The sequence below is a fragment of the Sabethes cyaneus genome, chromosome 2 (genome assembly GCF_943734655.1).
Source record: "Sabethes cyaneus chromosome 2, idSabCyanKW18_F2, whole genome shotgun sequence".
NCBI lineage: Eukaryota > Metazoa > Arthropoda > Insecta > Diptera > Culicidae > Sabethes > Sabethes cyaneus.
This window is the reverse complement of record NC_071354.1, coordinates 177,464,278-177,608,456: the sequence shown is the minus strand read 5'-3', so window position 1 is coordinate 177,608,456 and position 144,179 is coordinate 177,464,278. Positions and strand designations below refer to the sequence as shown.

General features: G+C 39.0%; 4 protein-coding genes across 4 annotated transcripts; 2 read left to right on the top strand and 2 right to left on the bottom strand.

Annotated features, from left to right (window-relative positions):
- Positions 1-5,777: 5,777 nt before the first annotated feature.
- On the bottom strand, positions 5,778-7,254 carry LOC128738629 (GTP-binding protein Rhes-like). The gene is made up of 2 exons (XM_053833916.1): positions 6,773-7,254; positions 5,778-6,113 (listed from the first exon to the last, which is right to left on the bottom strand). The coding sequence occupies exons 1-2, from the start codon at positions 7,169-7,171 to the stop codon at positions 5,778-5,780; spliced, it is 735 nt and encodes a 244-aa protein (XP_053689891.1). The 5' UTR covers positions 7,172-7,254.
- A 72,838-nt stretch (positions 7,255-80,092) lies between these two features.
- Positions 80,093-96,764, top strand: LOC128738631 (uncharacterized). The gene is made up of 4 exons (XM_053833920.1): positions 80,093-80,261; positions 96,242-96,370; positions 96,450-96,581; positions 96,668-96,764. Exons 1-4 carry the CDS (start codon positions 80,097-80,099, stop codon positions 96,755-96,757), a joined length of 516 nt encoding a protein of 171 aa, XP_053689895.1. The 5' UTR covers positions 80,093-80,096; the 3' UTR covers positions 96,758-96,764.
- A 782-nt stretch (positions 96,765-97,546) lies between these two features.
- LOC128736396 (uncharacterized) lies at positions 97,547-107,021 on the top strand. Its single transcript, XM_053830877.1, has 4 exons — positions 97,547-97,702; positions 106,560-106,682; positions 106,739-106,870; positions 106,935-107,021. Exons 1-4 carry the CDS (start codon positions 97,547-97,549, stop codon positions 107,019-107,021), a joined length of 498 nt encoding a protein of 165 aa, XP_053686852.1.
- Positions 107,022-107,051: 30 nt separating this feature from the next.
- On the bottom strand, positions 107,052-143,958 carry LOC128738628 (tetraspanin-9). Its single transcript, XM_053833915.1, has 7 exons — positions 143,322-143,958; positions 109,016-109,082; positions 108,751-108,942; positions 108,467-108,661; positions 108,075-108,229; positions 107,900-108,014; positions 107,052-107,838 (listed from the first exon to the last, which is right to left on the bottom strand). Exons 2-7 carry the CDS (start codon positions 109,076-109,078, stop codon positions 107,701-107,703), a joined length of 858 nt encoding a protein of 285 aa, XP_053689890.1. The 5' UTR covers positions 109,079-109,082; positions 143,322-143,958; the 3' UTR covers positions 107,052-107,700.
- Positions 143,959-144,179: the final 221 nt, after the last annotated feature.

The following is a 144,179-nucleotide window of genomic DNA, read 5'->3' as shown; positions in this document are numbered from 1 at the left end:
GGTTCAAATATTTACACTGCGGCAAATCCTCCAAAAGAGCCGTGAATACAGAGTTACCACGCATCATTTATTCGTTGACTTCAAAGCCGCATATGATACCATCGACCGGAAAGAGCTATGGAAAATCATGGACGAGAACAGCTTCCCCAGGAAGCTCATCAAACTGATTAAATCTACGATGGATGGTTCGGATTTCGGGTGGATTGTCAAGTTCATTCGAATCACACAGAGGGCTTCGTCAAGGTGATGGTCTTTCATGCCTGCTGTTCAACATAGCGCTACAAGGTGTTATGAACCGAGCGAATATCAACACGCGTGGCACGATATTCAACAAATCTAGTCAATTCGTCTGCTTTGCCGATGACATGGATATTATCGGCAGAACATATGTGGCGGTGGCTGAACAGTACACCAGACTAAAGCGCGAAGCAGAAAAGATTGGGTTAAAGGTAAATACGTCTAAAACAAAGAACATGCTGGCCAGCGGGAACGAGGCCGAACGACACCGCTTGGGCAGTAGTATATTGATCGACGGCGATGAGTTTGAGGTAGTCGATGAATTTGTCTACCTTGGCTCACTGGTAACGGCGGACAATGATACCAACCGTGAGATTCGGAGCCGTATTATCAGCGGAAGTCGTGCTTACTATGGGCTCCACAAGCAATTGCGGTCGAGCAGACTAAGTCCCCGTACAAAGTGCACCCTGTACAAGACGCTTATTAGACCGGTTTTTCTCTACGGGCATGAAACATGGACAATGCTCGAGGAGGACCTGCGAGTGCTCGGAGTTTTCGAACGACGAGTGCTAAGAACGATCTACGGCGGCGTACAGGAAAACGGAGTATGGAGGCGGAGGTGACTAAAGGTGAAGAGGTGAAGGTGACTAAAGCTGGACGGATACGATGGGCAGGGCATGTTGCAAGAATGCCGGACAACTACCCTGCAAAGATGGTGTTCGCTAAATCCGGTAGGAACAAGACGACCAGGAGTGCAGCGAGCAAGATGGTTAGACCAGGTGGAGCGAGATCTGGCGGAGAGTACTCGGTGTCCGAGGAATTGGAGAGCGGTAGCCCTCAACCGAGTTACATGGAGAAACTTTGTTCAACAGGCTTTGTCTTAGGACGGCAAGCCACCTAAGTAAGTAAATAAGGGTTACGAATGCGAGTGGCCCTTTATTTTATTTTTATTTTTAGGTGCTGCTATTTCAATTTGGTAGACTGCTTCAGGTTGAGACTAGCTGCAGGTTGAGAAAATTCGATTATTTTTAAATGAATGCAAATAGTGCCCCAAATTTTAATCGAAACATGAAACCTAAGTAGGGTACGGGAGGGTATTCCCATCACGCTACTAATTTCGGCATACATTACCTCTTTTGGCTACACTTTCCCAAATAAAAACTTTGCCGCTATGTAACAATACTGAAACGAATGTAGCACTCATAGGCTTTAATGTGTTATAACTATTTTCATAAAAATGTAAGTAGTTTGCTTAATTTTATTCAATAAACATCAAAACCACTGTTTTTCCACTGGCATGTAACCAGGCTGAAAAAACTAGCAGCAATCGCTTACGCGTATCCGCTCTCGATGATGGTTTGGAAAACACACAATTATGATCACGTTTACTTATTCTAGAAACTAAACAGCTGTGAACATGCTATCACAGAACAATTCTACTTCTTTTTATCACGGAAGAACACAAAAATTCCCCTCTGATATGAGAATATATTCAATTTTCATTCACTAGCCATTAGCAGCGTTTTGTTTTTAATTCCAGCGTATGGTGCGTTACTTATACTACTACCAATATATGTGCTGACATATTTGGTATTTGAGTGACAACTGGCGCTAGTGTATATGACTGATTCAGTGATACACTAGCGCCAGCAGCAAGCTGTTGTCACTGCAAAACTAATTATCTTCAATGAGCCCGGAATGTAGGCAATAGCGAGGAGTTATTTATCGGTCTATCTTTTCTTGTCTCTTTTGGTCTGTTTTTGAAAAGCATTTAATTGCTGTGCTAGCTATTTCGGCCTGTCGGATTTAAAAAACACAGACACCGCTATAGAAAATGGGCTCAATTTAGTCGCAGCGACTTCATCATTTCTCGCGACTATAACTCAAATTCAGTAGCATTTTATTAAGACCAAAATACACGCCGATATTCAGTAAATATTATTCTATCAACTGGTATAAAAATCTTGTCTCGAATAAATATAGTTTCAACGTAGTTCCTGAATATTGTTCAGGCTACCGCTTAATGGGCTGGAAATACCCACCCGTACCCTATATTTTCTTTGTAAGCCCAGTCCCAGTAAACCATTTGGTTTGTATATCTCGATTGCAACTGAGGTATACGAAATCATATCTGAACGAAAAAGTTATATTTCACGCCATATAAGAACATATATGTACCAAAGTGGAGGCGATATACGTGCGAAAATTTTGACAACTATTTGTAATTCTATTTTGCGCAGTTTTTATAACACGCAACTAAATACTCCTGAATATATGATATAGATATAATCAAATATTGCAATTGTCTATCCTGCTTTATAATTCACAGTCATGAATTGTATATGAAGACACGCACGACTGCAAAACAACTTATTGTTAATTTCGATTTGACATACTCCAATCATTATACAATTCCAACGTGAAATTGACATGAAAACGATTTAATGTGAACTTTCTATTACGATTTTGTGTTATCTGGGGTGGGCCATAAAAAATGGCAAAAGAAATTTATTGGAAACTTTTTCGAGCCAATGTTTTTTTTTGTTTTCCTCCAAGTTGTTTGTTTGTTTGATAAGTTTTGAAGTGCTTTTGAACATCAAAAACTATTTACATATATCTGTATTGTGATGATATAAAAATTGTTATGTTGAAATGGCTTGACTGTGCTGCAGGTTGAGAAATCCAAATTTTTGTCAGTCGAAAATTCTTTTGCAATGTTTTATCAATTTTTTATGATTGTAAACTACTATATAAGTAAAAGTCGAAGGTTTTGGTAATATGCGTTGTGCATTTCTATGCTTTTATCCAGTAAGCAAAAAGCAAAACAAAAAAGCAAAGCCTAGGTGCTACATTCCGTTATCGAAACTCGACCTTCTATTTTTATACGACAGACTTCGCAGCCAGCTGAGTGCAAGACAATTGCAGGCCCAGTAAACAATTTGGTTTGTATATTTCGGTTGCAACTGAGAGATACGAAATCATATCCGCACGAAAAATTTATATTTCACACAACATAAAAACATATAAGTACCAAAGTGGAGGCAATATACGTGCAAAAATTTTGATAATTCTATCTTGCATTCTATACAACAATTTTTGGAACACGCAACTTAATACTCCTCAATATACGATTAAGATATAACTACATGTTACAATCATCTATACTGCTTTACAATTCCCAGCCATAAGTTGTACATGACGACACGCACGACCGCAAAACAACTTATTGTACACTTCGCCTTGACACACTCTAATCATTATGCAATTTCAATGTAAAATTGACATGCATACGACTTAATGTGCACTTTCTATTACGATCTTGTGTTATCTGGGGGGCCAGTTGCTACGATCCTATTAACTCTAACTGCCTCTCCCAGTCGAGATTCGAACATAAGACGACTGGCTTATTAGGCCAGCGTCATACCTCGAAGCCAACTGACTAAAATTAACTCCTTTTTTCCACGTTTTCAATTATCTTTTTGAGCATCTCGGGTGTTATAGTGTCGATTTCCGTACGAATATTTGCCTTGAGCTCGTCAATAGTTTGTGGCTGGTTGGCGTAAATCTTGCTTTTCAGATAATCCCACAAAAAGAAGTCCGGGGGGGTTAAATCAGGTGATCTGGGTGGCCAGTCAATATCACCCCTTTTTGACACCAGACGTCCCGGAAATTTTCGTTGCAGAAATTGAATTGTTGAATTCCTGTCCTTCACCGTCCTGTTGAAACCAGTAACCTTCTAGACCTTTTTCGCGCATTCGTGGGCAGACATAATGAGCCAACATCCACCGATATCGATTTCCATCGACAGTTGGGTCCTGAGCAACACTCTCCCTCACTGATTCAACCAGTTCATTGGAACGTCTTGATCTTTGATGAATGGCGTGTTGACGATCTCCTACTGTCCCGTGCTCAAAAAAATTCGACACGAAAAGACGAATAGAATTGTCAGATGGTGCCTTTTTGCCGCGATGTTTTTTCCGATATGCACGTAGAGTTAACACAATGGAACGACTATTTTCGATGTAAAGTGTCACTATTTCAGCGCGTTCTTTTGGTGTGGAGCGATACATGGCGAAAATTGTACTGAAATGGCGTTTCCAAAACATATGTAATGAAAGAAATCGGTTGGCAAATGTTACACAGCGTTTACATACCGACATAAAAGGTGGAGCTCCCTGTATAAATAAAATGAATTTCTCAACCTACAGCAACAATTTTTTTCGCAAATTTTTAGGACCTTCACGGAAATGACTATAATTTCTTTAATTTTATATAATCAAATATTTTGGAATTTTTTCTTTATAAACAATAAAAATACCTTTCCTATGATGTAGAACACTCATAATAAAAACATTCTGATGAAGCTTTGTAGACCGAAAACGAAATTGGTCCCAACCTGCAGCTATCTCCCCTACGTATTGATTGAAATAAAATGTAAATTGTAGTTCTGTGAAGAAAAGATCGCCTTCCTCAATAAACTTCTATTTAAAAGCATAGCACGTTCCATGAATAATTACAACAAATTCAATATAGATCAACGCGATACGCAATACATTCCTGGCCGTATTAACTTCTCAAGTACATTTGCTCCGCAGACAGACCGTCGGTCATATTGATTATTGTAAGAAAATTAATAGCACGGTTTTTTCTAGCACCCAGCATTGTACACACTAGTAGTCTCCAAAAATAACAAGCAGGTAGGTACCTAATTACGGAATAAACAAAAAAAAGTCAATCAACCACCCACCGAAGTGAACGCTTAAACCAGAAAATTTCTTTGCACTGATGCGAGCGATAGACCGTACGTGTAAAGTATGTAATTTCGGAATTATTCGGCAGATAAAAACAAACCGGCAATTATGATTAGCAATACTCAATATTTTATGTGGGTCTAATAAATCGATTATGACCGTCTAGCATAGCAATTATCCCCAGCTGCGTGAATGTCGTTAAATTAGGTAGCCGTTTACCAATTGACTCAAAGCTCAGAGGTCGTTGTCTACTGAAAGATGAACCTGTCAAGTTAAAACGATGCTGTTTATTGCTGCTTTATAAATAATTGCAATATTTTATTATTAAAAGGCTTTCTTTCAAACGAAAATATTTAAAAAGTGAGAAATTTCCTATTAATATAACACTTTTAATCGTTTTTGGTGTATAATCTTCCTAAAAATTCCAAATTTTTTGCACAAATGATCCCAATTAAATTATTTGTATTTGGTTTCCACAAATGCTCTGAGTGCATAGTCGTTTACAACATTTAATAAAACTAATAATGACTTCAATTCTCACATTCTTCTAAACCCCAAAAACACTGTTTCTATCAAACATCCAATGGGTTAATATGAGTAAATATTCAAAAGGTGCGCCCTGCAGTCACCTGTTATTCAAGTGTGTATTTCGATTTGTTGCTCAGACCATAAGTTGTCGTCGTTTCGATTCCTCATTCGAAGGTGGTAATGTCACTTTGTTTCTGTTTAGAACGACCCCCCTACGCATTCTCCGTTCTTTGAAACTTTCGTTCGCGGCTTTTGGTGGATTTACTGAACCGAGCACGAGTGCCGCTTCAAGTAATACTTTGCCGAGTGCGCCGATCCCTTCTGCTGCGTTTGGCTCGAGTAGCTGGGCAAGGATTTTCTTCGTCGCCGAACCGCCGGACTAAGGTTGTACTCGATGTTGGCCTGTCGCAGCAGCTGCTTGAAGACGGTCAATATTCCTTCGTTGTTCTTTGCTGAGCATTCCGCGTAGCCGCAACCCCACTCCAGGGTGGCCTTCGCTCGGGCAACATTCACCGGTATCTGGCGATTCTCTTCCTGGACGTCGCACTTGTTGCCGACGATTACAATCGGGACAAACAGACCACGAGCTTCGACAATCTGGAAGATAGAATCGGTTGTTAATGTGCTATATAACTTGTTAGCCTAATTATTTAAATTTTCATCGTATAACCAGTGAAATATAATTCTAATCTAAATATTCAAAGGAAACCCTTTAGAGCAAAAATATATTATAAAAATTGAGGAACTAATAATAAACCCTCTTGAATTCTACTGAACACCATTTTAACCACACATAAAGAGTAGAAGTATTTTTATTTCTGACAGTCTCTAAAGAAACTGGTAAAAGACGTAATTCTGGTAAGTAATTATGGGTGCTATTTTTAACAAACACGAAACGTAAAAGTTCAATTTCATCATTCTGTGAGGCGTTCGTGTAAATCGTATTTTATTCAAGAAATAGAACTCTAAAAATAAGCGTATTCCAGAATACTCTTTTAATTGCGTTCAAATTTGAAATTCAATAATTAAATCAAATTAAAGTACATGACAATAGCAGCATGGCATGAAACCGGTTCGATACTAATAGAGATGTTAATCTCGATCAAAATAATCACTGCAGATAACAACAAGCACGCTCACTTTCCATCCCGGTATCAAGTGTCAGTCTTCATTCTAACTTTCAGATTTATGGACATTTCTTCTGAACGTCATCGCCCTCCCACCCACCATTCATTGCACTGTGAAATTTGACCCACCTGCTCTCTTAGGCGTTCGACTTCGTGCCATGTTTCTCCATCGTCGACGGCATAGACCAGTAAGAAAGCACCGCTCGTGTTGATAGACAGTGCCCGCATCGCCGGAAATTGATACGACCCGGAGGTATCTAGTATGTCCAGGGTCAGACAGGAGCCGTCCGGTAGTTCGTACTCACCTCGGTGCATCTCCTCTATTGTCTGCTTGTACCGTGACAAGTACTTCTCGTACAGGAACTGCGAAATGATGGATGACTTGCCAACCCGAGCCGCTCCCATCATCGTCACCCGGTGGCATTCCCGCTTCGGCACCGCTGACCGTTCCTGCTCGCAGCAATCGTTCTTGGCCGACTTGTTGCTGCCTAGCGACGGAATGCGGAGCCTGTGGCAGGTTCCGGGCATTGTTTGTGTGAGCGCAATTTTTGCGGTTTTTCTACTCTCGTCGGGTTGATAGAATAATACTCCCGGTGTCCGGTGAACGGTGGCGCCGGCTGGTTCGTAACTGGATACTCCGCCTGGAGCGAACGTGAGTTTAATGGAAATTGCTCGGTTTCGACAGAAAACGAATATACTACTAGCTATTCAGCTGAAACGAAAAGGAGTTAAATGGTTAGCATATTTGATTTTGCGCTTTTATGTTTGAAAATGAATCTCGTAAAAATTTAGTAGGTACAGGAAATATCATTTTTCCTTAGATACCTATGATTTAAACTGAAATACATTCTCATCTGGATTTATAAACCAAGCAACGTTACGGACCCCTACTGACCTCGGATTTAGAATTCAGATTTCTTTCACTACAGACAATGTTGAGACACTATAACTATTATTGAATTATTTATTTTGATTAAGTCATAGTTTTTGACCAATACATATTTTATCCCCCAGCAAATCGTTTAATATGATACATATCTCATTTGTAACTAAGTTATACATCACGAAATACAAAACTAAAATGTCTTATAAAATGTGTCAAAACGGCCTGTACACACAAAAGTGGAGGCCATATACAGGGGTTAGACAAAATGATCGGGACAGGCAAAATTTTGATGAAATTCAAACGGCCATAACTTCCACAAAATTGGACATTTTTAGATGAAACCAATTGCATTCTGCGGGAAAATCTTTCTAGTTTTTCTAAAATATTTCAAGATTCGCAATAGTCTGCGGAGACCGGAGATATTCTAGGTTATCTGGGGGTCTGTCAAAAATTGATTTTTTTCATTGCTTGTATCTTTTTCTGTCATGAAAATTTATCCATATTCATATTTTATCCCAAAACTAGATTTCATTTCCAGTCGATTGGTGAAAAAAGAACGGAAATCCGACGAGAAGCAACCAAGTTACGGCCATTTGTGTGAAATCAGTACTAGTAACATCTATTGCTCTGGCCAGTTTAGGACATGACGCAAACCATATCAATATGAGCATCAAACGTTAAGGTTTTATGATCCATATACACTGGAAGCATTTCCAGGTCCGCAGCGTGCCATAGCAACCCTGTAGCAGGTTCTAGGTACCCCGGCGGAAGTGGTCGTTTCAAGGAATATTCGAAATCATGTCAATATGGGTGTCAAACTTTAGGATTTTCAACCCTCGTAAATTTTTGAAGTTTGACATCTATATTGGAATGGTTTTGGTCATGTTTTAAAATGGTCATAAAGGTAATATATTACTGGTAACATTTCCAGAACTGATTTCACCAAAATGGCCATATCTCAGTATTTGTCGGCCATATGTCGGATTTCCATTCTTTTTCGACCAATCGACTGGAAATAAAATCTAGTTTTGGGATACAATACAAAAATTAATAAATTTCCATGACAGAAAAAGATACAGGCGATTAAAAAAATCAGTTTTTGACATACCCCCAGACAACCCGGAATATCTCCGGTGACCGCTGACTATTGCAAATTTTAAAATAGTTTCATCTAAAAATGTTCAATTTTGTAAAAGTTATGGCCGTTTGAATTTCATCAAAATTTTGCCTGTCCCGATCATTTTGTCTAACTCCTGTACATATATCTATTCTGTTAAAACAAAAAAAAGTTGATTTACTTAAACGGGTTATACGATCCGCATTATAAATGAAATGATTAACTATTGATAAACAACTCTCAAGGATCATATATTGCAACTGTTACGACACTGTTTTATTTATGTATAGTAATGAATGCGATTTTTTCTTACTATACATACGATCTTATGTAACTCTTTGTGTAATTGTTATGTGATCCTACAAGGCTTTTATGTAACTACGCAAGTTTTGACCCACATAATAAAAATAGATTTATAAACGACACAAAACAAATTGTGCATTTGAAGTCATCTCAAGAGCTACATGGCATATTAAGTTTGTATATATGATTTCTCCCAAATATAATTCCAACCTATAGGTAATTGGGCGCAACTTTTGAATAAACATAAATACGACGGCGCCATTCGATGTCAAGTGACTTTAGCATGGATTTATTCTCAGGCCCCTCATTTACCCTTCCTTCATGCTGAATTCTATTTTCATCCTACCGAACTTTTCACTTAAAATTTGTGTTTCTGCGACTTTTACTCATATAAGTCATTTCATCAAAAAATCTGGCAAGTTTTATTTATTTTATTCTAAAAATAAGACGAAATGCTCGCCGACTGCAAACCAGATGTTTCCAAAATTATACCAGTAAATGAACGTATCGATTTTTCAGAGTGCATCTACCCGAGCAGGGGCGAAGAGCAAATTAATTTCAAAATGTGTTATGGAAATTGAATAACTCATATCAAAATTTGATCTTGTCTTGGCTGACATAGTTGGTAAAATAACAAAAAATAACACCAAAATTTTGTTCCTTTAAGGCCAAAAGAATAACTACTTGTGTTATTTGAATAACAAAGCAATAACATGACTGTATTCAGAATTTGGAATAACGTATTTTAGTATTATTAAGGTATTGAAAAACAAATGCAGTAGCATATGACATATTAAATAATTGTTTTATCAAATATTTATAATTTAAAATTCCTTTAATCAATAAAAAAAATTTAATGAAATATATCGAATGTCATTTTAAGATCACAATAAGATATGATAACAAAATCAGTTATTAAACTCATCTTACAAACAAGATTTTAAATATCTACTCAATAACAAAATATCAATGTATCTCCATATCTATTCAATAACTAAATATAGTATTATACCTTAGTTTGATATAGTTTTGATATTATTTTGCTCTTCGCTCCTGCTCGGGTATTTCATGCGCCAGGGCGATTTTCGTACTCTTTCTTTTTCCTTTTTCTCTTATTAAGCCAGTGGTGCCATACAAAATACTAAGATTGTTGCTTTTTCGTCATGTAACGAAGAAATCTAACGGGAGATTTGACAACATTACGTTGGGTAAAGAATACCAGCGAATTTTGTGTTAAGCTTTCGCGTGACTTTAGCTGAAATGTGCATCATATGTTATACAATACTCCCGATACTACTACAATACGCTCTAATTAGGTTCTACTATGTATTTAGGGGTGAATTGGGCAAAATACCTGCATTTCGCACAGTATGGAATGGATGGAATTTGATTCTTCTGATGTTTTAACAAAATTTGGAAGCTATTTGAGTTCGTTTCACGGGCGGCAAATAAGTGTTTATACTGTTTAATTAGCTTTTAACATGATTTTTGGGTAAAATAGGGCAAAATGGACCACTTCCCGAAGTCTGCGCAGGATGAACCCATCACCAATCGATTCCCTGCACTTTTTTACATAAGAATAGGTATCTTGTAAGATTCCAAACAAGCGGCTTTTGATTCTTGGGATTACGAGCTCGTTTTTGCTCATTGTGCAACGGTAGGACAAAAACTTTATAAAATACTTTAATACCCTGAATTAGTTTTTGCAAACAGGGTACGAAATTTCAAACGCTAGGTGGCATAGTACTTTTTCAATTCTGCTTGATTCCACTGCTCGACTGGACTACTCGACACAACTGCTCGACTCGACTGCTCGAATGAACTGCTTGACTCAACTACTCGATTGGACTATTCGAATCGGCTGCTCGACTCAACTAACAGCTTGATTCAACAGCTCGAATAGACTGCTAGACTTAGCCACTCAACCCGACTGCTCGACTCAACTACTTTACTTAACTGTTTGATTCGACAGCTCGACTTAACTGCTCGATTCAACTACTCGACTGTACTATTTGACTGAACTGCTCGACTGGGCTACTCGACTCGACTGCTCGACTGAACTACTGAATTCGGCTGCTTGACTCGACTGCTCAACTGGACTACTCGACTCAACTGCTCGAATAAACTGTTCGACTGGACTACTCGACTCAACTGTTCGACTCAACTGTTCGACTCAACTGCTCGACTCGACTGCTCGAAATTCGATACGACTGCTCGACTCAAGTGCTTGACTAGACTACTCGATCCAACTGCTCGACTGGATTACTCGACTTAACTGCTCGACTGGACTGCTCGATTTAACTGCTCTATTTGACTGCTCGACTCGACCACTCGATTCAACTGCTCGACTCAACTGCTCGACTCAACTGCTCGACCGGACTGCTTGACTGAACAGCTTTATTTAGCTGCTCGACTAGACACATTTGCTTGACTTACTACTCGATCCGACACCTCGACTTAACTGCTCGACTTGACTGTTCGACTCGACTGCTCGACCTAACTGCTTGACTCGATTGCTTGATTTGATTGCTCGACTCGCCTGCTCAACTCGATTGCTTGTCGTGATATCATATGGTCGGTGTTAAATCAGACCGGACCAAGTCGCAAAATTTTAAAAAATGAGTTAATGATAGCAAACGTTCAAGAATTTTCTAAGCAACATTTTACTCTAATCAGACTACATAAATGTTGCAAACAGCCAGAGTTAGAAGATGATTTAGAATGCAGCAAACTTTGAATGCGTTTTTCTCGAAGTCAGAATTTTGCCACTCGGTTCTGTCTGACTTAACACCGACCATATGAATCGGTTTAGAGCCACTTAGACTAAAGAGCCATATTGCCCGCTTATAGAATCAGCATAGTGGAGATAATGTTTTCATTCAGTAAAATATCCAATATCCAATATCCAAATATCCAATAAATCCAATACGACCATAAAAACTATTTGTTTCAGTTTCCAGCTATGACTCTTTTATGTACAACGTCTTAGAGCTATATTATGCAATATAAGAACTCAAAGAACTAATACAAAGATTAAACATCTTCGCAAACAGTGGCATATGAAATGTATCCGCAGTTTTCTAAATTCTGAACAGATATTTATATTTTCCGGGTCCGGTATGTGTGTGACGCTTTTGATTGAGCCAACTTTTCTCAGAGATAGCTGCACCGATTTTAATGATCTAAGTGTCAAATCAAAGGTCTTGGTCCCATTGTTCGCTATTGAATTTCATACTCTCTTAACCGATTTGTATAAAATTGATTGCATATAAAAGAAGAGCCTTTCAAACTCTTAACTTTCAAATTTCGTGATAGTTGGGCTTTTGGTTTGATAGTTACATAAGAAATGTAAAAAATAGTATTTAAAACATAATTTTGTTACATAAATCAATGAAAAACATTCTGAAATATTTTTGAAAACTACTGTTGAGATCAATCAAAGAAACCGAATTCTTGAAAAGCGGACGATTCATCCAAAAGTTATTCAAACTTTAACACTTAAGCACCGTATATTAAACCGTTAAAACGTGGAAAATCAAAATATGGGTCAATCCATCTCAAACGTACACAAGGTTTGGATTCGACCATCAGCGATTTCAACCAAAGTTGGCATAATTGTTCATTTCGACACCACAACCAATTTCCCAAGATATTATGTCGATTGATCAATCCACATAGCAGTGGCGCTACTTCCTTTTTTAAAGATTTTCAAAAAAAGGCATTTTTCGGATTCAAATATCTCTGAATCAGTTTGATGTGAAGACATGGCAATATACTTTTTCTGTGGATCTGTGGCCGCGCAATCGAAAGATGTTATCAGTTTTTATCTAACTTGTCAACATCATGCATTTTTTTTTGCAATTTAAAAACTTAAATAATAAAACTATAAAAATTTGTACGAATTTGTTACTTTTATTTAAATATATAACAGTATCCAGAGCATCAAAATTTATTGTGCTGATTCTATGTTAAAAATGCATCTTTTCATTAAAATACGTTATTTATCCTTGAAAATGTCAGCAAGTTTCAGGTAGACGAGCTTAAACATACTTTCGCTAACAATTCAGTTAAAATTATGCATGCCCCAAATATTCAAAACGCCATGTCTCCCAAACTACCAATATCGTTTTTTTTAGTTAAATGATTGTTATGTAGAATTTTCTGGCGAACATTTTGAGCATATTTATTAGAAAATAAAATTGGGGGTGTTTTGAGACATTCGCATTTTTCGTTTTAAATTGCAAATATACTGTTGACAGATTAGATAAAAACTGATAACATCATTCAATTGCGTGGTCAAAAGTCTATAGAAAAAGTATATTGCCATGTCTTCACATCAAAATGATTCAGAGATATTTGAACCCGAAAAATGACTTTTTGAAAATCTGTAAAAAAGGAAGTAGCGCCAGTGCTAGGGGGATCGATTAATCGGCATAATATCTTGGGAAATTGGTTGTGGGGTCGGAATGAACAATTATGCCAACTTTGGTTGAAATCGCTGATGATCGGATCCAATTTTTGCGATTTTTGTGTACGTTTGAGATGGAATGATCCATATATCAATCAAATATCAATTGTTTTCAATGTATATGTGATGTATGTGTGTATGTATACGTGTATGTACGTATGTTTGTATGTATGTATGTGTGTATGTATGTGTATGTGTTTACAAGAAAAGCAAAAAGCGAAGAAAAGCAGTTAATTTAAACATTTTGGTATAGTGATGTATAGGAATAAAAATGCTAATGAGTTGATTTTCCCAAAGAATTTATACAAATTTCAAACGCGCATCAACTCGCTTTTCCAATTCATAGATGCTAGAGCTAAGAAATTTTATATGAAAAATAGAAAGGTTTCTAGTAATTTTGTATGATTTGCTTTCGTTAGTGACATTTTAAAAGACAGAAGTCTTTTGTCATGTATCATGTTTTAATAAAGAAATCGAAAATGACAAGCACTGGAAATCATATCTATCATATTTCCCATTCTCAAGCATGTTTATAGCGCTGCTTTTGCACTATTTTGATCTCATCTCGTTTTTTTACCCTCTAACAGGCTACATCGTAAAAACAATGTCATCAAGCTTTTCATGAAAGTACATTCAAAAGAAGCTCAGGTGTTGATTTGCATGCAAAAATAATTATCTGAAGGAGCGTAAACTAAGAAAAAGTCGATTTCTCCTTTACTCTTCTCTACTCTACTCAGTTATTTTTTCAAATTCAGATATATTGCAAAATTGAAGTCGAGCGAACTCATAATAAAATTTTGAGGTCAACCATTTTGTTTTAGATATTCTTTTCTTCAAAATTGGAAACGGAAATATTCGCGCAATAATTTGTTTTGTAATTTTTCTGAATTCTTGTTTTTGAAAGGTGCTAATTCTTGAACGCATGGTATTAATTTCAAAATATCTGTTATGAACACATTTTTCTTATTATCAATTCAAAACGAGCTGCATATTTAGCTCTAAAACCCAAAAGTTAGCCCCGTCTGTAGACCCATTAGAGGGTTAATTTCTATTTTTCTATCATATATATTCATTCAAGTCTGCAAAAATTATCTTTTGTGTTATCATATATGTTTCTATCAATCACGTGAATATCATAAAACTAAATAAGGTGTTCATAAAGTAAGTTAAATGACACTTACAAGTATTTACGCACCCTAGGAAAGAAAATATAATTATTGTACGCAGTACGTTGGGAATTTTACTGGTAAATAAGGATTTTGAGGAATAAGGAACGCATATATAAATATATAGTCAACTAATTATAGATGTTCCTGAGAAATTAAAAAAAATATTGTGGCAGTAGAAATGCGAGGTCACACCGCTAGGTGGATTAATTCGTATTTTTTTGTTTAAAAGCTTATAAAATTATCTAGTCTTTGACCCATCCTTCTTTTGATATTGCAATTTACCTATGTATTTTTCAGAAACGTTTAAAGTCAATTTTTCGACTGCAAAACTGACTTTTATGTTTGAATGTCCGCCATTTTGTTATGCGTTCGAATTAAACAAAAAGGGATAGGTCAAAGACAAGACAATTTAATATACTTTCATGTCGTTTTGAAATTTTTCATTTCGAATAAGCCCCAGAGTGCCAATCCATGGAACCGCAATTCATGTTTTTTTCGAATGATCATGTACAAGGAGCCGTAGGGGAGAGGGGAAGAAGCTCCCATATGTAAACAAAATTGCAAATATTAGTATAAAGTACAACGTTTCGCGTTATTGAGAAAAAAATATTTGAAATAAGGCAAAAAATATGATGTAAATAAAGGTACTATGCCCCCTTAAGTCTTAAAAACCAAGCTCGTCGTTTTGATGCTGTCCAATCGTGTTCTGTCCCGTTCAAATGTATTCTATACTATCCGCTTTGTTATTTCCAAACTGCAACCGCGCTGGCCAAGGCAACCGTTTTGCAAAAACAACAACGTGTCACCACTTATATCATTCCATGGACATATTCTTCTTTTCGTATTTATATGCATGAGTCATTTGTGAAAAAGTTAAGAAATGATGAAGAGAATATTGTGAATTGAACTTAATTGATTTATCCATCTAACATGTTATCAATTTTTATTATTAAGAACACGATCTTTTGAACCATGTGAATCAATCTGTACAAAACTTTCTGCTCGATTAATAGGTACGCCAATCTTGCTAATCATTCATTATCGTACGAAAAAGCAATTGCTCTAGGAGCTGGCTCTTTTCACAATGCTGCCAATAAATACCAATTATGCGACCAATACCAATTATGCGAAAAATGGACCAGTCAATAACATGATGCGCCTTTATAATCAAAATTGCGAAAGAATTGACATCACTATGTCCAGAATCCATATGAAACTACGACTTAGCCATAGAAATAATGTATAGTATATAAGTAAACATTGTAATAACATTATTGTATGTAGTCTACAAATGCTTGACGAATAAAACGAATAAAACGAAAACGAAAATCTTGACCGTGAAATTGATGGATTGAGTGAGTCTTCTCGTCATGCCCAACACTTTAGGTTATCGACCTCATATTTATCGTAGTAAAATTCTAAATATAGAAACCAGATACACGCTTTAGGCGATAAGACAAACTCTTCCTTGTGGTTTGACCTGCGAACTATCTCACCAGGCAGCCAATTTTGTTTTCTGGTTCGTTGCGCTAAACTAATCGACAATTTAAACTTTTGACGAGTTATCCTGTCTGGTTCGTTATCGTTGTTGGTTATTTTATTCGAAGCGTCTAGATTTAGTACCTACCACTAAATAAGCTTCCGAGAAATTTCTCGGTAGAGCATTTTGGGAATTGGATGGAATACTGCGAAATTAATATTTGAACTTGACAGCAAACTTTAACCTATAAAATGTGTTATCCCGCTTCTGGTAGCCCTACTGTTCTTTGTCGAACGAAATGACCTGCCAAAAGCATACGACATCAAAAGCATAGCATATATTTGGTGCGATATTGCTTAGTGGTACAAAAATCATCGTCAATGTCAATGATAGCTTAGCAAGTTGTAAAAAATGTAGCTAATCGATACAACTAATTGCAGTTGACATTCTTGCCAGATTGAAAGGTAAAAGGTGAAACCATTTCACAGTCTGTTAAAATTACTTAATAATCATAATCGCCTGGATAGGTGAAACTGTATCCCCGTCTATGAATTGTGTGTATTTTCATCTATTCCCGTGTCAACGTGTGTTTGCTAAATGTTTCAAAATCCACTAGGAGAATCTTGGAAATAAGAAAATTTTTTTTAGAATCAACAATGCTAACCTTGAATACAAGCTTAGTATTTTCAATACCACGCACACCTTCGCATAAACTGAAACCCACTTTGGCAGAATTTTCGAGATGTTTTCGAAGAAGCTAGCATATGATTAAAGAATTGGCCGCATTCAACAACTGCAACTGGCAGAATTAATACCAAAACATCACCCACGATGCACAATATAAAATGGGCAGATCGTGTTCGGTGGAATCTACGCGTTGCCTTACCTCCTACACTGAATTTCGACGTAGGATTAACGCAATCAACAGGAAATGAAAATACACCGGTACATGGCCTTTAAGGTGACAAAACACCATCTCCCACGCTTCCCTCGCCACTTTCAGTACTTTCGTCGCAAAGTGTTTCAGAAATACTGAGCATTTAGTCTAGCCTTCGATTGATTGAATAGCGTTTGAATGAGCTTACGGATACAGGAAGCTGCATATTCAGCCACCCCTTCCCGATGGCATAATTACCTATATTCCATATTGATTCGTTGGGACAAATTTAAATGCAACATAAATAGCTCGCTCATTGTTGATTGTTTCTGTCAGCTGGTGCATTTACATTTTATTCAAGACATATTCATAGAATTGTTACGAATTGTAATAGAACTACCCCGTAAAAGGCACTCTGCCTATCATCTGGCAGGCAGGTTATTGTTTGGAAGTCAAAACTATACCAAACCTTATTGTAAGTTAGGTTCAACCGTAGTGCAATCAGATTTTCACCATTGTTCATCAGCCCTTCTAAGAAAAAAGTAAATACAAAGGCCGCTTTTGATACAGGCCTGCAAATCGTAAACTCTCCTGATTCACGACCCACACAATTGACGGCAACTTTTTGAAAAGGTTGATACGGAAGTGTGACCGTCCAGAAAAACGTGAGGGAAAAGTGACCTTACAGTTGAGGATGAAAGAAAACCTTGTTGAGATTGCAATACAACAGGAATGGCGAGAAAGCCGAACCGCTTGACATTTTGCGACCGAAAAAAGAAAAGCGAGAAAAATGTGCGCCGCAAATAAACAAAAATGTTCGATGTCCAATGTGATTTAGTTGATTTGGCGAGGCAATAGACAAAATGATAAATTGATTTGATGCTCATTGCGATGTCTATGTCTAGCAAAAAAAGTAAGCTGCATCACGCTGGTCAAGAAAGTTGAGTAGCTTCCGTTTCGCAGAATCAATGTATATGAAGAAACGTGCTCTTCACAGATGACAACAAAGTCAATCATGATGGATCGGATGGTTGGCAGTACTGCCGGCACGTTTTGCGTGAAGACCCAGTTGTTAAAAGGAGCACGAACTTCGGGCTGCTACCGCCAATGCCGCCACTAGTGTGGGTTCAATCGAAAACGAAATCCGAGGATTACTTAGAAATGCTATGGGAAAAGTTTGACTGACCAAACCCCCTAAGTATTGATGGATCGAACAACATTTTGTGACAAAAGCAAAGAGAAGCTGACTTGACTGGCCACCCGCATCTGAATTCCAGTGAAAAGTTTCGGTTTGTTCTTGTTGCTTTCGTTTGAAAAACTAATAAACAATACTGTGAACTAAGCATACCAAAGTGTCGAGCTAGGGAATGCTGGAAACATTTTGATTAGATACCAACACGGAGTCATGGGGAAAGTTTTCATACTATTGGGTTGGAGATATATTGAACAAGTCTTTAAAAAGTACGTAAAGCCAAATTGCATTCTTACATTCATAAACCAGTTCGGACTAGCGTTACGACCAACTAACGTTAGCACTTTTAGGTGAGAAAATGAAAAATCTCGAATATGTAGTAAGTTGGATCGATAACGGAATGCTTCGTCGGCAAATGCAAAGCTCGAAATATGAAGTAATCTGCGGCATATTCTAGATTAGTACAGGAACTACACCTTGCTAACTTATTATCTGTTAGTGCCCCAGACAACAACTTCAATTTTTAGACACACTTATATATAACGATTTTGGAGATCGAAATTGATCATAAATAACGCAACGATGTAGTAACACTCCAATTGTTACTCGAGTACGACGTTTCAGGTCGAACATAGGTATTTCTGAAAGATCGGTGCCCCACCTTCAATGTAGGTCTGGACCTGCCAGTGCACACACAAACACATACAAGACTTATCTGGGTTTTATAGTTAGCGAATTTCGTGGTGCAGTACATTTTAATCGAACTTAGCATCTTCCTGGGTCTAAAGTATGTACGATGTGCTGTAAATGCCTCTAGGATTTTTCTGCCCAAATACATGACCCACCACTTCTGAATTCTTGGGAGTGTGGCATCCTGGTATTTATAGCATATTAGAGGGTTTTCCTGTAATGTGTAACGTGTGTTGTTTTTTTAACTGAATTGAATTGAATTTATTTTCTTCTTTTTTTCGTGGAGAAGGGAAAAGCCCATTGGAGTTAACCCCTTTCAGGTTTCTTCTCCAACAAGCACAAAACCTCCTCATCTTTTTAATTTACATTACATTGGTATACATTTTACAATTAGTAATAGTAATAGTAACCTCCAGTAAGCAATAGCTCTTTTAAGGAGGTATGTTTGGGCATTACGCAGTTAACTCAGCCATCATAAGCATTTTTTCGGTATCAGCTCGATGTTACGTTGTAGGTGGGTAGTAGGTGGTAGGTTCGCAAATCACCCAATTATTGCAACAATTCTTATGGGAGATTACCAGGAGGATTTGCTGATTCGTCGGTAGGTGCATAAATCAACACCTGTCGAAATTTCTATTGTGTGTTTGAAAAACACTTATTGGATGGATACGTAGAATATCATGGTTCATAGACGTACAATATCAGTGACAAAGATTTTAAGCCAAGTGGAATTTTCTATTTCGGTCGTCAAATTACAAAACGGGGAGCAATTTCGCTACAGACTTATATACCTATGAGCTAACAAATTTCAATATAACAAACAAGAATAACGACTGGTGAAGTGCACTCTGGGTTAAAACCACATAAAATCAATAATAATGACTGCACCAGCAATGTAAATAATCTATAATTGACCTGAAATAATATCACATATTGATTTGTTCATTTTACGCAGGGGGAGGAAATATAGCATACTTAAATTTAAGTAATTTATATTTAGCGTATTAGAGGATTTGCCAGTAATGTGTAACGCCGGTAGCGCCTAACTGACACAGAGAGAATGTCGGAGTTAGTTGACACCTTCCCGCGTTAATGTAATCAGTAGTTAGTCGTGCAGCTCCCACCTAGCGCCTCGACGCAGATCTAAGTCAAATGATGACGTTCGATGGTCTTACCCGGAAATGCTTCATGTACTTACTGGAGTAGCTAAGCTAGGAGGTGCGAACTAGAGTGCTCCAGGTGAGGGGCGGCTCACACAGCGTCTGTCTCGGAACGGGCGGCTGAATATGAAATGCTGTATCCCGCAAGCTATACTTAAGATGGCGACCCATCAGCGGTATGTAGGCATCGTGTCCCCGGTGAGGTAGCATGCCGAAAACTCAATTACCACGAATAACGAAGAAATCGGTATAGGACACGGCAAGGGACAAGAAAACGATTAAGGAATAATGATTGGAAACTTGGTAACTGGGATGTCCGAACTCTCCATGAACCGGCACGGGCTGGCTTGCTTGCTCGAGAGCTGCATCAACTCGGAGTGGAGATGGCTGCTGTTCAGGAAGTTCGGTGGCCAAACTCCGCAGAAAGGGAGTTCCGTGCAGTAGACCCTATTGCAGGCACTTCTTTCAAGTACCACATCTACTACAGTGGCGGCAAAAAAGCAGAACATGGAGTCGGTTTCGTAGTGTCGGGAAAACAAACCCAACAAACACCGAAGCTGAATTAAAATGCTACTGATTTGGTCACAGCTGATTTAACTCTGAATACAGGTGGTAGACGCTGAATAAATTTAAGCAAAGGCCTCTGTATTCTATAAATGATTAAGCAGCCAACGAATGCGCTGTAAATCAGCTGCTTCAAATAATAGTGTCACAAGCAGATTAGGCGTATCTTCAACCTCTCCACAACCCGTCAATATTCTCAATAATTGTGCTATACTAGCTAAATAAACGATTTGTCATCTTAATAAACAGCCCTCCCACGAAACATTTATGCGCTGATTAAATATTTTAGCAGCCATTATTATTCAGCCATAGCTGAATATGCATCGAATAAAATTTATGTAAACAATTCTACAATACTTATTCAGCCGAAATTGGAGAACTTATACAGCCTATTTCGCTTAAGGCAGAAAAAACACTTGTTAAGCGATTATATCGCCCTTTATATAACCTCCGTGCGCCTTGTTTTCAGCTTTGCGCAAATTGGTTATTTAAAAACGCGCAAAAGCCTCTATTAAGCTCCATTGCAGCTTCGAAAGCAGCTATTAGCAAGCCCGAAGGTTGATAAAATCACCAAATTCACATGTTTAAGAGTTGAAAAAAGGTTTTTATTTCTAAAACTAAACCATAGTTCAGCCACAGGTTGAATAAATTCAGCTATAAAAGCGTTTGATCAGCCTGAAATTGTTACTTGGGTGGCTGCTTTCAAAGCTGCAATAGAGCTTGATAGAGGCTTTTGCGTGTTTTTAAATAACCAATTTGGGCAATGCTGACAATTCTATTTTTAGAACGAGAAATAGTTTTGCAATGATTTTTCAGTCGCTTAATCAACGTCTCATCAACCTTTATGCAGCCAAAAAATACGACATTCAGACTGCATACGACATGCCTACGACATGCAAGCTTCATCAGTGTCTGTTTTCGAAAAATCTTGTACACTGGATCGCCTTCAACCAACTCGTAAACAGCAAGATCAACTGCTGTTTATGAGTTGGTTTAAGGCGATCCAAGCTGCATAAAGTAAGCACTCAAATGGTGTTTGACGAAGCGATGTTTAAGCTACTTTAAATTTTTCCAAACCAGCTTTCCTCCAAAGCTGATAAACAAGCTTAATAGCGGATTTTTCTGCTAAACAATCCGCTTCTAAACAGCCATAAACGTAGAACCGTTTTACGGTTGCTTAAAGGTGTTAAAGTGGCTTTACAAACCAGTAGACGCTTTCACTAGGCTCACAGCTTTCAAACTACTTTAAAGCTGCTTAAGGGTGTTAAAGTGGCTTTACAAACTAATACCAAGCTTTCATTCGGTTTACAGCACACATACTGTCAGATCATAGAGTTTCGCAATTAGACTGGCAGCAAAAATATATGTCAGTTATCGACATTATCGACTGTTTCAAGTGTAAAGATATTTTCACTGTCTGTTCTGCAGATGCAGATGGGGCGGATCATACGATGAGTGCTTATGGATCAGAAGATGGCGGTTCGATTCCCGAAAGATGACGACATGCAATTTTAATTAGCTTGCATATACAAATTCAAGTTATTCAAAATTTAAAACAATAGCATACGACGCCATAGCAAAATAAATATGACGCGTTCTATTCTTTTTTAAATTTAAAAATAGATCATTTTTTGGCTGCATAAAGGTTGATAAGACGTTGATTAAGCGACTGAAAAAGCATTGCAAAACTATTTCTCGTTCTAAAAATAGAATTGACAGCATTGCGCAAATTGGTTATTTAAAAACACGCAAAAGCCTCTATTAAGCTCCATTGCAGCTTTGAAAGCAGCTACCCAAGTAACAATTGCAGGCTGATCAAACGTTTTTAACTGAATTTATTCAACCTGTGGCTGAACTATGGTTTAGTATTAGAAATAAAAACCTTTTTTCAGCTCTTAATCATCTAAGTCAAGCTCGGGCTTGCTAATAGCTGCTTTGAAGCTGTAATGTAGCTTAATAGAGGCTTTTGCGGCTTTTTAAAAAACCAATTTGCGCAAAGCTGGAAACAAGGCGCTCAGAGGCGATATAACGGCTTGACAAGTGTTTTTCCGCCTCGAATAAAATAGGCTGTATAAGTTCTCCAATTTCGGCTGAATAAGTATTGTACAGTTGTTTACCTAAATTTTATTCGATGCATATCCAGCTATGGCTGAATAATTATGGCTGCTAAAATGTTTATTCAGCGTATAAATGTTTCTTGGGAAAGCAACGAGTAGTCCGGTGGAGGCCCGTAGATGATCTTATATGCGTGTTGAGGATTAAGAGCAAATTCTTCAACTACAGCTTAATCAACTTATACGCTCCGACAACTGATAAATCCGATGATGCTAAGAACGAGTTTTACGACAGGCTTGAGAGGACCTATGGAGAGTGCCCAAAAAACGACGTGAAAATCATCATCGGAAATGCAAATTCGCAGATCGGGAGGGAGGAATTCTTCCGTCCAGTCATTGGAAGACATAGCCTTCATCTGTCGACCAATGATAACGGTCTGAGGCTCATACTACATTTCGCCGCGACCAGAGGACTGGCCATCTGTAGCACCTACTTTCCACGTTTGAATATTCGGAAACACACCTGGAGGCATCCAAATGGAGACTCTAGCTCTCAGATCGATCAGTTCTTGATTGCCGATCGACACTTTTCGGATGTTATCGATGCGATGTACGGTCTTTTCGGGGACCAAATATCGACTCTGGCCACTATCTCGTAGTGAGTAAGATTCACGCAAGACTGTTGAACACGGCGAAAGCCCGCACTGAGAGAACGCTACGTTTCAACATCCAGCGGTTAACGGCAGACGGCGTAGCAGTGGAGTACGCTAATAATCTTGACCAACGAATCGCAGAACAGCAGGTAGAAGGAGAAGATATAAATGGGCTGTGAAGGAACATTCATGGTGCCATCGAAACAGCTGCGAGAGAGGTGGTAGGCACGACGCGTGGAAGACAGCGTAACAGCTGGTTTAATGTCGAATGCCAGAGAGTGACAGATGAAAAGAACCAGGCCAGGAGTCGCATGCTCACTGCGGCAGCGCGTCAAAACAGAGAGAGAGAGGTACAGAGAGACTAGAACTGCGGAAAAAAGAATCCATCGTCTAAAGAAACGCGAGTACGAGGAGCACGTGCTCGCCGGCGCAGAGGAGCGATACGCTAGCAACGACACACGGAGTTTCTATAAAACAGTGAGATGCAGGAATTTTGCAATGCCTGTGATGTGCAATGATGAGCTTACAGCTTACCGTCCGAAGGAGCACTTCCAGACACTGTTGAATGGAGAGGTAAATGCGGAGATCAGCAGGGACAAGATAGGAATTGTAAGCGATGGTCAAGCTGTGGAGCCACCAACACAGGAGGAGGTTAAAAAGGTAATCAGTGAGCTGAAAAATGGTAAGGCTGCTGGGAAGGACGGTATTCCGGCTAAACTTCTAAAAGCGGGGAGCGAGTGGCTGTACGAAGCAATCCACCGGATCATTGTCAGGATTTGGGAGGAAAAACAAATGCCGGAGGAGTGGTTGGATGGCCTCATTTGCCCAATTTTCAAAAAGGGACATCGACTGGAGTGTAAAAACTATCGAGGAATTACATTACTCAATTCTGCCTACAAGGTGCTTTCCCGTATCCTGTTCTGCAGACTGAGACCGTTAGTGGAATCCTTCGTCGGCGAATACCAAGCTGGTTCTCGTGAGGGTCGCTCCACGACGGATCAGATGTTTACCCTGCGTCAGTTGCTAGACAAGTTCCGGGACTACAACTTGCAGACACACCAACTGTTTGTGGACTTCAAAGCGGCGTACGATTCAGTTAAACGAAATGAGCTGCGGCAGATAATGCTAGAATATAGTTTTTCGACGAAACTAGTTACACTGATTCGTGCGACGCTGGACGGATCCAAATCATGCGTTAGAATAGCGGGGGTGCACTCTCTAACCTGCTATTCAACATTACCTTGGAAGGTGCATTACAAAGGGCAAACGTGGAAAGGAATGGCACTATCATCACGAAATCTCACATGCTTCTTGGTTTTGCGGATGACGTAGATATCATCGGAATCAACCGTAGAGCAGTGGAAGAGGTCTTTAGGCCTTTTAAAAGGGGAGCGGCGAGATTGCGACTTACCAATAACACCGCCAAAACGAAATACATGGTTGCTGGTAGAGAACGTGGGAGCCCAAGTGGTGTTGGTGCCGAGGTGGAGTTAGATGGGGAACGATATGAAGTAGTGGAGGAATTTATATACCTTGGTACACTCGTGACATGTGACAACGATGTAAGCCGCGAAGTGAAACGACGAGTTGCAGCCGCGAATCGGGCTTTCTACGGATTACGTAGCCAGCTGAAGTCCCGCACAAAACTGGCGCTCTACAGAACACTAATCCTCCCGGTGGCCCTTTACGGACACGAATCATGGACACTAAAGGAAGCTTATCGACGAGTGCTTGGCGTTTTTGAGCGTAAAATTCTGCAATCTATACTTGGTGGCAAAACGAAAAATGGAATGTGGAGCAGACGCATGAATCACGAGCTGTACCAAGTATACAAAAATGCTGATATAGTGAAGGTAGTGCAATCCGGCCGGCTGCGGTGGGCTGGACACGTGTCCAGAATGCCCGACGAAAGAGTAGCCAAAACTATTTTCAGCAGAGAACCAGGAAGAGGTCGTAGACTCCGAGGCAGACCCCGCACCCGGTGCGTGTGTGCTATCGAAGACGATGCACGTTCAGCTGGTGTTCGTGGGGATTGGAGAACGGCAGCCCAGGACCGACGGTACTGGAGGACCATAATTCATTCGGCGCAGGATCGGTAACGGACCGTTGCCACTAAAGTAAGTAAGTTAGTCGTACAGATGGTCAACCACAGGATACCACAAAGAGGTGGCTAACATTCACGCAGTGCTACTAAAGCAAAGTAAAGCCTAGGTGCTACATTCCGTTATCGAAACTTGACCTTCTTTTTTTATACAACAGACTTCGCAGCCAGCTGTTAGAGTGCAGGACAATTGCAGGGCCAGTTGCTGCGATCCTATTGACTCTAACAGCCACTCCCACTCGGGATTCGAACTTACGACTTCTGGCTTATTAGGTCAGCATCATACCTCGAGGCCAACAGGGAGGCCAACGCAGTGTTACTATTCATCGATAAAAGTACTGATTCGGTTTGAAACACTCTCAAAGGTGATTGCAAAACGTCAAACTCTCTGGCAATTCTTTTCTAATTGAGAATTAATTTATGAGAGTGGGAGAAAAGCAAATTAAAACTCACGCTTTTTCATGCATGAATTAATCGCAATGAGATGCAACCAAACACAAGTAGCCTTCATGTTGAATCATAGCGATGAGTTTTGATGAACTAACAATTCTAATAAATAAGCAAATGCGCTCTCTGATATCCTGTTTAGAACCGTCAAACAAAACTTGTAAAACTTTTGTTACTTTTACAATTCGACTGTTAGCACGTTCCAGGTAGGTGAAGAACGTGCTGCTCAAGCCAAAGATGCTGATAGCACGTCCCAGCTAGCACCAACTCGTATATCAATGTACGAAAATTATCGTAAATATCTCTTAACAAACTCGAAATCGTAACTAAAGCCAGATAAAGTGGGACCAAGTTGATTTTCTATCGTATATAATGATAATACCTGACATACATACGATTTTAGCACAAAACCGTATAGCAGTACGGAGCAAGTAGCGCCTAATCGGATATTATCGTATATAAATACTTATATAGTCGTAATGCTTAAAATTATTCGTAATCACTTATATCGCCTCCAAAATAGTACGGATTTATTAGCATTTATATCTGTACGTAATGCTGATTTTTATCTTTTTTATACATATAAAAATGCTAACTGGGGTGAACCCATTTTTAATGTGTGTTAATGTTTTAATGTTTATCGTTAACCACAGAACAAAAGCAGTAGACTATTAGTTTTCATTGTCCGATTTCCGATACTTTGAGGCTCTAATTAATAATTATTTTGGTATGTACATGTGGTATTACCTTAGGTTTTTATTTCATTAAAACTAGATCTTAAAACCATTTTGTTTGTCCGTGTGTCGCTTGAAGTTACTGGTTGCGTTTGGCGTTACAAGTATGTGTTGACGTTTAACGACCTAATAATTATCACAAGTGACTCGAACAACGTTTTATTTTTTATCGAGCAATGAATTTTTTGTGTATGGCAAAAAATATGATTGTTTACGTTTGACCGCAAAATATATTCTCGGATTGTTGACAGCGATGGACAATGAGCGTGAGACAGAGATACCAAGTATTCAATTCATTCGCCTATTACTATTTTTCTCACCAGCTTTTGCATCGGCGAATCAGCGTGAGCGAATACGATATGCGAGTGTTATTAATTGTCGAAATTTAAATCGCTGATGAACTGGCGATGAGCCATCATCCCAATGAAAATTAGCAATATTGCATTCACGCATGTTTCCGACGTACTGATGACAGGGTCAGCTCTACTGACCTCAACCTTCAATCCAGTATACGTTTCTTTTAATGCTGCCAATATCGTCAGTGAAGCTGTAAAGCTGGACTGACATTCGCAAAATTGTACCACTCATATGCGTACCACCATATGCGTTCTTTTGGTGTCAACTTCCAACGCGATATTAAATAGCTAATATTTATTATCATTCTACAGCTCTCTTTGAGTGTTCTCGACCCGTGAACTACCTGTATTTATTGATTTATACTTCCGTACACAGATAGAAATTTAATCTCCAAAATGAGAAAAATGACTCATGATTTTAAGATTTTAGTTTATGTTTTATGAAAATACACCATGAATAATAATCATGATATCACGACCTTCTTGTAGTATAACACAACACAAGATCTTGAATTATTACTCATGATTTTGTGCTGACTGATATGACAGTTCAGTCATGATTTAACAGCAATTCACAATTTATGATTTCACGACTTTATTTGAATTTCAAAACGTTACAATAGTTCAAATGACTGGTAAATGACTAATTTGAATCAGATATTACTAGTATCGTAAAGGTGTTACTTCTACTTCTACTTCTACTTCTACTGTTCGATCTCTACTTTTACTTCAAGAAAGACACCCAGCCATAACCAAAAACTGCCAACAAATCGTCAACGAAACAGAAGTCCGATGACGGTTACATACAATTTCAATGTGAGCATTCATCTGAGAACGTTCTCGTTTTGTGACCAGCGTTATAGTAAATCGAAAGATTCTTACCGTAATTTTTGCTAGAGATAACTTTTCGAAGCTTGTTTCAAGCAATCGAATTGCAACAATCGGTTATTTACAAATTTTGACGAGAAAATAGTTTATGGAAACGACGTAAAAAATTACAAAAAAATTACAAATTACATACAGTTGCTCGAAAACAAATTTATTTCTATTTTGGTTTTACAGACAACTGTCATACTTGCATAGTGGGCCATCAAATGCTAGAGTTTCTAGTTAGTTTTGCATTTTAATTTGCGCTACTTTAAGAAAAACCGCAGAGGGGCAAATTGACCAGGAAGGTACATTATACAATCTTGACCCAAATTGTATGTTTACTCGTGTGTACTGGATTTACCCTACGTTCAAAGCTTGCTCTACTTTACCTACATGTTCCTCACTGTTTATAGTATTCCGTGGCGAGGACTCATTGTGTTCCTCTGACCAGTACACTTAACTATAAGAGTGACTTTTACACTGTCAAGAGGTTTCATCGGGGTAGCATAGAATTCAGCATGAAGGAAGGAAATAAACGCATGCTAAAGTCACTTGACATCGATTGGCCTGATTCTACTAAAGGTTCGAACCCACGACCACTCACTCGCTTGTCAAAGCAGACTAGTAACCTTGCGGCTACGGTGCCCTCTCTGCACTGGGCTTAGCAATCTCAATTAGTCTTGCAATACTCGTATTGAAAAATGAAAAGCAAAGGAGAACATAATTATTTTGCCGCTAAACTCATCATCATCTGTATGTCAAAAACTGATTTCCAATCGAAAGTCGCCTTTCCTCGAGAGCATTCCTGCCTGTTCAGAAGCTCAACTGATGATATTACCGAGAATGAATGTTCACAAAGCGGGCGACGCGATGTTGAAATTCTAAGGATTCTAAGCTAGACAAACGAGCTGCTGTACTGTAATACTGGGAATAGAAACAGCTGCCTGCAGCTCTTCGTGTGATACACGTGGAGGCCGAATTGGGGATATCTTCGGTAAAATGTATGTTTCACAGAACCACTGACTGGAATTCATGTATGTAAAATTGGCTTTCGAACAAGATCAAAATAAATTTCCAGTAATTTTATCGATTAACGCAAATATCTTTTTTGCCTGAATAAATGTTATCGAGTCCCAGGAATGATTCAAGTTTCACAATAACTCATAATTATTTTCCCTTTATGATTATGATAAGAACAATCTTTAAACATTTCCTGACAACAGTTGGAAGAACAGGCTACAGCTATCGGAACTGACATCACAAAAAAGAAAACAGCAATTAAATAAGGCTGCTTTCTATATAACAGCGTAGCGGAGAAATGTTCCCAGGGGCATTTTTTCTGAGAAAACTTTGACCTTTTCTTTTACCGTAAAGAAAACTTACTTTTTTTTCAATTGTTACCGGTCATTTTGTTAAATGAACGGTACCAATCCATGGCGTCAAAGTTTTGCGATTTAGTGTTTAAGTTTAGTCGATAAGTGTAGTCTGTAAGTAAAATTTGTCAATTAATTTTGTTTTGTTTATCTGGCTCTTGTTTATTGTTATTAGTTTATTTTGTTTTGTTGTTTGAATATTTATTGTATTTTTGTTTAACATAGGATAAGTTTACTAACCCTTAAAAACTCATCCGTTAATTAGGCGACGAAAAATTTGCGAAAAAAAGGAATTATGTGAGCGTTACCATTTAATAGCGTAAGGAGACCCTGTCTACATTGATGACTCAGAAGCTCAAAAGAGGCCTTCTGCGCCCACCCCGGAACATCCAGACCAGGTGTTGGGGCTTAGCATGGAGGCTCTAAAGGCTCCGTAAATCATTCACTGAGTCAGGGACAGTCTTACCTATTAAACGGTAACGCCAGTAAAACACATTTGTAACGGAAAGACCGCAACGTAAAAGACGGCAAAAAGTCCGCACTAAATTGATAACCCCGTAATAGTTCCCGATCGTACAGCCAATTTTATACCACTTTGGACTGCACGAAAAAGTGGTATCCGGTGGTGTTTACGGAGGGAGACGGAGAGTGAGAGGAAGAGGTAGAGAGGAGACAGGAAGAGAGAAGGGAGTCTGTTCGGGATGATGGACTGATGAAAAGATCGGCTCGAGACAGTCGGATGAAAGCCGTAGTCACGTACGGAGGGGCTAGTTAATTCCCCATCGAGCATCAAAAATCCCTAGCGAAGTGTAATTAGCGAATCCGCCACGAAGCCTAGTAGAGGGACGGCTGCGCGAGTGACGATATAGCCTCGAAGAGCAACGATTCGAGTGCCCGGAGTTTCTCCTTTTTGTAACACCGAGAAGATGTCGGAATACTAGCTAGCGGAGTGCAGTACAGCGCTTCTTAGTGTCCATTCTGGTGGTTTGGACGGCAACCACATACCACTCAACCAAACCTGTGGAGTGTCGGCCACGTGGGCGCTGCGGTTTATTACGTCGGCCACAATTGCTACTGTACGGTGCGTCATAAGAGTCCTGTCAACGTCCCGAGCGAGTCTACAGCCCTCTACAGTCACCACGGTCATCACGGTTATCACGGTCGTCTCGTCAGGTACGTTCGTCTCCTCTCCCTCCGTTCGTCGGTCATCAATGGGCCCCAACGTGCGACGCCAGGAGCTGCATCGATGGTATGGAGAAATAAATGTGCATGCATGAATTTTCCTTCTTTTTCTTTTATACAAAAGAGCCAGATTTCCATTTAAAAAACCTTCTTTGACGCTTTTGATTGGTCTGCTTCGTTCGTGGTAAGTAGTCGGGTTGAGTGAGTCCCCCGAAGGTCGGTTGCCGACCCTGAGGTATAAGAAATTGAGCTAGCTGTGTTGAGTGTTCGAACCGGCACTTATAATTGGCGATCCTCGTAAAATAAAATATTCTAATCTTCAATTAGAATATTTTACCCGGATTCGGGGAGACTCGAGAACAATTCGTCACTTGTCTCGATCAAATTCGCTTTGATTCCCTTCTTAGATGCTTTGGCAAGAAAGTGTAAGCCGTTTGAACCGCCGGTATAGATAGTTTGGAACTGCTCAAAAGTCAGGTTAGGTTTGATATCGTTCGATTGGAACAACGCACCTCCTCGAGTTACAGTACACGTGGTTTCAGATTAGGGTAATTATTCTTACCGGAACATTGGAAAAGGTTTACTTCTAGAAAATTGCATGATATTAATTTAGTAAAAATAGAGTTTAGGAAATTGTTTTCTAAGGAAAACGTGCATGCGGAATAATTGGAAATAATAGTAGTTTTTTTGGATGGTGATGAGCTAGAAGATGAATAATGCATGAGACAGAGTAATATTACGGAAGAACGAAACCGATTTAGACGTATGTTGCGCGGTGTAATGAAGCAAGAGAAGAGAATCGGTTTGGTGATAAAATTTTACTTCGTAGTCCAGCAGCGGAATTAGAAACTCGTGAATCGAAGGTGTAATGTCGCATTGTCGGCTAGAAGGAGCAAAAACGTCGCTCCCAAAAACTATTCCTTTTTACTGCATGTAGCGAACTGACTGATAGAACAATTTGGAATCTGCAGAACATTAGCGAGCAGAAGAAATTTTAACAAGAGTGATTGATTGTCTGAATCAACATTTCGGAAATATGCAAGAGCGGAACGTTGTGATTTCAGATTCTCAAGTCTAAACCTCCAGTAGCAATGGCGGACGATAAAGCAGAAATAGTGAAGTGTTTAAAGCGGTTGGGATTCAGTGGAGCTACGAATGAATTAACAGACATGAGTAAGTTACGAGAAACGTTATACGGCCTCGAAGCTGAATTAAGTCTGCTGAGAAAGTATCGGGCAGAACACGAATCGTTAAACCAGCTTATTTCAAATCAAACTGCTAGTAATCCCGTTGTAAGCACCTAGTGTCAAACAAGTGAAAGTGATGTGGTGATCGTGAGCCACCAGACAATGCCAGTAACCTGCACTGGTACTATTCCTAAAGTGGTAACTACAATTTCAAAAAAACACTACCGTCATAACTCAGTATTCACGACCAGTATCCACGCCGTTGATACAGTCGAATAGCTTCTGTACCTATAGCCCTGCTTCCGGTAATGTGTATTTGCGCGGTAGTGAAAGATGGAGATTCCCAGTGACGGAATGCCCCACATATTCTCAAATATACCTTCAAAACGCAAATAGTAATTTTCCGTATCCAAGGGCCTTGGACCTTGGACCAAGGCACAATGCGGTGTCCATTCTAAATCGTCCACCTTGGAATACCTACCAACATAAAAGCTTTCCACCAGCAACCACTGCTTCGGTAATACCACCCATTCCAACCGCCAACGCGGATTATTCAGAATGGCACACTACTAACTCGTGGAGTTACCAGGCTCCGATACAGTCACAAAACTTACCATCTTCATATAGAACTTTACCTGAGTCCCAATGCAATGTTGGAAAATATTCGGGTACCGATCAGGGCCCTAAACTTAATGAATTTTAGTACTTTCACTATCTAAACGGATTTCCGAAGAGGAACTGTAACTCTTAGGAAAAAAAAATTTCCAATCGTTTCCATTACTGTAAACTTAACAACCAACGGATCAAGGGCAATTTTGAACGGCCGATGGAGGCCAGATAAAAATAATTGGAGAGATTTACATTTCGTTTTACTTTGATGGCAAAGTAAAAATAGTACCCACACTAGTAGTGGAAGATTTAGTAGTAGATTGTCCACTGTGCATGACCTTTTGGTCATGTTTCACTATTTATCCCAAAATTCAAAAATATAGCCTCTTAGAGATGAATCAGATAAATATCTAGACTTTCAGATAATTAATGGCGCCCTACATAAATAAGTTCCCACCCCAAATCTTCGAAAAAGTGCAATCTGACTCGAAGAAAGCTCCCGAGTCTGGAGGAGCACGATATGATTCTCGTTACCAGAAATCTTTTTCAGTTTGGCTAAACCGTTTATCGGCGGAATAGGAGATAATCCTTTGTACCATACCAAACGTGGGCCGATATATCTCCCCGCTAAAATCACGGATTGGCGAGGATTGGAACCTCATCCTTCAAGCTGGAATACGTTGAAGGAAAGATCCTGGGGGTGTGGCCAGCTGCCCACCTAAAACCAGGCTAATTTATTAAGCACAGTTATAAAAAGGTCATTGAACCTAAAATATATATAAAATTATCCAGTAATCATTCTTGCCGGCTGCTGATACTAATCCCGTTCCTGTAAAGTAGATTATATTAGTAAATAAGGCGTTAGTTTAGAAAACCCATGTCACCGTTGAGGTTCTGAGAGACCCCAGGTCACAGTTATTCTTTCCACGTCATGGTAAAATAATTCCTCTGCCATCGACCACTGTTCGTAAAACAATTTCAGATCACTTTCGATGATTAAGTCCCCGCAAACTGGAGTAAATTCTATCACACTGGTCTCTTCTCGTCTTGCACAATGGCTCATGTCAACGTAGCGTAAGCACATGATGCCGATGGTACACTAAGCAGATTCGTGTAAATTAGTGGTGCCAGATAGATACCAATATCGGTTTACATCTCTATTGATTGATAGCGATTGTTTTAACGAAGATATCTGGTATAATAGATTTAGCTCAACGTTCAAAATATACTTTGATAAATTTGAAGCGCAATAGGGTTTGTTATTTTTAAAATGCATATCAGGTCTCGGCACGAATAGTTAAAATACAGTTTTGCTGGAGACCGGAGTCCTACGACATTGATGGTCAGTAGCAGATCCTCCCTGATCAGGAGGGATTCTGAAAATTGCGCGGAGTTGAATGTATTCAATGTTGATGCCTTATGACTCCGAAACTGATTTTTTAACACGAATGACGACTTAATAGCAATTATGGTAAGGCGGAAATCTATGGCCTTAGTAGATTTAGGATGAATTTAGGCGATGGAAAATATATATGTCCCTAAACATTAGGATTAGTAGTAGGCTAAGAAGTATGTAAGAGTGTGAATGAGCATATGAATGAAAGCTAATAGGGCCCAATGAATGTAGAGAGTGGAAAGTATGAATGATTATTGGGTAAAGGGTAGAAGTTTTCCAAGCCAAATGCTTGGGAGGGTTTTTTCTGATGATTTGGTGAGAGTACGTCCTTGTCTCCCATGTTTAGTGAAGCAAGAGGGATACAGTTAATGGTAGAATCCAGATACTGCGCGGGAACAATCAAATCGAAGATGACGAACTTGAGTTTTGAGCGAAAATATGATCGAATTTGAAAGGTCCAGCTCCATGCTTTTGTAGTTAGGGTGGATAGGAAGAAATCAACCGAACTTGGTAAAGATTTGTGACGAAAAATTAACTTCGTAATTTTTCTACTGGGTCTCCGGGAGAATTGTTACCGGTCATTTTGTTAAATGAACGGTACCAATCCATGGCGTCAAAGTTTTGCGATTTAGTGTTTAAGTTTAGTCGATAAGTGTAGTCTGTAAGTAAAATTTGTCAATTAATTTTGTTTTGTTTATCTGGCTCTTGTTTATTGTTATTAGTTTATTTTGTTTTGTTGTTTGAATATTTATTGTATTTTTGTTTAACATAGGATAAGTTTACTAACCCTTAAAAACTCATCCGTTAATTAGGCGACGAAAAATTTGCGAAAAAAAGGAATTATGTGAGCGTTACCATTTAATAGCGTAAGGAGACCCTGTCTACATTGATGACTCAGAAGCTCAAAAGAGGCCTTCTGCGCCCACCCCGGAACATCCAGACCAGGTGTTGGGGCTTAGCATGGAGGCTCTAAAGGCTCCGTAAATCATTCACTGAGTCAGGGACAGTCTTACCTATTAAATGGTAACGCCAGTAAAACACATTTGTAACGGAAAGACCGCAACGTAAAAGACGGCAAAAAGTCCGCACTAAATTGATAACCCCGTAATAGTTCCCGATCGTACAGCCAATTTTATACCACTTTGGACTGCACGAAAAAGTGGTATCCGGTGGTGTTTACGGAGGGAGACGGAGAGTGAGAGGAAGAGGTAGAGAGGAGACAGGAAGAGAGAAGGGAGTCTGTTCGGGATGATGGACTGATGAAAAGATCGGCTCGAGACAGTCGGATGAAAGCCGTAGTCACGTACGGAGGGGCTAGTTAATTCCCCGTCGAGCATCAAAAATCCCTAGCGAAGTGTAATTAGCGAATCCGCCACGAAGCCTAGTAGAGGGACGGCTGCGCGAGTGACGATATAGCCTCGAAGAGCAACGATTCGAGTGCCCGGAGTTTCTCCTTTTTGTAACACCGAGAAGATGTCGGAATACTAGCTAGCGGAGTGCAGTACAGCGCTTCTTAGTGTCCATTCTGGTGGTTTGGACGGCAACCACATACCACTCAACCAAACCTGTGGAGTGTCGGCCACGTGGGCGCTGCGGTTTATTACGTCGGCCACAATTGCTACTGTACGGTGCGTCATAAGAGTCCTGTCAACGTCCCGAGCGAGTCTACAGCCCTCTACAGTCACCACGGTCATCACGGTTATCACGGTCGTCTCGTCAGGTACGTTCGTCTCCTCTCCCTCCGTTCGTCGGTCATCAATGGGCCCCAACGTGCGACGCCAGGAGCTGCATCGATGGTATGGAGAAATAAATGTGCATGCATGAATTTTCCTTCTTTTTCTTTTATACAAAAGAGCCAGATTTCCATTTAAAAAACCTTCTTTGACGCTTTTGATTGGTCTGCTTCGTTCGTGGTAAGTAGTCGGGTTGAGTGAGTCCCCCGAAGGTCGGTTGCCGACCCTGAGGTATAAGAAATTGAGCTAGCTGTGTTGAGTGTTCGAACCGGCACTTATACAATCTAACGTAGGCAGTTGATTTTAAGCTAAACAACAAAACATTTGTAAAATTAATTAAACGTGCGAATCGTATTTTAAAATTAAATCTTTGTTAGTGGACTCTATATTCGGGTAAGCATTTAAATTAATACTGTCGGCCTTGTGTGCTATTTTTATCAAGTTGTAATGTGTACACAAAAGTTAGCAGGATTCTCATGTGCTCATCCACCCTTCAGTACAAATTCATATTTAATGAACATGCCTCCAGATTTGCTCCAACCAGCAGAAGGGGGAATTTTGAGACACACCCAAAGTTAAAAAACTGTCCGGATTAGTTGCCATGAATTCGATACAGCTCACAAAAAAAAACCCTTTGAACAGGCAGCCCGTTATACATCTAATGCAGAACTGCTGCAACTTGCTGTTATGTTGTTTGATGAGAGTTTAATGAGCCTCCATCAGGTTGTTTCAGAGCAATTTATAATTCATTAAGGGTGGCTTGGAGTTAGAAGAAGCTTTGACCAAATTGGCAAACACGCGGCTCGTACTCTCTACAGCAAAGCTTGTTTATTTTTAGGAAATACTTAGCGGTGGCTGTTGCGATATCAATATTTACACTGTCTACGATGGCGGGTGGTGTGGCTCCAAGCAACGGACAAATTTGGAGGCTGGAATTGGATATTCTGCCATAAAGGCAGATGCTAAAGGATACGACTTTTCGCGTGTGGCTACAAAGCTAGAGTGAGGTTAAGCAGTTGATACAGCAGATCACAAATATTTGTAATTGAAGACTTCAATACGTTTGCTGTAGATATTGACATTCTGTCAAGTTGATTGCCTTATCCATGGCATCATAGTTCCATGAATAATGAGATTAATTTCAGCTAATACCTAGCTAACCAAGTTAATAGCCAACCAAGGAACACGGTACAAATGCTACTGCGCTAGGAGAGATAGAACAAGAATGAAAAGATTTCTTTTTTCCTTAATTTCTATGTGACCTTTAAAGTGATGAGCCATACTCACAGTCAATTAAATTGAGAAAGGTGAGGAAGATTGAAAGTATGTTTTGACAAATGATGTTCAGTATCACTTAGAGCGGAGAAAGCAAACGTTTCAACATAAGTACCTTTTTAAATTCAATTTATCGATAGGTGATGAATACAAAGCAAACGAAAATCATGAAGTACATAGTGCACTTCGTTACTTTTCGGTTTGGTTATCGCTCTTGACAATCTGAACATCGTTTCTCTTTATCTTTTATTGTTTTTACCAGCCACGCATAAGGCTGTAGGCGAATTCATTTCCACACTGATTAAAGCTCTGTTTTCTTTGCGCACTAAACAAAAATTGAAACATGGTGAGTATTTTACTGATTGCGCACCGACAGTGATTTAAAGTGACTTAGTTTCATGCAAATTAGAGAAAAAAAATCGATTTGTGGTTTGAAAATAAGTATTTTTTTTCTGAATTTCAAACAGAATGTCCACCAGATCAAATGAAAATTTCAAATTTATAATAGGCTGAGTTCTAAACAATAAGTATTTTATAACAAAATCTCCTTTGGGTTTTTTATAAACTTGGTCTTGTTAGTAATTAAAATAACAAAAAGTGTAACAAAATCTGCACTAGCCATATCACAAATATATCAAATTATAATATAACTTGATCTAGTTAGTCTAGTCTAGTCTAGTATATCAAACTGAGTTACAAAAATCAGCATTCTGTCCTGCTTTATAACCAAATTATAACTAAGCGTGTTATAAGTAACAAATCGAAATAGAATTAAGAAACTAAGTTTTTCAAAAATAGAAAAAAAAATAAAATGAAGGTGCCTTTCAAAATATACCATTTCTGGTTTTATTTAAACATTTTTTGGAAAAAATACAGTAAGTAATTTGCAGTCTTGAATGCTATTGAACCTTTCACGAACGGACTTCGTTGAGCAACGAATTTCATGAGTTTTTTCTAGCATGATTCTTCCACTTTGAACGCATTTCTTTAGCACCGTTGACTGTTCCCCCGCTTCGTCGAGGTCGTTGTTTGACAATTGGCCAATTTTTTTCAATGGTTCGAAACTCCGGACAATTTGGAGGGTTCAGCTCTTTTGGTATGAAATCGACATCATTAACTGCATACCACCGAAGACTCCGGAACTCAAGAATGGGCATAGTAGAAGATATGCATATATACAGCAAAGGACGATACTACTAACGCCATCTCTTATCCCAAGGGAGTTACTATTGCTTATAAGTGTTAGTGATCGCAACCATCTGAAAAAATGTATTCGTGTGATGCTGACGTACGATGTCATGCACTGATCTCAGTATAATTGTGATACTTAAGTGACGGCACTTAACAGTTACCACCGTCTTCCGTAGAGGGTGTACTAATCTTGTCCGTCCAGATTTGATAGAATGCTAAATCAGGCCAAAATATAACGTTATGTTATGTACAATCCCTTTCATGACATTAAATGAATGCACCATAATTCTATAAATCATTATAACATCAATCCCCCTTCAAGTGACACTACAGTCCTTTTGATGATTTTCAAAAGATGTCATTTTTACGCTCAAATATCTCTGAAACGATATAATATAGAGAATGCCTATATACCTATTTTTAGGTCTTTTAGCACTAGGACTACCGAAAGAGTTTTAAGAAAAAGTGCATGATACAATTATATGCAAGTCTTCGGTGGCGGGAAAGTTGGTGGTTTTAATTCAAAATCACGTATACAACGATCCCCTTAATAAGAATGCTAAGGGCGACAGTCTTACTAGGGGAAATGTAGATTATGAAAATTGACCTAATTGGTTCCGAATTGAAATAACTCGTGATTCTCATATAGAAGTATGGCGTCTCCGGCAAAGATGTTTGTATCAAGACTTTCCGGATGGAAAAAAGTAGTTTTAAATTTTCTCTTTACGTTACATCTTGTATTTCTGACTATGTGGAGATGAACGGTTTTTGGAACAATTGTGTAAGTATTGAAAACAGTTTTGAGTTGTCTCACTATGCTACGCTGGTATATATGTGAGCTTCTTCTTAACGCTATATTTTGTGTTGTTGAGTATCTAGTCAGATACTGTTTTCAATAAATCTGTTTAAATAACTGTTACTGTTTAAGTGACAACTTCCAGGAAGACAGTGTTATGCCATAAGCATTTATATGCAGATCACATGTGCCGCGTAGTGAGTAAATTTTGAAATGATTTTCCCACAATTAGCCCCAATGACATGAACATGTTTCTCAAAGCTATTAATCGGGAGTTAACCAGTCGCAGCTTGAAAGCTTCTGTAATAAAATATCAAATCAAGATATCAAAAATTTGGTCATGATAATGAGCAAATACATACAAAATGGTCACTTATATATTAGCGTCGCGTAGTGAAGAAACCTTAAACAAACTTTCATACCATCTAGATGACAGCAGCCATTTTTTTCCATGCCTCATTACTGCGACCAGTATAGTTGATCTATTGTAATATCGCCCGGGTGTTTGCTGTATGACCTGCACTGCATTTCTTTTTGTTATAATCGCTATTGATTGAGCGATATGCTTATTAAATTTATGCGTGCTTGTGTGTATTGGGGTTTATCCTTTCTTCAAAGCTTGATCTACTTTACCCACTTATTCCTCGCTACCAGCACTATCCCATATTATAGCCGTCCCTAGCGAGGACTCATTCGTACCTCTGACCATCCGCTTAACTAGAGGAGGGACATTTGCACTGTCAGGAGGCGAGCGGGGCTCAATTCCTATAAGCCAGCTGCGGACGCCGTAGCGTCCTGTTAGAGCTCAGGACTTTAAGCAAAAAAGCCGGGTCAGGAGTGCCATGGGCACATTAGGATCGGTTCCAGGAAGATCCTGATTATGGTGTACTGGACGGGCGGGAATAAACGTTTGGATTCGGCGCTATAGGGCTGACGGCTGTGCTACTCTACTACCTTAGGTAAGGAAGGGTGGTACCTTCCCGAAACGGCGAGTAGGCTAATGGTACAGCTGCCTTCCGTCCCGTTAAAACCGTGGCTGGTCTCTAGGTACGTTCAAAGCTCGTCACTCACGTCAAAGTGCGGTGGTGTAGGCTCAGATGATACATTCCTGACTAACGCTGATCGGATGCTGACATCCCTGCCTCCATGAAGGGTAGGGGGGAGTGTCCCCAGCCATGGCCTCCCTGCTTGCATAGATCACCATGGGATCGTTAAGGCGACTACACAATTACGAGCGGAGATAGCGTTGGGTACCCCCTAGAGTTGGGACCCATACGAATGGAAAAGTTCCTAAATTTTATTGAGGGTTCGAATACGGGTGCTACTAGTGGCAAAGATGATATCTTTGCCAAAAGTAGTAAGTTGGCAAGATCACCAACGACAAAGACAGGTAGCCCCCCGTTATCGGGGGCGCGACTCAAGAAGGGAAGCCCGCCGAAATCGGGGGCACAGCCCATACAGGGCCCCCCGAAAACGGGGGCGATACCGAAGAGGAAGTTGACTCCACCAAAGTCTAACACCCCAGTTAGAACGCCGGTGGCCACCGCTGCTAGCTCAGGCAAGAGCGCGAGTGACAGCGGTAGGCAAATGTCAACGGAGGGCGTGGTGCACCCTCTTGAGGCAGAAGTTGGGCTTCCTCCAGCCAGTAGCAAGCTGGAGGAAACCAAAAGGTTGGTGGACGAGTTGTACTCGTTCATCAACTCTAGGTCAAATGTCCACCTCGACATTAAAAAGCTGGCGGTGAGCCTCCGCTCTACCGTCATAGCTGCCGAGGTGGAGAGGCAAGAGCTTCTGCAGCGATGCGAAATCACCGAAGCTCTGGTCATAGCCGCTAAGACCGTGGCTATGTCTAGTCAGGCGCGCCAAGCGCAAGGCGGCTACGCCCGACCATGGACCAACGTTGGTGGCCAAGAGGCAGCGGACTTCGGCTCGCGCCTTTACCAGCGAACGCGCGGAGGCGGTCCCGGATGGTGCTGCCGGGACCGAGGAGGAGGAATGGCGGGTGGTTAGGCGTAAACCGCCGCGGCCGAAACCGAGCGAGGCTGCGGCTGCAAAGCCAAAGCCAAGGCGCGTCCATAAGGGCGACGCCTTAGTAGTGAAGCTGACAGGTAAGCTGTCGTATGCTGAACTACTGCGTAAGGTTCGGGTGGACCCCAAGCTGCAGGAGCTTGGGGCCAATGTAGTGAAGACCCGCCGAACCCAGGCAGGAGATATGCTCTTCGAGCTTAAAAAGGACCCAACGGTCCACAGTTCGAATTACAGGAAACTGGTTGAACAGTCCCTGGGCGAAGCGGGCCAAGTAAAGGCGCTGTCGCAGCGTGTTCTTGTCGAGTGTAAAAACCTCGACGAGATTACGACGACAGTTGACCTGAGTGATGCTCTACGGGATCAGCTTAAGGTTGATGTGGCACCCGCAGACATCCGGTTGCGGAAAGCATACGGAGATATGCAAAGTGCAACCTTAAACGTGCCGGAGAAAATCGCCAACAAGATGTTAGCGTCCGGCAAAATTAAGGTGGGGTGGTCAGTATGTACACTGACGTCGAAACGGCGTATATAATGCTGTTTCAAGTGTATGGATTTTGGCCATCGGGCGGCCAAGTGTAAGGCCCCCGATCGGTCTAAGCTGTGCAGGCGGTGCGGCGAAGATGGCCACTTCGCCAGGGGATGTAGCAAACCCCCCAGGTGCTTGCTCTGCACAGTCGAAGCGGGAAATAAGCATGCCACAGGTGGCCCACTGTGTGCGGCTTATAGGCGGGCCTTGCAACGATAATGGTGCAGGTTATACAGATTAACCTAAACCACTGTGAAACAGCACAGGAGTTGCTTTGGCAAACGGCAGCCGAAACGGGGTGCGATTTTGCCATTATCGCGGATCCCTACCGGGTCCCCCGTGGCGGCACTAACTGGGTAATCGACAAGGGTCGGATGGCAGCGATCGCCGTGATGGGTAGATACCCGATCCAGGACGTGGTGTCGTCCGACCAAGAGGGGTTCGTGATTGCGGTGGTCGATGGCGTCTGCATCTGTTGCTGCTACGCTCCACCTAGGTGGTCGCCGGAGCAGTTTGACCGGATGCTAGATGTGCTCACCGACGAACTCACGGGCCGCAAGGCCGTTGTCATTGGAGGAGACTTCAATGCTTGGGCTGTCGAATGGGGTAGCAGGTGCACTACCCCGAGGGGACAAAGCTTGCTGGAAGCTCTGTCCAAGCTGGATGTAAGTCTGGCAAACGTGGGATCCATCAGTACCTTTTGTAGGGAGTACAACAATCGATCATCGACATCACCTTCTGCAGCCCAACGTTGCTTGCCAACATGGGCTGGAGGGTGTCAGATGAGTACACGCATAGCGATCACCAAGCTATACGGTACACGATTGAACGACGGACGCTACGGCCACGCGGGGTGAAGTCGACAGGGAGGAGGTGGAAAGTGAAGTCCTTCGACAAAGACCTGTTCGTTGAAGCACTCAGTGCAGAGAGCACCCGCTCGAACCTGAGTGCTCGTGAGCTGACCAACGTCCTAGTACGGGCATGTGATACCACTATGCCCAGGACGGGGCAGCCAATGAACGGTCGTCGCTCGGTAAACTGGTGGAGTGATACCATTGCCCAGCTCCGTTCCAGGTGCCACAGAGCGAGAAGGCTAGCGCAGAGGGCCCGGACCGATGCAGATGCTGAAGCTCGGGGAGTCGAACTTAGAGCGGCAAGGTCCGCGCTTAAGAAGGAGGTTAGGCGTAGCAAGAAATCCTGTTTCCAGGAGCTATGTCGCGATGCGGACTCAATCCCCTGGGGAGGTGCATACCAGGTGGTGATGAAAAAGATGAAGGGCACATCTGCGCCGCAGGAAACCTGCCCCCAAAAGCTGAAAGTCATCGTGAAAGGGCTCTTTCCGCAACACGATCCAGTTTGGTGGCCTCCGACCCCGTACGGTGAATCGAATGACGTCCTCACTCCGGTCACGAATGAGGAACTCATCGTAATTGCCAGGGGTATGAAAACGAAGAAAGCGCCCGGTCCTGACGGGATTCCGAACGAGGCACTCAAAGTGGCGATCCAAGCATATCCCGATATGTTTAGAGAGACGCTTCAGGATTGCCTAGAGGTATGCGAATTTCCAGACAAATGGAAAGTCCAAAGATTGGTACTGCTGCCAAAGCCGGGAAAACCGCCTGGTGATCCCTCGTCGTACAAGCCAATTTGCCTATTGGACACGCTAGGCAAATTGCTAGAGCGGGTAATACTAAACAGGCTAACGCCTGTGGTGGAAAGTGATGTCGGACTGGCAAACACACAGTTTGGCTTCCGTAAGGGGAAGTCCACTGTAGATGCCACAAAGTCCGTGGTGGAGAGGGCCGAGAAGCCTACGAAACGGAAAAGGCGAGGCGACAGGTATTGTGCCATAGTCACAATCGATGTCAAAACCGCCTTTAACAGCGCTAACTGGGGTGCAATTGCGTTATCGCTGCATAGGGTGAGGGTACCGGATCATCTATGCAGGTTGCTTAAAAGTTACTTCGAGAACCGGACGCTAGTGTACGACACGGCGGATGGGGCGAAGAGGTACAAAGTGACAGCTGGTGTTCCACAGGGTTCGATTCTCGGCCCCACGCTTTGGAATGCCATGTACGATGGGGTACTGAGCCTCGAACTACCCACTGGGGTCGATATCACTGGCTTCGTCGATGATATCGTCCTTACAGTGGTAGGTGAGTTTCTAGAGGAGGTGGAAATGCTGGCATCAGACGCCATAAGCATAATAGAGGGTTGGATGGCGGGCGTCAATCTACGATTGGCCCACCATAAGACGGAAGCGGTGATGGTCAGTAACCGCAAGTCGGCCCTAGAGGGCAAAATAATCGTTGGGGGACAGGTGATTGTCTCCAAACCAAGTGTGAAGTACCTGGGTGTCATAACAGACAACAGGCTGAACTTCACCAGCCATGTGGATTATGCTTGTGGTATAGCGTCAACAGCGGTTACTGCGCTGTTTAAGATCATGCCGAACGGCTATGGTCCTAGCAGCAGTAAGAGACGCCTGATGGCCAGCGTTGCCATGTCGGTGCTACGATACGGTGCACCGGCGTGGGCCCCGGCTTTGGAGAGTAAGCGCAATCAGGCATGTCTGAACAAGATGTTCAGGCTGTTAGCATTGCGCGTTGCGCGTTGCGTGCGGCTGCCGTACCATATCGTTGGATGCGATTGGGGTTATTGCAGCCATGATTCCAATATGTATACTCCTAGGTGAGGATATCGAGTGCCATAGGCAGAGGAACGTCAGGGGCGCTAGGGACAGAGTTAGGCTGGACTCTATTAGGCGTTGGCAGGCGGAATGGGATCGCACCGACCATGGTAGGTGGACCCATAGGCTGATCCAGAACATATCGTCCTGGATCGGCAGAGGTCATGGTGAGGTAAACTTTTTCCTTACCCAGTTTCTGTCGGGTCATGGATGCTTTAAGAAGTATCTACATACGCGCGGGCGGGTAGATTCACCCTTTTGCCCCGTTTGCACAGTAGCCGAGGAAACGGCGGAGCATGTGATTTTTCACTGCTCGCGGTTTACGTCCACTCGGCTGGTGATGCTTGCGGTCGTTGGGGAAGACACCAACGCCGACAACATTGTGCAGAGAATGTGCGCTGAGCAGGGCGCATGGGGTGCCGTCGATAGGGCGGCAACGGCGGTGATAACGGAGTTGCAACGGCTAGAACGTTTGCAACGACAGGGCCTGACATAGCCTGCTAGGATCAGTAATGGGCTGATTGGGCAGCCCAGGCCCTAGGTGAAGGGTAGTGGCGGTATGAAATGGCAAGGGTGTTGAGTGAACCCACTCACGCAACGGACAAGTCGGAGTGCTTCGGCACGTCCTGCCACCTGAAGTAAAACCTAACGGCAGTTCCGGGAGGGGTTCAGGAACGGGCAGCAGGATAGTTTTTAGTAGGTAGGCGCATGTTGGCACCATGTGAATCCTATTCGGCACCGTGAAGGTGCTGTCTATGAAGATTTTCTCCCTGCATAAACAATACAAAAAAAAGTGGATAAATATAAAGAATTCAGCATGAAGGAAGGGTATATGGAGGGGACTGAGAATAAACCCATGCTAAAGTCACTTGACATCGAATGGCTTTATTCTACTAAGATTCGAACCCACGACCACTCGCTTGTTAAAGCAGACTCGGTAACCTTGCGGCTATGGAGCCCCCCGACAGCAGCCATTAGAACAGCATTCTTAAAAATAGAATCATTACTGAATTTCAATATTACATGTTATAATAAATACGAGAAGATCCGTATATATCAGTGTTGCATTGAGAAAATTTCTATCTAATTGCCATATTATCTGGAGGGCCGCACATACGTGAACCACCTTTCCGAAGGCAGCAGCATCTTAAATCACCGACTTCAAGAGAAATAGCATATATATAAAAAGGCACTCTATCTACAAATATAGGTACTCTATCACCGCATAGTAGGAAATTCCTGAAATATTTATTATACCATCTGATGGGAAGCAACTATTTAAAAGTATATTCTGAACATCTAGCAAATTGCTAGATGACCATCATCACGAAATAAAGTATTTACAAGGAGTTCACATACACGCAAGCGCCGCGTGGTAAGATAACATGGCATTGTTTTCCATACCACTCGGAAGGTCTCATTCACTTGAACGCCATTTCTCTATAGCCTTCATAAGGTATAACATATTCAACAATATTACATACACACCAGCGCTACCCAGCGAAAAAATTCTAATCTACTGTCCTTCATCCGGAAGAACTTGATATACTGGAAAACTACGCCGAAGACACCATATTTTCGAAATATTATTGTATGAATGGTTTTCTAATGCAAATTCTAGATTAACATAAACGTAACAAATATCCATGGCGAGGTAGAAGCGCATATGAAATAGTCTAAAAGCGATTAACGTAGAATAAAAGTCTTTCATTAAAAATTATCAGCAAAAAATGTTGGTTTTGAATGGGGTGGGGTGATAAAATCAAGTCATTGCTGTTTTAAATAAGTCGAATAGTTCAAATAGTAAGGATGGTTGTCGAATCCCTCCTATTTGTAAGTATAACAAATTTTCATTTTGGGCGTTATATCATATGTCCACAATATAGGTACACTCAAGTCTTTTTTTACACGGTTTGTTTTTTTCGATTACTCGAAAGCGGTGCAGCTAAGGAACTATTTACAATCTACGTGAGGAATGTCGAGCTACTCCCAAATGTATTGAGAAATAAATTAATGGTCTCTAAGTTGCCCCGTTCTTAATACTCAAAAAACTAAACCGTGTAAAAAAAGTACTTGAGTGTATAGCCATGTATGATGTCCCAAATATATTTCGAACTATATATTATATTATATGTCCATATATTATATGTTCAAAATATATCTAGGATGTCCAAAATAATAGAATGCAAAGGCTAAAAAATGATTTTTTTTTGGAAATCTATCTGTATTTATGTCTTATAGGTAAACCCTCATTGGACAGAGAGAGTTGCAGTCTATGCACACTTTTTTAAACATTTCATTTTTAAGTTTATTTCAAAGAGATATTTGCTATTCTATCGAAATGATTCCTTAGCCTGTCCAAAATAGATAAATCACCCTAATCGATATAGCTATTTGATACCATGAGTTTTCATAGACGATTAGGATTTATAGCGACTCAAAGTTTTCCAATCTAATCAAACCAGACGAGCGGAGCGTTTGAGAAATACGAGAAGAATGAAAGCCTACATCGATAGGACAGCAAATTGAAAAATTACTTTTTGTTACATCTGATCGTTACGAAAGATGAGCTCGTCTCCGGTGTTAATAGACATAGGATGAAAACCCACAATGCTTCAGTGTTTTTCTGGTGTTTGAATGATAATGATAAAAGTGAAAGCCAAATCTATTTCTAATTTCGAGCAACCTGGACCACAAGTATAATGTTACAAATTACAGGAAAATATGCAAACCTCAAAGTAACAAGTGCTAGCAAACAACCGTCGTCGGTTGCCTTGTATGCATAGCCATCGAAAGACTATTATGTGTAAACAAATTGCGAAACTTTATCCGACGATAATTTACCTGATTAACGTATGTTCACAGCTCGTTGTACGTGCAGGAATATCAAGCATTGCGCAGCAGACACCAGAGTGTCAAGCGACGACAACACCTATTCATTAGCCACGATACATTATAGTGAAATCCTGCAGTCGGGGGTAGAATAAAATACTCTATTATCCAACAGGACGATACCAACGAAGGTGATGAAGTCAACTATGTTGTCTAAAAAGTGGTACACAGTGTCAGCCCCTGTTGACTGTTTTGTAGTCGGACATTCCGTTCTAATGAGGGAAGGTTAAACTTGTCCGATCAAAAGACAGCTTCATGCATGTGTATGCATTTGTTTTCGAACGTATGCAAATACATGAGGCTTTAGAAATCAGGTATCCAGTCCCTGTACAGTACATCATTAATCTTCCTTAGAAAGGACTTACACTATTCTTTCACGATAAAACGCTATCCTATAAATTAGCATCAACGATAGAACTGAGCGAACCAATCAACAAGAAATCGAATCTAATATCTAATACAAACAACGCATTTATTGCACTCCGTGGCAACAAGAAAAAATTAATTTAATATTCGAACCGACTGAAAGCACGGCATCGATTGGATACTCGGAGATCGTTGTCATTTGTTATGCATTGATAAGGAGAATCGTATCAATACCCCGCTCATCATCCTCATATCCACCAGCGAGAAAGGCTCCACTCTACGGCTTCGTTTCGCAGGATAATACTCGCTTGTTCTCGTTATTTACTTATAGTGTGATTCAGCTTCACTGTCAGTGCTTTTTGTTTTTGCTTGATAGCAAGATGGTTTAATTATGAGTGAATCGTTGTATGTTTTATTTTATTCTCCAATAATTAAAATGTTTCTTTTGAGCGTCTTGCTAGATTCTCAAATAAAAAGTAAGAAAGGATTTTTTAGTATAAGTAAAATAAAATAGAAAAATTCCTGTTTTACTCATATTGAATTGCCTACAAACCTGCAAACATTGTTTTGTAATGCATACAGCCTGCAAAAAGTTATAAGCATGGAAAACGTGACAAAGTGATTGGATTGTATTTTTAAAAAAAACTTTCCCCCATGTAAAAAAAAAGTGTTCACGAGAGATTTACAAATTCTCATTTCGCACAATAAAACGACAGAAGGAATGAATATTTGAAAATGTATACTGAATACATCGGTAATCAACACAGTCGATCACTAGACAGCTCAATGTTTTGCAGTCTGCCGTTCTGAGATTTATTAAGAATTATTCGAGCAGAAACATTGGGACTTTGAGCATACGAAAATCAAAAAGTTCATGAATGGAAAGCGAAGTAAAAGAGGAAGCTAGAATGCTTCGATGCAAAGCAGAAACATTGGGACTTTGAGCATACGAAAATCAAAAAGTTCATGAATGGAAAGCGAAGTAAAAGAGGAAGCTAGAATGCTTCGATGCAAAGATCTGGGGTGACATTGCGATTCTCGTTTCGAGTGATTTTGGTTCGTTTCGTCCTTTCGTTTAACATAGTCGAAACGAACCAAAATCACTCAAAACGAGAATCGCAATGTCACCCCTGCTTGATCTACACCAAATTTTGCTTCCGACAGGATTCTGCTTCATCCCAGCAGTCAAAATTTAATCAGGAGTGGTTTGTAGCATACTTAGTAAAATGGGCAGTACTAAAAGGATGAATTCGGACCTTTGCCAAACGTTTGTCCAAAGACATACGATTTGAATTGAAATAGTCTGTTCTCTGTTGTAAGCTTAAGTATGTAAGCTTTAGATACGACTGTCGTAGGGTAAAGAACCGGTTTTAAGCAGTCTAAGCGGGTCACTGATTGTTTTACCTTATTACAAGCGATGGGTTGACTAAGTGGGGGATATCAGCATACCAATCTTCTTGCTATCTTTAGTTCTTCAAGCTGTTACCATTGGAAGACATTATTGTTGTGCTAAACTTTTGATTTTCCGCTTTAAAAATTGGAGCGGTGGAATCATTTTGATCAGACCGAACATATTTTCACCCTCAAGGTGCTTTTTTAAGCAATCCTGAAAGCTGAATTTTTTACGTCCCCGTAAAAAATCCCTGGAACTTTTCCCCCTATTCAGTAAGTTCGCGTTTCTATCCGCGACCTACTAATCGGCATCTGATGCGTAATCGGCATAGCGTATCGGCATAGATGCGTAAAATGCCATCTGTCTAAATTGTTTATCGGGGCATACACTCACCGCACCGTTCGGCAAACGGTATTCGTCGTCTCTTTTATTCTCTAGTGTTCTTATGGGAAACTGCGAGTTTGACGTCTCACTCGCTGTTCATAAGGATGGTGGGAGAACAAAAGAGGTAAACATAGCAGTACGCACGGTCCGACTCAGAACAGTGTTGTCAAAGCAAATAACATTGAAACACATCGTTGCTTCATTAAATCACTGAGAAAATCTTCGAAAATTATTGAAAAAGCTGTCTTTTCTGTTATTTTTAGTAAAGAAAAATTAATTATGAACATATATTTCTCTTGAAAGTATTGAACCACGTTTTCACCATTGGAGTTCAGTTAGTTTCAGTTTCAGTTAATTTCAAACCTATAATTCTTATTTCCAGAACCGAAATAGTGTCTTGACAACACGAAGTTAGTTAAGTTTTGCTGCAGCTGCTGCTACTGGTGAACAGGTTCCGTCAATTCAGAATTTGTTTTCAGTTTTGTTATAAAATAATAAAACTTTCGGCTAGAGACAAAGCCTTAGATAATGGAAAAAAAGATAGTGAATAATATGGTATGTGACAATTGAGTGCTTGACTTTTAGAGTGGTTGTAATCAGTGCTGAAAAATGTGATGGATTCGTTGGTAGCAAAGTGGCGATTGCCTTCAGCAGCTGAAAAATGTACGTTTTTGGACAACAATTTTAAATTCATCATATTTCTTGTCGGAAACCCAGTAAGTTGTGTTTGCGTGAATCAAATGTATGGTTAAGTGATTTGTGAAGATGATCCTATCAAAAGTTTTTGAAAATATGAATAAAAAAGTGCATTTTCGGCTCATTTATTTTCAACTGATTAAAATAGGTGACACTGCTTAACTCGTTCCTTACCGTACTTTGTTTTCTTGACGCAGAAATTGAATCACACTGTAAGCTATCAGCAGGCGTGAACAATATGCTTCAGCAGCACACCGAAGCATAATTAATACGTCTATTGGAAGAGCGATAGTAATAATTTTTATTATGATTATTATATCTAGCTGTACGTCATATATACCGCCTGCTGGAACTGAAAGGTTTTAATACTTTTTACTCTCCGTAGCGCTCTATGAGTTTATGCTTGGTTATGCATTTATGTTATTCTATTTTATTGATCATGATTTAGTATAATTAGCAACGCCAACAAAGCAGCGGTTCAAAATAAGGCAAGCTAGGTATGCCTTACGAAGTATTTGTAAATATTTTCAATAGCGTACTTGGAGCCAGACTAAAATAATTGATGTACATTCAACAAAATTACAACATATTTTCACTGAATTCTCAGCTCCCCCCGGTGCCATTCGACTTTCAAACCTACAACAATCATTCACCACGGGCGGGAGGAACTTTTAACCCGGGTGGCATCAGACATGCCATCGTTGTCGTCGTCGTCGTCGTCGTCGACGTCCATCGTGCCGAAGCAATCACTCCAGGTATCAGCATTGAAAATGACATGAAATGGCAATCAAACTACGCTGTGCATTCACTCCTTGCTGTCGATTATGGAGCTGGGGTTAGCCGACTGGTTGGCTGGCTGACTTGCTGGTCATGTCCTCGCTCCAGGCTCCGTAGATTGATTTCAAAGGCACAGCGAGAACAAGTTAATGAACTCGCCATCACTATTTTTTTGCTGGGTTCAGTAATTTTGTGCAGTAAAAACAAAAAAATATTTGAAATATATTTTATTTATTTGCGCGGCCAATGAAGGCAAGCCGTGAAATATTCAATCGAAATGATGATTGAGTTTTTGATTACAGTTGTCATCACTGCGTGTGTTCACTGTACATTATATGCCGCACTTTTTTTCAAAATTGATGTAGTATATCATAAACTACGGTTAGATTGAATCAAAATAAGAGGTAATGTCATGCTTCATGCTGAATGACGAAAGGGGATCGAATCGACTTTCCTTAACTTAGTAAGCTTGCTTCATTTAGAATTGGAACAAACTTTTGCTCATATTGTGACGCTCTTGGTGGACGGATTTGGAAGTTCTTGGCGCCCACGTGTCGGAAATTTTCTTAGTTTCACCTGTCTATTTTTGGCATTCCGCAAAACGACTGTAATTTGTAAACAAACAACATGGAAGCTGAAAGAAGGGAAAACATTGTGCACAGCTATTTGGAGAATCCATTGTGGTCTGCGTCTAAGCTAGCTAAACAGCTGAAATTGCCCAGAAATACCGAATGGCGCGTTATCAAACGGTACCCCCCGTGGACCCCCGTTCGTTTGACCGTTTTTAATCTGAACACTTTTTAATTTGAACCCCGCTGGTTTGCACGACGTGCAAATTAAAAACGGTTCAAATGTCATTCTCAACATAACATCATTTGCTTATGCAGACAATACACATAAACACGATTTGTTTGTACTAATCTAGCGTGTTACATCGGTTTCACATTGTGTTTTCCCAACGATTATGATAAAAATCCGATCGGAGTATGAAATATTCGCTGCATGCAAGTGCCAACTGAATCAAACCACCAAAACAATAACAAAGAGCCGAGCGGCCAGTTCACACAAGTTCCACCATATTTAGGGTTGCCAGGTGTTCAAATTAAAAACTAACCCCATTAGTTTGCATGAGGAATCGTTCAAACGAACGGGGTTCCACTGTATAAGGAAACATTGACGACGATTCGGAAGCCTCAAGTTAATTTGCGTGGTAAGATTTTGAAGACCGTCAAGAGGAAGCCCAATCTGTCGGACCGTGATTTGTCGAGAAAATTCGGTGCTGCCCAGAGTTCCGTGAGGAGATTTCGACTCTGGGAAGGAATCAGGTCATATCGAGCTAGCAAACAGCCAAAAGAGCCATAAAACAGAATAGTATGGCCAAAATCCGTGCTCGATAGATATACGACCGGATTCGACGGGTGTCTTCTGATGGACGATGAAACCTATGTCAAGGCTGCCTTCGGGCAAATGCCAGGTCAAAAATTTACTTGGCAACGGCTCGGGGGGATGTTCCAAGCCAATTTAAATTTGTTGTTGCCGATAAATTTGCACGAAAATTTATGATTTGGCAGGGCATTTGCAGCTGTGGCAGAAAAAAGAAGGTTTTCGTTACAAGTAAGATAATGACGTCGGAACTGTACCAAAAAGAGTGTCTCCAAAAACGAATTTTGCCGTTCTTTCGATCCCACCACCATTCCGTGGTGTTTTGGCCGGATTTGGCAAGCTGTCGTTACAGCAAAGTCGTTCAAGAATGGTATGCAGAGAAAGGGGTCCAGTTTGTTCCGAAAGACCTTAAACCACCCTATTGTCCCCAGTTCCGCCCTATTGAGAAATACTGGGCAATCATGAAGAGGAGATTCAAGGTAAAGGGAAAAGTTGTCAAAGATATTAATCAGATGAAGACCTGGTAGCCAATACGATGGACGAAGAAAGTGTGCGCCGCCTAATGAGTCATATTACAGGAAAAGTTCCAGAATTTCTTCGAAACCGTGACGAATAATTTTATTCGTATTCTTTCTTAAAAGTATGAAGAAAATGCTTCATTTGTGTAAGAAAAGATCTTGAATTCAATAAAAATAACAGAAATACACGCCTTTGTTTTTGTTCCAATACTATCTGAAGCAAGCTTTTATAGATTAAAAAGGTAATTTATATAGCAAAATTTTGATTTAGCTGTGCTTCGTTCTGAGAGCCTGAAAATTATAAATTTTGTCTCCAAACGTCTATCAAAGAAACAAAAAAAAATGTTCAAACGGGTAGATACGTGGTTTAATTTCAGAGAAAAAAGTAAAGGAAGTTTGAAAAACATGATATTTCAGGCCCGGCGCCTCATTGTGTCTAATTTGTTTCTGACATTGGAATACCATGGTTGTGTACAAGACACGAACGCATGGTTGGCGTAGGACTACGTTGATCTCGGTGGCAAAATTATGATGGCAGCACCTGACGATTGACCAACGTACGCACGTCCAACTCTCCAATGAAACTATTTCGACTAAACAATCTATACTTATAAAAACTAATTTCTGTCTGTCTGTCTGTCTGTCTGTATGTCCTTATAGATTCGGGAACTATTGAACCGAAAATTGGCGTAAAAATTTGTATTCAGGGGTTTTTGGGTCCGGAGTAGGTTCTTATGATGGTTTGAGATTGACACCCATCCCCCCTCTGGAAGCGGGGCTCCCATTCGTGTTGACGGTATTGAAAAAGATTTCGTAGGCTGCTCGTACTTACCGAAAATCTCATGCTGAACTGTCAACGTGTACATGATGACAAAAGCGAAAATACCGTTCTGATTCAAACTTAGAACAGTCTCAAACTTCAAACACTCCGAATAAAATGCTCGTTAGTATCGCTAATATGTTAAAATATTATGCATATTGTATACCACTGGATAGAGGACATTATAACGAACACGGTGGTATACAATAAGCATAATATTTTGTCATAATATGATCGATCAACATTTGAAAAGGGCGGATAAGCCAACTGTCAAACAGAACGAGTGAGAGCTCATTTTCCTATGCTACTCCAGCAAAAAATAATTCTCGCTTGGTCTGTTTGACGTTTGGCTTATCTGCCCTTTTCAAATGCTGGTCGACATATGATAAAATATTATGTTTATTGTATACCACCGTGTTCGTTATAATGTCCTCTATCCGGTGGAATACAATATGCATAATATTTTATCATATTAGCGATACTAACGAGCATTTTATTCTGAGCGTTCGAAGTTTGAGACTGTTCTAAGTCACATCCCTAAATTTGCTATGAAACAAATAACAAATGTCATGGTTCTATACAGGGCTTTCAAATCAAGTAAAAAGTTTTTTGACGACCATCTTAGATCTATCATTCTATTGTACCGCAGGAAGAGTATGTAATGCCTGTAAGCGAAACTGGAAGCGTTGGATCAGTAAACTAAAATATGTACCTAAAATGTACGAAATTTGTTTATTAAAATCTATTGTTGGGGATTGTCCAATTTCGGACTAATCACTTTTGTTAGCAGTTACGTGGAGTAAGCAGCTTCAAAACTGCAATGTATTTAGCCAAATTAATTTTCATTATATATTTTATAATGGTTAAAACCTACTTTAGAGTGATTCCTTAATGGCTCTCCGATATGACAATCTCAAACGATCATTAATGCGCAAACCTAAATAAACCGAATTAATGTAAGAAGCCAAAAATCAAATCCGTCTTCTGGTCCAGCGAAATGTGTAAGAAAATTAAATTTTCTACGAATTGCGACGTGGTGAACACGAGGTGTGAACTTTTAATCGCTTCACTTCTTTTTTCGACTCAGGCTCTGACAGTTCATTGTGACAGATTCCAATCTGTCGTTAGCAATAGGCGAGAGATGCCCGGTACTGACACAATTTTCAGCAGTGCTGGCAGTTTGCTCGCTGTCGTTTTTAACATCTATTTTAAGTACTTAGTTGTTGATTATTCACATACATTGAGTATAAACATTCACCAAAGTGATCGATTTGATAAAACAAGCACATTGAAAGTGAAAAGTTAATTGCGCTTTGTGCACGGAAAATTGTAAACATTGCTGCAGAAAAATAATTATTTCATTACACTTCTAATATGCTGATTGTTTCTTATAGCATTTTTTCTCAGCTTTCAAATGGTGAGACTAAAATTAAAATCAGTTGGCGAAAAAGGCGATTTTCTGATAAAATCCAATATGGCGACCATATTTGTCAATTTATTTACTTCATTTTGAAGTACTATTCTTTCTCTTTACAAAACCATGTATTTTGTTTGTTGTTTTATGGCATATTTGAAAAAATTTCGCAATAATTCTATGTAAATTGTAAACCTTGATATAAAAAATTAATTGTTTCATCAAGTTAAGTTCGTTGCACTTTTGATTTTTCTTATAGTAATTTTTCTCAGCTTTCCAATGGTGGGCTTAAAATATAATTCGGTTGCGGGTCTCTTGGTGTAAAAGACGATTTTCTGATAAAATGGCAATATGGCGACACAATCCAAGATGACCGTCAAACAACTTTTTATTTCATTTGAAAGCCTTATGTGTGCCCTATATTGAGCAATGTCATTTGTTATCTGTTTCATAGCAAATTTTGGAAATATCACTTGATAGAGATGTCATGTTTTGCTAAAAAAACAACTGTTTTGAAAACTGTCCGGTCCCTTGGCGAACGAGGGAGTAAAAGTAGAATTGCACTTTGTTTTAGTGTTGGATTTTTTTTATTTACATTGTTTTACTATATTCAACTAGTCAAGTACAAAAGTTTCAATATTTAAAGACCACGTGTCAGTTGTGACCCCGTTTCAGCGAATTACTCTGCTACATTATGTAAAAGAAGTTAATGTAAGGTTATGCAAGCGAAAATTCCGTTTAAACTGATCCGATACTGCGTAGTTTGAAAATAAAGTTTTTGCTTATACACTCAAAACTCTAAAACTCTAAAAACTCAAAATCCCAAAACTCATCAAAAATCAAAATCAACTGTGAATCATGTCAGCTTGATCCTATACAGAAAAAAAATCATGCGTAAGTTTTTCTGTTTTCATAGCAAGAAGCACAAAATTCACAAATATTTTTTCCCGTTTGATCACATTCTGCTTTACTTCAATTGCTAATCGCAAAGCTAAACTGAAACGCACTTTTAAATTACATGTTTATCTAATTCTTATAAGGCTTGTTACTTTCTAGTTAAGAAAATGTCGATTCCCGCGAAGGAAAAACGTAAATTCCGCCAATATGTTTACCATCTTAATTCATGAATGTGTGCTGCATTTTTTGTTGCTGATGTTTTCTCTGACGGTCGATTCTCTTTTGCTCTTTGGTTCGTTGTATGAAATGCCAGCTGTGGAAGAATTAAGCAAAATGCTCACAGCTGAATTTGGTTCACATCGCATAGCAACAGAGACATCGCGTGTAATAGCGAGAGAAATTCATATGTGAGTTTCGTGCTTGTGATCAAGGTTGAAATTTCATGTGTTTGAAATCTCAATGAGTTTTTTGCTGCTATGAATTTTTCAACACTGAGAGAAACCATGGTAGAAACTACCGGAGGTATAAATTGAAAACACACACTTACGTTTTTTGCAGAGAATACTTTCGTTTAGTTCTACTATGATAATATACTCCTATATAAACATTATAGTAGAAAATACTATCATCTGTCAAATTTTTAGCAGTTTTTACATCCAATCCATCAAGTTTAATTTAACGATTATTTTGTTTACATTTAACAAAAAATAGGTTGACACCAACACAACTGCTAGGTAGGAGAGAGACGTCTACAGTGAAACACTTTTTTTTCCAAAAATTTTATTTATTTTTTTTTTTTTTGATGGCAGCTACCAACAATCTCTTTAATTCATTTGAAAAATATATCCTTCTAGTTGCCTGAAAAAAAGTTTCAGTCGTTTTGGTTCTAAGATAAATTAGTTACAACCACAAATGTGAATGTTTAATTTTGTCTCACTTTTAACCAATAGGTGGGAAGAGTGAGACAACGAGTAATGCATGCTGAGACTTCTATCTGAAATCAATTTAAACCATATTTTTGGGTAATAAAACATAATTTAGAGGTCGTGCTGTTTACTGTATCTAGAAAGCATGCAATTGTTGAGTATTACTGAAAATCTCGATTATTTGACCATATACATATAAAGGACAAATGCTGGACATCTGAGCTGGACAATTCATTTACAGTCAGTTTCTATGAATTGATTTGCAATTGAACGCAAAAAAAATTGCATGGCGAAAGCTATGTCTCAGTGTTATACACGTCTCTATGTCTCACCGTTGCCAATAGGAAAATAGTGAACTAGCGGTGTTAGCATACAATTCAACTGACACATTTTTTAAACATTAACTCCTTATTACTATACGTGAAATCAGGGATGGTTCGATCACTTTGACTCAATTTACATTCATTTGACAGTAGCGTCCTCACCGAGCAAAATTTGACAAATTGATGTATGGGACATTTATAGATAATAACTAGATCTACAATTTTGCTGAATAAAGTGTTGCAGTATCTTTTGTAGTTACGGTGCTACAATGCTAGTATGTCATTAGTAACTAAATGAACGTTCATTTAGTTACTAAAGAGGTACTAGCATTGTAGCGCCGTAACTACAAAAATTATAGCAACACTTTATTCTGCAAAATTGTAAATAAATAATAAATAATAAATTGTAAACGAGTTCTACAAATGTCTCATACATAACTTTGTCAAATTTTGCTCGGCTGAGACGGTAGTGTCAAATGAATCAAAATGGAGTCAAAGTGATCGAACCATCCCTGCGTGAAATGTTACAACTTTGGTAGACAATGTTTCATTATTTTCAATTTTTCAATACTGCACACTTGAGAAACAATAGTTTTCTTTATTTGGGACGACGTGTGAAAGAATTTCTCAATTCGTGCAAAAATATTGAAAATCAATTAGGAAACCGCCAAGTTGTTAGCGTTCAAAACCTGACCGCTTTTCTAGTTAGTTTTTTTTGTAAACTTTGCCGTAAGACGTAATCCTACTCAAAAAAAAAACAATTTTCTGTCGAGTATGTCTCATTAAACAATGCACTTTATAATTGCTCAAAAAGAATATAGGCACCAATTGACAAATGCTATTTCATTATCAGTTGAAGGTTTTCAATCGTTTATTAAAAAGCGTTGCTTGCGATGAAACGCCATCCTCTACAGATGCCAACCTATTCGCTTGCAAAATTCTCCAGAATTACTCGACCGTCCAAGAGTTATCAATCTAACAATCTGCTAACAATCCGCTTGATGGTGCAGTGCTGACGGTGTCAACAGAACGGAGCGTACAGTGTAATGGAAACTCATCGTGTTGCGAAATGAAAAGGCATTGACGACGTTTCCGGATTCGGCTGGATGCTCTCTCGTGCCAGTAGTCCTGGTGGTAGGTATAGAGCTGCATGACAAACTTATATCGGTGGTGTTCGAACCGTATTGATCAACGGTGTTACGTGGGCAAAGCCTTTGAAGTGAGAAACCCGTTTGCGTAGAAAATCACCGATAACGAAATCGAATTGCATCATTTCCGGTTTCCGCGGAAATGAACGGTACGTAACCCGGAGTGTACGTACAGTCCCGTTAACGAGGACCGTAGTACCGATGATGGAATATTGTTTCAGATTATTGCAGATCGAGCGCAAATCGTGGTTAGGAAATCCACCCACAGGCAGCTTAAAAGTGCATTGCATAGTGCACCCCTTTCGTAGGCAGATATTTTTCAATCATCGAACTTTTGATGTCAAATGTCCGTAACGTTGTTAAACCCAGGTGATGTGTTGAGGCAAGTAAATTGATTTGATCCCGGATTAAACTAATTCCCGGTAACTAGTTCATAAGTGAAAAAAAGTTATTCAAAACATCAATGATCGTTAATGGTCGCAAATTGGGTTAATGCCGTCCATAGTTTGGCCACTGTTAGGGTAGGGTGGTATGGTAAGGCCATTGCGATATTTGAATTTTAACAGTTCGTGTCATCAATAGGTATGTATATTGTATCTTGTTTATATACGAACAATCATATGGGACTATGTACTAACTACGTAAGGGGTTAGTACATAGTCCCATATGATTGTTCCCCATTTTTGAATTATATTTTTTCATTGTAGCAGTACACCTTGGTAAAAACGGTCATGGCAATAATAATCTGGTGGATGACATCAAAATTTCAAAATTTTAATTAACCTTTACGTCCCCGATATCAAAAATGAAGGTACTTACAGTTACACTTTTGACTCTATCTTCACTGGTTTTCAATAGGTTCTTATGCAACTAGTCTTAAAAGAACCACATTATATTGGCCTTTAATGGAAAAATATATTTTTTTGAAACGATGGTTCTACAATTGATGAAGGGACGGTAGGGGAAAGAAATGAAAATTTTTGGTGAAGGAGGGGAAGAGCGGAAAGGAGGGGGGGTATTGGTAGCTATGCTCCCCGCTGATTCCCCTACTTATATTTTCAAATAAGGTGAGCATCCGAAATCCTTATAACTGGTTACAAAAACTGAGGAAGACTGCATGAGAAGATTAACGAGAATGAATCTTACATGGTTTGGATCATAAAATCAAACTTATACTAGACATGTTTGGTTGAGGCCACATTCACAATGTTCCGTTAAAACTTTGCAGGAAATTACGTTCGCTAGCAGCACGACTTTTCGGATACTTTAAATAAATACTTATCATCTCATCCGATCTATAGCGTTCGATATTTCGACTTGAAATATTCTCCTGCTTATGAGTTATTTTTCGTTTATCACCATAAATAAATCTGGGCAGAAAAAAGGGTAGGTTTCCTAACCAATTTTGTTGGGGCTGCCGCTGGCTTTTCCTATTTCCGAAGGAAAATGATAGCAGCGATTACAGTTTTTTTGTAAATAGACGCTGTTTTGATATAAAAACCTGAAACGTGACGCCGTGACATAAAATTCAGACACTAGGCTTAAAATAGAAGCAAACCGAAAATAACAGCTCATGCTGAGTTTAAGCGTTAATGTTATTGAAATGAAAAAGAAATTGCATGGATTCCGTGGTAGGTGCAAGAATTCGGCAGCATCGAACAAGACATTTAAGGGGGCATAGTACTTTTTACACCATATTTTTTGCCTTATTTCAAATATTTTTTTCTCGATAACGCGAAAAGCGAATCGATTCGGGTTTATTGCTTGCTAAACATTGCACTTTATACTAATATTTGCAGTTTTGTTTGCATATGTGAACCTCTTCCCCTCTCCCCTACAGCTCCTTGAACATGATCATTCGAAAAAAACATGATTTGCGGTACCATGGATTGGCGCTGGGGGGGCTTATCCGAATTGAAAAATTTCAAAACGACATAAAAGAATATTAAATTATCTCGTGTTTGACCCATCCTTTTTTTAAAATTCGAACGCATAACAAAATGGCGGACATTCAAACATAAAAGTAAGGTTTTTAACCGAAAAAATTGACTTTAAACATTTCTAAAAAATACAAAAATTGTAATATCGAAAAAAGGATGGGTCAAACACTAGATAATTTTGTTAGCTTCGAAACAAAAAAAGAATCATGAGAATTGCTTCAGCCGTTCTTGAGATATTTATGGTACCGACTTTCAAAACCTGGTTTCGAGAAAAACGACGTTGAAGTTTTTATTTGCTGTGTAATCGCTCCAGACATGCGCGGTACAAATAGTTGTAACTTTGTTAATTTTTGGAATTCATCAAAATGACTTGAAACACATATGGTCAAAATGTAAATCGATTTTTTTAAATTGAAAAAGTACTATGCCCCCTTAAGTGCAATCAGAAAGGGTTAAATCGCATATGGTCACACTTTAAAATCGTTCCTTGAATTGAACATTAATCGAATCAAACCGCATTTAAACTTCTTAACTAACTCTTTTGCGCCTTAGTGGTCCAAAACGGCGAAAAGTGAAACTTTTTTCGAACATCTTTTGCTTTAATTTTAGAAATTAGTGTCTTCAGAACTTATGTTCGTACTTCTTTCAACATCTATTGTTTATTACATGTAAAATTATCATAGTAGGCAGATCGGTTCGGAAGCTTTTAGTGCTAAATTGTTTACCTAAAAGTAGGGATGGGAAAACTATCATTAATTACTGATAGTTATCAGTAAGCAATTATATCACTAAGTATCAGTAAGGTTTCGCAGTTATTGATGCTTACTGATACAGTTACGTCGTCCTGTTAGAAAAATCAGTTGGATTAAAGTTAATGGTAGGTAGTTGCGTACGATAGACGAGAGTGACACAATATATCGTCGTTGTCGTCAGCAGCCTAGAGCCGGGGTGGCTCGTGCTGTTTCAAGCAGTCGTCTCTATTTAACTCGATCTTGGGCCATTCGTCGCAAGTTTCCCAGTCGTCTCAAAAGTCACAAATCACTTTCGACTTGGTCAAGCCATCTTGCATGTTGAGCCTTCGTGTTTCCGGTGCTGGTGGGGTTGTTGAAAAGAACAGTTGTCGTTGCTTTGTCGTTCGGCATCCTTACGACGCGCCCGGCCCACCGTAGCCTACCGACTTTCGTCAGATGTAGATGGGAGTCTCTGGGATTCTCAAGCAGTGAAAGTATGTCGTGATTCATATACTTCTACCCTTGATGAAAATCATGCCTCTCGTTTCGATACTCGCTGATCGGAACACCGCCTCAAGAGTAATGTTGAACAGCATACTAGATAACCTGTCACCTTGTCCCAACCCTCGACGAGTCTCGAAGGGACTCGAGTGTGTCACTCGTTCCAATGTAGCTCTGATTAGTCGGGTCAGTTTATCCGGCAAACCGGTTTCGTGCATTATGTACCATAGCTGGTCGCGATGGACTGTATCGTATGTTGCTTTGAAATCAATAAAGATGTGATCCGAGGACACGATGTACCCTCAACATTTCTGCAAGATCTGTCGGATGGAAAAAATCTGGTCGGTAGTTGCGCGAGCCCCCACGAAGTCCACCTGATAAATTACAATGCAAAATTACAATGAATAATGCAGTTATTACAATTGCCTATTTTTTTTGCAACAATGCCGTGATGGGTAAAATTACTGATATTTACTGATAGTTATCAGTAACGTACTGAAGCTACTGCTAGTTATCAGTAACGATTTTTAATGATAGTTCCCATCCCTACCTAAAAGGCACAAGAGCTATTTCCGGCCTATTAAGTGACAGCCTGAACTGTATTTCGCGTAAGTTTTCAAAAGGACCGAGGTAACTTTGAGATGCGTTTAGCTAATTAGGGGAAACAAGGGAGACTTGATCCCCATTTTGTTTTATGTATATTTCTCAAATGTCCACTAAAACAAAACCCTGGGTTTTCAATTTTGCGACAGTTTACAATACAGCTTACTGCCTACAATTTATCAGTTAGTGATACGTAGCGCTAATCAAGAGATATGCGATATTTTGGAATGTACAGAAAATTGTACATATTCAAAATATCCGGGAGACTTGATCCCCAGTTTAGGCACAATTGATCCATTTGCAAATATATATTTTTAAAGCTCAACTTTCATTTGGAAGTTTTATTAAAATAGGCCTAGTTCATGTAGTATCATTATTTAGTGTACAACAGCCTAATTCAAAAGTATAAAAAGTATTTAGAAATCGTTAAGTCCATCGATCTGTAAAAGTATAGCTTTGGACATCTTTTATAATCTGCGACGAGAACTTTTTCGTTGGGTTTGAACTTTTGAAGCATTATATTTTTCCTGTTTAATAATCAGAGCAGCCTCCAGCTTCAATTTCGTTGGTGCATCTGTAACGATGTGCATCTCCTCGTTTTCCTACTCTTCGCATATTTTTACGTGGCGATGCCTTTGGAAATGGTTTTATATCTACAGGTGTTTTGATAATTGTATTGTTCGGAATCATCGGGTACCAATGATTAATAGAATTCTTCTTCAAAGAAGATGAGTTGCTTTGTTCAGATAAATACTTCCGTCCGAGCAGTCTTTCTTCTTCCTTGTAAAATGCACGGGTTGCTCCTCCATAGTCCGGTTGCTAAATGATCTTTTCAGAAGCATTTTTTCGTTTTCTCACATATCGCTTAAGTGTCATTACATTCAAGATGAACATTTTTGCAGTCGTTCTGACCGGATCTCCTGACTATTCATGATTTTTACATGACGAATGTTTACGATATGAAGAATTGTTCATTTTATTATTTACGACATAACGGATTCCGAGCTCTTCAGTTCCTAATAAGAGGATCAAGTGTCACTGAAATTATGTGGATCAAGTGTACCTGTAGTAGTAAGTTTTACTGAAAATTAATTTTGTAAAATGTATACAAGGTTTATTGCAAAATGTATATAGTATCAATGAATACACATGTTTAGCTAATTTTTTGTTTGAAAAGCAATTAAAAAATTTCAAGACAGTTCTCCGTAGCCAAAAAGTTGGACTTCACTAAAAAAAGAAGTATAGAGAATTATTCCGTTGCAAATCTTATTATATTATATTTTCCTTGCAATGTAAAAATTTATTACATTTTTGTTTTGCAATTTTGTTAGTTGAATGAAATGTACAACTTTATTTTTTTCTGCATAAAAAAAACATTGTATTTGCTGAGAAACAATGAATGGATCAAGTGTCCCAAGGGATCAAGTCTACCTGATCTCCCCTACGCTAGTAGCTAGTGACGTATTCATGCAAAGCTGATGCTTTGAAGTACATTTGCATCGCCGTGGCAAGCGAAAGAGAAAAGGTACAAAGAGAATCTCTCATTGTTACTTAAGTCATTTTGAAAAGTTACGCGAGATATTCACATATTATGATGACATTGTACTTATTCGATACAAGTTTTATATCAATTTATTAGCTAACATTTGCTGAATCTGAGTGCATTTTGGTATTCATGAAACGCTTTTAATTTTGAGTGATTGCCTCTGTAAATGAAGAGTTTATAGTGGATGTTTTGGTCTATAGATTTTAATTTCTGTATATGTGAGAAACTAACCGAATAGAAACAATTTATTGACTTCGTGCACATTTGATACAATGCTTAGGAATGAAATTCTGTACTTAATCCTATCATTGATTGACTTTTATTCTCGTACTGCTCAGTGCTCAGAAGCTGCGCATTACTTGCAAGACAACTTTTCTTAATACAGTTAATATAGGATATAGCATTTAACTCGCCATTTTTGCTCAAAAAAAGACAAAAGGAGCGCAATGATCTGATTTTAAATCTTTGGCAAAATTGGAATATGGACTCATATCTCATTCGGGGTAGAAACAAATAAAATTCATGAAACATCTTCATTCTATATAAAAGTGAACGTATGTTTGTAGGGTTTATTTCTAATTCCCGTCGTAGTAAGTAAAGCCACATCTAATTTTCATCATTTCTTGGATGGATGTAATGAATACTCCAAAAGTTCTTGTGTTGATTTGACTCGAAAACACTTACCTTCCGATTCGTGCACTTTGAATTCACTAAAAAGCGATTATTAAAGCATTTTATTGAAATTACGCAACTGACTTTATTTCTTAAATTCGTCGTACCGTTTTAAAATCCGTCCATCAACATTTTTCATCGTTCGAACTAAAAATCACAACAACGTTTACAAAATTAGCAGGCATGTATTTGTGTAGGACGGCATGACCAATATTATTCTGCAAAAATTCTGCTGGTCATGCAAGTTTCTCGGCTGCAGAATAACGACAATGCGTTACGTGAGTTATTTTCATTTTATGAATGACGGATATTAAAACAATTAGCCGCTATATTCATCTTCGTCGCACGAAAAAACGTAGGAAATTTGGCTGCTAGTAATTGTTTAATGAAAAAAATTTAAATAGATCTCAGCTCACTTTGATTGATCGCGTATGACAGTCAACAAACTAAAATATTGTGAAATAACTAATAAATAAAATAAATAACTTTGCATTGTGTGTCGTAAAAAACGCTGATATTTTTAATAATTTGTGTTGGATAGGACGGGAATAGGCAATTACGACGAAGCAGCAACATACCCTATGTGCCGCCATCATGACCATTCTCCACCAGTTATGAGGAAATTTGTATTTCATTTGTATAGGAGCCCTCCCTCCTAAAGTGGGGAGGGGCCCAATTCACCATAGAAAATATTCTTGTCTTCAAAAACACCCACATGTTAAATTTGGTTCCATTTGCTTGATTAGTTCTAGAGTTATGAGGAAATGTATGATTAAATTTTTATTTCGTTTGTATGGGAGCCCCCCCTCCTAAAAAGGTAAGGGATCCTAATTCATCATAGAAAAAATGGTTGCCTCCAAAAACACCCACTTGCCAAATATGGTTCCATTTGCTTGATTAGTTCTCCAATTATGAGGAAATTTGAAAATTTGTATTTCGTTTGTATAGGAGCCCCCCCTCTTAAAGTGGGAAGGGGTCCTAATTTACCATAGAAAATATTTTTGTCTCCAAAAACACCTACATGCCCAATTTGGTTCCATTTGCTTGATTGGTTCTTGAGTTATGAGGAAATTTGTATTTCATTTGTATGGAAGCCCCCCCCCCCTCTTAAAGGGGAGAGGAGTAATTCTTCTAAAGAGAGGAGGGGTTTCAATTTGCCATAGAATAAATTCTTGTCCCAAAAACACCCACATGCCAAATTTTTTTCTATTCGCTTTAGTTTAGTTCTCGAGTTATGTAGAAATTTGTATTTCATTTGTATGGGAGCCCCCCTCTTAGTGGGGGGAGGGGTCTCTAACCATCACTAAAACCTTTCCTGGCCCCAAAAACCACTACAAGCAAATTTTCACGCCGATTGGTTCAGTAGTTTTTGATTCTATACGGACAGACAAACAGACAGACAGACAGAAATCCATTTTTATATACAAGATAAAAGTCTAGAAATCACCCGGAAAACCGGAAATTTTCAGCCTTCATCAGTTTTCATGTGCCAAAAAACAGTTAGAATTATTTTGCAGAAAATCGAGATCGACTAATTGAATAAATTTAGTCCATCACAAATATTTTAAAAAGTTTTTGTCCTTCCGGTGTTAGGTAACTGAAGGGGGGGAGGGTGCGATAAAAAAAAACAGAGAATTTTTTAATCGAGCAAAAATAAATGCATTTTAAGAATTTTTACTTAAAGTTTAAACGTAAAAACCAAATCTATTCTTACTTCTTATACAAACGTTATTATTTTCTATTCAAATACCTACAAAACGTAAAACCAAATCGAACGAAAATTTTTTTGCCGATGTTCGGAAATTCCACAGTTTCAATTTTCATTCCTGTTTCGTGTTAGAAGCATTAATATTTCGTACACTCATTTTTAGAGTTCTATGGGTAGTAAAGTCCACAGACAATTGATTTTATAAAAAAGAATATTGACTTATATCCCGCAAATTATTTGTTTACCTCCCCATTTTTCGAGCCAACTTCAAAGTGGGGGGTGACAAAAACTTTAAAAATTGGCGCATTGATTTTAGTTACATATTATTTCAATATGCCCGAAAAAAATTAATGCGCATATGCTGCATAACTACGTAAACTACAGAAAATTTGTTATTTATTTCTTCGGAAATTTCTTTATGTTCGCTATAAACCAAACAGTATGATCAGTATGATTTGACAATAAAATTTAGACTTTTTTCTTACTGCTATTTATTTTCAAGTTAATAAAGCTGGCTGACTGATTTACCTTTTTTTTATCTTAGCGGTTGATGTTAATTGTACAATTATTATTGTTTCGGATTTGCATAATGCTAGAAGAATAAAACCTTTTTTCCTTATTTAAACTTCCTACCTTTTGTCATTCATCCTATGCTAATGACTATATCAAGAACGCCGTATATCAAGCTTGATGATTCAATTACAATTTTATTATTCAATCATTCTTTTTGGTTCATAGGCACTTGTATTGAATAAATACTTCCCACTGATCATAACATTCAAACAAATCGCCACAATCAATGCATCCAAGATTTACTGTTTTCGAAATTTTCAAGATTTGGTTTCGCAACACTTTGTTACGTGGTTACGCTCGTATTTGCGCGAAACAGTCTTGCAAGTGAAACTTGGCTCGAAAGTACCGTTTTCGTTCACGAATATATCTAGTGAACCGCAGGGCAGTAATTCGGGACAACTTTTGTTTGTTTATTTCTGTTCGGTTATTCGATCCAAAAAATCTGGCTCCAATCAAATGAAAGACAGCTTTTTTCTTTTCTTTCTTGAAGGAGTTTTTTTCCTCATTATGAATATAAGCAATTTATACTACACATTTCACCTTCTTAAAACGCTATTGAAAAGCATTTCTTGGAATTGGAATTGGAATTTAAAATTAAATTTTTGTAATCGATTATCGTGATAAAAAACAAATTGATTCAATCTTGTATATATTCTGCTTCACGGTGCTCCGTTCTGTTATTTTTCAACTGGATTTAAAATACTACCTTCCAACTACCTGTAATTGGAATTGTCTTCTTGGAAAACGTAGTGAAAAAGATACCCCGCAAACAGAAATATTAATTACTTTGGACGTGCGCTTCGCAGTATTTATGGTTATTGAGCACGTGGTTGGTTTTTATTCTCTGGTATTGGTAATTTTCGCGAAAATAATTCACTAAACAATAACCAGGTTTTAAATGCAATCTAGAATCTAAAATAGTTAAATGTAGGGCAGAATGCATTTTTAAATCTCTGCAGAATTCCAGAAGTGTAAAGTTTGTAGATAAGTTTCAATGTTTACCATAAGTGTCAATGTTAAAAATGATTTGTGCTAAATCGGTTTAACGTAGTTTATAATTGTAATTTGTGCCAATTTGACATGTGATACTTTTTGTTTATATTACGAAAAGCAAACATTTGGCATGCCATACCAAGCCGTTGACCAAGCATCCTATTTTATTTTTGCATATTTCTTCGGTTGTGTTTTCTATATTTTCTTCTAAACTTCATACACATAAGATAAAAGTTTGGAGTTCAATAAAAAATATTGTCCTATCAGATAATATAACTAAATAGTGATACCTTCGTTGAATATTAAATTTAATTGTTGCGCACATTTCACTATTAAGCGGTTAGCTCTTTCAATTGAAAATAGTGAATAACTTTAATTAATTTTAATTGCTAAATACTCACCCTTTAGCATATCCTCGAGCTAAGCTGCTTATTCCACGTTGGCTTCACAGTGTCGATACAGTTGCAATCGATTGTAAATGCAATAATACGAGGCCACTTGCTACAATTGAAACTCCACACCAGCTGTTTCCTGCACTTCCTGTTCGTTCGTTTTACTATCTCGACTGACCCTCGCCCTAATGGCTTACTACCGGCGCCAGCGATGACATTAGTGTCCTCGTTATCGTAACAATCAACCCACAAAGCCTACTTTATCCCCGCGTGCGGTATGTACACTCGAACAATCCAACCGAGAGTTTGTGTCCCTAAAGTATTCCTTCTATCTCAAGGGTTGGAAATCTGTGTCAGAGGCTATCAGATATCCTCCGGCAGAAGGCTCGTCTAGACTGTTTCGAAATTTAACCTGTTTATGGGCTGTTAGTTAATACACTTCGAAAGCACTTAATAACTTGGCACGGTTCAACGGTTTGATGCTGCAAAATACCAAATAAAAACTTTCGTTCACGTTCAACCGTTCTATACTAAACAGCGAAATTCAGTAGCTTTCAACCACTAGAAAGTCCCGTAACGAAGTGATAACGATGCGTTTGATTGCTTCCTAATTTATACATCATGCTTCCTCGGCCACCGGAAGCTCTCGGCTGCTCTCGATGCGATGAGATTTCCTTCACAGCGGTGGCGTAGTCGGTTTTTTCAGCGATTTTCCAATGCCAATGAAAACTTTGCCTTGAACGGTACATATTCTCAATCGCCTTTCCCTTGGTGCCGCCCATGGTTTTCCGAGAGCATTTTCATAGCAGCATCAGCTCTCCCGTGCAATGCCATCGAGAGAATCGCCTGTTGACATCGATTAAACCACACTCCGACGCTTTGTGGAAAGTGAGAGCCTGTTTGAGCACGTGTAATTGAAAGGGTGCCAACTGGCTGATACGGCTTGTTAGCGCATGAAATGGCATATGGTGCCATCCATCACGGACTATTAAAACGTTGCTCGCTTTGATCGTTGGTCAAACAGTTTATTACCGGAAGACTTTCTATGCACTATTCAGGTATCAGCACTAACAAAGTGCACATACGCTAGTAATTGCGTTCTAATATCGATGCAGTCACCAGTTCTAGCTAGGCAGCGTTTGAGAGTGTGTAGAGGAAAACTTATGCTATTCTCACTGCTCGACCGTGCGTCTCCATTAACGGAACTATGTTTGCAAGCGAGTAAAATAAGGTGAAGTTGTTGGAGCATTAACACACGCCAAGAAATCCGATTCCAATACCATAAATAAAATCATAAAATCATCATCATCAAGTTCGAAATGCGATGACATTACGACTGAACTGCCATATCAGACGACATCAAATCGTTTACTAAGTCCAACAATTATAAAAGTCTTTTCCAAATTTCTTCCAACAAAACAAAACAGTTTGTTTTAATACGTTGATTCGTTTCTGAGAAAAAAGTATGCAACATTTAAAAATAGTAAAATAGTATCGTATTTTTGGTTTGGTTAATTTCTAGCCAGTAGAAAAAAGTTTGGCCAGTTTTTTTTATTAAGTTAATTTATTGATTCGGCTCAAGCATATCTATAGTTTTTAGGGAACTGAGTTTCTTTTCATTGCTATCGGGAAGCCCGGGGGAGTGAGAATTCGACATCGTATTTTCTCCCGTAGGCATAAAATCACTAATCTTTTAAACATAAAATAACGCCATTGTTCCTCTTTATCAGTACACTGACATTTAAAAACATGCTCGAGGTAATGTATAACTCAGAACAGGGTAACCAACGTATTTTGGAGCTCGTCAGCAGCTGTAGATAATTTGGAAACTTACAGCAAAATTAAATGTCAGTGTCCAAATTATGTACAGCTGCTGATGGGGTCCAAAATAGATTGGTTACCCTATAGTATCTAACGGATTACTTGCTAAACAAGGAACTTTTTTTGTAACTTTGTGCTATTTTTTTCCAGAGAACTTTACCGACAGAACAAATCATGTAAACTTCCTACTATTTTCACGGCGTTTCTCGGTAGTAATTTGCATATTACTTGGTTCATAACTTCGGGTCCTATTTGATGAAAGCCATTACTTTTAAATCAATTTAAGGACCAGTTTTTCTGCCTCTTCTGTCCAATAATTTATCAGATATTTTCCAAATCGTTTCAGTTTAGTTTAACGAACTCACAGGCGAGGACTTTCATTCATTTCATTGTATGATCGATTTGGGACGGTTGTTGATATCATGATCTTTTTTTTTTTTGTATGCTAGAAGGACATTGGGTTAAAAGGTCACTGCGACAGTCTTAATGATCGTTTTTTGTGGTAGGCCCCGATTGCTGTACACAGTTTACGGACCGCTCATACCCATTGATGGAGTTGTAATCCTGTGCCCCAATTCGGTATTACATGGTTTATGAAGCCAATGACCGTTTTGGGATTTAGGCTCCATTCCTGATATGGATTAAGAAGGAAACTTCCTAAGAAGTTGTGCCTTGAAAATGCAAGAGCTCCACAATTGCAGAGCAGATGCGCTGAACTTTCAAGTTCCAAAAGTTCAGTTACAAAAGCGGCAGGTGTCGGATGATACCTTTCCGATATTCTTTAAATAATAAAGAGCGGGGTTGTGTCCTGTTAGGAGTCCCGTGATTGTACGTAGTTCACTACGTGTTAAATGGAGTTGTTTTTTAGCTACTGCAGGGTTTGGGTAGATAAACTGTTTAGCTTGTCTACAACCCTGTGTTTGATTCCAACGGGATACTATTTCTAGCTTTTCCCATGTCATCAGGTCGCCTTTTACGGCGGATGTGGAGGTGTCCAGAATAAATGTTTGCTAAATTTAGCAACCTACATTGTGTGGGTTCGGCCTTATCTTATACCATTGCACTATGGCCAAAAACGTGCCGAAAAAACGGATGCAATTAAGATATGGCCTGCAGGCTGATAAAATGTAGGTGATCTTATGTAAAATTTTCCGGAGAATCGCATGGTGCCCACCGCTTTCCTGTTTGTCATCGGGAAGTGCCCCTATTTTGCTCATTTTCCCCTATTTTAAACATTTTTTACTCTTTTTGGACTATACCAAGCCAGGTTTTGATAAAACAAAACATGAAAAACCTAATTATTTTGTGTAAAGAAGTCCACAGAATTGAATAGGGTTGACCCCGTTCAGTTTAGAGCGAAATCATCGCTTCGGGGCTCATAAACTTCAGCTTCTGAAGCAGCGGAACGGTCGCTACGTAGCTATGGAAATACGCGCAACTTTTTGCAAGTTAAGTTTTTACTAATTTTAATACAACAGATATACCGGAATGTCCAGATTGGCTTAAAACATTCAAATGTTGATCCAAGAATTTGTCTTAGAAAATACCGTAGTTGAATACATCATTTGCCACACTTTTTTATTATTTTACAATTTATAAATGACCAGTTTTAGGTTCTGGTAGTACTCTAAACTATGGTTCCGTAGTGTGGAGCATGAACGAATGCTCTACAGTATAATGTATTCATTATTACTGACTCAAAATGAGATGGCAGCAGGAAATTTCGTTTTATGACGTGAAAAAATAATCCCACTGCGATCTGGAATATCTCTGGGAAAATGGATCCAAAATTTGCTAATATATTTTTTCATTGAAGGTCAATCTAAGGTGGTTCTTTGAAGACAACTTGTATAAAAATCGATCAAAAAATAGTAAAGATAGAGCCAAAAGTGTAACGGCAAGTACGCTAATTTTTGAAGTCCCGGCGCACAGTGGGACGGATTCAAAAGAAGACGGACATCAATATTTGCGACTACCAAAGATATCAACTTACTATCTTCCGCAATGTTTCTTCAATTTATGAGAACTTTAAAATAGTATTGTAAAATTTGGGATTAATGGGATAACACAACAGATAGAAAAAATAACTTTTTAGTTTCAAGCTTACCGTCTTCGATTGGTGAAAAACATTTGTAGGTAATATTGTTTTGAGCAACTTCACTGAATGAAGAAAGTGGCTATCTCTGAAGGGAAAAAAGTTACGGAGCGAAACTTGCGGGTACCCCCTTAATATTGGTATTTTTCAAATAGCTCTTTTATTTCAACTCTTATAAACATGAAGTGTTCTGCAAAGTTGTAGACAATACTAATTTGCATATTTTTGTAAAATATGTGGAAACCCTACAATTGCCGGTTTTCAAGTTGTCTAAATTTTTTGCTTTTTTCATTGCAAACTTTAAGGGGATGTTTCTTGAGTAGTAGCAGAATGTAGCAGCTGACTTATAATGTTTTTGCAACATCCACTCTTTATGTATAAGAGCATGTATAAATGACAATGGGATCTCATGGGCCAAATGAGTGAACTGCATTTAAGTTTGTCAGTTTTGAAGATTTAACCCTCCAACGAGAAAGACCGCCTGCTGACCTAGATCCTTAAAGCAACTTATGAAATTTGTTTGAACGAACAATATAAAAAGTTTGTTTACAATAGACTTCTTGACATGTTGGAAACAAGATTACAACATTCTGATCATGCGTTCGAGAGTTAACATCTTTCAAAACCAAGAATTCATGAGAATTGTAAAAAGATTATTCCGTCATTTTTACTTTTAGAGAAAAGATCATTTAGAACAAATTAATCAAGATGCAGAGGATTCCCTGGTCTTTAGTAGCAACAAGTATTGGACTAACATTCCTTCCCATCCCAAATGGACCCGCATTCGGACGTGGCCGGCGTCGGTATTGATCAGCATGCAGGGGTCTGGTAAAGTTGCACAATGAGGAATAGCCTACTGTCCCAAGTATAGCTTTTCCAGTAATCATTTTGCAATTTTCATCAGTCTTGGTCAATAACGAAGTAGCAGCACACGGGCGGTATCCTATGCTTATGCTTCCTATGCTTATGCTTATGCTTAAAGATCATTTAGAACAAATTAATCGACATTTTTGTGAGTTGTTCATATGCTTTATTTAAATTTTGGAAAACATTTGATTTTTAAAAAATATTTAGATATACCGCTGGAGACATGGGCATCGTGGAAAAAAGTCATTAGCTCGAACGATACTATAACAAAGGTTTAAAAATTGGTCGAAAAACACGAAATTGATCCGAGGCCCGGAGGGCCAAGTCACATATACCAATCGATAGGGTTCGACGATTTGAGCAATGTCTGTGTGTGTGTATGTATGTAATGATTTTTTCTATCGCCTGTTTCTCAGAGATGGCTGAACCGAATCGTTCGCTATTACTTTTGTTTGAAAGGTGTTATTGTCTAGTAGATCACTATTGAGTTGTTTCGTGATACGACGTTTCGTTTAAAAGTTATAAGCAAAAATGTGAAAAATACGTGACACGGGTTTCTTCAGAACTACATGACCGATTTCAACGATCTTAGATTCAAATGAAAGCCCTTATTAAAGCTAAATTGTTCAGGAATTTTAAATTGAAAACAAACAAGCAGTTTAAAAGTTATGCTTAAAAAACCTGTTTTGACAAGGTAATAATTATCGCCTGTTTCTTAGAGATGGCCAAACCGATTTATGCGCTATTAGTCTCATTTGAAAGATAATATATCCTAATAGATCACTATTGAATGGTTTTTTGATTGGACGTTTAATTTGAAAGTTATGAGCAACCGTATACACCACACCAAAATTAACAATAATTTATAATGATTTTAACCAAGATAATTTACCTAATTTCAATTATTTTAATACCAAACAAGAGGTTTTGACACTACGAATATATATGCAAAATTTCATAAGAATTGGTTTTACCGGTTAAAAAATATTAACCCTCGAACACTCGCTCCAACTTTTATAACACAGTTACTCGCGCGCACAATAGCCCCAAACCAAAGAAAACGTGTGCACTAGGGTTTTGACTAGGAAAACTTGGTTTTAGGTTTATCGAAAATTTGGAAGAGTTTCTTGAAATTGAAAGCTCTATCGTCTGGTGGAATTTAAATTTTGATTAATCCTCCTAAAAGTGAAATTAAAAAAATATTTTTCTTCAGTGTCAATATAACACATTGATGTGTTCTGCAAAGTTATAGAGCATATTATTACAAGAAATTTTGCTAAAGATAGTAACCTTCTATCTCTGCAGCGAAGATAAAAATATCTTATTTATTGTATATGAATTTGTAAAATCAGTTTTTCTTTTTTTGTTCTTTTTGTAATTGTTGTATGACTTTTTCATGTACTACAAAATTGTACAAAAAGTAAGACTACACAACTTTGCTGAAAATAGTATACCTGTATGTTGGCTTGTTTAGGAACTGTAGAAGTTTGATTATAAAGAATACCCTAATTTTGACTCCGAATTACTCGACTACCAGCAGACGGATACATCTTAAACGTTTTACATTTGCTGATAGTTTTGCTGCATAAATTTTCCCAATTTAAATTATTAATGCATTGAATAATTATGATATTTTGCTCACAATAAGTTTGTTGAAGAATATACGTTAGTTAAACAACGATTTGTAACTTTATAACAATATGGCATTGAAAAACCTACAAGTGTTGTATAAAATACAACAGCGTGAGTTAATAAAAATTGATGAAAATTATTCAAGAAAACTCTATTGATGTGATTCAAATAGAATGGCATTACAGGAAACTATGCATAGTTCAAAAACCTATTAACTAGACCTTTACTAGACAATGTATATGCTAAAGGATAAGATTTTCTCTTACAGCTTACTTTTATTTATAACAACTTACTTATCCTTACTCAGCAATTTCATGAAAAAAGGATCTACCAAAATTTAAAAATGTTCCTATTTTGTTCAAATTTTGTAAACTTATTCAATTTTCAATAAAAATTTGTAAACCAACGCACTACGCAATGATAACCAATAGATGAATTATGTTCCGAAGACGTGTCGATTTCTATCTCAAATAGCAAGTCAGACCGTATAACAAAGGTTCCTTTCACCACTAGGTGGATTAAATCGGGTTTTTTCGATGTTACCTGTTAGAGAATCAAAGTAAATAATATGTATTTAACAAGTTGTCGCCTGAAACTGATAAACTTAAATGCAGTTTACTCATTTGGCCCATGAGATCCCACTGTCATGTATACATGCTCTTATACATAAAGAGTGGATGTTGCAAAAACATTATAAGTCAGCTGCTACATTCTGCTATTACTCAAGAAACATCCCCTTAAAGTTTGCAATAAAAAAGCAAAAAATTTCAACAACTTGAAAACCGGCAATTGTAGAGTTTCCAAATATTTTTCAAAAATATGCAAATTAGCATTGTCTACAACTTTGCAGAACATTTCATGTTTATAAGAGTTGAAATAAAAGAGCTATGTAAAAAAAACCAATATTAAGGGGGTACCCGCAAGTTTCGCTCCGTAACTTTTTTCCCTTAAGAGATAGCCACTTTCTTCATTCAGTGAAGTTGCTCAAAACAATATTACCTACAAATGTTTCTCATCAATCGAAGACGGTAAGCTTGAAACTAAAAAGTTATTTTTTCTATCTGTTGTGTTATCCCCTTAATCCCAAATTTTCCAACACCATAAAAAAGTTCTTATAAAGCGAAGACACTTTGCAGAAGACATTAAGGTGATATCTTTAGTAGTTTCGTCACAAATATCGATGTCCGTGTTCTTTTTAATCCGTTCCACTGTGGGCGGGAACGTGAAGGTTAAAGTAGGTATGCAATAAGGCCGAACCTACACAATTTTGTAGGTATGAAAAACAATGTGCATAATTAAGTTGTAAAAGTTATTTCGCGTAAATTTTTAATTACATCAATTAGAAATACTTATTACCAATAATTTTTTATCTAAGCAATTTCGAAATACGGGTCCAATAATAAAACTTTTTGCTGTTTTCACAAGGTTTTGAAGACTAGGCAATAATTAATCCAAACACAAAAGAAAACTTTTTTTCAGCTATTTTCTATTTTTTACGAGTTACGATGTTTACACAAGAGATTGGCGCCATATATGTAAAAGTACGACGTTTAGAAAAGAAAGGAAAATTTTTTAAAAGTAGTCATGTCTCACCTACACAATTGTGAGGGCTCGAGCTTAAAGGGATATACATGCTAATAAATCATATTTGATGCGCAAAATTGGCATATCCGTACTAATTTGGAGGCGATATACGTGATTACGAATAATTTTAAGCGTTACGACTATATAAGTATTTATATACGATAATATCCGATTAAGCGGGAGTCTCTCCGTACTACTATACGATTTTGTGCTGAAAATCGTATGTATGTCAGTTGTTATCATTATATACGATAGAAAATCAACTTGGTGCCACTTTATCCAGCTTTAGTTACGATTTCGAATGTGTTAGGAAATATTTACGATAATTTTTGTACATTGATATACGAGTTGGTGCTAGCTGGGCGGGCACCCAAAGTAATAAAACGTTGTTTTGGCGGGAGAGCTCCCTCAATGCTGTGCTGCACTCCCAAACTAATTTGGACACGCATTTGGCGGACTTGAGTGCCAGTAGTGCTGCTTGGCTGTCCGTGAAGATACCAATTTTCGCATGCCTGTACTTTCGTTTCAAGCATATTGTTGCACAGATGTATATTGCATATACTTCTGCTTGACAAACGGTTGGCCACTTTCCTAATGAGATAGTTTATAGTTCCCTGATACCGGGTCCGTAGACTTCGTAAACTGTGCAGGCCCCCATTTTTTAGCCATCTGTAAAAAAGCAGATAGTTCCAGATGTAAGATCGAGCCCTCCATTATTCCACATTGAGCGATCTGTTTCAAGCACCTCATATGGAACGTCCATATTGGGCCTGGTTTCCATGCGGTCATTGACTGAAGTTACTAAGGGTGTCAGATTGAACTACCGAAGTATGCGGAGATGACCGATTTGGCCACCTTCGAGTATAGTTTTACTCCTTTGCAAACGTAGTGCGCCGAGGACACTAGACGCGCCCTTGGCATGGTGGAGGTTCACCTGAACGCAGCGAAAGCTGCTCATTTTGTGGCAGGATTACCGTTTTCAGCTTGATCCAATCATGGATCGAGCCTTGGCGAACGGGTATCAGCAGCGTTTTCGCTGTGTTGAGCGGCCGAGTCGCCCACGCCGGCAGGCTTCGGTTGCTGCAGGCGACAAGCCACATATGTCCGACCCGCACTTAACGGCGAATTGAGCCTCTAAGATCTGCTATCGACTGGTGGTTGATGCGTACGCTTCTTGCGAGGTTTTCGATGTGCCCGTCTAGTCTTCGCAGGAGTGCATTGTTTAGGTGGCCTTTCCAACCTCAACGTTGCGGGATTGCATTGTCTTGGTGGTGGCGGGTACCCTATGAAGGTATGTGCCTTCGGCAGGTCCGTCGTGTCGTAGGTCCGAAGTTGTGCCCCTTCCCGCGGGACGAGAGTATATGCCGCTTGCTCCAGCCATATGACCGTGTTCTGGTCAGAGCAAGCCAGTGTCAAGTAGCCGTTCTTGAACTGGCAGCTCCTGAACTTTGGCCTAATGTCTGGAGTCTCCTGGTCAGCAATGTGATTCAGAAGAACAGTGAGCAGTGAAATGGGATAATCAGCCGTAGTTATGGCTACACTGAAAGCATCCACTATTTCCCTGTATGTGCACCCCGAGGGTGGTTTTGGGGCCGAAGGACCCGCGCAGGCTCGGCTGGGTTGTCTCTTTTTAGTGGGACCTTGTTGCTGATATTCGGGGACGCCGTATCAGCAGATCGTTGCCTTTTGGTAACGACCAGGTCTAGCTGGTCAGGCTGGCCGGCCGGCAGAAGGGCGAGTTCCTCCGCTTCCTCCTTTAAGTAGCCCTTGCTACGATACCACTTCTGCCGTCACCGTTGCGCATTGGCGAGACGCTTGGCCACATCTCCGGAAGCCTCAGGTTGCCCCTTGACTTCAGGCAGCGTCGCTGGATCGGGAAGGTTATCCGCGTCCCTCTCCGCATTCCCTGTTGGTGAGTTTAGGATCAGGGATGAAGCCGAGAGTCCTCCTTCCAGCGACATGCTGTCGAGGTTAAAGTCCTCTTCCATCCCTGTATCCATTACTTCGCCATTATTGTCCGTGCCGATCGGAGTGCGCACTTCCGGTCTACCGTCGTGCGCCACCTCTACACCTACTTCGGTGCTTATCAGCAACTCTTGGGGGTCGTTGGTTGCCCCATCAATTGTTTTTGTAAGGTTTTTCATGGCGATGGTTGAACTCTGCTGGGGAGAAAATCAACTGTCCTTTACCAGCTTGGAACAGAGGGAGCAATTTACTGCACAGGGTGCTCTGGTACCATGCAGGCTCCGTTCGACCTTGGGAAACTTTATTAGACCCCCCAAGCATTCACGGGGTCGCATTACACCGAGGATTGGGGTCCTCTTCCGCATTTTGCTCAACATGTAGCATGCTTTTGGACTACTTGCTATATTGTGAGCAAAAGATTTTTACAAGATTTGCCGCGGAAGAGACTCGTGTGCGGTTCCGGATGGATCCACCACAAATTTGCCATGGAGCCATCCGGAGCCGCACGCCGAGCGACAAATCTTAACACTCCTCCTTTATCTTTGTTTGTGACAGACAGGTCGGGTCCCGATCCAATTTCCCCATCACTTGTTCATTCTTTTTTAGGGAGCCACACGTGGCGGTTCATCAGCAAAGGTCTGTCACTGGCGGAGTTCAAAGTGTATCATGATACAAACACAAATACTTATTCTAACAACAAATGCGATTCCATAAATTTTAATTTAATTCAGAAATTTACAAAAAAAAAATTATTAAAAATATAAACAAATTGCAGCATTTGGTCCGGTTTTTGTCGTATCCAGACCATGACAGGCTCCCGGCCTATTATTGCAAGTTTGAACTAGGCACAAATATGAAAATTGGCACTCCGCATGTCACCTAATCAGTACTACAATGAAAATAAAAGGCACTGCCTCAAAGCACCAGACTAATCATGTGTACGTGCGACGGCAGCATGCTTAAGCAAAACAATCGTCCCTGCTGCCTACGCATTATAGTCGCGACTGTCTTTACATACTGCATCACACGACTTAGTACCATCAAGCTGCCGGATGAGTTGAAAAGCAGACCGGTAAGAAATGTGATCCATCTTCTTCTGGAGTCGGAAAAATCAGACCACGGGCACGCATTTTATCGCTTGTATAATGCTCCCCAGGTGGTTTGGTATCGCATATCGTCGTGTCCTTCGTGTGCTGTCTGAACAACCGTGCTCAGCTCGTGAAAGCTCGCATTTCCCAACACGTTTCAAACCGGGCGAGCATTCGTTGTCACGATAAACGTGTCGCGGGCGGAAGTACTTTTGTGGTTTCTTTATTTCTTGCAAGCAAACGCAAAAGAATTCCTCGTAGCACAAGTAATTGTAAGTGCAGATATGTACTCCGTACACTACGTACGCATCACTTGTTGACAGTTCGTTTAACAACTGATTACGCATTTATGCTAACATAACTAAAAAATACTAGTATCAAAAATATCAATAAATTATAAGCTGCTGTTTCAAATATACGAAAGAGCACAGGCGTGTTACTGCAGCATATAGAGGTACACAATACACTGTGCTTTACGTTGTGAAAAGCCACGCGATCTGCGAGCATACTTGCACGGGTGTTCATTTTTGAGATTCTTGGAATAAAAATATATATGTATCTATTTACCAGCGTACAGGTGGTATTGTAACGTGATTCAAATCTCGTCTCCCAAAACGTGCTCGTTCATCTCAAGACATGGGCATGGAGAGAAAATTCGACAGCTATTCATTGCAATCTAGCGTTAAATTCTTATTTTTCGATACTTTAAAGGGAATGTTTGCGTATAATTTTCACCATTAATTACGTAGAACTTCTACGGTAGAAGAGTTGAAACTCTAACTCATAAATCTAAAAAGGGTTTATAATATTAAAGCTTGGTTAATCTAGCATCTAACCGTGTTGGAATCGTGGGAATAAGCGGCACAAAGAAAAATGGATCTAGTATCGATTTTACTGAAAAGAAATGGGAGTTTTCGATAAACAATTGTTTACCTAAAGTTTCCTAAAATCAGAATGAAATGTTAATTCCTGAATTTTCAAACCAAATTCGCTCGTAATTTGGTCATGCGTAATTTTAATTGTTAGAAGAGTACAATATTATGGTTTTTGACTGAAATTAAATGTTCATAAAATGTTTAGAGAAAGAAAAGTTGTGACCTTTAATTGCAATTATTGCAATACATTTATTTGTAACATTACCTGCATATTAATTTAATCTAATAAAACAAACAGCAACACGCACAGTACATTACCGATGACAACAGCAGCAAAATGATCACAATCGTAAAGGTTGTTGGGCAATGAAAAACAACCACACAGCATGCATCACAACAGCACCGAGCCTCAAGCATGTGCCATGTGCCTATCATCGCGGAGCTCGCGTGTCGTCTGCTCACACTCGACTGGATCAGCTGGTGCCTGACCTGCACACTGCACTGGCGGATCGTCGGCATCGGCACTGAACCGAGCAGTGGGTAATCGATTCAAACATTCCTATACAACAAGCAGTAGGGGTGGTGGACACCGGCATCAACCATCAGCAACCGACGATGGGGAGTAGCGCGAAAACGTTCCATTCGCAATTGGGCTCAAGCTTAAGCAATTCTACGAGCAGCTTCTTAGTCATTTATTGGTCGGGTTGGAATCAACAAGTTTCTTCTGGTGAAGACCACTTTCGATTTCGGTTAACCTTCGCGAGCGCGTTTCATTGCATTTTTCAGTGCCAAAAAAATTCGGTGCAGTTTAATCTTTAAACAGGATGACACAAAATCAGCTCTTAGTTACGGCGATAGTGATAATTTCGATAATACAAATTACTGGAATCCAATGTGCTCCACTGGGAAAGAGTGGGGGGAAGACAGAATTTCGGGACAAGGCCTTCGACAAGGAGTTTAAAAAAGTGACCTGGATTGGAAACGAACCAGTAAGTGCTGTTTGGTTGGTATCTTGTTTGGCCGGTGAAGCTTAGCCAGAGTAGTGTTTGTTTACCTATTTGCTCGAAAGCACGCTAGTCGTCGCGCGTCAGTTCGGTTGGCGATCAAAACCGGCAAGGTTGTTGCATTTATTATGTAATAACAATGAGTTGCAGTAAATCATGTGGAGTTGGCGCTATAAACGGTGGATTGCAACAGCGCAAAGGCATTTTCGCAATTATTATGTGTATTTGTTTGTGCACTTGTGATTTTGACTATCCTAACAATAGACATTGTAAAAGACTTTCAGTGTCAAGTTCACATTTCATCACATTTTTTATTATGAAAATATTTAAACATTTGTATAAAAATTCAAACACATAGTATTATCTGTTAAATGTATGACATTCTTATGTATTACAGTGGACTCCTACAAATTAGAATATTTTTGGGTAGCCTCCCTCTTTGACATTTGGCATTTAAGAAAACGCTTCACAGAAAAACTTGTTTTGATTTTTTGTTCAAAAATATTTCATCGTGACGGCTTAAAATAACCTCAGACTGAATGGACGCAAAATCACCTATTATCGTCACCCGGATAATTTAGTGCATTGCATTGTTGCTTTTAAAGTTTTGGAAGCGAGTTTCTGAATCATATGTGTTTCTCAACAAGGTATGAAATACCTAAATACATAAAAATGTTGTGTTAAAAGTTGGGGAATGACTATTGCTGCATAAGTGCCTAAATACAGAGCCGGCATTTGGGCCGGCAAACCCGTGCGATCGCACAGAGTCTCGCGCTTCGGTGGAGAGGGGGGTGGTTCTCGCGTTTGGTGATAACTAGAGAAAAATGTTTAAAAAAGTCTAGTGGACAATCCCTGACAGCGATACTGATGGAGAAAATCACGGATCACTATATCCGTAATGAGTTTTTAAAAAACTCCGTTGCATAGAAATCAACATGCATACTAACACTGCAAATCTACGGATACCGCACTGCACTACTTAGTAGGGGAAGACTGTCCAGAACGCACCGTGGGGGTAGAATGGCCCATGCTATTAATTGCTAAACGCGGAAACTATTTGGTAAAATTATGAATGCGCATTTTATTTTGGTGTAAAACACGCTAATTCATAATCATGTAGCCTGAATGACCTTATATGGTTAAAAGGTCTCAAATATAAACAAACAAACAAACATAATCATGTAACTTGAATGACCATATATGGTTAAAAGGTCTCAAATATAAACATACAAACAAACATAATCATGTAGCATGTAAAAGCATCAAACATAGCCACATCCAATAAAATCAAGCGATTATCCGCGAACTCATTCCACATGTAAGAAATCACGGTTTTCTCTTAAGCTTTTACCACTACTCGGTATGCAAATTTCATAATAAATACAGTCTATCTAATTGATATACTGTCATACTCGATGATTCATCACAAAAACGGCATTAACTATGCATATTTTTCACATATATTGCACAAAACTTCAAAATACAAAACAGGGGCAGAATGCATCACAGCGGGATCGAACAGTTATAAAATATTTTTAATTTGCAGTACATCTTTTGTTTCGGATTATTTAATAAAAATGTAGCAATATTATGTATTGTATAGAACTTGGAATTTGCCTTAAACTTAATTGTACATTGTTTAGCTTACAATATTTCATCACACATCAGTTGGAGAAAATTAGATGATTAAATTTTATTGCCAATTATGTTGAGATATGAACCCATTATGTCCCAGCAAACAAGCGTTTTTAACAAACGCTATAACGAACGCTTTCGCCATTTCAGCAGCCTAGTTTTAGGAGTTTATTTAACACGTGATTGAATGGTAAATTTTTTGGTTGCGTTTAACGTCTAACTGGGCAAACTAGGTGCGTTTTGTCCACGGGCTTTGGCGTTCTGCCTCACATAATGATTTTGACTCTTGCCAAAAATCGTCAAAAATAACAAAAAATACTGGTTTTTGTTAGGAAATTTTACCAGGAGTAAGTGTAAAAACCTAATTTAATCCACCTAGTGGTGAAAGGAACCTTTGTTATACCGTCTTACTTGCGATTTGAGATAGAAATCGACACGTTTGGTTTACATGAAATTTTTGGAAATTGAATAAGTTTACAAAATTTGGCCAAATAGAAGCACTTATAAATTTTGATAGTTTCTTTTCTCATGAAATTGCTGAGTAAGTTGTTACTAATGAGGGTAAGTGCAAGTAAAAGTAAGTTGTAAGATGAAATATTATTCTTTAACATATACATTGCGTAGTAAAGGTCTAGTTAATAGGTTTTTGAACTATGCATAATTTCCTGTAACGCCATTCTATTTGAATTACAACAATAAAGTTTTCTTGAATAAATTTCATCAATTTTTATGAACCTTCAGTTACTCACGTTGTTGTATTTTGTACACCATACGTAGGTTTTTGAATGCCATATTGTTATATAGTTACAAATCGTATATTACGTTTATACTAACGTATATTCTTCAATAAACTTGTTATGAGCAAAATGTCAGAATTATTCAATGCATTATTACTTTAAATTGTTAGGAAAATAGATTAGCATAAACCGACATCACAGAAACGAAGCAAGTAGCATGTGAGGTGTACCGCAGTTGGCCCCAACTGGAATTTTCTTTCGTTTCTTCATATGGAAAAATGGTGTCTGTGTGCAGCAAAACTACCAGCAAATGTAAAATGTTTAAAATGTATCCGTCTGTTGGTAGTCGAGTGATTCGGGGTCAAAATCAGGGTATTTTTTATAATCAAAGTTCTACAGTTCGTAAACAAGGAAACATAGAGGTATACTATGTTCAGCAAAGTTGTGTATTTTTATTATTTATATAACTTTGTAATACATGAAAAAGTCATACAACAATTACAAAAAGAGCTAAAATAGAAAAACTGATTTTTCAAATTTATATACAATAAATAAGATCTCTTCGTTGAAGAGATAGAAGGTTACTGTCTTCAGCAAAATTTCTTGTAATAATATGCTCTAAAACTTTGCAGAACACATCAATGTGTTATATTGAAACTGAAGGAAAATAATTTTTTTATTTCACTTTTAGGGGGACTAATCAAAAATCAAATTCTACCAGACGATAGAGCTTTCAATTTCAAGAAACTCTTCCAAAGGTTCGATAAACTTAAAACCAAGTTTTCCTAGTCAAAACTCTAGTGCGCACGTTTTCTTTGGTTTTGGGCTATTGTGCGCGCGAGTAACTGTGTTATAAAAGTTGGCGCGAGTGTTCGAGGGTTAATATCTTTTGACTGGTAAAATCAATTCTTATGAAATTTTGCATATATATTCGTAGTGTGAAAACCTCTCGTTTGATGTTAAAATAATTGAAATTAGGTTTTTCTTGGTTAAAATCATTATAAATTATTGTTAATTTTGGTGTGGTGTATTGAATTACTCATAACTTTCAAATTAACCATCCAATCAAAAACCATTCAATAGTGATCTATCCGGCTATATTACCTGACAAATGAAACTAATAGCACGTAAATCGGTTTGGCCATCTCTGAGAAACAGGCGATCATTTGAACCTTGTCAAAACTGGTTTTTTAAGCATAACTTATAAACCACTTGTTTGTTTTCAATAAAAATTGGCCTGAAGTTTAGCAATAGTAAGAGCTTTTATTTGGTATTAAGATCGATGAAATCGGCTATGTGGTTCCAGAGAAAATCGTGTCACGTAGTTTTCACATTTTTGCTTATAACTTTTAAACTAAAAGTCAGACCACGAAACAATTTAATAGTGATATACCGTCGATTCGGGCGAAATTGATCAGTCGGGTGAAATTGATCAGCTTGGACTAACGAGTAAAAAACTCTTTATTCTACGTTTATACTGATTCATAAAGCTGAATATGCACCCATCCATATAAAGATTGAGTTACAGGTCAAAGTCACTCGGCTTTCAGCAAGATTGATCTTGTAAATGGCTTGATTTTTTAAAATTTACTATTTTGATCGAATCGCAATTTTCAACATGCCCGATAAAACTCCTTGCTGTTAACACAAATTTCGTTGCAGAAGGAAATTTTGATAGAACTAATTCGATTCTCTAATTATCTGGCTGTGCTTTGATAATTTCCATGAATAAAATTATGCGACAGAAATTGTTTGATTTGACCTTTTACGAAATAAAACGATTGATAACATCATGAACTGAGGCAACATAGATTTCTAGATCGCTATGGGTGCGAAATGGAGCTGCCACCTACGAAAGTTTATTCTTTCTGTAAAGCAGAATGGAGATTTATAAAAGGGTGCAAAAGACAGACAATACTTCGCACAAATTTTACAAACGCTCCATATGGCAGTTGCATGAGAGTGCAAGAGATCGGTTTGTGCTTACATAGCGAAATGCAACTACACATTCAAAGAGACAGTCAAGCTCCCGTATATGAGGAGAATTAAATTATTTGTTTCACTAGATTGGTGAAGATTGTATACGAAAATCGTACATTTACACATATATACAGCAATGTTTAAACAAAAACAAACGATTACGATGCTAAAATTGGCTTAATATCTTTTCTATCGTTCATATTTATTTAGCAGATGCATCAACCATGCTAATGTAGAGCTGACTGTTTGATTTTTGTGCTAGTTGCTGTACGCGACATTGTTGCCTACATACAGGCAATATCTCGATTACGCCAGATTTTATACTGCACGTAAGGTTATTGCTGTCAGAGCGTATGGTTTAATAGCAATATCGTCTTGATTTCTACGTGATCAATTTCACCCGTTATTTGTAAATTTTCAATTTCACGATTACATTAAGTTTTATCTAAAATAAAACTATTTATATAAGATATAGATGATACTGTCGTGTAGCCAGCACTACAGTACTTATTTTAAAATTGAATCATCTTCCTAAATATGTTTCTATTCAAAGATATTTAAAATTTACTCGAAAAAGTGATCAATTTCACCCGAATTCACGGTACTAGGTAAAAATAGCTTTAAAATAAAAGTTATAGCAGACGAATCGGTTCAGCCAGAGAAATAGGCGATTGAAAATTGAAGCGCACACACATACACATACACATACATACACACACACACACACACACACACACACACACACACACACACACACACACACACACACACACACACACACACACACACACACACACACACACACACACACACACACACACACACACACACACACACACACACACACACACACACACACACACATACACACACACACATACACATACACACACACACATACACATACACACACACACACAGACATTGCTCATTCGTCGAACCTGATCGTTTGGTATATGTGACACGGCCGAGAAATATGGCTAATTTTTACCTAAATCGTTCAGTATCTCGCTCTGTATAGAAGATACGTATTCACTTTTTTCTGCAAAAGTATGTGCTTTTGACAGATGCAAATGTTTGCAGAACACTATTTTTCCCTAAATTACATAGTTTTGAAGCTTAATATCTCAAAAACTGTGATACTTAGAGGAATAATGTGTTCAGCAAAAAGCTTCATAATAAGACTATCTAAAACTTTTTAGAACATACTATAGCTCTATATCGTCAAATTAGAAAGTTAAATTTTGCAGCGTCACCTGTGTTTGAGTTCCGAACTTATACTAACCACCAGTTGTTGCGTCTATTGATATACAGAAATTTTTCCGAAGACGCCATATTGAAAAAACACTATGAAAAGAGTTATTAAAAAAGTTCACGATCCCAGAGCAATCGCCCCACTGTGCATCGCAAGTGGGGCATGTTGGCCTGCTTTTACTTATTTGAAAAAATATTAATGCTGAAGCAAATCAAGCGTTTCATACCGTAATTTTTGGCAGAGATGTCTTTTTGAAGTTCACTTTACGCAATCAAATCGCAACAAACGGTTATTTACAGATTTTGACAAGAAAATAGCTTATATAAAAGACGCCAAAAGTTACATCGGAATCTGTTCAAAAACAAATTTATTTTTGTTTTGTTTTTACAGCATGTGACAACTGTCATACTTGCATAATAGGCTAGTTCCATCAAATACTATGGATTCTGGGTGGTTTTGCATTTTAATTTCGCTTGATTAGAGAAAAATGAAGGTAGGGCACATTGGCCAGGGGGGGGGGGGGGGTCACGTTATACACAATTCCCCTAAATCACAACATCGGTGGGAAATACGTCGGTCACGATATCGGTGATCTAAGGATGTCCGGAAGGAGGAGTTCCTCCTTGCTCTGACACTGGTAGCCGACACTCCTTCACAAGCTATCACAGCTTGGTTAGGTATGAGGTTAGGTTAGGTTACCATTGCTTACACCGACGACGTTGTACTTATCATTATAGGAAAATTTGATGCTGTACTGTCAAGCAGCTTGCAAGGAGCTTTAAACACCATATTATGTTACTTACAAGACGGGCTTAATAAAAATTCCACAAAAATAATCGTTATCATTCACTAGGTGAAGAAAACATGCCATTACTTCCAAAATACCGATTGGTTTCAGACTGAGCTTTAGTAAGGATGTCAAACTCCTTGGAATAATTCTGGATAAAAAGCCCGGCTGCCTGCCTAGATTATGTTACTAAGAAATCCCACCGCAATCCAGTCGTTGAACAGTGTAGACGTATTTAAATTTGCTCGCGTTACTTTTCGCGCTTGACGCGTATTAATTTTGTTCGTTTTGTTTGTGCTAGATTTACAGTTTAGTTTTGTGAACATGAATTGTGAGATTTGTTTGGCGGATTCTGCCGTAGATTCAGTAATGTTGACATGTGTCGGATGCACACGATCATTTCATGCCGCCTGTGCCGGAGTTACAGTTCAGCGAGGATCCCTACGCAAACGAGACAGAAAGATCGACCCACTGGCATATATACTGCCGTGCTGCAGTTCTTGCCAAACACTAATAAATGTCGCTATAGATCTGAAATCGCTAACTGCGGAACAAGCCCAGTTAGTTGAAGTAATTAATAATCACTCCGAAGTGATTCATCGAACAACACAGCAAAATAATGTATGCGCCATACATGAAACGATCGAGCGCATTGAAACACAAATCGCTGACGTTAAAAAAGAGCTGGCGGCCGGCAGAAACACAGCTGGTAATGCTACGTCGATTAAAAACCACGTGACCTCTATGATGGAAATAGCGATGCACACATTCAACGATAACATAGCTGCTACGTTACAAACAATGACGTCATCAATTTCAGCTGACTTGAAACTGATCAGCGAAGAAATTAAATCGATTTCAACTACGTCTAATGTAATAAATGATGGTGCCGTCTCTGCTGACATGTTATATAATTGGCCAGCAGCAGAGATTATGGGTGCGATACACAATTTATCGGAAAAAGTTACTCAATTAGAATCCCCCCAACATGCACCCGTTCTTAGCATAGCTGAGGAATTGAATAATGATAATGGCAATGATCATTCGGGATGGCGATTCATTGGTTCTACAAAGCGTTGGTCTGCTGACTGGAGGAAATACGATGAAAAAATAAAACGACGCGAAATGCAGGAACTTAAGGAATTCAAGGCGTGGCGAAATCGGAAGAAGCGCTCTCAACGTCAACTACGTGCTACTATGAACAACAACTACATCAACAACAACAACAACAACAACAACAACAACAACAACAACAGGAGTCACAATCATAACAGAGGATCAAATAACTATAACAGTAATAGTAACCGGACTAATATCAACAACCGTAGAAATATTAACAACAACAACAACAACAACAACAACCGCAGAAATATTAACAACAACAACAACAACAACAACAGCAACAACAATTACAACAGAAATAACAACAACAATTACAACAGAAATTACAACAACAACAATTACAACAGAAATAACAACAACAGCAACAGGAATAACAATAACAGCAATAGGAATAACAACTACAACAACAACTACAGGAATAACAACAATATCAACAGGAATAATTACAACAACAACAGGAATAACAGCTATATTTCTTTCGATCATCCACAACACAATACATCAGCAATCATCGAAATCATCTTCCCCCGGATAGAGTACTACTTGCGGCTGCTAGACATCACTTTTCTGGACCACCTTTGAGGCCTGCTATACAATTTCAGCGGGGAGAAACGCTCAACCCTTACACAACAAATGATGAACCGCAACGACCGATGGCATCCAATTCTTCTGCTACACATTGTATGGCTTGCCTGCAGCAACACTCGTGTTTTTGATGAAATAAGTCATAGTTCGGTAAATATGTTTGATAACCACGCTACTATTAATACTCATTCCAAACATTGCTTGGAAAATATACCAAATAATTTAATCATTGAAACCCCATCAACTTCTTCGCTTAATTATTCTACGGTAACTGAAGTTTCGGTATACTGCCAAAATCTAAACCGCATGCGAAGTGCTCACAAAATTAATGAAATTCAAAAGAATATCTTATGTTGCTCCTTTTCTATAATTCTTGTAACCGAAACTAGTTGGGATGATAGTGTACATAGCGAGGAAGTTTTTGGTAATAGATATAATGTCTATAGAAATGATCGTAATTATCAATTGTCTGAAATGAAATCAGGTGGCGGTGTATTAATTGCTATTCTATCAGAGCTAGACTCAGACATCATAATCACTCCATCATTTACCGAATTTGAACATGTATGGGCGAAAGCACGAATAGCTGGTGAGACACATATCTTTGCGTCCGTCTATTTTCCTCCAAACAATGCACGTAAAGAAAACTATGAAAAGTTTTTTGAAGTCGCGGAAAATGTCTTATCTGAGCTCTCTCCTGAAATAAAGCTTCACATATACGGAGATTTCAACCAACGCAATCTTGACTTCATTACAGACATTGACAACGAGAGCATTCTTCTCCCAGTCGTTGGTGAAAACGAAACCTTGCAATTAATATTTGACAAATCTGCCAACTTGGGCCTTTATCAGATTAATCACATAAAGAATAGGCAAGATTGCTACTTAGACTTATTGTTTACTAACATAGGCGAAGACTTCTGCGTAACTGAATCGCAAACTCCATTATGGAAAAACGAGGTATTTCATACCGCCATCGAATATTCGTTATTTATACATGAAAATCTGCGTCCCTACGAGTGCGAATATGAAAAAGTATCGGACTTTCAATCCGCAAATTATGGGAACATAAAACAAAGGCTTCACAATATTAATTGGCAACATGTATTTCGAAATGAAAACAATGTAGAAATGGCTGTCGAAGCCTTCTATAAGCTCATATTTGAAATATTAAAAGACGAGGTGCCTATGAAACAACGAAGACGTCAGGCTCATTCAAAGCATCCTATATGGTACAACAGTCAAATAAAAAATATAAAAAATCGCAAGCAAAAAGCACATAAAGCATACAAAAACCATAACAATGACAATAACTTAGCAAATTATCTTGATCTCTGTGATCAACTAAACCAAGCGATAAATGTTGCCTTTGAAAAGTATATACAAAAAACCGAGCGTGAGATAAAATCAAAACCAAAAAACTTTTTCAACTATGTAAAATCAAAATTAAAATCAGAAAACTTTCCATCTAGAATGCATTTGGACGAAAAAACCACAGATAACATAGAAGAAATTTGCGACCTTTTTGCCACTTTCTTCCGAGATATCTATGGTACATTCACAGAAGAGGATCGCGATTACGGCTACTTTACACATTTTCCAGAATCCTCAAATGACGTAAACGTTAGACAAATTAGTGTATTAGAAATATTAGACGCCTTAGAAACATTAGATTCCTCCAAAGGCCCCGGACCAGACGGTTTACCTCCAGCATTCATAAGGAAACTAGCAACAGAGCTAGCTACTCCACTATTCTGGCTTTTTAATTTGTCCCTTCAATCTGGAATTTTCCCAAGCATCTGGAAAAGATCTTTCTTAGTGCCTGTGTTCAAAGCTGGTAAGAAATCTGATATCCGTAATTATAGGGGTATTGCAATTATCTCTTGTATTCCAAAACTTTTTGAAGCAATTGTCAATAAGAAGGTATTCTCGCAAATAAAAAATAGAATTACTCATACACAACATGGTTTCTACAAAGGACGCTCAACCACAACAAATTTACTCGAGTTTGTTAACTTTTCGCTTAACGCAATGGATAATGGAAACTACGTTGAAGCCTTATATACCGACTTTAGTAAAGCATTTGATCGCATTGATATACCAATGCTTCTCTTCAAATTGCAAAAAATAGGTATACATCAAGAACTTTTAATATGGATCGAATCATATCTCACATATCGCCAGCAAATTGTTAAATTTAAAGGAAAAACATCTAATCCCATTCAAGTCACTTCTGGAGTCCCTCAAGGGTCTCATTTAGGACCGCTATTGTTTATTTTATTCGTTAATGATATCTCATTCGTTCTCAAGAATATAAAAATCCTTATTTACGCCGACGATATGAAATTATACTTAGAAATAAAAAATGAGACAGATGTCAACACATTTTGTAACGAAATTCAAATTTTTTATAATTGGTGTAAGAAGAGCTTACTTCAACTAAACGTGAACAAATGTAAATTAATTAAATTCAGTAGGAAACGAAATACACCTATAACCAACATCTCCCTTGGAGATCAAATGATAGAAAATTGTGAACGAATTAGAGATTTGGGAGTTATTCTAGACTCAAAATTAACGTTTATAGATCACTATAATACAATTACTTGTAAAGCAAGCAACATGCTCTCTTTCATAAAACGCTTTAGCTTTAATTTTCGAGACCCATACACATTAAAAACACTTTACATTTACTACGTTCGTTCAATTCTTGAGTACTGTAGCGTGGTATGGTCTCCGTTTGCCAATGCACACATAAATAGAATAGAATCAATACAAAAACAGTTCTTGTTGTATGCACTCCGTAATTTAAATTGGACGAGCCTTCCTCTTCCGTCATATGACGACCGCTGCAAGCTTATAAATATCGAAACATTAAAGGCGCGTCGTGAATTTGCAATGGTCTCATTTGTTAATGACATAGTCTCACAACGTATTGACTCTGCCGAACTCTTATCTAAATTAAATTTTTACGCACCTACTAGAAATTTACGTGTTCGTACACTATTTGCCACGGATCATTATCGAACTAATTATGCTAAATTCGGGCCCATAAATCAAATGATGGTGCTATACAACCAACATTGTAATTTTATTGACTTCACAATTAAAAAAACCAAATTGAAGCAATATTTTAGGACAATAAGTAATTCAAGTCAATAACAACAGAAAACTAGCAGAAACGAGCAAACATAAATAGAATATGTAATCGATTGATAACATTAGGTTAAGCTTGTATCACGGTCTACACACGATTGACTGCAAATAAATAAATAAATAAATAAATAAAAGCATCCCATTGGAATCAAATACAGGGGGACAAAACAGTTAAACAGTTTATCTGCCCAAGTCCTACAGTAGCTAAAAAACTACTCAACTTAAGTCGTAGCGAATTGCGCACAATCACGAGACCCCTAACTGGATTCTGTCCCGCTTTTTATCAGTTAAATAATACCGGATGACACCGAAACCTGCCGCTGCCTTTGTATGTCTGAAATTTAAAGTTCAGTACATCTGCTCTACAATTACGGGGCTCTTGCTTTATCTAGACATAACTTCTTGGAAACTTTCCTTCCCAAAAGTTCATGGCTTTTTTAACCATGTAGTACCGAATTGGGGCACAAGATTACAACTATCTAACTTAACTCCATCAATGGGTATGAGCACTCCGTAAAATGTGTATAAAAAAAGCCTCACTGCTTAATCTGCACAGGGCCTCGCGCGTTGTAACGCCGGCTCTGCCTAAATATCATTGTGTCACTGGATCACTGGTCATTAAAGGGTGTCCCACATCAAATTGCACCAAGGAAGAAACGCTGTACAAAATTACCCGTTGGGTATTTTCTCTTGAAATTTTGGGTAGAAGTAGTTTAGAGTGGATTGAACACTGTGTTTTCATCGCGGTCAATTTTTCAAAAATGGGAAAAAATAGCCCGAAAAGGAACACCGTGAATAGGTTTTGCGCATGCACCTGGAAAATGAGCATCGATTGGAAGGAGAAATACGGTCAGAATGGGTGTTCTATTAGTGATCAGGATCACAAGCGTGTCGTGGAAGTGTTTAAGGAGAATGCCAATGCTTTGGTCAGAGATGTAGCCAAAAAATTGAATCTGACGAAGTCTTTCCCAAGGAACGGGATTCACTGCATACGTACTAAGTGTAGAAGGCTATAAATCGTGACGAACGGCAAAATACGGTGGGATTGCCGCGGGACCGGAAACTGTACACCCGGATGCTGAAGAAGCCTCATTGTCTTACTATGGATGATGAGACTTACGTCAGGGGCGGACTTCTGGCAGCTTCCGCGTCTGCCATCTTAGGTACAGCTTGCGGGATACAGCATTTATCCAGCGAAAAGCAAAATAATATCAAAATGTGTTATTGGAAATCGAATAACTCATATTAAAATTTGGTTTTGTTTTAGCTGACATAGTTGGTAAAATAACAAAAAATAGTATCAAAATTTTACTCCTTTAAGGCCAAAGGAATAACTTGTGTTATTTGAATAACAAAGCAATAACATGACTGTATTCAGAGTTTAGAATAACATATTTTAGTACTATTAAGGTATTAAATAACAAATGCAGTAATATATGAGATATTAAAAAATCATTTTATAAAAATTTTATAATATAAAATCTCTTTAATCAATACAAAATTTTTTTATGAAATATATCGAATGTCATTTTAAGACCAAAATAAAATATGATAACAAAATCACTGTTTTAAATATCTACTCAATAACAAAATGTGTTATTAATGTATCTCCATATCTATTCAATAACAAAATATACCATTATAACACAGTTTGATATTGTGTTTATATTATTTTCATCTTCGCTCCTGCTCGGGTACAGCCGCCCGTTTCGCGACAGACGCTGTGTGAGCCGCCCTTCACCTGGAGAACAGGCGCTCTAGTTCGCACCTCCTAGCTTAGCTGCTTCAGTAAGTACATGAAGCATTTCCAGGTAAGCCCATCGACCGTCATCATTTGACTTAGTTCTGCGTGGAGGCGCCAGGTGGGAGCTTGAGAGAACCAGAGCTATGTTTGACGCTCCTTCCAGGTAACTCTCTCCATTTCATACCCTCCAATTCAACTATGGGTATTAGGAGCATAATGAGCACCCTAACTTGTGACTAATTTAAGCATCCAAAACGACTGAATTTTTAAAATGTCGTCTTTGCAAAACATACTTTGAACTTTGAATTGAAATTGAAAAATAATAGACATGATGACGAAAATTGCAATTTAAATGTTTCAAAAATTAAAAATTGGTCAGTGTGTAGGGCACAATGAGCACCCTTATAAACACATGATTGGAGGGTGTATATAAGTACAACAACCACACACACATACTCGCTCACACATACATACATACACACACATACACATACACATAAACACAAAACGTATCAAAACGTCGAAAAAACTATTGACCGCAAGCCGCTTAAAGCCAATTGAGCCGCGGAAGTTCCCTCTGGAGCACACAAAGAAAGTTTCGGATGGCGCTTAAGGTAACTGTGTTTTGGTGCTGAAGACATATGTCTATCCGTTTCCCTCTGCCGGTTTGTATACAAGGGTACTGATTTCCCGGATAGTAGGGCACCGGAGGGTATTTCCAGCACGCTACTAAATTCGGCATACATTCCCTTTTTTGCTGCGTTTTCGCAAATGAAAACTGTACCGCTATATAACAATACTGAAACGAATGTAGAACTCATAGGCTTTAATGTGTTATTGCTATTTTCATAAAAATGTTATTAATTTGCTCATTTTTATTCAATAAACATCAAAATCAATGTTTCTCCATTAGCACGTAATTAGGCTGAAATAATAGAACCAATCGCTTACGCGCTCTTGATGATGGTTTGGAAAACACCTCGTTCTATGATCTCGTTTACTTATTCTAGAAATTAAACAGCTGTGAATTCGGTATCAGAGAACAATTCTACTTCTTTTTATGACGGAAAAACACAAAAATTCCCCTCTGATATGAAAATATAAATAAATATTCATTCACTAGCCATTTGCAGCATTTTGTTTTTAATTTCAGCATATGGGGCTCTATTTATACTACTGCATATATGCGAGCAGATGCGCCTGAAATTCTTCTATCCTGTTGACATAGCTAGTTTTTGAGTGACAACCACTTGCTTCTGGTGCTAGTGTATATGAACATTTTAATGTTTACTAGCGCCAGAAGCAAGCTGTTGTCACTGCAAAACTAGTTATCTTCAATGAGCCGGTATGTAGGCAATACCGACACGTTATCCATCTATTTCTCTTTTGATCTGTTTTTGAACGACAGTAATCCACCGAATAGGACTCTGCGTATTGCTATTTTCTCACTGTAATTTCTCAGGTTTCTTCAAATAGATAGAGCTGGTTCATGTGTTCTTTAAGCCGTGCGCAAGAGCCTAAAGTGAAAATAGTTTGAATCACAGCTCAACATTCTAAGTATTGACTCCAAGTGAACATCAAATTCTCTTCGTCATATTCGAAGTAGGTAGGATAACCAAAAGGACTTTTATTTTTTGATAAAATAGCGGTTTTCTTTACATTATATTTTCGTCGATAATGAAGAGATAATATATGACTGCCAATGAATAGTGTATGTATTACATGTAATTCGCATTAAAGTAGTTTCTATTGCTGTCAATTCGTTTCTATGTTGCGAAAGTAGACGAAGACCCGTCCTGGACGAATCCACCCAACACCTTACCTCGAATTTTTTAATTCGATTGAACGAGTAAACTACTAAAATAAGCTTACTAAAAATGCACGTATAGAAAGTTTCGTGGAATTTTAAGTCCATTTGGCAAACCTGTACAATACTTTTTAAAATGGACCATTTTACCACACTTGTACGTTTTGCACAGTTCTTCCTCCTGTGCACACTAATTGAAACAAACGATTGGTCCGATTTAAGCGTAGATGACCGATTTTTGATTATTCTTTTTTCTAAATCATCTGTGCTTAAAATCACGATGGAATCCGTTCTTATTTTTCTCAACGTAGCAACAGCATTGGCGGAACTAGCGCCCATTCCTAGGGGGGGCTATAGTCCTCGGAATTTTTTCAACCATTTTATTTCGTCGGCATATTAAAATTTAATGCACATTAATGCCTGGAATCTTATAACAGTCATGCAAATAAACTTTACTCTGAAGTTTTTCGTACCTATACTTATCTAACTATTGGTTTTTCAAAAATTAAAAAACTTAGTCAATTTTTCTAGGGGGGGCTAAATCTTTTCTAGGGAGGGCTTAGCCCCCCCTAGCCCCCCCCTAGTTCCGCCACAGAGCAACAGAGCAGTTAGCTAGCGAACATCATTATACTACAGAGAAAAAAAGCTTAACCTAATTAATTTACATTGCATAGCAACAATTGCTTAATTTTTCGCACACCACATTAAAGCAGCGTGAGCGAAAGTAACCTATAAGCAATACTAGCCCTAGCACCCGACACAAAAGCATATGCATTAAGCAACGTTTCGTTCACTGAATGAAAACACTGCAATCCACTTATCATTCAACAGCAGCGGTGTGTTTTGAAAGTGTTTATCTTATTCAAAACCAATTCATTTTGGAAGTGTTTTTCGTGAAATGGAACAGTCACTTACTCTCTTTATCTTTTTAGGTTTCAAAATTTATGTTTAAGTTTCGTTATTATAAATTGTATCGGTTTTCTTTTTGGACTTTCAATTTAGTTTAGCTCACAAAAAGTTAATGAAGATATAAAGCACGATTTAATGTTTTACCAATTAGTGCAGTGCAGTAAAAAATTGATTAGCATTTACACGCTTTTGAAATTTTAACTTAAACCGACCGACTATATAGCTATTTTTGTTTCCAACTGCCGTAGGTTCGCGCCCTGGAATCGTTTGATAACCCACCCGATAGGGATAACGCCCGCAGAGAGGTGGATAATTTTCCCTCCAACATCTACAGCAAGTACGATAATGTGCAGAAAAAGGTTAAGGATTGGTTTGATGTAAGTAGCTGTCTGTGGTGTGTACTGTCTAACCTATGCAGATTAAATTCTCATCTTTCGATTACAAATTTTGCGCTAGACTGAACCACTAATTGACCATATCCATGAGTCGGAAAAATATGGAAACGAGGGCGATCAGTTTTATTTTATCACAAAACCGCTGGTGCAGCTGACGGAGAAGATGTCTAATTTGACCAACAAAATTCTTGCGGTGAGTTGATAGGAATCTTTTGTGTGGTACACCTTTAAGGTAATTGAATCGATTGTATTGTATTATTTTTGTTCTTTATTTCACAGGCTCCAAGGAATCTTTTCCGCAGTGCCAACAAAAGCGTTTCCGAAAAACTGAATGACTTTGGAGGAAGTTTAGTTGGATTAAGGAGATAATTGAGTGGTGATTACTGCATTATTGACCGTACGTAGACTGAATTGTTCGGTTGATTGTTTGAAAAGTTTGTTAGAGCCAGTAATCGAGTAAAACCTGAAAGCAAAATTTTCGCAATCAAAAAGTTTTACACACCGCCAAATATATAGCTTACATCGTGCTATGATAGAAAGTTACAAATTGAATAAGTGTTTAAAGATTAGAATAAATTATTAATTGCCACGCAAAAGAAATACGATAGGTGTAAGAAACTAACCTTTAAGGTGTATGTAGCACAGTATGTAAATACCTAATAATAAAAGCTCCATCGTCTGTTCATGCAGTCGATTTCAACAAATGACCACAAGAAAAACGATGTCACTTTGTGTGTTTCTTTTTGATTAGCTGTTCACCTGTAGACTATGCACACCGGCCGTCTGAGTGGCTGCCAAGTTCAAATTCAAACAGATCGGCGTCGTTGGGTGTAATCGTATGAATGATGCTGAGGCTGACTGGCTTGGCCGTTTTATGTTAGATAATGGCTGCCACCACCGTTATAACCTTTTTTTTCGGCAGCAATCCTCCAGCGACTAGAGCCATAAGCTATAGAGACGAAACCCAACACATCTGCGGTCGGTCAACATTTTGGGTAATTCAATCAGTTCAACCCAGGTGATCGACTGCAGCGCACTGCTTTGGACCAGATTGCAGCTGATGGAAAGTGAGATCTGGTGATTGTTTCGTGTGTAGAAGAGCTGTTGAAAATAATTTGTTATACGAACTGCAACACTTTGTAGTAAAAACTCCAAGCAATGTCATCCAAAAGGAGTTTGGAGGTCATACTGTTATTCGCAATTTTATTTGCCAACTGTTATCGTGTGCATGGCAGACCCCAAGACAAGCAGAATGTTTTGGAACAAAACCGGCAAGCAGAGTTAACCAAAGAATCAAAAATTGGAGAGACGAAGGTATGATCCAGTAATGTTATGTATGCATATCGATGTCGATATTTGTGCCCCATCGTGCGCAGAGTTCGTGCTAAGTTTGTTTTGCGAAACAAGTCTATTGTGTGTGTGCATTGAGTTTAAAATGAAAATTTCCCGTGAGATAAACGCGTTATTACTGAATTCGACTTTTATTGACAGATAGCGTTTTTCATGTGGAACCTTCAATTTTCATGTAAGGGAACTAGAGGCCAGAAGACCACCCGGGGCAAAAGTGTCACTCTTCAGTTTTTCATGAAAAGGAGAAAGAATTTTAATATGTCTCTTACGATGTACCATAAGAAAAATTATTATTAAACATACAAACTCAGACATAAAACGGATTTTGCAATTTTGCTTGAAACATGCAAGAAAAATGATAAGAAGAGTCATGCGAAAAACTCATTAGTCTTTATATGTACTATTTTTGGCATGAAAGATTAATTCGGCCCAATCCCTATGATTAGAAGTGTCAAATTTAAAATTTTGGAGGATTATCATCAGTAATTTGTAGTTTTAATCGCTGCGATTGGGACAAAAAGAACACAGCTTATACAAAACAAAACTGACACCTGTTTGGGTTAATATAACCTTGAAGTTTAACTTATCAAAAGTTGAGCAATGTTTTCCAAAAGGGGGATTGCCAAAAGTATTAGGCGATTCGCGGCAGTAATTTTTGTCATTGAATTTCGAATTCAAGAGCTGTTAGCAGAGAGTGCCACATTTTTACAAGTTAATGCAAGTAATATACGGGTTTGTTTAGGGGCCATTGTTACATTGACCTGCACAGTTTCAGATGAAACCTGGAGGATGATTGATGGGCGGAGAAAGGTGAAAGCCAGCATAGAGAGGCGACGAACCAAGCGGTTAAGACAACACGCCAAACTAGAAAGGTCTGTGAATAATTCTCATATATGGGGCAAGAGTACCTTGGTTAGCTCCCTAGCTAAGGAGGGTCGCCGGTGCCACGAATGAAACAATTTTTTTTGTATGCCAGAAGGGCATTGGGTTAAAAGGCCACTGCGACAGTCTTAATGATCGGCTTTTGTGGCAGGCCCCGACTGCTGTACACTGTTTACCAATGAACCAATGCACAGTGGTGTCGAATCACCAAAACACAATCATTGGCTATTGCGCTAATACATATAAGCTAAGATAAGACTTTGATAAATATAGCAATATAGTTTGTAGATATTGACATATGAGTCGTTACGAATTATAGTGGTCTATTGACCATTTTTATCAAAAATGAGATTTTGGCATAAATCGTAAATTTTTGCATAGACGTACTCTGCAAACAATAAAAAGTCGTATCAGAAACGTGAGTTTGAATGTATGTTCATGCTATATGAATGCTATATAGTTGAGCCCGAATCTTACGATCCGGAAAATATGAATGTCTGTTCAGAATTCCGAAAACTGCGAATACATTCCATTGACCAGTGTTTGCGAAGCTGTTTAATCTTTGAATTAGTTCTTTGAGTTCTTATATTGCATAATATAGCTCTAAGATGTTTTACATAAAAGAGTCATAGCTGGAAACTGAAACAAATAGTTTTCATGGTCGTATTGGATTTCATTTAACTGAATAAAATCTTCTGGCTGTTTGCAACATTTATGTAGTCTGATTAGAGTAAAATGTAGCTTAGAAAATTCTTGATCGTTTGCTATAATTAACTCATTTTTTTAAATTTTGCGACTTGGTCCGGTCTGATTTAACACCGACCATATGATATCGCGACAAGCAATCGAGTTGAGCAGGCGAGTCGAGCAGCCGAATCAAGCAATCGAGTCAAGCAGCTGGGTCGAGCAGTCGAGTCGAACAGTCGAGTCGAGCAGTCGAATTGAGCAGTCTAGTCGAGCAGTAAAATCAAGCAGTGCGGTCGAGCAGTTGAGTCGAGCAGTCGAGTCGAGCAGTTGAATTGAGCAGTCAAATCGAGCAGTCCAGTCGAGCAGTTGAATCGAGCAGTTAAGTCAAGTAATCCAGTCGAGCAATTGAATCGAGTAGTCTAGTCGAGAACTTGAGTCGAGCAGTCGAATCGAATGGTTAAGTCGAACAGTTGAGTCGAGCAGTTCATTCGAGCAGTCGAGTCGAGCCGTTCAATCGAGCAGTCGAGTCGAGCAGTTCATTCGAACAGTCGAGTCATGCAGTTCACTCGAGTAGTCGAGTCAAGCAGTTGAGCAATCGAGCAGTCTAGCAGTCGACCAGTGAGGTGACTGAGAATACAACCCATTGCACTATGGGCAAGAACGAGAGAAAAAACTGACGCAATTAAGATACGGCCTACAGGCTTATAAAATATAGGTGATCTTATGTAAAATTTTCCGGAGAATCGCGTGGTGCCCACCCCTTTCCTGTTTGTCATGGGGAAGCGTCCCATTTTGCACATTTTCCCCTATTTTTAACATTTTTCACCCTTATTGGATTATTCCAAGCAAGGTTTTGAGAACAAAAACCACGAAAATCTACTAATTTTGTGTAAAAAAGTCCGCAGAATCGAATAGGGCTTATCTCATTTAGTTTAGAGCACATTATTTTTTTTGGTTGAATTTTGGTATGGTCGGTTTTTTGATAACGGGAGCTCAACCAAAAAAAATAATGTGCTCTAAACTAAATGAGATAAACCCCATTCGATTCTGCGGACTTTTTTACATAAAATCATTAGGCTTTTAACGTTTGTTTTCTCAAAGCCTTGCTTGGAACAGCCCAATAAGGGTGAAAAATATTAAAAATAGGGGAAATGTGGCACTTCCCGATGATAAACAGAAAAGTGGTCAGCACCACGCGATTCTCCGGAAAATTTTACATTAGATCACCTATATTTTATAAGCCTGCAGGCCGTGTCTTAATTGCGTTCGTTTTTTCTCTCGTTTTTGCCCATAGCGCATTGCTACGAAAGCATGATGTCCCTTCAGGGACCTGTTTTTAGTTACCGATAAGCCTCTTATGACGTCCTGTCAGAGACCTGGTTTTCGGTACAGACATAAGCCTCTTATATAAATAGATGTTCACGCTAAATGTATAAGTACGCTAATATGGACCGCCTTAAGGTGAAATTAGTGATCATTAAGATATCATCATTTTATATTTGTATTGTTTTGCGAATAGAATAGAAACTGTAAGCGACAAATAACCAAACGCATTGTGTGTATACATGCAGTTTGACGAACTATGTTATTAAAAAACGGGAGTATTGCATAACATATGATGAACATTTCAGCTAAAGTCTAACGAGAGCTTAACACAAAATTCGCAGGTATTCTTTACCCAACGTAATGTTGCCATATCTTCCGTTGAATTTCTTCATTACATGACGAAAAAGTCGTTGGTATTTTGTATGGCACCGCTGGCTTACAACGAACAAAAGATAAAAGAAAGAATACGAGAATCCCCCTGCCGCATGAAATAGAGAAATTGATACGTTCATTTACCGGAATAATTTTGGAAATATCTGGTTTGCAGTCGGCATGCAGTTCGTCTTATGTTTAAGAATAATGTAAATAAAACTTGCCAGATTTTTAGATGGAATAGCTTATATGAGTAAAAGTCGCTGAAACGCAAATTTTAAGTGAAAAGTTCGGTGGATGAAAACTGCGCAAGTTTTTACGCCAGTTGTACATAGGGTATATTGCTGCTTCGTCGTAATTGCCTATTCCCGTCCTATCCAACACAAATTATTAAAATTATTGGAAACGTTCTTATTCGAAACTACCTTATTTGGGGGACTGTTGTACATGTTGACATTACAAATCAGCCCTGGGGTTTGACAAAAGGTGGGAGGGTGGTTTCTCACAAGGGAGGACCAAGGTCCAAATGGGTAAAGGGAAGCGTTTCTTGTGCATTTGGACCGATAGCAGTTGTACAAGTAGTTGGATGACAAAAGGGGGTTTCTGAAATGGGGGGATAAGCTGATCATTGACAAGGGGAAGCAAAAAAAAAGCTCGCTTTATAGAAATTTGCGAAAAGAAGACAGATTTACTAGAACCTGGTGGACAATGGGGGAAGGGACTGACAAAGGGAGTAGAGGCATTCAAACCAAGAAAAAGGGTTTTGTTTCTTGCATTATGAGAATTTTCGTTGCAGTATCAGATGTACAAGTGGGTGATAGACAAAGGGTATGATCGAGCACTTAGCTAGTAATTCATTGAATATGTATTTCAATATACTGAATAACTTTGTAGAATATTTGAAAGCAATGAAAAAATCATGTGTAAAGTAATTGAGCAGCATTGATTTTTAAATGCTCATTTTAAACAAATCATTATATTTCGGGAACAGTAAGAGATAGATAGTTACTTCATTCAGCAAAGATGTTTATTTTTATGTGCTTTGTAATTTTTTTTACAAATCCAAATTTTTTGGACGAATTTTAAAAACAAAGGTTTGTAGCACCCTAATAGATTGACTCGCCTACACCGAAATAGGACAAAATGATCCACTAAATTTTAATAAATTTCCCCAAAGATATCATCTTGGAAAAAATACGCATTTTTTCCGCATCTGTTAATGATCGCGTTTTTGCGATTCGGTGCCACTGTGCAAAGGCAAGATGTTGCTCAAGCACAGAGCTAGCCAGTTACTGAGCAATCATACTGACCAGCTTAATAGATGGGCAGAACACATTGAACAACTTTTCTGAGTCTCAACTATCGCAGACAAACAAAACCAGTTGCACGTGATGCCCACAACAGGTCACATCAACCGCGTCAACGCTGAGGTGCCGTCGCGACGATGGCTAAATTTGAAACAGTAATTAAACGTATGATGTCTAGCAACGCACAAAGTTAGATTGCATTTCAGCCGAGATGCAGAAAGCTGGCCCAGTATTATCAGCTCTTCAGCAATATTTCAGAAACTGCGACATTTCCGGTGGAGTATATGTAGGGTATCTTAGCCTTCTGCGGCTGAGGTGCCCTAATTTTAACGATTATGCTGACGTGATAGTCTGCTGAACGCCTAAACTTTATAATTGTTATTATTGAATTATGTAAATTTAGATTTTATTTAATTAGGTTTGAATTGAGAAAGTAATTAAAACGCAGATATGAATCGGGAAGACATTGCAAACTTCAGAATCAAAATACAATACGTTATGCATCTACCACATTTATTTGATTTCTAGTGTCTGTCAGACTACTATCTCAGCCCCAGAAGGTCAATAAGAGTTACTAAGTAATGGAACTTATCTGCAAGGTTATCAAAATATCAAAGAATTCACGGACCTGGTTTATTGATTTCGTAAAAGTAATCTTGAAAGTACCTGAGGCATATTCTTAATTAAAGCCACTGAGTAATGTTTCAACCCCGACTTGGCCAACGAGGCCTCATAGTCAACGCTGCCAAGTCGACACTAACGATGCCTCCAATTTTATAATAACTGTACAACCGGTTGAAGAGGGGGAAGTTTACCAAGACTAAACACACACGGATCAGAAAGGCCAGTGGCGCCTTTGTGGGTCTTCAGATGCTCAAATCAGCTTTCACTGAACAAAACCTAAATTTTCAATTCTAATGTGAAATCCATTCTACTGTACTATACATCTACGAAAACTGTTGCGTATCGACAAAGAAAACAGACTAAAGATCTTCGTTAGTCGCTGCCAGCAGTACATCGCTCGGGCTTGGTGGCTTCACGCTTGGATTTCCAATGCGGAACTTCATCGCTGATGTCACAAGCGCCAAATAGAATCAGGAAATCGGGAGCATAGATGGAAGTAGATCGGACATAGCTTGAAGAAAGCGAATGAAATTGATTGAGTTCTCTTATGGCAGCTCACTCGATGCCGAATGTGAGCAGTAGCAGCTGCTTACATTTTAAGTAAACGTGGAAATACAGTATGCTTTTTTGTGCGAGGAAGCAGCCCCGATGTTCCCTAGCACAGAGCTAGTCTAGACTTTCTGGCATCCTCCGGCATATTTACAATCTGTCCGACTCTCTGTAGCCTATCGACTTTTACCAGATGTACAATGCAAATTTCTCCAAGCAGTGGCTTTGGTCGTCATGCATACGTCTCCGCCACCTTCCGCTTGCAGTTTGTACTTCGTCAAATGTCGTCCACAGCACCTTTTGCTCGAACACGGGAAGAGCGCGTATGTCTTTCATGGCCAGCCGCACGGCTTCAAGTCCATAAAGAACCACTGGATTTTGTACGTTTCTTAGTTCGTGCGACGGCCTGTGCTTCTTGGTCGTAGCGTTTTGCGAAGGGCAAAGTAGGCCCGATTTCCCGCTTGAAAGCGCCTCTGGATCTCCTTACTATTGTTGTGGTCCGCGGTCACCAGTGATCCGAAATATACGAACACATCTACCAGTTATAGTTCGTCGACGTCAACAGTTTGTTTCCTTTGAGCCTTTTTTTCTTCATGTATTTGGTCTTCTACGCAATTATTTTTAGCCCAATCCTCCTAGACCCAGCTTTCAGTCTAGCGTAGACTGCCTCCGCCGTCGCCAAGTTCCTGGCTATGCTGTTTAAGTCATCTGCAGAGCCTAGGAGACTATCTTTAGTGAAAGTCGTGCCTCTCATTTCAAAATAAACCGTTACCTTGTCTCACTTCTCGCCGCGTCTCAAAGGGACTCGAGAGTGTCCCCGAGATACGCACAAAACACATCACTCGATCAAATGTAGCTCTGCGCAGTCGCATCAGTTTATTCAGAAAACCATGTTTGTGCATTATCTACCATACCTGGTCACGAACGACTGTATCGTATGCTGCTTTGAAATCAATAAATATGTGGTGCGTGAGCACGTTGTACTCCTGACATTTCCTCAAGATCTTTCGGATGGTAAAAATTTGGTCCGTAGTTGGGCAGCCCGCCTGGCAATCCTAACGAAATCTTGAAGCCGACGTAACAGGATCTGGCCTTTACCAGCGTTTTGCCGCGATAGTTGTTGCAGTTCTTCCATCTATTCCTCCGGTAGCTTCTCCTTCTCCCAAGTCTTGGAAATAACCCAGTGTGGAGCAATTGCAAGTGTTTCTCGGCCATGTTCATATAGCTCTGCCGATAGGTGAACCTTACTGAACTCTAGTAGTTTTATGGGTCTTCAGCAACCCGATTTCTCGCTTGGTATCTTGGATCTTAGGCGCTGGGATATTGATGTTTTCCATGGGCCCAGATATCACATCTCTATTTACTTCAAAACAGCATACGATACACTCGATTAATACCAGCTATGACAGATAATGCATGAGCATGGTCTTCCAGACAAACTAACACGATTGATTAAAGCTACATGATTTTGTGCGTAGCTTATTCTAAATACTTTTCAACATCGCTCTTGACGCTGTAGGTAAGGTAAAGGTAGCCAACTCCTAAATTTCGCATATGAACTTGATGTCATGGCCAAGAACTTTGCGACGGCGAAGGCAATCCCCGCCAAACTGTAAGCGAAGTCTAAAAGGATTAAGGGAAAAATAAATTCGTCGAAGGCCAAATAAGTACAAGGAAGAAATAGGCTCATAAGAGACCTCCCTTGAACGATAACTATTGACGGCGACGAACTAGAAGCAGGCTTGGCATACACTTTTCGCTTCGATTTTGCTCTTTTGATTACTGCATCTCAGCGAAACATAATTTGAAAAAGTGGTGTATGGGGCATTTGTAGAGCTGGTAATTATCTATAATATTGCTGAAGAAAGTAAAGCTTTATCTTTAGTATTTATGCCGCTGTAGGGCTGCAATGCCGTTGGTAGCCAAAAGAGCGCTCTTTTTGCTACCAACGGGGTAGCAGCCTTACAGCGTCACAAATACAAAAGATAGACCTTTACTTTCTTCAGTAATATTATAGATAGCTACCAGCTCTATAAATGTCCCATACACCACTTTTTCAAATTCTGCTTCGCTGAGGTGCAGTAATCAAAAGAGCAAAATCGAAGCGAAAAGTGTATGCCAAGCCTGACTAGAAGTGGTAGATGTGTTCGTGTATTTGGGATCGCTGATACAAACGGTGGGATATGGACATTTGAATACCCGAACCCGATGTGTACCCAGCTTATAAAAGATCGAAGAACCTGTTCCTCAAAGAATAATTCGATGTTAACCATACCCGAACCCTATTCACTGTAACTTAAATCTCACAACCCGAACCTGATCAAAGCCCGATAAACTATAAACTTTAGTACTCGCACCTGACCTGCATTCGATTCATACCCGACCCGTATCCGTAACATATCTGGTGCCCAAAATAACTAATACAATCAGGTGGTTGATTCTGACTTATTAGTAAAAGCCATTGCTTTCACGGATTCAAACCTACCAAGGGAAAAATCAACATCTAAGTGATGATAAAATAAACGTTTGAATATCTATTTACTCGGTTTGACACCAAGAATTGTGAATTTATGTTTGATGACAATAGCGAAAATACTTCTTTTTCGCGACACTCAGACCTATCAAAATCATCTCATTTTTGATTGACATAATAACGGTATGCGGCAATTTTTCTGATCATCTCGTCATGCACACAAAATAATACATAAATTTTGAATTCCATAGTAATGATTAAAAATACGTAGAAGTAGACATCTTGCGCGCCATAGAGCAGCTTGAATGGTCAAAATCTAAACCAAACGAACACGCTAAGAGATGACTCTATTGCATTGCAACTGAAACATGTTTTTATAGTATTTATAGTACCTGTTAAGCAGTGTGGAATATTAAATTAGAATATCCACAAGCACATTATTCGATTGAAAATATACAGCAGGCCCTATGTGCTGTAGAAGTACGGTACGCAGAAACTGGTCTTTCGGTAAAACCGATCTCAAACTTATTTATTTGTATGGCATACGTATTGCACTTTCCTCATCCTTCAATTGTTGTTTCTTATTATAAATTATTTGTAGGTTTACGGTTTAATCCACAACGACTCGGAAGGAAAAGAAGCCAAACAGGAAAAGGAAGATTTCGATTCGAAGGTCCTCACTGTTCTAGAAAGTGTTCAGCAAAAAATCATCAATCTATGGAATGTAAGTTATTAATTGCGGCAATTTGAAAATTGCTAAAAAAAAGATCATACTTTTAGCCTGGAGCCGTTATCGACAAAACTACCGCGGAAGATTGGAAGAAAAATCCCATCGAAGATTACCAAGCACTTCGACAGGGCATTGTCAACGCAGTGGACGCCATCGCTAAGCAGATCAATTCAGTTCTCGACGTATGCTTTTTGCCATCCGCTGATAAACTGTTACTCAACAAAGTTTACTTTCTATTATTTTCAGAAACCCCGCAAGCTTACGACGAAAATAAACAAATCGATTACGAAATCTCTCAATGCTATTGGCAACAAATTAGTAGGACTGGAGTAATGTACTGACATAGAACGGTCCGGCAAGAGTATATCGAGCTTTATTACTTTTTCGTGTAAATACATATGCAACACTGCTTTCACTACTGCTTTGGAATGTTTCCTGGCTAGTTTGCTTGAACTAAACCAACGCTCTCTACTGTTTCATTTATGTATAAATAACTTATTAGAGGCAGAATCGTACATTCATACGGTTAAAACTACTCTATTTATCTCATCAAATCCCTATTGTTTTGTATATTGTATGAGAATAAAGTAATTTTGTTCGACTTAATTGCTACACTTCTTTACCTTGGTATGATTTACTGACATAAAAATTATCGTTTATTTTCTTTGATCATAAATTACACTGCCTTAAACCCAATGCAGTCAGAGTTTCTCTGTTGGGTTAGAAACGAACAGTTGTTTTTGGCACAGCGTCTCCTTAATCTAAGGATTCAAATTCTCGTTTATCGACTGTAATAAATGCAGCTTAATGTGTCCGAATGCCAATGCGAATGCGCAGTATAAAACTTGCTTGGAAACTTTATCTGCAGGCACTTTAAGTTGCACATATGAACTTTTAAAACTAGTACGAGTATTATTTCTTTCTAATCCGTCGTTGTATTTGTGAATGTTTTCGTGAGTAATGCGAGTTTGCTTTCTTCGTCGTTTCTTGGCATCATTCCATTTGGTTAATATCAATCGTCCAAATAGGTCCCGGTACTGTTACGATTCAACGTCGTATCCACCGTCGGTGAATAGGACTTGTACGTTTTTGACGATCGCTTATGCTTCACCGTGCAGAATAGTAGCATTGAAGAAATTAAACCGAAAAGCTGAAATTAAATAATGTTACATTTACAAAGTAAAACGAAATATAACTTGGAATTTGTGAACCTGCAGGAACGCTATGACTAGGCCTACCGTGCCAACGACATGTAGCCGCTGAACAAACCACATCTGCAAGATATGTCCGCAGCTTTTGTCCCACAGCAGGGAAGGATCGCCGGCTCTGAAAAACATAATCGCTTTTAAGATCATCGTATTCAATTACCAAACATGTTGAACATACTTCCGGCAGTCTATGCTTTGTAGATCATCGCCAGATCCATCAAGGAATGCAGAATTGTATCGCGGTCGGCAGCAAGATCGTGGTACCCACCGTTCACCGGGCCAAGCGCTGATGTCGTACCAATCTTCATACGAAGTCACTCCGCAACATTGTAGCTGAAACAGATATTCGGGATCAATATTTCCATAAATTGATAAATAAATAATATAAAGCCCAATAATTTAATACAGGCAGGATAAATGACCTTTCGAACTACAAACCGTTCGAAAGAACAAATATCCTGCCACAAAATTAAATCGAAAAAATTAGCTCCGCTAAATCATAATCATTTTTCTCGCGACGGCTATTATATCATATTGCATCACGTTCTTCGATAATTGAGGAAAACTCACCTCCACCTGCAGCTTGTCCCAGATGGATGCTACCGAGGGTGCCAGAATGCCTCCCCGGTCCGTTACATTGTAGTGCTTCTCGATACCGTACTTGAGCTCGTGGACCAACATCCGACCGATGCCGCCGCGAAATACGAACGCCAACGATCCCAGCAGGAACTCGCTCAAAAAGAGCAATACCACCAGCGTGAAATACTGCATAGAACGGAGAATGAAACATTATGCAATTTGCACTCGACCCAATCGAACGCCAGGCGGCGGCGGGTGGAAAAGTCATTACTCACTATAATTAGGAAACACCTGGACTGGAACCACGAGCCGCAGCAGCCGAAGAAGGCGATAACGAAACTAATCACTCCGATGGTGATGAAGACGCAGTCCGCACTAAGGCCGGCGTGGTCCGGAAGCAGGGTGGCATAGCCCTGAGCCGCGAACCGAAGCCAAACTCCGATCGCTAGAAACCCACTGCCGCAGATCTGGGGAGGGAAAATTAATTGATGTTTGCGGGGTTTTACATTGAAAACGCATGTTTTTGACCGGAAAGCTTACCCATATGAGAATGTTGAATGAGCAGAACGTCCGTCGTATGCAGGTGTACCCGGAGTTACCCATTGTACTGAAACGATAATACAAAAACCAATTTCAATAACTGGAAATTGTTATTTTTATTTAAAAAAAAATAAAATTAACTAGACAGGTATGATAGAATTCTGGTCAATTTCAAACACAAGCTTAGAACAGTGAACAAAATATTGCAGTTGATGAAAATTGTTTTACATTTGCCCGTAACGCAAAGTGCTCGTCCCCTATTACTAGTGAATTTTGCACTACAGTTTATACTAATACGCATACGTTTATCTCCCACTTGGAGATAACGATTGCACAAAATGATAACATCCGCTCGGAACATATCCCTGCTTATGCGAGTCAGACATGGTTTTGGATTGAAACGGCACTCCGAACCGCATAGGTCAACATATTTTTAGATAAGCTAATCGCATAATTAGCATAATTATAATACAGAATACCCACGTCTGCCAATAGTACATTGACCAAACTCGTGACTTTAGTCATGACCTTGAAATGCGGTCAGGCATATATTAATATTTATTTTTTGAAACGATGATTCTACAATTGATGAAGGGACGGTAAGGGAAAGTAATGAAGAAGGATTTTTTCGGGAATGAAGGGGAAAGGTGGAAAGGAAGGGGGGGGGGGGGGGGGGTAATTGGTAGCTATGGTTAACAAGTTGTCGTTGTGACTCCTATCTTTTGTCCAATGCTGGAAGGTGCATGGGTCGAACCAAGTTGTAATCAGAGATTATAACCGGATTTGAACCCACAACACCTGCCAGGGCGTGTCGCTCACTGGTACCCGTGTACCTTTGAACCACAGAGGCGCTGGACAAAAGAAGTCTGCACAACCCCCCTTATTAACTTTATTAATCTTTTAATCCCTTATTAATCTTTTGTCCAGCGCCTCTGTGGTTCAAAGGTACACGGGTACCAGTGAGCGACACGCCCTGGCAGGTGTTGTGGGTTCAAATCCGGTTATAATCTCTGATTACAACTTGGTTCGACCCATGCACCTTCCAGCATTGGACAAAAGATAGGAGTCACAACGACAACTTGTTAACCATAGCTACCAATTACCCCCCCCCCCCTTCCTTTCCACCTTTCCCCTTCATTCCCGAAAAAATCCTTCTTCATTACTTTCCCTTACCGTCCCTTCATCAATTGTAGAATCATCGTTTCAAAAAATAAATATTAATATATGCCTGACCGCATTTCAAGGTCATGACTAAAGTCACGAGTTTGGTCAATTTTCATAGGAACGGAGCCTTTCTCCGAAGAACCGCGCTGAGAAACGCGGACTAACACGCTTTCGGACGAAAAGCGTCACACGCAGTACCTTGCAAGTCGTAAGGGCCTGCATAGTGTCGTCGTCCTGAAAGTAAAAAGTCGTTAGACTAAAACTTCTCGGTCGGTGGTTTCTACAGTAGGTGTAGGAAGAGGCACATTGTGTGTCTAAAAATAGAACAACCCATGTCGAGCTATGGTTAATAAGGGGGGTTGTGCAGACTTCTTTTGTCCAGCGCCTCTGTGGTTCAAAGGTACACGGGTACCAGTGAGCGACACGCCCTGGCAGGTGTTGTGGGTTCAAATCCGGTTATAATCTCTGATTACAACTTGGTTCGACCCATGCACCTTCCAGCATTGGACAAAAGATAGGAGTCACAACGACAACTTGTTAACCATAGCTACCAATTACCCCCCCCCCCCCCCTTCCTTTCCACCTTTCCCCTTCATTCCCGAAAAAATCCTTCTTCATTACTTTCCCTTACCGTCCCTTCATCAATTGTAGAATCATCGTTTCAAAAAATAAATATCAATAGTACATTACTGATCTCTGTCTACCAGTGATGCAGCAATGCTGAACTTACTTCCTTTTCCTTGGTAACGGTTAAACCATTTATATTACTGCTGGGCCATTCCATCATAAACTTGAATGTTTAAGAGTTTAAGAGCTAAGCACCTGGGCAAATAAAAAGGTGAGCATTGAATTTTAGAGAATTTTAGAAAAAGAAGACAAAATTTTATTTTTTCACACATTTTTACCTTTGTTATACTATAACAAAGGTTTAAAAATTGGTTTAAAAACACGAAAGCGAACCGAGGCCCGGAGGGCCGAGTCACATATACCAATCGATAGGGTTCGACGAACTGAGCAATGTCTGTTTGTGTATGTATGTATGTGTGTGTGTGTGCGCTTCATTTTCTATCGCCTGTTTTTCGGAGATGGCTGAACCGATTCGTTCGATTTTACTTTTGTTTGAAAGGTACTATTGCCTAGTGTATCACTATTGTGTTGTTTCATGGTCCGACTTTTTGTTTAAAAGTTATGAGTAAAACCCGATTTAATCCACCTAGTGGTGAAAGGAACCTTTGTTATACGGTCTTACTTGCTATTTGAGATAGAAATCGACACATCTTCTGAACATAATTCATCTATCGGTTAACGTTGCGTAGTGCGTTGGTTTACATAAAATTTTTGAAAATTGATTAAGTTTAGAAAATTTGAACAAAATAGGAACACTTAAATTTTGATAGATCTTTTTTCATGAAATTGCTGAGTAAGGATAATTAAGTTGTTATTAATCTGAGTAAGTGCAAATAAAAGTAAGTTGTAAGAGGAAATCTTATCCTTTAGCGTATGAATTGTCTAATAAAGGTCTAATTTATAGGTTTTTAAACTATGCATAGTTTCCTGTAATGCCATTCTATTTGAATCACATCAATAGAGTTTTCTTGAATAATTTTCATCAATTTTGATTAACTTTCGGTTACTCACGCTGTTGTATTTTATACAACACGTGTAGGTTTTTCAACGCCATATTGTTATAAAGTTTCGTTCCCTGCTACTTCCGGGATTGCACAAGGCAGCCATCTGGGTCCGCTGGTGTTTGTCCTATATTTTAACGATGGAATCCATTCGCTAGATTGCCCACGTCTAGCTTTCGCGGATGATTTAAAATTGTTCAACGCTGTCCGAAACATTGACGATGCTTTGTTTCTACAACAACAGCTAAATGCATTTGCCAGTTGGTGCGAGACGAATCGTATGCTACTAAATCCGATCAAATGTTCTGTAATCACTTTTACGAGAAAAAATCAACCGATTCACTTCAACTACAAACTCAATGGACTTCCAATTCCGCGAGTGGAACAAGTCAAGGATCTCGGCGTGTTACTTGATGTTAAGCTAACTTTCAAACAACACGTTTCATTGATTGTTGCCAAAGCGTCTAGACAACTAGGCTTAATTATGCGAATGACACGTGACTTTAACAGCATTGAATGTTTGGTAGCGCTCTACGGGTCACTGGTTCGAGCTTCCTTAGAATACTGTTCCGTAGTATGGATCCCTCACTACAATAACGCTATCTACCGCATCGAAAGTATCCAGCGTCGCTTCGTACGCTACGCTCTTCGATTGCTTCCATGGCGACAGCCAATGAGGAATACTCGATACGAGGATCGTTGCCAACTCATCCGAATCGATACTCTCGAACTTCGCCGAGAAACAGCGCGCGCCATGGTTGTTTCGGATATCTTGACATCCAACATCGACTGCCCTACCATCCTTCGTCAAATCAACTTGAATGCACCAACCAGATCACTGCGGAGGTTATCTCTACTAAATTTACCTTTTCGACGGACGAATTACAGTGCCAACAGCGCTATATCTGGTCTACAGCGTTCTTTCAACCGAGTTTCGGCAGTATTTGATTTTAATTTATCACAACGAGTGTTACGTTCGAGTTTTGTCTCTATGTTTCGACGTTTTATGTATTAGTTATTAAGGTCCATTAGGGCAAGTCTTGCCTGTTGGTAATAATAAATAAATTTGAAATTTGAAATTTGAAGTTACAAATCGTTGTTTAACTAACGTATATTCTTCAACAAACTTATTGTGAGCAAAATATCATAATTATTCGATGCATTAATAATTTAAATTGTTGGGAAAATGTATGCAGCAAAACTATCAACAAATGTAAAATGTTTAAAATGTATCTGTCTGCTGGTAGTCAAGTAATTCGGAGTCAAAATTAGGGTATTCTTTATAATCAAAGTTCTACAGTTCCTAAACAAGCAAACATACAGGTATTTCAGCAAAGTTGTATATTTTTACTACTTGTACATTGTACATGTACTACAACATGAAAAATTACAAAAAGAGCAAAAATAGAAAAACTGATTTTACAAATTCATATACAATAAATAAGATATTTTTATCTTCGCTGCAGAGATAGAAGGTTCCTGTCTTTAGCAAAATTTCTTGTAATAATAGGCTCTATAACTTTGCAAAACACATCACAATGACAACGAAGAAAAATATTTTTTTATTTTACCTTTAGGGGGATTAATCAAAATTTAAATTCCACCAGACGATAGAGCTTTCAATTTCAAGAAACTCTTCCAAAGGTTCGATAAACCTAAAACCAAGTTTTCCCAGTCAAAACCCCAGTGCACACGTTTTCTTTGGTTTGGGGCTATTTTACGCGCGAGTAACCGTGTTATAAAAGTTGGCGCGAGTGTTCGAGGATTAATATCTTTTGACCGGTAAAACCAATTCTTATGAAATTTTGCATATATATTCGTAGCGTCAAAACCTCTCGTATGATATTAAAATAATTGAGATTAGGTAATTTATCTTGGTTAAAATCATTATATATTATTGTTAATTTTGGTGTGGTGTATACGGTTGCTCATAACTTTCAAATTAAACGTCCAATCAAAAAATCATTCAATAGTGATCTATTAGGATATATTATCTTTCAAATGAGACTAATAGCGTATAAATCGGTTTGGCCATCTCTAAGAAACAGGCGATAATTATTACCTTGTCAAAACAGGTTTTTTAAGCATAACTTTTAAACTACTTGTTTGTTTTCAATTAAAAATTCCTGAACAATTTAACTTTAATAAGGGCTTTCATTTGATACTAAGATCGTTGAAATCGGTCATGTACTTTCGGAGAAACCCGTGTCACGTATTTTTCACATTTTTGCTTATAACTTTTAAACGAAACATCGTGTCACGAAACAACTCAATAGTGATCTACTAGACTATAACACCTTTCAAACAAAAGTAATAGCGAACGATTCGGCTCAGCCATCTCTGAGAAACAGGCGATAGAAAAAATCATTACATACATACACACACACACACACACACACAGACATTGCTCAAATCGTCGAACCCTATCGATTGGTATATGTGACTTGGCCCTCCGGGCCTCGGATCAATTTCGTGTTTTTCGACCAATTTTTAAACCTTTGTTATAGTATAACAAAGGTAAAAATGTGACAACTACCAGACACGATTTTCTCCGGAACTAGACAACCGATTTCAATGATCTTAGTACCAAATGCAAGCTCTTCCTATAATATAAAAATTGTCAAGAAGTGTTATTGAGAACAGACAAGTAGTTTAAAAGTTAGCCTTAAAAAACCTGTTTTGACAAGGTAATAATTATCGCCTGTTTCTCAGAGATGGCTAAACCGATTTTTGTGCTATAAGTCTCATTTGAGAGGCAATATAGCCTAATAGATCACTATTGATTTGTTTTTTGATTGGACGTTTAATTCAAAAGTTATGGACAATCGTGTGCAACACATCAAAATTAACATTAATTTATAATAATTTTGACTAAGATAATGTATCAAGTTTCAATTATTTTAGTATCAAACGAAAGGTTTTGACACTGCAAATGTATCTGCAAAATTTCATAAGAATTGGTTTTGCCGGTCAAAAGATATTAACCCTCGATCACTTGCGCTAACTTTTGTAACACGGTTTACTCGCGCGCACAATAGCCCAAAACCAAAAAAAACGTGCGCACTATAGTTTTGCTTGGGAAAACTTGGTCTTAGGTTTATCGAACCTTTGGAAAAGTTTCTTGAAATTGAAAGCTCTATCGTCTGGTAGAATTTAAATTTTGATTAATCCTCCTAAAAGTGAAATAAAAAAATTATTTGTCTTCAATTTCAATATTACGCACTGATGTGTTCTGCAAAGTTTTAGAGCATTTTATTACAAGAAATTTTGCTGAAGACAGAAACCTTCTATCTGTGCAGCGAAGATGGAAAAATTTTATTTATTGTAAATGAATTTGTAAAATCAGTGTTTCTACTTTAGCTCTTTTTGTAATTGTTGTATGACTGGTTCATGTATTACAAAGTTGTACAAATAGCAAAAATACACAACTTTGCTGAATATAGTATAGCTCTATGTTGTAACAAATTAAAGTATTAATGCATTGAATAATTCTAACATTTTGCTCATAACAAGTTTATTGAAGAATATACGTTAGTTAAACCATTTGTAACTTTATAACAATATGGCATTTAAAAGACCTTTACTACGCAATGTATATGTTAAAGAATATTACTTCCTTTTACAACGTTTTTCACCGAAAAGTATCAATTAAAACCAGACAAGCAACTTACATTTACTTGTACTTACTCATATTAGGAACAACTTACTCAGCAATTTCTTGAAAAAAGAATCTATCAAAATTTATAAGTGCTCCTATTTTATTCAAATTTTGTGAACTTATTCAATTTCCAAAAATTTTATGTAAACCAACGCACTATGCATCGTTAACCAATAGATGAATTATGTTCCGAAGACGTGTCGATTTCTATCTCAAATAGCAAGTAAGACCGTATAACAAAAGTTCCTTTCACCACTAGGTGGATTAAAACAGGTTTTTCTTCTTCTTTTTTGTTTTTCTCAAACTGTATTTCGTTTGCAAAGCTCAAAAGCTATAAAAATCGTTACCAAGCTCCTACCAACAAAACAAAAAAAAATGTTTGTTCCAATACGTTGTGTAGTTTCTGAGAAAAAGGTACATAAAGTTTGAAAATCGTGGTTTTTCAGGAGCGGCGTTTTATTCCGTCGAGGTTGTTCCACACCGCACTGGAAAGCTTATGTGCAGGATCGTTTTTCGGCCATTTCGCGCGGTAGGATCAAATCAAAATTAGTATCAAAATAAGCAGAAAAGAGTGCAGAATCAAAATCTGAAATAAAAAAAAATAATGACTTTTTCAAAAGTTTTAGTCGTTTATGTCCCCTTAAAAGCAACGTGATCGCTGATAAACAATCCGCCTCCATCACATGTAAAGAAAAATGAGACGCATGGTAATTTCTTAATTCGTAGCATTTATTGACGCGAATCTAACCAGGACTGCCTCATAGGTTCAATTCAAATTTCAACTTTGAGGTGCTCTTGCGTTAGCACACAAAGTCCAAATATTGTGAGTTTTGCCTAAACTTATACGCAGTCTAAAGGAAACACCGCGTTAGTGTCGCCAAAGGTAACTAAAACTTTATGATTTCTATATTTCTATATAATTTCTTCCAATAATATCAAAATCGACCCGGTAACCATGAAAGAGCATTTCGTTTTTGAGTTGTGTGGTGGATAACTTTCAATGAAATTCACAATACTTAATGCGAGTAAACGTCAATGTTTTGAACGTCAGTAAATCGCTTCATCGCTTTTATCCACTGACCAACCTACCTGCGCCACTGCATCGACAACTGTTTCATCATCTGTCACTGTGAAGTCATTCACCTGTAACTTGTCGCTACCGGGATGCACACCTACAAGCATTTTGGAAGCCCCCAATCCCCTCAGTACAGTCAAGTTATTCCAGCCAGCGCACAGTAGTCCAAAAGGGCGAAAAGTGGAACTTTTTTCCTAGTATCTTCTGTTTTCATTGTATCATTTATGGTTTTCAGCACTTTTGTTCGTAAGAATACTGTGAAAAGTTAGTCATCGCTTACTATAATGAAAATAAAAAAATAACTTTTGTGTGTTATGAAATATAGACATAGTTTCTTCGGCAAAATTGTAAATATTGTAAAAACAAGTAACTTTGCTGAAGAAATAAAATTTCTATTTTTATCGGGTGCTGAACTATAGCGCATATTCTTTAAAACTTCTTTAAAAATTGGTTTTTCAAGCTTAGATTTTCTCCGTTGCATTTTACAAGAATACAACGTTGTAGGCAATTTTCGAAGCTCTCAAAACACACGTTTTTGCAGAAGACCGCAAATCTCTGGGACTCTGGGAGTCGAGTACTATAAACTTGTATGGGTTCCGCTTGTCTCCAACCACCCAAATGAGAGTACGGCAAGCATACGTTTTACGTGTTTCGCGTTCGCTAAAGGCTCGATACACGTCCATTTTCATGTGTTCGTAGATAGACGCATGGTTTCTTCAACAAAGTTATGGATAAGTTATCTATAAGTAAATGAAAATAAAAAGTACAAGGGTCCATGCCTAGTGGCACGGGCGCAGGCTTGAAGTAGGACTACGAATGTAGTGCAATTCGTCTCCCAATGCTAAAGCCGGTGATATTTGTATGAATTTCATATATAGATACTCAAGTTGCGCATTAAAGAATTGTGTTCTTACATGTGATACATGTTGGTGCAGATTTGGGGAATTATTTCGAACAGTTTCGGGAAGATGCAGATTATTTTTTGCAAAAATCTGGCATCCCAGGTTCCGCTAGGCAGCTTTAAACACATGTGTATGTGATACGATTTTTTTCGACCAGGGATACCAGACTTGCAGATTTGTCTGCAAATTCCAGATTTTTGGAACAGTCTTGCAGATCATTATAAATTTGCAGATATTTGCAGTTTTTATGACTTTTATTGTTTTGGTGCAGATTTTTGTTCGAAGCTCTTTAAACTTTCACAGACTTCCTAAAAAAGTGTGCAGATTTTCGCAGATTATTTTCAAACCAGAAAATTCGAGTAGCCGGAAAACTGCTCGATTTTTTCGGTTTTCAAACAGTTCCAGACACATTTTAGAAAATATAGCATCTCTGGTTTCGACTACATCATGGACCAGAGATGCCAGAAGTGAAGACTTGTCTTCATTTTGAAGACATTTTTGTTACAAAAAAGTGAAATGTCTTCACTTGAAGACATGTGAAGACATGTCTTCACCATGCATTTAAATGGGCGGAAAGCCGAAGGAAGACAAATGAAGACATTTTTCCTTGATTCGTGAAGACTTTTCAAAAAATCACCTGGCATCCCTGTCATGGACACGCTACTGTTTTGTTAAGGAAGGTTGGGAACACGATTACGATTCTGCCTGGACTGGCACTGGACCGCTGGCATCTGTATTTTGTTTCGTGATGCCGTAATTTACAGCAATTCGCCATTACGCTATGAAGATCGTCTGTGGTGTGCTGGAAATGGCAAGGTCGCAGAAGTTTTACTATTTTCGCAGCTAAATAATAAACAAGCAAATTAAAGAATGAAAGTTTCAATTTAATCATTCGTAAGCAAAATACTGCACCAGTCTGGCAGATTTGTTTTAAATACATCGATGTTTTGAATCCAACACGGTCGGCGTAATTTCCACTCCACACCAAACAATAATCGGCTGCTGCCGAGTTTTACCACCTTTGCCGCGTCCGGAAAGGGAGATAAAATCGTAACTCTCATTATTATTTGTAACCCAAACAACGCGAAAATGATGCCGTTCGCAAAATCAATTCAACTGCTTCATATACTTATTCAGTAGTTCTTAAAAGAACTGATTGTTTTCTACCAGCTGTTAATAATACAAATCGAAGAAATTTACTGCTTGGCAGCAGCTTTTTTCGGACCGCATTCTCCGTTAGAACTTCTTTTGGCTTTGGAGTTTTCGATGCCTTTGCTATGGTCTTCATTGACTTATTAATCTTGCTTCTCGCTAGCAAGTTTGGTAGGCGAACGAACCGGAAGCGCCAGTTGTTTGTTTGGACCAGCTTTCTCTTGTTGAAAACTAACTTCAAAGCCTTTTTCACGAATGTGTCCAACCTTGAAACGTCACAATTGTAGCTGGCGGCGATATATTTCTAGACGGCTTGCAACGAGGATTCGTTGACTCTTCGGTTTATTGGCGTCTCGCTTAGTGAATTTGGATGTCTTCGTTGCCTTATTCCGGGGAAGAACAGCTGAAGCTCAACGATTTTCGAGCGGATTCTATAGAGCGTAAATTAAATACAATCAAACTTTGATCTCTTTGATTCAAAGGGAATTTAATCCATAGCTGTTCTCCTATATATTTCTGTCATCCGTGTTAGGGAAGTATTGGCGTGGGAAGGCAAAAATAAAATTAAAGCAACGTCATGAGTAAGAAGACCGCATGGTGAGTCACCACATATTTAACGTTTTATAGATCAAATCAGAAGAAATTCTTCATGATTTAAAGAATCAGCGACATTTGGAAATTTAATTAAAGAAATTTAGTATACAGAAAATTTTCATCTCTTCATTAACAAATTCGTTCGTCTTAAAAAGGACGGGTTGTGGTAATTTATGAGGTTGAAAATCCGGCCAGCAGGGCTTGAATGTTTGAAACAACACCTCCCAGGGCAATGGTGACAATGGTTTTCGGACAGAGCATTTTCCATTGATTCAAGCTCTTCCGCTCCCGCAACCAAATATTCTAATATAGCAGATAATAGATCGATGCTCCGGTACCAACGCGTTCTGCGCACTCTACACCAAACAATGATCGGCTGCTGCTGCCGCTGCGCTGCGTTTTACCAGTTTGCCGAGTCCAGTGAGGGAGATATAATCGCAACTCTCTGCTCTGTACCATACCGATGTCAATGCGAAAATGATGCCGTTCGCCGGCTTACTTCTGATTATATACCAGAGCAAACGGCACCAAGTTGTAACAAAGGCGGATCAACGTAGGGCAGAGAATTATAGACACGAAAGAAAGGCGGTACAACGTACAACGAAACCGTACATTGTTTGAACAAAACCGGTGTCCGGTGCTTCCTTATGAAGAGCTACCAGTTTCTGCAGAGCAACCTAATATGAAGCATCGACATCGTCTTCATGCCACCGAAAATCAGTGGAAAGGCCGCAAAGCGCGATAGGAAAAAGAAGACAGAAATTCTTCGGAAGGTTTGTCTTGTCTTAATACAGTTTAAACATGTAATTTCTGACGGGCTCGTACTTCGAACGCTCATACTAAACTGCCAACATCATTTTAAAATGTGAAAAAAGTCAATTTAACTGCTTCGTATACTTTTATTCAGTAGTTCTTAAAAGAACTGATTGTTTTCTACCAGTTATTAGTAATGCAAATCAACGAAATTTACATCTAGGCAGCAGTTTTTTTCGGGCACCTTCTCCGCTGGAACGACTTCCTTTGACTCTGGGGCTTTCGGTGCCTTTGCTACGGTTTTCATTGGCTTAGTAGATTTTTGTTCGGGGGTACCATCGCATATTTACTAGTATAGCTTTAATCGGAGCCGCCTTTGCAGCAGTTAGCAAAGATAAATTGTTTTCGTCCGTTTTATCAACCTTGAACGAATCGGAATCGCCTGTTCTTTTTGTTTGGACCAGCTTTTCGACAGCTAATTTCAAAACCTTTTTCACGAATGTGTCCAACCTTGGAACGTCACAATTGTGGCTAGCGGCGATTTACTTCTAACGGCTTGCAGCGAGGATCCATTGATTTTACTGGGTATTAATAGCAGCAAAAACCATATCGTTCGCTGGCGGACGAGTCGGTGGCTTCTTCGGTTTGTTGGCGTCTTGCTTGGTGAATTTGAATGTCTTCGATGCCTTATTCCGAGCAAGCAGCAACCGCTGAAGCTCAACAATTTTCGAGCGGATTCTATAGAGCGTAAATTAAATACAATCAAAGGTCAGCTTAACCCATAGCTCATTTCGTATATATTTCTGTCATCTGTGCTAGGGAAGCATTGGCGTGGGAAGGCAAAAACATGAAAATAATGAAATAATGAATATCCGTCTAAAATTTTCTCAATTATTAAACGTTTGTTTGGAAAACATGGAATCTATTGTATTGTTATGGATTTTTTGAAAAATTTCCAATCGATTGATACCAACATCTCTAGAATCTGTTGACGGATGACTGAGTTATAGGCGTGCAAACCATAACCACTTTTCGTTACATGTTCCCTTTTCGTTTTTCTAAAGTGCACCCCAGTATAGAAATCAAAGAAGTAGTCCTACTTCAAAAAGTTTAACAAAACGGGTCTTTCCTTTTAAAAAAGAGGTACTACCACTAATCGTGGGGGGTATCAATCGACACCAAATTTAAGATTTTTACTTTCTGACCTAAAATGAACCATCTTTTTTTGAAACGATGATTCTACAATTGATGAAGGGACGGTAAGGGAAAGTAATGAAAGGAATTTTTTTTCGGTAATGAAGGGGAAGGGTGGAAAGGAAGGGGGGGGGTAATAGGTAGCTATGCTTAACAAGTTGTCGTTGTGACTCCTGTCTTTTGTCCAATGCTGGAAGGTGCATGGGTCGAACCAAGCTATAATCAGAGATTATAACCGGATTTGAACCCACAACACCTGCCAGGGCGTGTCGCTCACTAAAGTCACGAGTTTGGTCAATGAACAATCTGACAAAATTTGGTTCAATGCCGTGAAGGTCGATTACACGGTTATCGGATACTTTGCATATTTCACTCTAATAGATAATTTACAGATTTCACATCTGAATAACTTGAGAACGGCTGAGCCTAAGAAACAGTTTATATAAGAATTTAGTTCAAAGTGATACGTATAGAATTTGACTTTTTATAAAAATTACAAATTCAAATACAAATACAAATACAAATCCAAAATAATATTTGAGTTGAAAATGCCCATATCAAATGACATATAAGATGGTATAACAAAGGTTCCTTTCACCACTAGGTCGATTAAATCGGGTTTTGTATATGGGACAGATCACACCTTCTATCCACTCCTCAGGTAGTTTTTTCTACTCCCAAATCCATGAAATTATACAGTAAGGTGCCGTTTCTAGCGATTCCCATTTTTGTAGAGTTCCGCCGGGAGTCGGACCTTTCCGGTGGCTCTATTATTCTTCAGCTAACCAAGTTGTCGCCGGATCTCTTCGATATAGGGAGCCTGCACGCTGTTATCACTGTTATATCACTGTCACTGTTATAACGCGATGGAGATGCTCATCGAAGAACTGCTTCCACCTGTCGACCACCTCGCGCTCGTTTATGATTAGATCGCTTTCCTTGTCTCTACTGCCTGGCTTCGATGCTTACGAGTTTGAGCTCAATCTCATATCTAATTTAAATCCAATATTTAGTCAAATTTAAATTCTGTTTTAAAGCCTGTTTCTACTAAAATTTGAAATCTAATTTAAAGTCTAAGCTCAAATGTATTTTCCAATCCAATCCAATCCAAATCCAATTTACGTTCAATTTCCATTTTTCAAACTTAATATCAAATCGAAATCCACTTCAACTCCATTCAAAATCCATTTCAACTTTATTTTCAAATCCAATTTCCAAGTCCAAGTGTAATTCAATTCCCACTTTTTCTTTTAAATCACATTTCATATCCAGTTCCTAGTTAAATTTCCAGTCCAAATTACTCCAATTTACGTCCAATTTCAAATCCTAGTTTATGTCCAATTTCCTGTTCAATTTGAAATAAAGCTTCGAGCCGAAATTAGTGCAAATTCAAATCTAATTTAATGTCAATTCTGATTTCAAGTCCAATTTCAACTCTAATTCTAAGCCTAACTTCTAATCCAATTTTACCTTTGGATTGAAATATAATTATGCCCAGAAGTTCGAAACTTTCAACTTAACCAGTATTTTTGTGATTAGTAATAATAGATTCGCCATCCTACGGTTACTCTATTTTCCTGACCAAAACATTCTTCTGAAAGGAGGGGTGACCCACCTTTTGTTTATGTTTGCGCACGTTGGTAAATATAGGCTATCCATTGGTTACTGTGATCGTGAATACGTTGCATCTATTTAAAACATGTATTTCTAGTAAATCAGATGTTGTTTATCTGCTATTATAGCGGCACGAAGTGTTTTGTCACGTTTTATTTTTGTAAAATACTCAGTGCTAGCTTAAAAGTACCAAAAAGGAAGTGTTTTGAGTGAGAAAGAAACGAAAATGACTGAAGTCTATAAAAAGAAGATGTATCAAATCGAAAAATCGGGGATAGGATAAAATGGTAAATAACAATAATTTAAACGACTCAGAAAATCATGCTGCAATTAACGAATAGGTCGTCAGAGTCCATTTATGGCAGTCAGTATGGCACCGAATATCACCCTTCCCTTTCCTTCTTCAGTGTACCAACATGCTTCCATAGACTCGGGAAACGATCACAAAAAAATAAAATTAGTTTAACTAATCTGCAAGCCGTAATAAGATCTTGCAACTCGGAGCATTAAACATTGCATTCTATAGGTTCTATTACTTTTTGGGGCATAAATTACAATAAATACCGAGATTTCTGCCCAATTGAAATTCATCACTATATTTTCACTTTTTCGTCGTCGATTTTTCATTAATTTTTTTCGGCCGTTTCATTCGTCACATCAATTACAAAACTTAGCTTGAGACACAGAAAACTTTAATTTACCTCCCGAACAGTTATTTGATAAGATATTATAATGATGTTGCTTAAACTGTTCACTTGAATTGATATAAAAGAACTTTACTTCGTTTCGAATGCAATTCCGAATTCACGGCCGTCGTTGCTGCTGTACGTTACCAAGGAAACGGACATATATATGAAATGATGCCAACGTAAACATTTGAGCATGAAATTGACCAATTATTTTCGCTATTAAATTGAGGGTCGTAGAGTGTCGATAATACCTATACCTCACTGATAATAATATTCATTGTAAACAACATTTTATGTTATAGAATTACTGTCGGATTTAGTTCAACAGTAAAAATGGATACGCTATTCTACGTTTCATAATTGTTCATAACAGATTATTACCTATAACTGGCAGCCCTGTTCTCATGGAAAAAGTGCCATAGCATAAAGAAAACGATAGTAACAACAAGTACTGAAATCAGTAAAACAGCAGCTGGACTCTGCGACCTTCACTTTAAATTTCCGCCGTCTCACCACACGGATAGAAAATTAATCTCCGAAACGAGCAATATGACTCATGATTCCAGGTTTCTAGCTTATGATTTATGAAAATACACCATGAATAATAATCATGATATCACGAGCTTCTTACAGTACAACACGACGCGAAATCATGAACTATTATTCATGATTTTGCGCTGCCCGATATGGCATTTTAGTCATGATTTGACAGCAATTCAAACTTCATGATTTCATGATTTCATTCATGGCATCGGAATCAAATTTCTTCCCATGCACCTAAGATCAACACTGCACTGAATCTACCAATTTTTTAAGCAAATGATCGTTGAAATCGTTTGTTGTGTATTTTAAAATAAATTAACAATAATAAATATGGTCTTACTGCATTTTTGGTTCACGATATTCCGCAGTCCACTTATCTCGAATTGCGTGCTTCATATGCAAACACAGCCAAAAATAAATCGCTCTTACATATAACCTTTCTCTGTTTTGGAATAACAAAAATCGAGCGCAGATTATTCACTTTTTAAAATTCAGCAATCGTAAAAGTGATCCATAAATTACAGGTTTTCGAATAAACAACTCGTTCATTTCTGCTGCATTTACCATCACCTTCGGGAGCAATTTCCCGTGACAGATGCCAGATTTAGCATACCAATGAAGGAAATCTTTGCTTAATCGTCTATACGTTTTTATCTGAATAACTGAGGTGCATTATAGCCATTAATTGTTGAACCAAAAGTAATTGAAATGAACAGAATAGCAATTTGGTGCATTGGAAGTGTTAGATAATTGTGACGCATGAGATTTCCGAGGGATTAGTGTAACATATTTCAAAACACACCCGATTTGTTTTTTGCTTTCATCTACTTTCACAGGTAGGTAAATTAACAAAAAAAAAGCGGAACGATTGGAAGCGAAACGATTGCGACAACGCAAAGCTATTTTGGTCATTTTCATTTACCTCTTTCATTTCCATTCATCAATAATCAAACTTACATAACTGTCATGCAGATTTTTAAACTATGCATAATCAATTCGAATCAATTGGATATTGGAATGCGCACGACGGACGTGTTTCAAAACTAATTCTCGTAAGCAATTATTTTATGCTGTTTCGGGATGGTCCAACCTGTATTTTAGACCTTTGGTTTTGCTTTAAAATTTTAGGTGCCTAAATCATATTCGAAACAATATATACATCAAACCTATTTTGTTTCCTGCGTTCATTGTAATATTCCCTACAACCATCATGTGAAAGAGCCAACAAAAGTGAGAACTTGTATTACCTAGGCAGAAATGGGGACGCTCTCACAGACCGAACCAAAGTTGATCGACCCTGGCTGGTGGAGAAAGCCCCACAGCCCCGCTGTTCAAGCATGAAAATGTCTTTCTAATGCTCCCTAAGCTAAATTTGAGGTGTTGCACGCCAGCCAAGCTGGCCGACAGGTGACTTGCGTCGTACCTTTGTAGATCCAAGGCGTGCGTCGTCGCGAGGTATGGGGCACGGTTTACGGAAGACTGAAAAATAAAGATATGATCTACGGTCACACGAAACATTTGGTGTGCCGCAGCTCATTAAAAATGATTAGCTCGGTGGCATCGTTTCACACACCGGCCGGTTATCACGATGCGAGCGGCATTTGGTTTGAACATAGTATGCATGTTGCAAGCGTATAAAGAAGTCAGTTTTTAGAAACTTTTACTTAGAATGTATTACCTATATCAATGTTATATTACAACGTTACACAGAATAAAATGTTGTTTAGATTCAAGTTTTATGAAGCCTTTAGAATTTTGGTGTTTGGTGCGTAATAACACAGAGAACAGAACAGACAGTTATGTTCATATAAAATTTTATGTAAATGGTATGTGAACTTTTAAAAGGTGTCCCACATCAAATTGCGTCACGGACAAAAGTAGCCTTTTCGACTAGAGTTACCTTTATTTGTGATGGCACTCTCCATTTTGATTTGAAATTTAACGGTTTATGAGTGCCTTGTCGCCTCTGTAATCTATAGTCTCTGTAGCTTTTACTGACGACTTACGTCAAGGAGGACTTCCAGCAGTTTCCGGGGCTACTGTTCTACACCACTCAGCATAAGTTTGATGTTCCGGAGGAAACATCAAAAACTTTCAAAGTATGCCAAAAAATATATGATTTGGCAAGCGATTGCGCCGTTCGTAATTACCGGGACTGTAAACGGGCAGATCTCCCTCAGGGAGTGTCTACAGAAGCATCTGCTTCTCTGTTGAAGCAACACGGGGACCCTACGTTCTTCTGGCCGGATCTAGCTTCGTGCCACTATTCAAAGGATGTTCTAGAGCGGTACAATGCCAACCCACCCAACGCACCAGAGTAAAGGGCTATTATGAAGCAGGTACTACGAAAGCATCCCGAGGAGGGAATCTGAGGACGATGTGAAGAAAAAGTGGGGTTCCGTGCAGAAGAAGCTGCAACCAGATATTGTACAGAACCTTATGAGTGGAGTTCAGCGTAAGGTGCGAGCATACGGTTATGGTAGTGAGGTTGAATTCATTAAATATGGCTAAAAGTTTACTAACGGGTTATATTTTATTGTCTAAAAGTTCGAAAAGGATCGGTTAACTAGGTATTTTCTACAGCGTTTTTTCCGTGATACAAATTGATGTGGGACACCCTTAATAGCAAAAGAAAGCAGGAACATTTCAAGGAGTGTGGTTGTAATCGCGGGTGCTCTGAAATGAATTGCGTTTTTACCAGTGAAATTCAGTACAGTGTTGTGTAAATACAAATGTAATCTATACCTATAAAGAAGGATTTCTGTCTGTCTGTCTGTCTGTCTGTCTGTCTGTCTGTCTGTCTGTCTGTCTGTCTGTCTGTCTGTCTGTCTGTCTGTCTGTCTGTCCGTATGTTCCTTATAGAATCGAAAACTACTGAACCAATCGGCATGAAAATATGCATGTAGAGGTTTTTTGGGGCCAGGAAAGGTTTTAGTGATGGTTAGAAACCCCTCCCCCCACTAAGAGGGGGGGCTCCCATACAAATGAAACACAAATTTCTGCATAACTCGACAACTAATCAAGTAAATAGAACAAAATTTGGCATGTGGGTGTTTTCGGTGACAAGAATTTATTCTATGGTAAATTAAGACCCCTCCCCTCTTTATAAGGGGAATTATAACTCCTCTCCTCCTTAAAAGGGGGGGCTTCCATACAAATTTCCTCATAACTCGAGAACTAATCAAGCAAATGGAACAAAATTTGGCATGTGAAAGTTTTCGAGGGCAAGAATATTTTCTATGGTGAATAAGGACCACTCCCCACTTTAAGAGGGGGGGCTCCTATACAAACGAAATACAAATTTCCTCATAACTCGAGAACTAATTAAGCAAATGGAACAAAATTTGGCACGTGGGTGTTTTTGGAGACAAAAATTTTTTCTATGATGAACTGGGACCCCTTCTCACTTTAGGAGGGGGGCTCCTATACAAATGAAATACAAATTTCGTCATAACTGGAGAGCTAATCAAGCAAATGAAACCAAATTTGGCATGTGAAAGTTTTCGAGGGCAAGAATATTTTCTATGGTGAATTAGGACCCCTCCCAACTTTAAGAGGGGGTGCTTCTACACAAATGAAATACAAATTTCCTCATAATTCGAGAACTAATCAAGCAAATGGAACCATATTTGGCATGTGGGTGTTTTTGGAGGCAACCATTTTTTCTATGATGAATTAGGACCCCTTACCTTTTTAAGAGGGGGGCTCTCATACAAACGAAATACAAATTTCCTCATAACTCTAGAACTAATCAAGCAAATGGAACCAAATTTATCATGTGGGTGTTTTTGTAGGCAAGAATATTTTCTATGGTATATTTTCTATGGATTTCCCCACTTTAAGAGGGGGGGGGGAGGCTCCTATACAAATGAAATACAAATATCCTCATAACTCGAGAATTAATCAAGCGAATGGAACCAGATTTGTCATATTGGGGTCTTAGGACGCTAGAATTTTTTCTTTGGCGAGTTATGCCTCTTCTCCCCTTTAAGAGCAGGGCTCCCATACAACTAAAATACCAATTTCCTCATAACTCGAGAACTAATCAAGCAAATGGAACCAAATTTGGCATGTGGAAGATTTTGAGTCTTGAATTTATTTTACGATAGTTAGAGACCTCTCACCCCTGTGGTAGGGAGATATGGACTCTCATACAAATAAAACAGAAATTTTTGCGAAACTCAAAAACTAATCGAACTCGAGAAATTCGAGACTCTTCCATAAAACATTAGTCAATTCAAGACCACAAAAACTATCTATAGTAACACTAGATCATTCAGGACGAGACGGTCGCGAGTGTTGCCGGTGAACCGCCGTGGGAAGCGCCGCCCACTGGGGGGCTTGCAAAACTCGAGATTGTGACAAAGATCATCCGAGATTCATGATTTATGTACAACACAGGTTAATTTGTGGCAATACGAAGTTTGTCGGGTCAGCTAGTCACGAATAAAGGACCATTGCTATCTACTAATAATCAAATGCCGTGATTTCCGACGCAAATTGTGCTAAATTATGATGTTTTTGGTTAAGCAAATAATACAGGCCACCAAGAAGAATGCGTTAGTTTGTGTATGTGTGAGCGCAGTCGCTTAAAGCGCTGTTTAACACTATCTTTGTGTTTCATTCCAATTGGAATAAAGAAGAATTGAAAAAACCAATTCCGCGAAATACCTACTGTCTTCCTACGAATAAAACAAAAAAAAACTTTTTCTGCAATAATAGTCATACTCATACATTTCGATGGAACAACATGGCTTTTTCCCAAAACGCTCTATTCACACAAACCTGTTGCAGTTTAGCTCGTTCTGTCTTCGTCATATGGCGATTGCTGCTCAAATTGATACAGTATATACTGATCTTAAGGCTGCCTTCGATCGTATCGACTTCCAATTACTGTTACGGAAACTCAACCGGCTAAAGGGCTTCCAACGAATTTATCTGCTGGCTCCAGACATATCTGACGAACCGCAGCCTATCAGTGAAGCTAGGTTCTACCGAATCGTTCAATTTCTGCAACAAGTCTGGCGTCCCACAGGGAAGCAATTTGGGACCATTACTTTTCATAATTTACTTCAATGACGTTTGTGTCGTTATTCCACCGGGATGCAAACTACTATATGATCTGAAATCTGAAATGATCTGAAAATTTTCCTTGCTGTACGATCTGTAGAGGACTGCAAACAACTACAAGACTTAGTTAACCGATTTGCGGATTGGTGTCGCATGAACAACCTTACTATAAGCGTCAACAAATGTTCAGTGATCACCTTCACTAGAAGTAAAACCCCAATCATGTATGATTATAGGATCGACGAATATCTTCTTCGACGTGTCGCTAACGTAAAATACCTGAGAGTGGAAATGGATTCCAAGCTCACCTTTCAAGATCACTATTTCAGTATTATATCCAAAGCAAACTGAAACTTGAGGTTTATTATGCGCTTAGCTAAGGACTTCCGTGACCCGTACTGTCTACGCGCCCTCTACTTTTCCTTAGTGCGATCCATTCTGGACACGACCTCAGTTGTATGGAGCCCATACACACGTCTTTGGATTTCAAGAATTAGAGCTGTGCAACGGAGATTTGTTAGGCATGCATTACGATTCCTTCCATGGTCTGATCCATCAAATCTTCCCCCATACGAAAGTAGGTGTAAACTGATAAATATCGACACCTTGCTTGAAAGGAGGGATACTTCGAGAGCTGTTTTCGCTGCCAAGCTGCTAAAAAGCTGCTGAAATTGATGCGCCAGAAATTTTATCAATGCTGAACATAAATATCGCACCAAGACCTCTGAGAACCCGAGAATTTTTTCGTCCAGCATTCCACCGCACTATGTACGGAAAGCATGAGCCAGTTCAGGAAATATGTAGAATATTTAATAGTGTTTACCACCTGTTCGATTTTCATCAGTCATCAAACCACTTCAAATATAAAATACTTCAGTGTGATATTCTAGGTTAAGTTTGTGAAATTTATAGTTGACAATGTATGTTTGTAATTGTATATGACGATGACTATCTTTGTAATCCATGTTTATAAATCTGTACTGTGAATGAAAAAATGATGGGTTTTTATGCCGATTTGAGAATGATGTTAATGTTGTCAACTCAAATCGGCTTTCCCTACAGATACACTTCTAGAAGACTCAGTCCGTTGAAGTTGAATAAAATAAAATAAAATAAATAAATAAATAAATAAATACTTATATTCGTTATAAGTCAGGTAAGACAGTAGTGATCTGACACCAGTATTTAATTTTATTAGGCGCATGAGGGAAGTATTTGGTTTTTAATTTATGTATTACGTGATGCTGTATTAAAGTATATCGATATAGTTCGTGGCAGTTGCGTGGTATGTTCGTGGAAGGAGAGTTTTTGCTTTTGTCACCATGCATTCGATTCTTTAAGAGTTGTCCTGTTGTTTCGGGCGGGCGGCCTTCGAATTCGTTCTCGTTATTCTCGAATAGTTCTCGGCGACGATGCAATAAACCTACGATGATATCACCCAAGCAACACAGCTTGTTATAGAACAGTATAACATTACATATATCAGAACTTCTCTCTTACCAGAAAAGCGCAAGAAATTGAAGTCTACTGAAACAACAATCGGAAAGAAGTTTGTATCAGGTTATTTCATACCAATTTAAAACGTTATTATAGCGTAGGCTACAACTTGTTCTTCCAGTAGTTTAAATTTAGTAATAGTGACATAATAAACACTTCGTGTTGACATGTTGACAAAAACAAACATTATTCTTTGGATATGAGCTGTCAAATAAATTCATGTCATCACAAAACATCTCAAAACCTTAATAATAACGCCATATGTTTTCAAAGTACGTTTATAATACTCTTGAACAACTACTTTCCATGAATATTATTTTCTAACTTGTTTTGTGTGTTACTTGGGCACAGTCTCGCGCGCGTTTATTATACTACTTTTTCTACTGAAGAATAAACACTGCTTGATAACTTTTGTTAGCAACATGTTAGGTTTATAAAATTAGCTATGAAAGAGACAGGTATTCAAATATGTTTCGATGACATGTTAAGTGCCGTCATGAGTAAAGTAGCTCATTTATCGTAATAGACGACGCAGTTTACGCTATCTGTACTGTAGAATGTAATCGATTGAAATAATTGAATATCCGAGCTAGTAGGTGTTAGCAAACTTCGCGGGCGTTTTAATGAAACAGCTCGAAGCCGTTTGTAGCTATCGACTACTTATTTACTTACTTATTCAGCCGAGAGCCGGGGTGGCTCTTGCCGTAGCAAGAATTCCTCTCCATTGTACTCGGTCCTGGGCTACTCGTCGCCAATTCGTTGCGCGCCTCGACACACGCAAGTCGGCTTCAACCTGGTCGAGCCATCTAGCACGTTGAGCCCCTCTATTCCTGGTGCCGGTGGGGTTCTTGAAGAGAACGGATTTCACTACACAGTTGTCCGGCATCCTTGCGACGTGGCCGGCCCACCGTAGTCTCCCAACTTTCGCCAGGTGTACGATGGGAATCTCTCCGAGCAGTGCCTGTAGTTCGTGACTCATACGCCTCCGCCACTCTCCGCTTTCCGTCAGTACTCCGCCAAAAATAATCCGCAACACTTTTCGTTCAAAAACGGCAAGTGCACGTATGTCTTCCGTAAGTAAAGTTACTGTCTCAAGTCCGTAGAGGACTACCGATCTGATTAGCGTTTTGTACATCGTCAGCTTTGTGCGGCGGCGTATGCTCCTTGATCGAAACGGCTTTCGACTAACTTCTACTAATAACAATTCTTTTCCCGAAATGCTTCTGAAGATGCAGAGGAAATCTTTGATCTTTCGTAGCAATAAGTAATGGACTAACATTCCCTCCCATCCCACCAAGACCCACATTCGGGAAAGGCCGGCATCGGTATTGATCAACATGCAGGATTGCACTGTCCCAAGTATACCTTTACCAGCCATTATTTTGCAATTTTCAGCCATCCTAGTTAACAACGGACTGACAGCAGTTGTATAAGTTTCTGAGTGACAAAAGGCGGTGGCCCGAAAGGGATGGAACATCTATGGGGAGTAGTCAAAATAAGCAAAAGAAGCTTTTCTCTTTCATTGTAAGGATTTTCGAGAGTGAAAATAAATTTGTAAGTGATTGTGGGACAAAATGTGGAAGCTGACCAGGAAACGGGGCGATCTTTATAGGGATTTCCGCTAAGATGACAGAGGTACAGATTGGGTGCAACCGAGGGGCTCATTTTTAACCTTACAAAACAATGATCGAAGTTTTCTGTCACCGTTTAACCATTATTCCAAGTATGTGCATTGCATCATTTTAGCTTCGTTTTATTAAATCAAAACAAACACGAAAATAACGGAACCAAATCATTATTGAATTTCTGCGTTACGTTTGGCTGCACCATTCTTCCGGAATTCCATTCTAGAGTCAAACAAAAGACAAACAAGCGTCAAAATTGAAGCATTAAATCTATGCCAGATAGGACTATGCTCGCTGCTGCTGCCGATGGTAATGGTATGCTGCCGCACACCCACGATGTTATCTTTCATATCGGCGAAAGAGACTACTGCTGGCTCATATAACGGTATTCCCCAGAGGGGAAGGGGTAGGCGTCGGCCAGGCCTCCGCCGATTGTTCACTCGTGGGTCATAAAAGTTGTATACCTACTTCATCGCAAGATAGTCGGCAGCAGCAGCGGCGTAACACTTTTATTCTTCTGCCTTTTCTGTTGTTGTGTTTAATTCTTCTTAACTATTTTTCCGCTTTGCTTTTCGATGCGGTGGTAAAACAATAAGATGTCCATGTAGGTATGATGGGTGTATGATGGATTTATGTTTTGTCTGTTTTGAGCTTTATTTTCGCGTCATTTTTTTTCTCGCTCCCGTTGATACCGCTTCGCGGGCTTAACGTTTCTACGGCCATAAAGGGAACGCGGAGACGGGCTGAGTAAAATCATAAATAATAAAGACAAAAATGTACGCGGCTCATCAACGATGTTGGCACAACTTCTGGGTACCGGAGAAGTATTGTTCTCAGTTATTTTTGATATCGTACCTCAGAGTACCGTTTGGCGGAAAGGTCGTACTTCTCAACGCAGCAGTAACGCAGATTCGTGATGCAACACTTACCGGTGTTCTTGTGTTTCTCATCTTCAGTTCAGTGGTCCATTTTAATTAAATTTTGTTTTCGTTTTTCTTTTCTTTTGTTCCCAGCATTTGGTGGTAGTTAATGATGATTTGTTCCAATTGTTGCGTTTTTTGCGTATCTTAGCTAGGCCTCTGCATTCAACTGAGTTTGATCATGCTGCAAGTTGTAACAGCAATCAATTCAGGTTATGCAAGCCATTAAATTTGATACGAGTGGCCCTAACGGTGGCACTAAAACTGCGATTTCTCAACCTTAGAAATGTGATTTCACATGCATCGGCAGTCATTTTTGTGCAGTATTTCTATCGAGTTTGAGTTTGAAATGTTTTCTATGGTTTTTGTTTAGGACAGTACAAGTATCATGACAGCCAAAATTGACTTTAAATTTGTCTAATCTTTGTTGACTTTGTTGATTGGAGCCCCGACAGGCTGTTATATAAGACTGGAGCAGCTAATAACCGCTGATCACTATTAAATGGTTAAACTTTACAATTTGATCATATCAAATTTGTTATGTACACTGATAAGACTACCAGATGAACCTGTCCTGTGCTATCATATATTCATTTGTTTTATTTGAGCACGAAATTCTCCGACTTTTCAACAAATCGTGGACTGGCAACCTTTTTAGCTCGCCGTAACCGGTATTTGTGACGCTTCACGATAACAGAAAATGTCCAGATAAATTATCTAAAGCTACTGCCATTAAATTGGTTCATTATACATCCTGACTTAGGTGATCGGATAGAACTCGACTCATCAGGAACTACTGTTGAAATTATCACAGAGTTTTGATAACCAGTTCAGATACAAAAAAAAATATGCTGAAACCGAAATTTATATACAGTAAGGTAGTTATAAATTCAGGTTGGAGCAAAAGCAACAAAATGCAGATCCCGATTAGGTCCACTACTGTTTGAATGTTTCTTAAGAATGCCTGTGATGAAACACAGCAGTTTATTCGCCAACTGAAATTGAACCTGTCAGATAGATTCAGATCACATTTCAAGTAGCAAAATTTTCAATATTTTAACTGTTTGTAATATTTTGGCAGTTATTGCGAGCAGACTCCAAGCACAATAGAGACTGTACCATGAAACCTTCACGCAAATTCACGCGTCACGCAAATCTGGCTCGGAATACTGATTTGATCTGCATTGCATTGCAGGGGAGAAATTACCGGACACAATGTCATATATTTTTGCTTAAGCTTAACGAAGTACTTCCTATATCAAACCTTGCTTGCTATGGCACTGCTCTCACTAAAACACAGCTGGAAGAGCACCGATTACGGTCCTAAACATGAATAAAAATCTACACAGCAGAACAGAAGCTCAGCAGATCGTTTCAGTGCACTGACTGGACGGAGGGGACAGATCTCTTTGTCAGTGCGAACTTGATCGTTATGATGGCAGATTATTATTGTCGAATGCACACCGGTCTGTACACAGCATCCATCCATTCTTTGCTTGCATATATGTGTGCGACAACAATCTGTGTCATAAAGGTCTCGTAAATTATTGCGACTCTCGCTAGATTGCTCTCAATTATTATGGTAATTTGCGCCTCGATTTCAGCGTTTCTACCACCATTAGTGTTGTTGATGCTATTGCTGCTTCGGGGTACGTAACACGGAGGTACCAACTGGCAGCTGATTACGCCTTCGTTGCCGCTGTGTGACCTACGGAACGAGTTTGGAATATTCATTTGCCGGTAGAGACAAGCTCAGAGGAAAAAGTAAGCCGGAACACGAATTTGTAAGATACATAAAAGCCAGCAGCATAAATTTGTTCCAACAGAACCCGTTCTTAAATCACGATGTCTGTTTCGGTGATAGGGAACAAACAGTGTCAAGATCGTGATCGCCTCGCTTTGGTTTGTGAATGAAAATGTCTGGAACTCCCTATGCATGACAAACCGTGTTAATGGAAAGTGATCCGGAACGTGTTGAAGAATTTTTCAATGGCGGCAAATCTCATTACTGCTCCTGGAAATCAGTGTATTGAATTCTTATACTTCAGGCGATGTTGTCAAGCTAATCGACGGTCTACCACTTTCGAGCAGTGTTGCTATTCATCGATAAAAGTACTGATTCGGTTCGACACACTCTCTAAGGTGATTCCGAAACGGCAAATTCTCTGGTAGTTCTTTTCTAGCAGAGAATCATTTTATGAGAGTGAGAGAAAAGCGGATTAAAACTCACACTTTTTCAAGCATGAATTGATTGCTAATGACCCCAAAGTGGTTCACAGCCTCGTACCTAGCAACTCCTACCCCTACCTCCTCGTGGTACCAGCCGGGATACGAGCAACCTCGGTGGAGATCGGGTAACCAACCCCGGTGGAAACCAAGGTCGTATGCTGACAGGGGAGGAGGGCTCCTTCGAGCTACGTTGGCCCTCCGGCGATACTGTGGGGTTGGTTGCGGGCTTTGCAAGCCTGAACCACTAAAAAAACGAAAGCAAAGGACTTTGTAAGTAATAATAATAACTCTAATCGGAACAATCGGCAAAGACACAGGCGACGGAAACGGACAAACGATTGGAAATTAGGAACATGGAACTGTCGGTCTCTAAATTTCCTCGGAAGTACCCACGTGCTTTCTAAAGAAGTGAAGAGCCGCAAGTACGACATCGTAGCGCTGCAGGAGATATGCTGGAAAGGAACGATGGTACGTACATATAGAGATGGTCATACCATCTACCAGAGCTGCGGCAATACACACGAGCTAGGCACAGCTTTTATAGTGATGGGCGAGATGCAGAAGCGGGTGATCGGGTGGTGGCCGATCAACCCCCGAATGTGCAGATTAAGAATCAAGGCTCGATTCTTCAATATAAGCATAATTAACGTGCACAGCCCTCACCTCGGAAGTACCGATGATAACAAAGACGAATTCTACGCGCAGTTGGAGCGTGAATACGACCGCTGCCCAAGACATGATGTCAAAATTATCATCGGGGACTGTAATGCTCAGATTGGTCTGGAGGAGAAATTCAAACCGGCGATTGGACGGTTCTGCGCCCACCCGCAAACGAACGAAAACGGCCTAAGACTTGTCGACTTCGCCGCCTCCAAGAACATGGCCATATGTAGTACATTCTTCCAGCATAACCTCTACCATCGGTACACCTAGAAATCACCCAACCACACAGAATCACAAATCGACCACGTTCTGATAGATGGTCGGCACTTTTCAGACATTATCGACGTCAGAACCTATCCGGGCGCTAACATTGATTCGGATCACTACCTAGTGATGGTAAGGCTACGTCAAAAACTATCTGTTGTGAACAACATACGATACCGCCGCCCACCACGGCGCGACTGAGGCAACCGGAGGTCGCCGAAAACTACGCGTTATCTCTCGAAACCGCGCTGCCGGAAGAGGGTGAGCTGGATGAAGCCCCTCTTGAGGACTGTTGGAATGCCGTGAAAACAGCCATTAACAGCGTAGCGGAGAACGTCCTAGGCCGTGTGGCACCGAATCGACGTAACGAATGGTTTAACGAGAAATGCCTTCAGATATTGGCTGAGAAGAACGCAGCACGGGTACAAATGCTGCGCAGAGCCACCCGTCAGAATGTGGAGAGATACAAACGGAAGCAGAGGCAGCAAACCCGACTCTTCAAGGAGAAGAAGCGCCACCAAGAGGAGAAGGAGTGCGAAGAACTCGAACAGCTGTACCGCTTTCACGACACACGGAAGTTCTATCAGAGACTCAACGGATCTCGCAAAGGTTTCGTGCCGCGGGCCGAAATGTGCAGAGATAAAGATGGAGGTATCTTGACTGACGATCGCGAGCGGTGATCGAAAGGTGGAAGCAGCACTACGATGAACACCTGAATGGCGTGCAGGCGGAAGGCCATGATAGCGGAGGAAGTGACCACATTGGTGCAGCAAGCGACGAAGATGTACCACCCCCATCGATAAGGGAAGTTAAAGAAGCCATCCAGCGGCTGAAGAACAACAAAGCAGCGGGAAAGGATGGCATTAGAGCGGAACTTATTAAAATGGGCCCGGACAAGTTGACCGGCTGTCTGCATCAAGATTAGGGATACGGAACGACTACCGGAGGAGTGGAAAGACGGGGTTACCTGCCCTATCTACAAGAAAGGCGATAAGCTGGATTGTGAGAACTACCGAGCCATCACTATCCTGAATGCCGCCTACAAAGTGCTGTCCCAAGTCCTCTTTCATCGACTATCGCCAATAGCCAATAAATTTGTGGGAAGTTACCAGGCCGGCTTCATGGAGGGTCGGTCTACAATAGACCAAATCTTCACCCTGCGGCAGATCCTCCAAAAGTGCCGCGAATTTCGAGTCCCCACGCACCACCTGTTCATCGATCTCAAAGCCGCATATGATAGCGTAAACCGACAAGAGCTATGGAAAATTTTGGACGAAAACGGCTTTCCGGGTAAGCTTAGTAGACTTATCATGGCTACGATGGATGGGATCCAGTGCTGTGTGAGAATCTCGGGTGGATTGTCGGACCCATTCGAATCTCGCAGGGGACTTCGACAAGGAGATGGTCTTTCCTGCCTGCAAATATACTACATTAACAATATAGTTCACTTCGCAAAATCTCGTATATATCCGAAAAGACGCAAAAGTAACACCCTCTTGCGGACAAAAAGGTGACTAAAAGCTTTTTGTAACAAACATCTTTAAGCGTGCAACCAATGCATAAGTAAGAGGTGCGGTAGATTGAATATGCTGTCCCTAACCCTATGATGTCATTCTTCTAGATTGTAACATTAGATATAGAAATGAATTGTGAATAGTAGAAACTATCCAGCTTTTTACGAACCATAATGTCGGACGTGTATGTAATATTTGAACAACATTTTTGACATTTCAGTAGCGTGCAGGAACAAACTTAAAACAATTAATTTATAATTGTCATAATTTTTCATTCATGCTCTGTTGTATTAACCCTTGACGTTTGTTATCAGGATTGAAAAAATCGGATTCATGAAAATGTAGGGAACAAATCAGACTACTTTTGCTGATTGACGGTTTGCGACAAAACTTTGCCCACGTATTCGTTTGCCTAAAGATATAATGAAATAGGAACATTACTGGAAATCGAAATATTCCAGAAATAGTTTACCTTTTGTTAGAATTAATTCGAAAAAAGGAAACACTGGAGGGACCTTCTTTTAAACTGGAACATCCAGAAACTGCACAGTATATGCGACCTATTTTACAAATTTAGCACTTGAACAATAATAAAACTAACCGGATTAGTTTGTTATACAAAAAATTGACAAAAGTCTTAGTTTTACCAAACCACTCAAAAAAAATGTTTAAATTGTAGCAACGATTTTATTTTAAACCGTCTAGTAAATTTTCACTTAATACGCGGCTACGAAAATAAGGTGCTGCCACCAGTATATATTTAGGTCAAAACAAGCAAGGTCAGGAAATCATTAGTGTGAGGAACAGAAAGATTTTTGACAATAATTCGTCATTTAACCTCATAATTCACAATAGAGTTAACAAAAGGGCGAATGCCGCAGGTGTAAACAAAACGCGTGAGTTATTTTTTTTCTGGACGAGCCTAGGAAAATCAACTCTTAAATGGTTTTTTACGCTTGCGGCATTCGCCCTTTTGTTGATTCTTTCTTCTTATGCGCAATTCCATGAGTGTAAAAGGGATGATGGAGAATTGAATTGAATTGTATTGAAGATAGATAGAACCAACAAACCAGAAACTGTGGCAAACGTGAACAAACCGAGCGAGAGCTGATTTTCTTATACTGGTCCAGCAGAAAATAGCTCATCCGTTTGGTTTACATTTACGACATTCGTCCTATTGTTAATTCTATCTTGAAATGGTTAAACTCTATACTGAAAGTTGAGTTGTTTCCGATAGACGTGTCGAATTTACGGTGTATTTTGGTAACCTTTTATGCCGCAATGGCGCTAGTAGTCGTGTCTTCAGGATTATAGAGGAGTGAACTATATTGATAATATAGTATATTTGCTGCCTGCTATTCCACATTGCGCTTGAAGTTTTATAAGACGAGCGGCGATCGAAATGCGGGGCACGATTTTCAATAAATCCAGTGAATTTATCTGCTTTGCTGACGACGTGGATGCTGTCGGCAGAACATTTGAGGCGGTGGAAGTTCAGTACACCAGACTGAAACGCGAAGCAGAGAAGATTGGATTGAAGATAAATACGTCCAAAACGAAGTATATGGTGGCGGGCGGGACCGAGCGCGACAGGGCCCACTTGGGCAGTACCGTGGTAATCGACGGGAATGAGTTCGTATACCTTGGCTTACTGGCAACAGAGGACAACAATACCAGCCATGAGATTAAAAGACGTATTATCAGCGGCAGTCGGGCCTACTACGGACTCCACAAACACTTGCGGTCGAACAATTTGAGCCCCCGTACAAAGTGCACACTGTACAAAATGCTAATTAGACCGGTTGTCCTCTACGGGCACGAAACGTGGACACTGCTACGAGCACTCGGAGTTTTCGAACGGCGGGTGCTAAGAACCATCATCTTTGGCGGAGTGCAAGAGAACGGTGTATGGAGGCGAAGAACGAACCACGAGCTCGCGCGTCTCTACGGCGAACCAAGTATTCAGAAAGTGGTTCAAGCTGGACGGATACGTTGGGCAGGACATGTTGCTAGAATGCCGGACAACTATTCTACAAAAATGGATTTCGCGTCAAATCCGGTAGGAACAAGACGAAGAGGGGCACAGCGAGCGAGGTGGCAAGACCAGGTGGAGCGAGATCTGGCGAGCACTGGGTCTCCACGGAACTGGAAATCAGTTGCCATGGACCGAAACAGATGGAGAAATTATACTGCGCAGGCCTTGTCGTAAAACGTTAGGCCAATTAAGTAAGTAAGTCAATCAATCACGAATTGCTTTCATTTTGAATCATCGCGATGAGCTTTGGTGAATTACAAATTTAAAAAACAAGAATGTTAGGTTATACCATCCAAAAAATTAGTAACACTTATGTTTCTTTTTTCAGTTCGATTATTAGCACCTCAGATACTTGGAATATACACTTTTGTGGAATAGTACATAAATGCACTTTAAAACATCAAAATTCTTTTATACCCAGAGAAATTAGAAGCTCATATTATTTTAACATGTTATTCATAATTTTTAAACAGTCACATTGAGGGCTGCAGAAATTTTTTTTCGCGACAAGCATCAGCGACCAGTTTTTTACAAACGTTTACAAGATAAAAGTGATTTCTTCAGCCATGGTGGTAAGATCTGATTTTTAACAGTGTCCGACAATAATATAATATAATACAATAATAATAATATAAATAATATATGTCGATTAATAATAATATTGTTGCACTAGGTTTGCATTTCATTGAACTAGGTCTTGAAACCATTTTGTTAGTGCGTGATCACGTATCCGTATTCCTAAACAGAACTTTCAAGTGCATACATAATACCTACAAAGATCGAAAACAGCACGGGTCACAGAACTCCTTAGTTGTTTATTGGCTCTGAAGATAATGTCGTTTCTAGCGTATACGGAGAGTTAGTGCGCTATGCAGGACGACTCTAAGATCACGAAAGGGATAGACGCGTTGTAAGAAATGTCCCGCCATATTGTAGCTATAGCTTAGCTTATATTCACGGTGAAAGGAGATGGCGTAGCACTTTGAGATGCTGACCCAATCTACAAATTTGTCCACAAGACGTTGCACTTCAATGCAGTAAGAGTACACTTAAATTACCCTACAAATTTTTACATCGTCGGCATAAAACGAGCGACATCCTGGTGGAAGGAGTTATAGTTCATTTATAAAAAGAGAAAAAAGCAGGGGAGAGTGGGTTTTTAGAGTGGTTTTAACCCAAAGGATCATTCCCCAGGCAGATTCTTCTTCTAGAAGAGTTCAACAATAAAGTCTGGAAATATATAAACAAGAATCTTCCTCGTTTCTCAACAATAACAGAGGGAACAATTTTACATGGCTCTTCAAGTTCATTCCAAATCTAGCACGACATGGGACGGATCACCTTTCCATAGAATCCGCCGAAATTATATTACTTTTCGATACACTGCTTACTTAAGTATAGTTGATTTTTTTTCTCATGCACCCATGAATACAATATTTTTGTTTGACGTTGCACTGTGCCTTGTTAAAGCTTGTATGCAGCCAGTAGACGATTTCTTGTACGAGTCAATGCTTGAATAACATTTTATTGTTTAACGGCAGGTGAGATAGTTTGTCCGTTACCTGCATCAATTTACCCAGACACCACACGTGACTTACGTTTGTGAATTATACTGTTTGTTTTAACATTATCTTATGAAAACAATGATAGTAAGTTAGCTTAAAGACTGCACTCGAAAGAAGTGAGACGCATTGATTAGTTAGTAACTTTTAACGTGTGGGTAAAAGAGATGAAATTCTTACTGAAACTAGCTAAGAGTGTACGGTTTACGTCGGTAGAATTTCATCACAGTCTGGTTATCGAGTTGGCAAGAGCAGATCCACCAAAAAAATATGTACGTCGTCGCGCATAATTCGATTGTGTCCCATAGATTGATCAGGAAACACCTGGGAATCTATCATGCGCCTGTGCCTCAGCTGGTGAAGCCATTCAAAGAGACCCAGACGACCCAGCGGCAGTCAGATAGCAGCAAAAAAAACGGAGAAAGCTGACCTGGTAAAGGCCAAGTAGGTGTAGAATCTGTTGACCAAAACTTTCGATTTGCAATGCGGCGAATGTTTTTATCTGGTTTGTCCAAGAAATGTACCGGCCTCCACGTTTTCTAGGCCCAGACACAAGGGGTAAAATTCGCACAAGCAAGCAGTATCGAGGTGCGCCATGATGGATGACGAAACTTACATCAAGGTGGACACAAAACAGTTGCCGGGACAGGAGTCCTACGTTGATACATCACGATTGGCCACTCCTGAAGAGGAAAGGAAGAAAAAGGTGGACAAATTCGCCAAAAAAGTTCTTGGTTTGATATATTACCTGTGGATGTGGTAAGATGAACCAGTCATACAGCACGACGGGTACCATCAATGGACAAATCTGCCAGGACGAGTACCTTCTGAAGCGCTAACCGCCTTTCTTGAGGTCTTGCAGAGGTGAGACGCTGCTTTTTTGACTCAGCTTGGCACCCTGCCACTACGCGCAGCCAGCGTCAGACTGGTACGGAGATAACAATGTGTTTTGGTTTATGTATCAAAAGACGTCTACTCTCCGAACTGACCAGAATTTCGCATAATGACGAATGAGCAGTTTTCGGCCATCATGAGGGCCAGACTTCGTAAAACATGAGGTTGGAAAACAAACTGGTTTTAAACAAACAGGGGGTAAAATTATTTAAAGAAGTCGGTCCCACCATTTTTCCTAAAGGGAAAAGTGCGGGTATTCGGTTATGGAGAGGAGAAAATATGCAAATCTATTGCAACAATGACTCAGATAAATTTAATGAAAATTTAAAATTCAAAAATTAGAAAATGATATACGAGTGCACAGTTTACACACTCTAAAATTCACCCACTTAACATGCCTAGAAATACAAAAGATTCCACAAAGTTGCTAGAAATAAATAACGCTTCTACTTTATAAGCTAGTATATATTTGTTTGAAAAACAAATGACATGTTAGATTTCACATTGTTATTAATATGAAAACCAAAGTTACAATTGTGGGGACACCAGCTGTCTAAAATTTTTAGATTAGAATTTTTATCAAGCCAAGCCAGCAATGTGGCTGATGAATATTTTAGCTGCAAAGAGGTTCATTAAAATTATGACTGTCCGAACTGTGAACAATCTTATGTCTGTACTAATCATAAATTACCTGGAAAAGCAAAAACATTTTTATTTCCAGAAACACTTAATGGACCACCCATTTTCAGGTGTATCCGAAATTCACAGCGCTAGTAAATCGCTATTCATTATTTCAACTCATCATAAACTGATTCCAATCATAATTTGTACGTACCGTTAAATTTTACGATTGGCTTGTGTTGAAAAAAAAAATATCCGTTCAAAAGCTTACTTCCGCTCTCAGTTTTGCCACCGGTTTTTCGTTTTTTGTTTTTTGGCAATTAACTAAATTCCCATGCTACAATCATCATCATCATCATCATAACAAAGAGTAAATCTATAATAACGCTTTCCAAATCCGTATTCCATGCTAATCCATACCATACAGTTAACATTGAATCACTTACTTTTTCTTGGTAGTAGTAATACAAATCCGATTAACTTCCCACCAATGGCATCAGGCAGCCACAGTCTTTTCGCCTATTAGTTCAGTGACGACTTTGCTATTCTGGATGAAGCACTGCTTCTGTATAATCGCTCCTCCACCGTCTTACTTCCAACTTTCGTTTTCTCCAAATGGTTCCAGCAGCGTTTGGATCTCAGCATAGATCCAGCTGTCCAGAAGTAGAGCACGCTACTGCCGACCGCTGTCTTCAATGTGCTGACCGTCACTTATAATAATGACACAGCGCAAACTGAACCGAACAACCTCCCCGCATCCGCGCAAACATAGGCGGCGGCAGCGACTGTTTTATTTTTCTAATCCACCAACACTCTTCTTATTCAAACACTGCGGAGAATTTGCAATCGATCACGTCACGTTTTTAAATCTGCAAAATTGAAGATAATCCTCAGCCCTGCTGCACTTCTGATCTGCCTTTGGAAAATGCGCACACACGAAAGCACAAACTTTCATTCAACCTTTAGCAACTTTCTACATCACTGCGCACTGGTCACTTGAACCGATTGAAGAGATGTAATTAGATTACCTTTAAACCTGCAATTTTTCACTATCGAACTCGTGGTTCACACCAATGATCCCAATCGAGCTACTACCGACCGATCGTCGCCGCTGTCAGCCGGGAACTAACGCGCTAGCAGAGCAGCTGATCCCTCGACTTGACGAGCCCCAACGAACGATCATACCAAATGCACCCACAGCCATAAGAGAAAGAGAGACACACGAAACAGTTGTGAGTACCTAACCGTGCAAAGCTGGGGCACCAAGTTGATTTATGGCTTTTAAACCAGCGGGAACGCACTTG

Excerpts from the sequence above, each read along its gene's own strand:
- LOC128738631 (XM_053833920.1), top strand. The coding sequence starts at position 80,097 with ATGACACAAAATCAGCTCTTAGTTACGGCGATAGTGATAATTTCGATA. Across the intron at positions 80,262-96,241 it reads CCTGGATTGGAAACGAACCA|GTTCGCGCCCTGGAATCGTT; the intron begins GTAAGTGCTGTT and ends CAACTGCCGTAG. Across the intron at positions 96,582-96,667 it reads TGACCAACAAAATTCTTGCG|GCTCCAAGGAATCTTTTCCG; the intron begins GTGAGTTGATAG and ends TTTATTTCACAG.
- LOC128738628 (XM_053833915.1), bottom strand. The coding sequence starts at position 109,078 with ATGGGTAACTCCGGGTACACCTGCATACGACGGACGTTCTGCTCATTC. Across the intron at positions 108,943-109,015 it reads CATTCAACATTCTCATATGG|ATCTGCGGCAGTGGGTTTCT; the intron begins GTAAGCTTTCCG and ends TTCCCTCCCCAG. Across the intron at positions 108,015-108,074 it reads CAAAGCATAGACTGCCGGAA|AGCCGGCGATCCTTCCCTGC; the intron begins GTATGTTCAACA and ends TATGTTTTTCAG.
- LOC128736396 (XM_053830877.1), top strand. The coding sequence starts at position 97,547 with ATGTCATCCAAAAGGAGTTTGGAGGTCATACTGTTATTCGCAATTTTA. Across the intron at positions 97,703-106,559 it reads CAAAAATTGGAGAGACGAAG|GTTTACGGTTTAATCCACAA; the intron begins GTATGATCCAGT and ends AATTATTTGTAG. Across the intron at positions 106,683-106,738 it reads AAATCATCAATCTATGGAAT|CCTGGAGCCGTTATCGACAA; the intron begins GTAAGTTATTAA and ends TCATACTTTTAG.
- LOC128738629 (XM_053833916.1), bottom strand. The coding sequence starts at position 7,171 with ATGCCCGGAACCTGCCACAGGCTCCGCATTCCGTCGCTAGGCAGCAAC. Across the intron at positions 6,114-6,772 it reads TCGAACGCCTAAGAGAGCAG|ATTGTCGAAGCTCGTGGTCT; the intron begins GTGGGTCAAATT and ends TCTATCTTCCAG.